This window comes from Schistocerca piceifrons, chromosome 8 (assembly GCF_021461385.2).
Source record: "Schistocerca piceifrons isolate TAMUIC-IGC-003096 chromosome 8, iqSchPice1.1, whole genome shotgun sequence".
Classification (NCBI taxonomy): domain Eukaryota; kingdom Metazoa; phylum Arthropoda; class Insecta; order Orthoptera; family Acrididae; genus Schistocerca; species Schistocerca piceifrons.
The window spans coordinates 204,781,914-204,903,361 of record NC_060145.1 but is presented as its reverse complement, the minus strand read 5'-3'; the positions used below and the strand labels follow the sequence as shown (position 1 = coordinate 204,903,361).

Here is a 121,448-nt window from a genome sequence, read left to right as displayed (position 1 = left end):
TTCTGTATCATCGCTAAGTCACCCCTCCACTATTACTTTTCACGTACCATACAGTCCATTCAGTCATATACCTCGAAGTATACTGGCGTTTCCGTAATTTTAACGCCAGCCAGTAACAAAGCAGAATACTTTCCAATTTCTGAATCATTGCAAAATCATCCGTCCACTACTTTGCAAGTACAATACACTAGACTGCGAATACACACAAAAGTGTACCAGACAGTGTCCTATACCGATGCAGTACGTCGGAAACCACATGGCTTTAACAGCATAGCATTTTTAGGTGCAGAACCATGTAACCATAGGAGTGTGTATTTATGCTCTACGATAATTTCCGTGATTCCGGTACCTTCCTGGCACTTAATCCAGACAATGGAATAGGGCTTCATAATTGATAGAACTATGGATTTACGTAAAATGTTTCAAATTACATCTGTTTGGAGCACCATCAGGTATAAACCACACATTTCTTCTTAACCGTTTGTTATATCGCTGCAACACTTGTAACGGTACCACCGACCACCATAAACAGCAATCAGGCTAACGTTATACTTCTGCGAAGAATTTTTGTTAGTTGTGACCGTGAAATAACCTAATGGAAAGAGAACAATCAGATTGAGATTCGTTTCCAAAACACTCCAGCATAGTATCACTAACAGTAACCAGGTGGGTCAGGAACAGACGTACTCCCAGCACAAAAACAAGTTTTAACATTACATATTAGAATCGGTCGCCAGCCTAATTAGGCAACATGATAAAGCAGAAGGCAGTGCTAAGGCTAACCTAACCTTTTTTGATACACACACACACACACACACACACACACACACACACACACACACAAACACACACACACTAGGCTCTTTCCTTGTATCTGTTCACACTACAACACTGTAACCTAACCTTGCAGATAAATATGCTACGAACTAGTAAGTCAGATGAACAAATGGCCAGTGATATGGGAAACAGTAACATATGCCTCTCAACAACACGTATCTTAAGTGAACTAGTTGCAACAGTTTATAAAACCAGTTACCGACAAACATGAAACTAGCAGCAATACTGAACAGGAAAAAGCTTGAAATGATTCTGAATTTAAATCAAGGGTCTGCTAATGATCATACTCTGCTACTTCATTGCTTCGCACAGGGACTCTATGCCTGTACATTAACCAACTAGCATTAGAATAGATAACACAGTAAATAGTTCTTTCTTAAACTTGTTTTGAAGCAACTAAACAGAATGCAAATCTAACAACAGTGACTCTGAAGGAGTATTTGCATTGCTTCATTAACTAATTAGCCTAGTTGATGAGGCACCTCAACTTTCATGGTTTGAAGAACCGTGCTCATTAGCCAGAAGTACGCCACTATGTATGAGAAATGGTAAGTATTCGTATCATTAATTATTAGTTAAGTAAAGCGTAACAAACCATAACTCTTCAATTAACAAATGTGCTTTCATAAGCAGTCTTTTGACTACTCAAATTTATAATTGGCCTTGCAAATAACAACACAATATTATATTCAATGTCAACCACTTTCTCATAATGAATTAGGACACTCGGGATTAACCATACTATGATAATGATATCACTACATGCAGCATCCGAGGCCCATAAATATTTCCCTTAATCTCTTCTGGTCTCAAAACTCCAGGAATATGCGCCACTATGATCCGCTGATGCTAGCTAGGCGTTAACCACAGCACTGCTCAGCCCAGACTCCTTACCAGTCACAAAGGACGAGTTGTCACTTGCGCGCCAACCACAACTTTTCCACTCCGCCAGGCTACCTCCCTAGCTGTGGGGCTTCCCAAATCTTTTGCATTTAATCCTACATTCCCTAATTGTGGACCAAGTCATTTGTAGTACATTAAACAGCAATCATTTCAATAGGTATTTAAATTCACAAGCATAATTTTAAAAAATCGTCCAAAATTTCACATAACTGAAACATGTTTACATAGTCAAAGAATTTCCATGATAGATACAACATCATACACAAGCAATACTACAAACTGACACAGAAATATCGATACAGATACAAAATAGGTGTTACATACTCTCGTGTCTGCTATACACCAACAAGTGGTGCTATCCTCCTCGACTTGCACACATCTGGATAAATCTTGTGCATTTTAGTGGATGCTGCAGGTAAGATTGGTGTCGCAAGAGAGACTGGTCAAAGACAATGTGGGAGGGATCTGTCAATCTCCGACTTCATCATAGGAATGCGAGAGTACTCCGTGACGGCCATCCACACAGGGAAAGATGGCCAGTCGTACTTCTTAATTCTTCACTATGACGGATGCTCTGGAAATATGTAGATAACATAATTGCATCGGTATAGGACGCTTTCTGGCACACTTTTGTGTGTGTTCCCAATGTAGTATGTTGTATTTGAAAGGTAGTGGATAGGTGATTTAGGAATGATTTAGAATCTGGAAAGTATTCTGACTTGTTATTGGCTGGTGTTGAAATTACGAATCCGCTGGTATACTTCGATGTATACGACTGAATGGACATACTGCACAGTCATCTATCTACATTTGCGATCTAGTATATGGTACTCGAAAAGTAGTAGTGCAGGGGTGATTTAGCGATGACACAGAAATTGGGAAGCATTCTGCTGTGTTATGGCTGGTGCAGAAATTACGGAACAACTGGTAAATTTGATGAAACGATCATCCTAACAACTGAAGTGTATATTGCAGTATACAGTCCCATATCAATTGTGTCTTTCACATCCCATCCATCCGATGGTAAGCTGTTGATAACCACATGATGACTAACTGACTTCACTTGGTTGAGATGGAGAGATACTTGGTCGAAATATGGATATCTGCTGCTTCTCACTGTGGAACATGGGCTTAAAAGTAGAGATCACTGCCTTCAGACAGCTGTTCAGAAGTGTTCCTCAATGCTGCAGACTTGTACTATTGCCATATGCTGCAACCCCCTTCACATGTCTGTGTTTCTTCACCAAGTATCACTTTTTATTTCTACTACCTCAGTATCCTTCTGTCAATGGTCAGCACTGGAACAATAATCATTTACATGGTTGCAAAATGACGAAACGGAACACTGAGACATCTGCCACCCTATCACTGTGGAAGATACGATTAACTATATAGGTTGTCATCTGGAGGTAGTTATTTGAAACGCTGTCCGATGCCGCAAACTCTTAGTTTCTATTTGTAGTAAAGTCTTACACACTTTTATCAGTGAGAAACATCATCTCTGTGTTTCATTTCTAGCAACCTGTGAGTTGTGGGAGGTGCTTAGTTTACATCATGTGACATTCAGTCATAGTAGAGAAGCAAAGTGTATGGCGGTATACAAAACTGTAGTCATACACTGCTTGGATATGTTAAAGGCAAAAACGCAATGTATCAACCTGTTTATGAAGGACCAATACAGGAACCCTGTCTTGTAATTCTTAATCTGTTGGATATGGTCTTCCTCCAGTGCAGTCGACAAAATTTTGTGCAGACTTTGCAAACAACTTCGACCACTGGCATACAGCTCCACTGGAGTGATAGGTATATACGTAATATGCTCGATGTCAACTTGCAGACGGTATTTGTTTTTTGATACAGCAGAAGAAAATCTTATAGGAGGTTCTATTAGAAGGAGTGGTATAACTGGTTAAAGTTTGGATTCATCCAGTTCTGTCAAAACTACACAGATTTTGCTCCTAAAACTAACAGAAATCAGCTGTATCTATTCTCATGGAATCATTACTGTTTTTATTACTATCATCACGATTGTGTGTTTAAAAATATTACTGAAAGTCCTATGTTATTTCATAGTTCATAATCTCTAATTATAAAGTAGACATCGCTTGAATTATAGGTTGTTGTGGAACCTGAAAATGATAGTGTTTCTCCCGACATGTAAGTAAATTGTGTGTGATCAGGCTGTGATGAAGCAATTGCTTACAACACTTGAGCGCAAAAATCTGCTGCTTTCGATGTATCAGAAGAGAAAGACACGAAAATTTTTATGGGATATTCTATTACAAGACAGGATCTCACGATTTGTTTCATGAACGCCAGTGTGACGCACCTTTGCTTTGGTAAAACAGTATTTGCCATAATGTGTAGAAGAGCATTATCCTCTGGAATTATAACGTGTTGTTGTCGAATTTAATATGATTTTGCCAACATGTGAGTAAATGGCGTGAGAGATTATATTCTTTAATGCTATTTCAAGTATCTGAAATGCTTGTAACACATACGTGCATGACAGATGATTTACAGACACTGATTTGAATACGAGAGACACTCTCAGGTCGTGTAATTTGCCCAGCAAGCTGAAAGAAATTGCTTGACATATTTTTTTCTTTGGAGTTATCTTTTTATTTACTCCGATGATGGATTCAATGGAGTGAAAACATTCTGCAGTGATAGGTAATTTTTGCAGCAAAATAGTGAAAGTTTTTTTCCAATCTTACACAGGGTGGAAATGTATAAGGGTTCTATTCTCCAACATCTGAATTTTGGTCATCTGTAATCGGTGGTGGTGCACTTCGTTAGATGTCACAAAATAATGAGATGCGAATTGTATCCTGCAGTCGAACATGAATACTACACCGATTTTGCTTATAAAACTGAAAGAAAATTGTCTGTGCCTATTTTAGTGGAAATAGGACATTTATGATCGTCACGATTGTGTTTTCTATTTCAATAGCTGCTCGATTGTAGGAGGTGTGATGGCGTTAAATATAATTGTTACAATGCTGTTCCCAGATGGGTACTTCTGGTGGGTATGTGGTGATGGTCCAGTGTGTGGGCTTCTGTGTGGTTTCACTAGGCATATGTGCACCGACCAGGGTGCAGGATGTTTGGTGGCCTGGCCTAATTTATCTCATGTTGTTTAGTTGGGATTAAATTCTTTTGTGATGGAGAATGCCACGTCAAGGCGCTTGGAGCAATTGACCATTTGTAAAGGTCTGTGTCCCCACCATAAGTGGAGGGGAAGTGGTGGGGAAGGGATGAGGGGAGGTAAGAGCGCAACTAATTTCTGCAGACTGTGATTGTACTTCGAGAAGAATGCATGGTCAACTGCTGCCCCTCTGCAATCTTTTGGGATTACAATTATCCCCACAACATATGTTGCATTATAACCTGTAGATTGTTGTTGTTGTTGTGGTCTTCAGTCCTGAGACTGGTTTGATGCAGCTCTCCATGCTACTCTATCCTGTGCGAGCTTCTTCATCTCCCAGTACCTACTGCAACCTACATCCGTCTGAATCTGCTTAGTGTATTCATCTCTTGGTCTCCCTCTACGATTTTTACCCTCCACGCTGCCCTCCAATACTAAACTGCTGATCCCTTGATGCCTCAGAACATGCCCTACCAACCGATCCCTTCTTCTAGTCAAGTTGTGCCACGAACTTCTCTTCTCCCCAATCCTATTCAATGCTTCCTCATTAGTTATGTGATCTACCCATCTAATCTTCAGCATTCTTCTGTAGCACCACATTTCGAAAGTTTCTATTCTCTTCTTGTCCAAACTATTTATCGTCCATGTTTCACTTCCATACATGGCTACACTCCATACAAATACTTTCAGAAACGACTTCCTGACACTTAAACCTATTCTCGATGTTAACAAATTTCTCTTATTCAGAAATGCTTTCCTTGCCATTGCCAGTCTACATTTTATATCCTCTCTGCTTCTACCATCATCAGTTATTTTGCTTCCCAAACAGCAAAACTCCTTTACTACTTTAAGTCTTTCATTTCCTAATCTAATTCCATCAGCATCACCCGATTTAATTCGACTACATTCCATTATCCTTGTTTTGCTTGTAGATTATGAGTGTTGTATTTTTCACGACAATTACGATGTGTAAGTAGAGCAGTGATGCATCTTCCATCAGTTGCTGTAGAGTGTATTGGTTTCACTTACCTGGGCTGCAGGGTGATTGTCGAGCAGGCATTTGACATCAAACAGCAATAGATACAGTCCTGAGCTGTATGCTTACAGACAATACACTTGTTAAATTCCTCACCAGCATCTCATCAGTTGAACTCAAGTCCCACCAAAAAATTTAATACAGTGCCTCTCACTCTACCCTTTACTCCCAGCCAGCTTGCCAGTTAAGGGTTGAATTTGAGTACATCTGCCACTAGTTTCGAGTTGTACAATGAAGTTTTTCCCATCAAGTTAATACCAGTTGTATGGCATCGTCAGTTTTTGAGATGTACTGTGATTTTAGGCACTCCTTGTGTAGCACTATTCATATAGTTGCGTTATTAGGACAGATCTTTATGATTAATTATGTAATTACGACTGCTGTTTACTTCAGTTTCCCACAAAGAGAAATACACTAACATTACATTTCTCTACTGCATCTGGACAGTTTCCATGTGTTGGTGACTGCACTTGGGATTTATGACCAGATGGACCACGGTTTGTGTCCCAAAAAGGGTACCACAATCTCCAATTTCCCTCCAATTCCAGGATGGGGGGCAGGATGAGACTTCATCTTAGCTATGGGATAAAAATATTCCTGCCGAAATTCGAAATTCTCGCCAGAATTTAAATTTTCGTCAATAGGGTAGACAGGTGACGGTGAGGGTTGGGATGAGAGGGAGGCGGAGACAGTGGAAGTGATGCAGGCAACAACGTGAGGAAAACACATGATGCAATCTGGGTTGTTGGTGGGGGTAATTAATTTATCAATTTAATTAATTTAAATATCAGTTTGATATCAATTTCAAATCAAAGTTGTCCTCACACTGACATTACCCTACTACTGATGCGAACATCAAAACGAGACAATGAAATTAGAGGAAGAATCGCCATGATCAAAGCAGCATTCAGCAACAAAAGATCTCTGCTGACTAGCAAGGTGAGTTTGTAACTAAGGAAAAAACTAGGTAGGTGTAACATCTGGACATTGCACTCTACACAGCATAGACGTGGGCCGCAAGAAAAATGGAGAAAAATACCTGGAAAGTTTTGCATTGTGGTGATGGTGAAGAATAGAGAAGATCATGTAGACAGACGACCATCTACTGAGGAGACTAGAAGAGAAGAAAATTACTCTGAATGCAATTCTTCAGAGGAAGGCCAGCTGGATAGGGCTCATAATTAGACACCTGGAACAAATAGAACTACCCATGTTATCTCTTTCAGTCTCCCTGGTTGAAGGAGTATGATGAATTAAATACCAAAAAGAAGATGGACATGAATAGTGAATTCGATAAAGATTTTTATAAGTGAAAGAATAATAACATTTTCGGTAAAACCATGTATAATGTAAGAAGTAAACGCGATATTTGGATTAGGGCCGAATGGGATGGTTATTGGGGAGTATGAGAGAGGATCGCCAGACAATATTTTGGGTGGGTCACTATTTTCAATGAGAACTTCATTGGTGTGGCGATGTCGAAGGTTTCAGTAGTTGTTACAAAATCTATCTGTTTTTGGAAGCTCATACTGAGCGTCTCCAAACTCCACATCTTCTGGCTACGCCGTACTAAATTGGTGACTCGTGGATGCCTCAGAACATGTTCTACCAACCGATCCCTTCTTCTAGTCAAGTTGTACCACAAATTTCCCTCCTCCCCAGTTTTATTCAATACCTTCTCATTAGATATGTGATCTACCCATCTAATCTTCAGCATTCGTCTGTAGCACCACATTTCGAAAGCTTCTATTCTCTTCTTGTCTAAACTGTTTATCGTCCACGTTTCACTTCTCTACATGGCTACACTCCATACAAATACTTTCAGAAACTACTTCCTGACCCTTAAATCTATACTCGATGTTAACAAATTTCTCTTCTTCAGAAACGCTTTCCTTGCCATTGCCAGTCTATATTTTATATCCTCTCTACTTCTACCATCATCAGCTATTTTGCTCCTCAAATAGCAAAACTCATTTACTACTCTAAGTGTCTGGTTTTCTAATCTAATTCCCTCAGCGTCACCCGACTTCGATTACATTTCATTATCCTCGTTTAGCTTTTGTTGCTGTTCATCTTATATCCTCCTTTCAAGACATTGTCTAATCCGTTCAACTGCTCTTCCAGGTCGTTTGCTGTCTCTGACAGAATTACAATGTCATCGGCGAACCTCAAAGTTTTTATTTCTTCTCTATGGATTTTAATTCCTACTCCAAATTTTTCTTTTGTTTCCTATACTGCTTGCGCAATATACAGAATGAGTAACATCGGGGATAGGCTACAACTCTGTCTCACTCCCTTCCCAACCGTTCGTTCCCTTTCATGCCCCTCGACTCTTAGAGGTATGTGTCAGTAAATCGGCGGTACTCTTTTGCCTCTCTTTCCAGAGGATCAGCTATACACCAACCTGCATTTTCAGAACCATTCAAGTCCGAGGGTGTTGATGGGACATATTTTTAAGGGTTGATGTTATGCCCACATTACGTGTACAATCAATACGATCCACATTCAGTTTACATCATATTTCCTCGAACAGAAAGGCGAAGGCATTACCGGTAAGCTTTGATCCCACAGTATGGCTACCATCCTTTTCCTTCTACGATTCATCCAATCTTTAAACTCTTACACGGAACATATAAAGCATCACGGAGCTGGATGAAAATCTTAATTTCACCATTCTTGTTAAATTTCATTGTAGCACAAGGTTTATGAGAGAAGTATTCATCTCGTATCATTCGCTCATCATATTCCACTGGGTGAGTTATACTGGACGACGACGTCATTGGGAGGTTTCAAGTCTACTGATTTAAGAAATTAGTAGTTCACGCGTGTTATCACCGTGCGGTTCTGCTGTGAAGTACAGTGCTGCGCGCAGTGTGCGCTGGTTTTATACCTTACGCCCGTTGTGTCTAAGATGTAGTCGTCCAATGATTTCCTCACCACGAAAGTCAACCAGTTGGTTATTCTGGTGCACAACACGCAGCTGCAGTTAGTCGAATATCTGCGCTGTCACTGGAACTTACGTAGCGTTGGTAGAAGTCTCAACAATCTTATACCCTGTTCCAGTTAATGGGAAGAATGCGTGGTTTGAATGAGTCATTTTATCATTGAGATATGAGTTCGTTGCACAGTTAAACTCAACCACGATTGTACTGACGGGGATAATATCCACAGCCTGATGAGATTTGTAAAACGTACTGGGATCTGTGTTCAAAATCTGTCTCTTTGGGAAATCCAGCAGTGAGCCTACAACCTTTAAGCTAAAAGTCAATGGATGCATTAACGGTCCTCATTTGACATGTATGTGTATTGATGTTTCCTCAGAGCTTAATCCCATTTCCGGACTGTTTTAACACTTCGTTTAAATCGTCAATATCGTATGCAACAGATTCACTTTACACAATTTTGCTTTTACGATAAATTTCCAAATGTTGTTTATGGTTAGCCTCTGTGGTATTTGGTATGGTGTTGCTCGTCTCCAGTCCAATCAGTGTGATATCTCCAACTCTTAAATCAATTGGTGAAAAGTAATTCGCACCTAATAAGACGATCGTGTTTTAAAGTTAGAATGTACGTAAATAACGTAAACCATGGGACCACGTGAACCATAAACCATGGACCTTGATGTTGGTGGGAAGGCTTTCGTGTCCCAGTGATGCAGACACCCACAACAGAGGGGTATCTGTTCAGAGGCCAGACAAACGTGTGGTTCCCGTAATGGAGCAGCAATTTTTCAGTAGTTGCAGCAGCAACTGACTGGATGATTGACTGAACTGGCCTTGTAACATAAACCAAATCTGCATTGCTGTGCTGGTACTGCGTAGGCCGAAACCAAGGTGATACTACAGATGTAATTTTTCCCAAGGACATGGAGCTTTACTGTATGGTTAAATGATGATGGCGTCCTATTGGGTAAAATACTCAGGAGGTAAAATAGTCCCCCACTCGGATCGCCTTGTAGGGACTACTCAGGAATATGTCGTCCTAAGGAGGAACAAAACTGGCGTTCTACTGATCGGAGTGTGGAATGTCAGATCCCTTTGGGGCAAGTAGGTTAGAAAACTTAAAAAGGGAAATGGATAGGTTAAAGCTAGATGTAGTGGGAATTAGTGAAGTTCAGTGGCAAGAGGAACATGAGCTCTGGTCCGGTGAATGCAGGGTACAAATACAAAATCAAATTTTGGTAATGCAGGAGTAGGTTTAATAATGAAAAGTAGAAACGCGGATAAGCTACTACGAACAGCATAGTGAACACACTATTGTGGCCAAAATAGACAAGAAAACCCACTCTTACCACAGTAGAACATATTTATATAACAACTAGTTCCGCAGATGATGAAGGGATTGAAGAAATGTGTGATGAGTTAAAATAAATTATTCAAAGGGAGACGCGAATTTAATACTCATGGGGGACTGGAATTCGATAGTAGGAAAAGGAAGACAAGAAAAATTAATAGGTGAATATGGACTGGGGGTAAGAAATTAAAGAGGAAGCCGCCTGGTAGAATTTTGCACTGAGCGTAACTTAATCATCGCTAATACTTGGTCTAAGATTCATGAAAGAAAATTGTATACATGGAAGAGATTTGCAGACAATAGAAGGTTTCAGACTAATATTATGGTAAGACAGATATTCCAAAAATAGATTTTAAATTCTGAGGGTGACAGGGGTAAAATGCAAGGAGCGTAAGGGTCTTTTGTATTTTTACAGTAACCTGAAGAGTCGAGGGGCACGGAGGGAAGCAATGGTTGAGAAGGCAGAGAGATAGGATTGTAGCCTATCCTAGATGTTATTCAATCTATACATTTAACAAGCAGTAAAGGAAACCAAAGAAAAATTTGTAGTAGGAATTAACATCCAGAGAGAAGAAATAAAAACGTTGAGGTTTGCCGATGACATTGTATTCTGTCAGAGACAGCAAAGATTTGGAGACGCAGTTGAACGCAATGAACCGTGTCTTGAAAGGAGGATATAAGGTGAACGTCAACAAAAGCAGAACGAGGGTAATGAAATGTTCATGTGATGCTGAGGGAATTTGATTAAGAAATGGGACACTTTCAGTAGTAGATGAGTTTTGCTTTTTGGGCAGCAAAATAACTGAGGATTGTCGAAGTCGAGAGGATATAAAATATAGACTGGCGATGGCAAGAAAAGAGTTTCTAAAGAAGAGAAATCTGTTAACATTGCGTATAGATTTAAATATCAGGAAGTCGTTTACGAAAGTATGGATCTGAAGCTTGGACGATAAACGTTGTAGACAAGAAGAAAAGTTTTGGAATGAGTTGCTACAGAAGAATGCTGAAGATTAGATGGGTAGATCACGTAATTAATGAGGACGTCTGAATAGAACTGGGGAGAAGAGGGATTTGTGGCACAACTACAAGGAGGGATCGGTTGGTAGGACACGTTCTGAGACACCAAGGGAGCACCAATTTAGCACTGGAAGGAAGCGTGTAGGGTAAAAATCGTAGAGGTAGACCACAAGATGAATACACTATGCAGATTTAGAAGGATGTAGACAGCTATATTTGCTCGGAGATGAAGAGGCTTGCACAGGATAAAGTAGCATGGATAGCTGCATAAAAATCAGTATTTTGACTGAAGACCACCACAACGACAGCAACAGTGTTCGACATTACATCTAAACATTAACTGTTGAATGGATGCTTAATGCCCCTCCTTATGCACTGAGCAGCCAAAGAAACTGGTAAAACTGTCTAATGTCGTGTAGGGGACCACTGAGCATGCAGAAGTGCCGCAATGCGACGTGGAATGTTTTCGACTAATTCCTGAACTAGTGCTGGAGGGAATGGATACCATGAATCCTACAGGACTGTCTATAAATCCTTAAGATTACGAGAGGGTGGATAACTCTTCTGAACAACACATAGCAATGCATCCCAGATATGCTCAATAATGTCCATATCTGGGGAAGTGTTTAAACTCAGAAGAGTGTTCCTGGAGCCACTATATAGCAATTCGGGACGTGTAGGGCGTATCATTGCAACGCTGGAAATGCCCAAGTCGGTCGGAATGCACAATGCACACGAATGTTTGCAAGCAACCAGACAGGATCCTCACGCATGTGTCACCTATCAGAGTCGTATCTGGACGCAAGGGGGTCTCATATCACCCAAATGGCATACATCCCACACCATTACAGAACCTACATCAGCTTTAACAGTTCCCTGCTGACATGCGGGGTCCATGGGTTCATAAAGTTGGCTCCATTCGCTTTATAGAATTTTAAACGAGACTCGTCCAACCAGGCAACATGTTACCAGTCATCAACAGTCCAATGTAGGTGTTGACGGGACTAGGCGAGGCGTAAAGTTTTGTGTCGCGCATACATAAAGGGTACAGGAGTGGGCCTTCTTGCTCAGAATGACCATATCGATGATCGTTGAATCGGTCACTAACTGACACTTGTTGACGGCCAAGCATGTGCCGAAGGATGCACTTCTCTTGCTTGAACGATTCTCTTCAGTTGTCGTTGTTGCCGTTCCTGCAGGATCTTATTCCGGCCGCAGCGATGTCAGAGATGCATTGTCTTACCAGATTCCTGATATTCACGGTATACTCGTGAAATGGTCGCAAGGGAATCCCCATTTCATCGCTACCTCGGAGATGCTGCGTCCCATCGCTCGTGCACCAACTATAACACCACATTCAAACACACTTAAATCTTGATAACTTGCCGTTGTAGCAGCAGTAACCGATCTAATAACAGTGCCAGACACTTGTTGTCTTATATAGGCGTTTCCTGCCGCAGTGCAGTATTCTGCCTGTTTACATATCTGTGTACTCGAATACGCATGCCTATACTAGTTTCTCTGGCGCTTCAGTATATATCATTCATTCAGATGTCTGGAGGAACATGATGCTTAGATGACCACACAGGAATGAATTAAAGTTTAGGTAGCGTCGAAAATTGTAGAACATATATCTTCTTCTTGTAAAGTATCGTTGTAATTCTTCTGGAAGTTACAGGTCGACAAATGAGTCGATGCTGTAAACGTTATTTGTATTTTTTTAACGAATGCTACCCATGTGTGTTCCATATCCTCTTGCTACATCTCGATTCACAGTTCTGCATTCTCCCGATTCCCACATAGTCTTCGTAATGATTTCCGCATAAACACACCTCGGAATCTCAGACTGCTGAATTTCTTCTTAACTCACTTAAGCAGATATGTATTCGTAAGCGCGCTGTATGGTAGTACTGCTAGGGGGATATTTTTTGTTTATGAAGGTATCTTGTCTTTTCTTACATGGTTTGAGGTTCAGTCATTTTGCGTTGGCTGCTGCCTCCATCATTCAGTTATGTCTTCATGCCTCCTGCATTTGCTCCTGGGAGTTTTGTGCATTCCGTCCTTGCAATTGCCGCAACGCCCCCACCAGTGAACCTACCGCCGAGAGACCCAGTAGGGCAGGAATGAGGAAGAGAATAAATCCACTTTACATCTTGGGTCTTGGTAGAACATTGGATGTTATTTTTCTGCCCAAAAAGCAAAACTCTTCCACTACTTTCAGTGTCCCATTTCCTAATCAATTTCCCTCAGCGTCACCTTAACATTTCATTACCGTCGTTCTGCTTTTGTTGATGTTCACCTTACATCCTCCTTTCAGGCACGGTTCATTGCGTTCAACTGCTTCTCCCAATCTTTGCTGTCTCTGACAGAATACAATGTCGTCGGGAAACCTCAAGGTTTTTATTTCTTCTCTCTGGATGTTAATTCCTACTACAAATTTTTCTTTGGTTTCCTTTACTGCTTGTTAAATGTATAGATTGAATAACATCTAGGATAGGCTACAATCCTATCTCTCTCCCTTCTCAACCATTGCTTCCCTTTCGTGCCCCTCGACTCTTCTGGTTTCTGTAAAAATACAAAAGACCCTTCCGCCTCTTGTTTTTTACCCCTTTCACCCTCAGAATTTAAAACCTGTTTTTGGAATATCTGTCTTACCATAATATAATTAGTCTTAAACCTTCCATTGTCTGCCAATCTCTTCCATGTATACAATTTTCTTTCATGAATCTTAGACCAAGTATTAGCGATGTTTAAGTTACGCTCAGTGCAAAATTCTACCAGGCGGCTTCCTCTTTAATTTCTTACCCCCAGTCCATATTCACCTATTAATTTTTCTTGTCTTCCTTTTCCTACTATCGAATTCCAGTCCCCCATGAGTATTAAATTCGCCTCTCCGTTTGAATAATTTCTTTTAACTCATCATACATTTCATCAATCTCTTCATCATCTGCGGAACAAGTTGTTATATAAATGTGTATTACTGTGGTAAGAGTGGGTTTTCTTGTCTATTTTGGCCACAATAGTGTGTTCACTAAGCTGTTCGTAGTAGCTTATCCGCGTTTCTGCTTTTCATTATTAAACCTACTCCTGCATTACCAAAATTTGATTTTGTATTTGTACCCTGCATTCACCGGACCAGAGCTCATGTTCCTCTTGCCACTGTACTTCACTAATTCCCACTACATCTAGCTTTAACTTATCCATTTCCCTTTTTAAATTTTCTAACCTACCTGCCCGATTAAAGGATCTGACATTCCACACTCCGATCCGTAGAACGCCAGTTTTGTTTCTCCTTAGGACGACGTGCTCCTGAGTAATCCCCTCAAGGAGATCCGACTGGGGGACTATTTTACCCAAGAGGATTGAATCATTATTTAACCATACAGTAAAGCTTCATGCCCTCAGGAAAAACTACTGCTATAGTATCACCTTACTTAATAATAATAGTTTTATGATCTACTTTCTTTAAAAAAAAGGGGCACTAGGAAACAAAATAAGTACAGGAAGGAGAACTGATATAGATGTTTGGATGTAAATAGACATTTCCCATGACAAGAATTGCATACACAATTTTTAACGACTTGTTAACTTGTTTGGTAGAGTAAGTGATTCTGATGCATCACTCTAGTGCTAATATGTGACATAGGTAGGCCTATTAGACGTTTACTATCTCTACTGTAATATTTTTTCTGCTTGAGCTTTGTCATGTTTAGGTATAGTTTATTGCTTTTGTTGCTGCTGTTTGCCAGGCATTGTCCTACTGATCTTTACGATGTATTAAGCCAGTTTTACTACTGATTTATTTTCTTGTTGCTGCACATTGGCTCATATTAATTGTAATGCTGCTTTTTCTTTGATAATTTACATTTATTGCTGCTTGCTTCGCCACTTTGCATTTTTTCCTCATTCTTGTTTGTGTTAATGTCCGTGCTGCTTAGTTTATGCATCTGAGCTCAGTAAATTTAAGTTAGTTTAAGAGGGGGGATACTATATAAGAAACTAACTATGAAGAATAGGTAATAAAAGTATTGAGAAGTCATATGAAAAAGATTTGGGCCAAAATGAGTATTGTACAATGAGAAATAATTATTTTGAAAGAGGATATGAATAGACAAGTAGGGTTTATGGACAACATTTTTAGGTAGGATTTTCTTGAAAACACATAAGGGGGTAATAAATACGTGAAAATACTAATACAGAAATCATGCGTAGATAGAACTTTTTGGGAATATTGATAAACTAAGGGAGACCTCTGAGAAGTAAAGAAAGTTTTGTTTGCAAATGAAATACGATAAATACTGCAGTACCATATGTTATACTGATAACAAACCCTGTCCTTTCCTCTTGTGTTATTTCACTATGTGTTTATGTGTACCCTTGTGTCTTCCTGTCTTCATGTGTATATCTGATAAGAGTTATGTTGTAGGATTTTCCTAATACTAACGTGCATTTACTACGGTGAGGAGTGTTGTTATCCTCAGATACAACCTTTTCTTTAGTTTGAAAAAATGTTTGGATATTAGTTATTCTGTTATGTTTTCCTTTTTATTTTCATGTATCAATTTTATGTGCACACTAATATTCTCATGTTTTTCAATTACTTACTTATGTCACAATTCCTGTAATACTCATACATATCCTTATTTATATTCTTCTGTAACGCCTGGATTACTACTAATGTTATCTTTATATTTTTAACGAAGTTTCTTTTGTACCTATGTAATTGTATTATCATGTTATAAAATTATAAACCAGTTCTTCAAATTAAGTGTATCGTAGGGTTTCGTTTCACTGCACACATTTCTGTTGGTCATAGTAGCCTATATGCACAATATGTGAGAAGTTAAAAGAAAACAAAAAGGACTGTTAGGGCTTGCACGTGTGTTGATAATTCAGCAAGGGACTCGTTAACAGCATTGCTGGTTCTAAGAACATTTCAAAAATTTTTTTGGGAATGCTCAAGTGGTGGTTCATGTACTTGCTATATTATCCGCAAGACTCTTCGTTGGTGATTGTGCACCCGCGCAGTTACAATGGATGGCTGATAGCCATATCTACAAGGACTACAGTGGGTCTGCACCTTTGGTGGCCCTCCAACACCATTATCTCTACAAGGACTAACGTGGGTCTACACCTGTGGGGGCCCACAGTACCATAGTCTCTAGCAGCACTACAGTGGGTCTGCACCTGTGATGGCTGACTAATACCATTATCTCTCTGTGATGATCTACCTATCAATATTCTTCAAAACTTCGACTGACTCTGCTGTGGGTTTGCTCTGTTGTGGCCCATTACCGGTCTGCATGTCAAGAGTCAGCATTGTCTTTCCGTTGGAAGGACAGCACTACTTCTTCAAGACTGCGTGGAAATACACTAGTTCCATGTGCATTTTATTTTACTGCTCAGACTTTGTGCATAAAACTGTAGTTACTACTCTGATGAATGATTAGGACTGTCTTTATGGACTGTGAGAACAATTTTTACTTTTGACCAACAGCAAACGAATAAGTGTGTGGGTTTGCTATATTTTTTATCGTTAATATGAAAAATTTTAGCAAATCAGTATTGGCCACTGCAGAAAACAATTTGTAAATTTTTTTGTGGAGAGCATGGGGCGATGTAAGTAAGCTGTTTAGGTTTTTATGTTGGTGACGCCTCGTAGTACTCTGTATTAAAATCGCTGACTGCGTCTGTCGTTGGTTGGACTCACTGTTGGATTATTCGCTAGTGTAGTGTTAGGCAGTTGGATGTGAACAGCCTGTAGCTTTGGGCAGGTGGAGGTGAGCCGCCAGCAGTGATGGATGTGGGGAGAGAGATGTCAGAGTTTTGAGACGTTATTATGAGCAGACGATCTGGACGTGTGTCCGTGAGGAAAATGAAGTTTGTCAAACTGGATGTCACGAATATAATGACTTTTGAACATTATTAAGTTAAATGGTAAATACATTGTTGTTCTCTATCAAAATCTTTCATTTGCTAACTGTATGCCTATCAGTAGTTAGTGCCTTCAGTAGTTAGAACCTTTTATTTAGCTCGCAGTATTGGCGCTCGCTGTATTGCTGTAGTTCGAGTAAAGTAGATTTTGGTGAGGTAAGTGATTCATGAAGGATAGGTTATTGTTAGTCAAGGCTATTCTTTTGTAGGTATTATTAAAAGTCAGATTGCGTTGCTCTAAAACATTGTCTGTTAGTTTAGCTATGATCAGAATAAGTAAAGAGAAAACTGTCTGCGTACGTTCAGTTTTACTCAGCTGTTTCAGTGTCAAATAACGTAGACGTTTACCAGCACAGTCATTCTTTACATACAAAGGGGAACTTTCAATACTGTCTTTGTCCGTGGGACTGCAAGATTTTCCCTCAGCGTGTCATATAGTTTGCCTACGCACTTACGGTTGGCAGTTACAAGTTTTACTGCTCCTAGGACACTTTACTGTGCAGCAACCTAGGGTGGTGATAAACGTTTTCTTTGCGCTTTGGACACTGCTACGTATAGTGTACTATTGGCTCCCTGTACTAAGAGTCCACACATGTGATGCAGTGTGCACTAGATTGAGTGTACAATAATATTTAGCAAATAATATACTTCAACAATATTTTTATGTCAAGCAATGATTTGTACCTATTTTCAGTTATGCAATTGTTTATGTCAAGTAATGATTTATACCTATTTTCAATTATGCAACTGTTTATGTCAAGTAATGATTCCTACCTATTTTCATTAATGCAGCTGTTTTTGTCAAGCAATGATTTGTGCCTATATTCAGTCATGCAGCTATTAATGTCAAGTAATATTTTGTACTTAGTTCCAGATATGCAGCTGTTTATGACCAGCAATAATGTTTACTCACTTTCTGTCATGTACAGTTTTATTATTAATTGTGTACTCGTATTGTATCTTTAAACCTTTTTATTTACCTTTCTACATCTCTCTATCAGAATTATGTTTTTGTAAATTAAAATTTCCCAGTCTCAGTAATGCCACTGAAATCACTTCGCATGTGAAAGTTTGGTCCGCCGGACCGCGAGGTAATGATAAGTGTTACGTATAATTTTTGTATCTGAATTTTTGGTAACTGAATCGATTGTGAGTGAGCAGCGAAGTTGGAAGCTGTATCGCAGAAGTTAAGTATCTTTGAGCAGTGCGAGGTCGCAATGGGGAGCAGACAATGTTTAGCTTTGGTAGAGGGTGCTGTCGAAGTTCATCTGTGTTATGCAAGTTAGGAAGCTACGGCAATATTATGATGTTTCAGTCGACCTGATTATGAGACTGATTTGTAAAGGAAGAAAACTAATGGAATGTCATGAAAATACAATAATCATGTTATGGTTCTTATCACTACTGCTTCGCCACCGAACTAACTTGGTTATTTTAATGAAAGTTGTTAGATTTGAGAGATAGGAAAGCGTATTGTTTGGATGTTGAGAAGTTCATTAAACTTAAAATGTGCATTGAGCCCATTTTCTCAAGGTAGTGCCGTAGGCCCTCTGCTGTTCCTGATTTACATAAATGATCTAGGGGATAATCTGGGCAGCCCCCTTAGATTGTTTGCAGATGATGCTGTAATTTAGCATCTAGTGAAATCATCAGACGATCAGTTCCAATGAAAAAATGATGTAGAGAGAATTTCTGTATGGTGCGAAATCTAAAGGAAATCCGATAAATTTTGGGTATTTGATAAATCACACAAAACTAAGGGCTGTCAATTCGACTAAATACCTAGGAATTACAATTACGAGCAACTTAAATTGGAAAGACCACATAGATAATATTCTGTGGAAGGCGAAACAAAGACTGCGCTTTGTTGGCAGAACACATAGAAGATGCGACAGACCCACCTACATTACATTTGTCCGTCCTCTGCTGGAATATTGCTGCGCGGTGTGGGATCTTTACCAGGTAGGATTGACGGAGGACATCGAAAAAGTGCAAAGAAGGGTAGCCCGTTTCGTGTTATCGAGTCATAGGGTTGAGAGTGACACAGATATGATACGCGACTTGGGGTGGCAGTCATTGAAACAAAGACGATTTTCTTCGCGGCGAGATCTATTTACAAAATTTCTATCACCAACTTTCTCTTCCGAATTCGAAAATATTTTGTTGACACCCACCTACGTAGGGAGAAATGATCATCATCATAAAATAGGAGAAATCAGTGCACCAGCGGAAAGATTTATATGTTCCTTTTTCCCACGCGCCATTCGAGAGCGGAATGGTAGAAAAGTAGTATGAAAATGGTTCGATGAACCCTCTGCCAGGCACTTAAGTGTCTATTGTTGAGTAACCATGAAGACGTAGATGTAGGTGTAGACAAAGAAAAAAGAAACACAGAGTTGTAATTTTGCGCATATTTCATTTTTTTACCAACCTTTCTCGTACAATTCTTTTCAATGAATCATCCAGTCCAGCATGTTCGATAAACTGTTCGATTTGCAATTAACAGAGAACTCATGGCACCTCTCGAGTGTCTCTCTGTAAATACAGTAATCTGTAGGTTTAGCATAGCGGTGCACAAAACAAATCAGTAATGCGACGCGTTATCCAGATTTGCGCAGAATAGAGGTAAGGGGAAAATAATATGATTTTTTTTCTTTACTCAATCAGGGCCAACATAGGTTATTAAGGGACAGTTTTTCTGATCAATTTTGCAAAACCATTTACTCTAGGTTTCATGTTCAAGTTAATTTTTCAGGCAATTTATACTGTTTAAAATTCTTGCAGTCAGACTGCTAACTTTTACAGTATGAAATACTTCCCTTTTCATTATGACAATGAATTGCTTGTACAGTGAAGCTTGTCTTTCACATTACGACAGTACAAGTTTCATTACGACAGTTCATTTATTACCACAGCGCTGGCTTACGATCAGAAACAGAGTACTTCCGTCAAATTTTTAGTTATTTAGATACCTTTCCGACATATTTTTATTTATTTACATAACTTTCAACCTCTTACTATGCAAAGACATGATATGTAAACATAGTGGGAGTAACGATGAAACCTAGCTAATGGCAGAACTATATCATGTTCATTGTGTTTCCACTGCTCTGCATGATACAATTGTGATCGATTAAAATTTTATTGAGCTACGATTGTTTATGGTTAGTTCGTTATTGTTTAGTTATTGGTTATCAAAATGTAAAATTCGAAAATCAGCAAGGCGAATGGGCAGTTCCCGCTGCCTTTTCCTCAGGCGGCAGTGAGAAACGAAATTTCCGAAAAATTTACGAAAGTTAGGTAATTCAGAGTGGTCCATGGTGAAGCTGAACCAGCTATGAGTCAGGTTGGGCGAAACGAGAACACTTTACAAATAGGGATACTGCAATGATTTGTAGTATTTTTTCTGTGCAGTGGTGAAAACTATAAAACACATATGTCGATGTTCATTTAGCGTCTTGTCTTACAGTGAGGAGGGGTTACTGATTCTGTTAGAAGGCCGATTGATATTCTCCATCCCGTGATATATTAAACAGTGTAGTTTAATCAGTTTTGTGTATCTCGCAATAAAAATTACCAATCTATACATATAAGCTCGTGTATAATTTTTTTGTGTTTTACAGTTTTCTCAAGCTTCTACTGTGCCTAGGTTTCACAATTACAGCTGCAATCAAACAGATTATTCTGTTTAAGGACGAACAGTGGTTTCAGTTGTGTTTGTTACAGAACAAGACTGCTTGGACAATATGATAAACTAAAACTGTTAGTAAATTCTTTTTTCTGTAAACTTTTCTGGTATTTTACGCTGTTCCTTCAGTTGTGGATATTATCTGAGTTAATATTCAGATAAAGCTTTACTACGTTAAACAGCGATTCGTCGCTCAAGGAACTAGACAACATATGCTCTCTTAAGAATAATGTTTCCTACCTATAAGTCAAAACCTATAATGATTCAGTGACAGATTAAAGGAAATTTTTATTGAAAACAACATATGGCACTGCGCTAAACATTTACTGTTACTTTTTTCTTGTTTGTATGACACTTTCCAACAAAGTTACACTACTAAAGTAACAGTTATAGTTCTTAAACCAATTTTTCAAATAATAATGAACCAAGCTGATGTATTACCTTTCCAAAGTGTAACTTTGTCGTAGTTGGAAGTATATTGATCCATGCCTTTGAAACTGTAGTATTTATATGTACTATTAGCAGTAGTAATAGTTAAATTCATCTGCAGCCTACTATTACTGGGATTTAGGACAATCGTAGTATTACTCTTTAAGAAACACAAAAGTGACATAATTCATAAGTTATATATTTACAGTTTTAATTTGACAGGGGCACCACATGTACTCAGCCCTGTGGTTACACTATGAACCAACCCAGCATTTGCCTGAGGTATTAGGGGAAGCCACAGAAAAGCTAAATCAGGGGAGTGGAATCTTCATCTTCCTGAACTTAATCCAATCTATCTGAAACAATCCTACCTCATTCGGTTTATGCCTAATGTACAGTACTGTTGTGCAAAGAAGTTATTTATTGATGTAAGAGACAGCTACTACGTTGTTCATTTCTCATTCCCAGTCACTGTACTCATTACATATACTACACACACTTAACGGAATACTATACACACCATCAGTTGACATCAGAACTGTTGTATTGTTGTCTGGTATCTGTTTTGCTAACACAACTTCATGCTAACCCGAATAATTTAATCATCGTTACTGTGTAATGAATAAGATGTTGTGCTGAAATAGCAGGAAAGGTGTCAGTATTATAAATTGTATTGCTTTGGGGATGAGGTTTCCTGAAAGGAAAAGGAGCATAGTGTGAAAATGTTATATGAATTGACACACGTTATAGTGATCGTTTTTTATGTTATTTTATAGTTTTACACTTTTTTTATCAAACTACTACTCCGCTTTGCCTAAGCTATCCTTTAGTCTTCAGAACGTTTTGCTTAACACTTACTTCTTAACGCTGTTCTTAAATAACTTTCTTTCACTGATCTCTACAATCTCCATGGTAAATTTACTGTAAAATTTCATAACTTTGTAGAAAATGCAGTTTTGAGTTTTACGTTTATTCTTTCTTGGCAAATACAAGTTCAGTCAAGATTTTGTTGCACGTATTGGAGAGAGCTGTCTCTGTAGTAATTATCAGATTTTTACGATGAACTCTATCAGTATTTTTGGTTATGGTTCTTATGGCCCTCTCCGTTGATTGGACATTTTGTTCATATTTTCTGCATTAGCTCCCCGGAAAAAGAGTTATATATATGAGACATGACTGTTCAAATGAACTCTATCTACTTGAAAAACACACTGGCTGTTACACACTGATGAAATGCGAGTGCAACTTCTTATCAAACTTTGATATAAACACTAAGTTTACGTTTTTTTGTGCAGAACGTTAATTGCGGTCTGTAACAAAAATTGATCTAACACTACATCTACACCTATATCTACATGGATACTCCATATATCACATTAAATGCCTGCCAGAGTGCTCGTCGAACCCCCTTCACTACAATTTTCTATTATTCCACTCTCGAACAGTTCGCGGAAAAAACGAAAATCTGTTTATTTCCGTGCGAGTTCTGATTTCCTTTATTTAATTATGATGATCATAATTGATGACGTAGACCGGCGTCAACGAAATAGTTCCGCGTTCGGAGGAAAAATTTGATGATCAAAATTTCGTGATGTCCACCACGGACCCTGTGTCGCTTTCGTGACAAGTTCTCTCATATTTCTCGATAACACAAAACGTGCTTTACTTCCTTGAAATTTCTCGATATATTCCTTTAACCCCATGTGGTAAGGATCCCACGCTGCGCAGCAGAACTCCAAAAGAGGAAGAACACGCGTAGTGTAAGCACTCTCTTTAGTAGATAAGTTATATTTTATAATTGTTCTATCAATGAAAAACGGACTTCGGTTTGGCTTCCCCACAACATTTTCTTTGTATTCTTTCCAAATTAAGTTGTTCATAGTTGTAATTCTTAGGTATTAAATGAATTTATAAACTTTAGATTTGACTAGTTTATTGCATAACCGAAGTTTAACGGATTCCTTTCAGCACTCATTAGGATGACATCACACTTTTCATTATTTAGGATTTTAAACATGGCTGCAGCAGCAACTGTTAAAAATTCTTCACAATAAAAGGATGACAGCCAAAAACAGTTGCAGGATAAAATTTTTTATTAAGACGGAGTTTAAAGTAACACAACCTTTGATAATTTTTGATGCGCTTATGTATGTATTTATGGATTTTAATATGCGCGAGTCTGGCACATGCAAGTGCCCTCTCTCGGCGAAACCATCTGCCCTAGTGCTTTCACACTCGTGTCTCAATCGTTCACAGGCGAAGTAATGGTTGCTAAACTGTTCGCTTTGACCTTGTGCCCATTACACATGTTTGTACAAATGGAGATGTCTTAATTACTGACGATGCTTTTGGCATAATTGTTTTATTATTCTCCATTGCATGATGTAATTTTAGTAAGTACTAAAGATTTTGTGCCTGTATTACTTTGGTAATTTCACCGTTACTTAAGCTTCTGTTTCTCACTTTCGTTGATATGGCTTTTCTAATGAATGTGTCTTTCTGTTCAGGAAGTTTTACTTCTGATGAAGGTATATTTATATGTACCGAAACCGTGGTCAAGAATTTTAATAAAAAATTTTATCCTGCAACTGTTTTTGGCTGTCATCCTTTCATTATTTAGGGTCAATTGCCAATTTTAGCGCGATACATACATCGTTTTGCAATTTGTTTTAATCTTCTGATAACTTTACAACCTAAGACGGCTGCTCAGATTGTGTCCTAAATCGTATATAGAGCAGGAACAGCAGAGGGCCTATAACAAAACCTTGTCACTCCTGTTTTACTCGATAAATTTCCGTCAGTTACAACAAAATTGGATCTCTCTGATAGAAAATCACGCATTTGTTCGCTTAATTGAGACGATATTCCATAAGCACACAATTTGATTACAAGCCGTTTATGATATACGGTGTCGAAAGCCTTCGGGGAATCTAGAAACACGAAATCAATTTGCAATCCCTTGTCGATAGCATTCAACAATTTTCGTGAGTAAAGTTCTAGTTGTCCTCCACATTAACGATGTTTTCTAAAAGAAAGATGATTTTGTCATAATATAGTGTTCCCTTCGAGCTGATTCATAATGTTTGAAAACAATATATGTTCCAAAACCCTGCTGCATATCAACTTTAATAGTATGGTCCCGTAGTTAGTGAATTACGCTTATTGCTTTTCTTGAATATTGGTGTGATCTGTGCAACTTTCCAGTATTTGGGTACGGAGCTTTCATCGAGCGAGTGACTGTGTATGATTGTTACGTATGAAGCTATTTTATCAGCACATTCTGACGGGAACTTAATTGGTATAGAGTGTGGACCGGAAGACTTATTTAAGTTGCTTCACTACTCCGAGTATACCTACTTGCAGTTGCTCATATTGGCAGCTTTTCTTGACTCGAATTCCAGAATATTAACTTCTTCTTCATTGGCAAAGGAATTTCGGAAGGCTTTAGCAGCACTGTCATCCATAGTATTTACATTGCTATCGTGCAGAGAAGGCATTGTTTGTGACTTGATGCTAGCATACTTTACATCAGAATCTCTTTGGATTTTCTGCAAAGTTTCGAGCACGGTTTCGTTGTGGAAACTATTATAAGCATTTCGGTTTAAAGTCCATGCAAAATTTCGAACCTCTGTAAAATACCGCCAATCGAGGGGATTTTGCGTTCGTTTAAATTTGTTTTTCGTTGTTCTTGCAGTAGCATGTTAACCAGTTTTGCGTATCACGAGGGATGAGCTCCGTCGTCTTTTAATTTATTTGGTGCAAAACTATCGATTGCTATCAATACTAGAATTAAAATTACATCTTGTCTACTCTTACATTGTTAATTTGGAAGGAATGGAGATTGTCTTCCAGGATGGCGTCAGGTGAATTTCTATCTGATTTTTTAACAGATGTAATTTCGTCTATTTCTGGAGGGTTTCAGAATTACGCTACGACAATCCTATGTTCACTAATCCCTGTCTCCACTTTGATGTTCGTTATTAGCTCAAGATTATTTGTTGCCAAGTTGTCAGTGTGTTTTGACAACCATGTATTATTAAGATAGGCTTGTGATCTAATTGTTAAAAATAGTTTTCAGAGAATGAGTTTAGTACAATTTAGGATGGTGTTTTATGCGTACCTTCGGATTTAAATATATATTTTTGCCAACGTATCGAGGGTAAATTAGAGTCACCATCAAATTCTTGGATATGTGTACATGTTTGAAATCAGATTCAAGTTTTCTTTGATCATTTCAACAATTTTATCATATGGTTTGGCTGATCCGTAAAAGGATCCAGTTATTAAATTGTTTTGGTTGCCAAGAATGACATCCACCCATAGTAACTCACAGGAACTATATATCCCAATTTCCGTACAAGAGAAACTACCGTACTTCTAATGGCACCGCCAAAATTTGGTCAACTCAAGAAAACAATTTTAGTTATTCTCTCTGACACACTATCAGCTTAAATAAAACATTTTTAATCTTCAATAGCAGACCACACTATATATCTGCAATATTCATTACCAGAGGCTCCTAAAGTATTTGACTGAAAATCATAGCAAAGCACAAAAATATCTGTTGCTTAATTTGAAAATGACATAACAAGCCCACATGTACTCTGTGGGAAAATAGCTAGAGGTTACTGAATACAGTATAAGACAACATAATCGAATGAAAAAGTGAACACTTGACGTAGAGTTACTCGTTTTAAGGAGAACATTATCGCAAATTACGTGCAGCAATCACTATAGTCAGCCCTTCCGCTCGTGATTACTTGATTGCATCTGAAGATATTCTACGCCTATAATAATAGGTTTTGTTTGTGAAAATTATTACATAAGTGAGGATAACGGATAAAATTTCTTTCTGAAAATGGTAGACCTACGACCAAAGCTTTTTATTCTTTTATTTTTCTTTTTTTTCTGTTTCATTCGGTTTGAATCTCTTTCTCTGGTACTCTCAGTATGTTACACTTTTTATGATTACTTTCCAGTATTAATATGAGGAGTAGTTTATTTTGGGGTACATAGCTAAATAAGTATTTTCCTAGAAACAGCAGTGCCAGAGCTATACTTTATTTATGATTTACATTTCTTGGCATAAAGCAAATATATATAAGAATGTGAAGTGTAGCTCTGGAGGTACAACCAGAAAAGCCTTATCATCTATAGGAAGATAGCACTCTATTAACTTTGAATCTACAAAGAATCTTGAATCTAGTTACCATTTAGTTTAAAATTAAACTAATTGGCGTTGAAACAATATAATAGTAAATTCTAAAATTAAATACACATTTTATTCAAAAAAGTCTCTCACATTTACAATTGTTTCTACGTTTTCAACAAAAAATGTAAATGAAATATTGAGAACAATAAATAAAGTTAATTGAGTGATTAATTGGCTACTCAGTGTGAAACATATTACCTCACTTGGTATTATGTAAATCTGATCCTGATGTAAAGCAATGATAGCAGAGAAAGCAAACAGTTAAAATAGTGAAAAAAACTCAAAAGAAAGATATTCATCTTTACCTTCCTTCAAAAAAATATATACTCACTTCCAATGTATAGGATAATCAAAACATTTGTATGTATTTCTAGACATATTTGGTCCTCTGTCTTAAAACTCTGGAAACGTGTGGCAAATACAAAATTATTTAATAAAAGGATTAATAACTATTTGTGAATCATAACCAACATTCATCATCCATGTAAAGGTAAAAGTATGTATCTGTAGTGCCACAGCAATTCCAGTATTAGGTGAAACATTTTGAATACTACAAATAGGCTACACAACACAACCTTTTGTTCCATTACACAGGTTTGAATTATTCTGTGTTCTTTGTTGTTTTCTCATAATTTTATTATTTTACATATAAATTCTTCATATTTACTAATTACAGTAATGTAAGCATACTACTTAGTAATTGACGTTTTTTTTAACATGCTACATTAGGAAAATGGGCTGCTAAAACTCGTAACAATTCGAGGAAAATATGGATATTAATATCCATGGCTCCTCAGTTTGTAGGGCGCTTGTTCATTTGACCCAACAGAGCGTAGTACGTATAGGAGGCATTTACCAGCTGCAAGGAATGAGACAACAATTAGAAAACAGTCAAAGAAAATCCATAATAAGTATAAACAATTTTCATGATATATCAAGTGGCAAGTCAGTGTGCCTGGTTATGTAGACGCAATAGTCACTGACATGAATATTAGTTGTATATCAAAACATCAGTTACAAAATATTGAAAAGAAAGGTATTGGTTAATTTGTAATGTTATTTTGCTGTATTTATCAAGTCCGAACCATATTGAGAGATAGATTACAGAAATGTTACACTTGCATTTTGCGTCTTTTACGCAATCATCAGTACTATGCATGCTGTGTTCAGGTTGTGGCGATAACAATAGTAATGGGGTTAACAAGGTATGTAATTATCTAAACGGCCGAATGATATCCATGTGTGAACAAGGTATAATCTAAATGGGTGTTATACTGCTTTCGTAACTAAAATGAATCTGTTTGGGCGAACACTTGCTTGTTATAGAATTGTAAGTATTTGCGTTTGTTAAGAATATTACCAGTATGTGTAAGAGCCAATATTAAGCTATCTTTTTTAAGGTGAGAGGTCTTCATTGTATTTAAATGTGTGTGAATTTCTTTAGGGTTTTGAGACTAGTAACTGAGGCGAGACAGTGTGTTAGAATAATTTAGTAATGAGTATGAGTGTGGAGATCTAAGCAGAAGGGGAAACCCCTTTCTAAGGCGCAGAGTCTAGTATGGAATTGCTTCACAGAAAGATATCTAAATGACTGCTTTGTTCCATCCTGAAATTTATGGAGAATTACGACACACGATTAATCGCACCAATATCCAACGCTCCAGACCGGTGAAAGAAGCTGAAAGTGCCTGAAACAAAGTTTATTCAGCCGCTTGAGGCCAAGAGAGAAGTATTTACGAGAAAATAAACAGCGAGATTGATACCCGAGCCACTGAAGTGGCATACAATCGGAAGGCTTCCACCGAACAGAGAGCTAAATCACCATAGAATTTAAAAAAAAGTGGGTACTTAGAAGGAGATTTTTGTCAACGAACGACTGTGACATTTAAGCTCTGAGTACGAGACGTGGACTAAAAACTGCGCTGTTCAGCCACACTGATTCATCAACGAATTCCTTCGAAACCATGTTTCAAGCCGTTTGGGTGTCTGTGCTATTGGTAGAGAGAAATCTAGAGGTAGAAGGCTAGTGTGAATTCTATTTGTTTCCTGTTATATGTTTGTCTGTTCGACACATCGATCAGCTGCTGTTGAGCATTTTCCTTTCCATTATTTTACATTTTAATTCAACATTCGGGATCATGAGGCTCAGCAGCTTGTGTGAAATTTCAGAAAAGACTTGTTATTTCAAGAAACACTTCAAACTGTGTTACAAACATTGTCGTTCGATTATTTTGGCCTTAGCCCGCAATCATTAAAACAGATTATCCCTCTAGCATGGATTTTCGTTACTTCTAGGGTTATTAAGTACAATGTATCTTTACCATACATACGTTTTCTTTGTAACAAGGATTCTGGTAAGTTGACAATGTAATGTTACATGTATTTACGCGAGCTAATCTACCGCTCAATACTGGTATGGGGTAATATGAATTTCTTAAGCTAGAGGTCCCAGGTCTCAGGGCGCACCGCTTTTGGCTTCCGGATAGGTGGCCAGTACGAGCGAGTCCAGGTGCAGAGGACAAAGAGCGCATGGCCGGAAATGGGGAAAATCCCTAAGCTGGAAATTTGGATAGCTGTTACTCACATGGCCGTTCTGAAGGATATGCTCCAAGGAATGGCGAAGTGTCAGACAATCTTAAAGATGACTAAGTTACAGCTCTTTGAAATTCGATAGTAACTCAAATCAAATATTAATAAAAATTTGAGTGGATTGGGGATTCCAGAAAATTTCTGAATGCTGCATATCTGAATTTATTTCATTTATTGATTTCAGGTGTCTTTATATCTGTTCCAGTATGCAAAATTTGTCAGAACATCATTTGGGCCACAACTACACAGTAAATGAACACAGCATCAGTATCTCATATTGTCCTAATTGTGTAGTTATTTAATGAACAGATTACTATTCTGCCAGTATGTTGATTGCAAGTGTTGTTAAGAAAGTGTGCTAATTTAAAAGTGGTCAGTCCCATGTGTTGGCAGACACTGCAGTTGAAAAGAGAACGAAAAGAGACTTCTGTCAAGAAGTTATGAATATATGTTTAAATTATACTTTGAGACAATCTGTTGCAATTTATGAAGAGCACTCCTGCGCAAGAATGCTAGCTTATTTCTTTACGAACCAATTATTACTTGAATTTATTGTAAATGTCTTGAGTGTAACCAAACCTTTATGACATTTCCTTTTTTAAATATTGTTGTAATACATTAGTGTAATCTGGGAAGTGGTCGGCTTCAATTAGATCGTGTATGCAGAGCATGAAGACCTATTTCTGCATTTTTGGTGGGGATGTCCTTCATTCAATTGAAAAGCAGATAGTGTCGGAACACTAGAGCGGTCAAGTGGAGACTGGGACTCAAGGGAGCGATTCTGCACAGTTTCGTGCAAGTTCTGGAAGAAGGCACACCTGTCCAGAGTAACGGGATGGTCCCTTCGTCAAAGTGATAGATTCTGGGCAGTGAACAGCCGCTACCATTCTTTAACTTCGGAAGGGACGTTGTATTTCGAGAGTTCTGACTGTGCTTTAGAACAGGCCTCTACTTTCGCTTGTATTATGGAATTGAGTACAGACAGAGTGTGAGTTACTATTCTGTACATCTGTGTGTTAATTTGTGAATCATCTTGTTGAACTCTGAAGAGTTTTGAGCTGATGAATATTGCGTGTACAGTGATTACGAAATGAAATTAATTTCCACGTATCTCTTATGACTATTTAGTATGGGGACTTTGCTACCATTTTCTTAACGCTCTCAACGTAACTTTACTGCAGTTGAAAAGGCTTTTTTCTAGGTAGATTTTAATTTGATATCGTAGGATCACTTCCAGTTACCTGAGATGTCATTTCCTGAATAAAGATTATTCAGTGTAATTCTGTCATCGAAGTCAGTTGTAGACGTTATAATAAAACCATTTTTATTACATTATTCATTTATCTTTTCCTTTATATTTATTTTTTCTTCTTTTTTTAAAATTCGCAATTCCAGCCAATGTATAGACTATTTGACTGAGGGATGACAGCTACAGCCTATTATTTTTTAGCGAATTAGCTGTAGGGCATGAAACCGAACTTGCACAGCTCGACCGTATGATTACTGCAACCTAATCCTGCATAGCTCAAGTACCTAAAGTACGAATAACCAAAGGTATAGACACAACTAGCTCGCTGCGATGTTATTTGGAAGACGGACTACTCAGCAGCGGTATCTGTTAGGTACCGTCGCAGTTGAGGGCTCGTCAGGGATATGAACCTAATCCCTGTAGAACTGTATTTGTAATTCTGACATGTCACAATATTCCGTGTTCCAGGTCCCAAATCTATTGCGTGAAAGGCAGTTTGCGTGGTGGCTCTGACCAAAGGATTTTGCAGCAATCGAGTGCTTGAGAATCGGTAGCAAAAGCTAGGGGTGCGGAAGTTCACCACAGAACTTCAAGAAAAAAGAAGAAGGATATGTAGAGCCGTCCTGGGTTCAAGTCTGCAGCAGCCAGCTGCAGCGGTGATCTCGACGGCGGCATAGTGGCAATAGCGGCCACGGCAACAAGGACCACGGTGGTGATTTCGAGTTCTTCAGCATCGACACTTCGAGCAGCGGCAATACAGCAGAAGAACCCATGTGTGAACCCACAGAGATATAGTCAGTAGTGGACTCTGAATGAGTAAGCTGTCACTCAGTGCATGTGGTTCAGACAACGTGAATTGTCCACTCAGACCTAAACCTAAACGTGGTAGTGTTGATAGAGGCGATACTAGTGGAACAGAGAAGGAATATCTAATTGCGAAATCTTCAATGGCATCGTTAAAGGAAATTCTGACAAATTTGAACTCTAAAAACGGTGGTATTGGATGCAGAGATAGGTTCGATATAAACGGAGATAGTTCAGTAGAGAGAAGTCTCACAGAAACAGAACAAAGTGAGGTGGAGAAAATTGAATCTCACATACAAGGAATGACGTACTCTAAATTAGATGCTATAATCGCAGTAGTAAAAATTTCTGAGGAGGTGTGCCTCGATAACACCAGAGTTGACAGTGTAGAAAAAGATTTTTTGGACAAGTTGGAAAAGATCCTTTATGAGCTGCATGGCGAGGTGAAAATTTTTGTGTGCAAAGTCAAGATGCACTTGAAGACGTGACCAATATGCTAACAATTTGTCAGGTAGGTTAGCAGAATGTGAAAAGAAAGTGCTTAAAAATAGAGGACACTATGAACAGGATTCAATAAAGAAGCTGTGCAGCATGTACAGTAATTTAAACACGAGGTCAGAATTAAATTCTTTAGCAGCAAATCAGGCTACTACTATTACAGATGTTCCACGGGTTAATTTTGTAACGATAAAGTGTTCTGTAAATGATGGAAAATGCCATATAGGTGATGTTCTTGCTTCGTGTAGAGATGATTTTGTGAGAGGAATGTTGAAAGAGACAAAAATTAAATTAGTTAAAAGTCATCATGAGGACAATGCACAGTCATGGGCAAATTTAATGAGTGCTTCATTTACTGTCTGTGAATTGTTTGAGAGTTGTTTCTTGTATAAATTAAAGACTGAAGCGAAACAAACGCCACTTCAGAATGACTTTATAAACGGACCAGGTTTCTGACACGGATGTGGGTAATGCGGAATTTTTCTGTACGTGAAGTAGCTAAATTGAAGCATATAAATCATCTGCTGGAAGTGAGATTACGTCGCTCCAGAGACGACTACCGTAATTTTTAGAATGTTATCTTCTCGGCAGTCCGACAAATTCAGTTGACGAGTTTTTAGATTTTATTGAGAAACTTGAACTGGTGGTGAATGTATGTGAAAATACGATGAGTAATGTTTCAGGTTTCGATGTACAATGGGATATGAATGATGATGGAAATAGGATCACATTTGAGGAAGTGGAGAAAATGGTCAATATATTGCAGTGCAATAAAGCGGCTGGGGTGGATGAAATTAAGTCGGAACTCATCAAATACAGTGGAATGTCAGGTCTTAAATGGCTACACAGAATAATTGAAATGGCGTGGGAGTCGGGACAGGTTCCATCAGACTGGACGAAAGCAGTAATCACACGAATCTTTAAACATGGAAACGGAATAGATTGTAAAAACTACAGAGGTATCTCTTTAATCAGCGTTGTGGGTAAAATCTTCTCAGGTACTGTTGAAAGGAAAGTGCGAGTATTAGTTGAGAACAAATTGGATGAGAATCAGTGTGGGTTTAGGCCTCTTAGAGGTTGTCAGGACCAGATCTTTAGCTTACGGCAAATAATGGAGAAGTGTTATGAGTGGAACAGGGAATTGTATCTATGCTTTATAGATCTAGAAAAGGCATATGACCGGGTTCCTAGGAGGATGTTATTGTTTGTTCTACGAGATTATGGAATAGGAGGCAATTAAAGGTCTTTACATAGATAGTCAGGCAGCAGTTAGAGTTGACGGTAAACTGAGTTCATGGTTCAGAGTAGTTTCAGGGGTAAGACAAGGCTGCAACCTGTCTCCACTGTTGTTCATATTATTTATGGATCATATGTTGAAAACAATAAACTGTCTGGGTGAGGTTAAGATATGTGAACACAAAATAAGCAGTCTCGCATATGCAGATGACTGAGTTGTGATGGCAGATTCGATTGAAAGTTTGCAAATTAATGTTTCAGAGCTAGATCAGAAATGTAAGGACTATGGTATGAAGATTAACATCTCCAAAACGAAAGTAATGGCAGTGGGAAAGAGATATAAACGGATTGAGTGCCAGAACAGGTGGACGGTTTCATATTCTCACAGGATGGCAACATAGTGAAAGAACTGGAAGCGAGGTGTAGCAAAGCTAATGCAGTGAGCGCTCAGCTACGATCTACTCTCTTCTGCACGAAGGAAGTCAGTACCAAGACTAAGTTATCTGTGCACCGTTCAATCTTTCGACCAATTTCGTTGTGTGGGAGCGAAAGCTGGGTGGATTCAGGTTATTTTATCAATAAGGTTGAGGTTACGGATATGAAAGTAGCTAGGATGATTGCAGGTACCAGTAGATGGGAACAATGGCAGGATGGTGTCCACAATGAGGAAATAAAAGAAAAACTGGGAATGAACTCTATAGATGTAGCAGTCAGGGCGAACAGGCTCAGATGGTGGGGTCATGTTACACGCATGGGAGAAGCAAGGTTGCCCAAGAGACTCATGGGTTCAGCAGTAAAGGGTAGGAGGAGTCGGGGTAGACCAAGGAGAAGATACCTGGATTCGGTTAAGAATGATTTTGAAGTAATAGGGTTAATATCAGAGGAGGCATCAATGTTAGCACTGAATAGGGGCTCATGGAGAAATTTTATAAGGGGGACTATGCTCCAGACTGAACGCTGAAAGTCATAATCAGTCTTAAATGATGATGATGATGATGATGGTGAAATTCAAGCCTCATAATGGGGCAATAGACAGAGAAATGGGTACCAGAATGGCGACAACAGTAACATCCACAATAACTGTAATGATCATAACAGAAATAATTGTCGCCGTAATAATAATTTACAAAGGGCAAATAGTAGAGGGAACTTTCATAGCAGAAATCAAAAACAGCAACAAAGATACGATAGGAAGGAGCCTCGTTAAATAGAACACCAGAATAAGACATCGGGATGCTAGAAATCGCCGCATCTCAGGTCCAGACGTTGCGAAATAAAACAGCACTGAAAAGGGCACGTCATTTTAAAAATTTTGTATATGTTCAAAATTCGGCAAATAAGCCACAAATGTTTGAGATGGAGGTTATAAGAGATAAAAATAAAATGGGGAATAATATTAAGCAGCGCAACCATAATGAGGGTGTAGGAAATATTTTAAAGTGTGTGCTCGATAAAAACGATATGGGGCTGGAGAATCTATTTGGTGAAAAGGAAGTGATTGATGGATTGAATGAATGTTTGTTGAGAGAGACTATGGCCAAAAGAGAATCAGAAGTGTATCAGAATTTGGTGGAGGTGGAATGTATGATGAATTCTAATGAGGCACTAGTCAGTAGCAATAATTGTAGTAATGCATGTAAAGGTAATGAAGATAATATTATAGCGGACCAATTGAGTGATTCTCGCGTCCCGCGCCCGGGTTCCCGGGTTCGATTCCCGGCGGGGTCAGGGATTTTCTCTGCCTCGTGATGACTGGGTGTTGTGTGATGTCCTTAGGTTAGTTAGATTTAAGTAGCTCTAAGTTCTAGGGGACTGATGACCATAGATGTTAAGTCCCATAGTGCTCAGAGCCATTTGAACCAAATTGAGTGAAAGTGTTTATGAAGGTAGCGTAGCAATAGTCTTGTCAGATGGTGATGAATTTCATTTGAATTTTGCTATGTGCCGGCGTAAGTTGGTGATTTATTGTTATAGGAATGGAAATGTGATGTTTTAGAGGCTGAAGCTGCAGAAACTGAGGCTACTGATTTAGATATCTCAGAGGTAGGAATCTGTGCGTTTATTTCTGTTGATGGAAGTGAACTGATAGCTCTTGATGAAAGCATGAATTACGAGTGCATGTGGAGGATGAATGTGAAAGTAATGTGTTAGATGGTAGAACAGAATCTGAGAAAAGAAAATGTAAACGAGAAAGGGTTATATTCGTGTTTGGCAGAATTCATGTGTGCTGCTAATTTTAATGTGGAACGATGTAGTAGCGGTTATTTATATGGTGTATCGGCGAAGGTTGACGAAGTTACTGGTAGTGAATGGAATTAACTGTGATAACGTTTGTAGTGATTCAGTGGACGTAAGTGGCATTTTGTGTAAAGAAGACGAAGTTTTAAGTAGTGTGATTTATTGTCACAATGTGCTGCGGCTGATATCGTTAATTTGGAGGAAGGGGAAAGTATATTTGATTCTGAAGAGGACGATGAAACAGACAGCGAATTCAGCAACAGGTTTAGATGCTAGAGATGGTTTGAAGGTGGATCAGGAGAATCTAGGCACGGACAGTGAATTGCGGGTTGGTCTGAAATTATAATATGTGTTACAAATACGGAGAAAATGGAAGGAATGCTGGAAATGATCCTTCCAGAGCTAAGTATTTATAGAGGGTGAAACTAAAAACTTGGAGCGTGTAGATGAAATGAATGATGTGGGTGAAGAAAATAAGTGTGTTCTCAGATTTAATAATGGTGTCATAGCGGTAGTCACAAATTTTATGTATAAACACAGGATTCCATGATGAACTAGGAAAGAAGGCTCGAATATGAGCAGGTGGAAAAATGCAAAAAGTTGAAATTTAAAAGATACTCATACTGGTAAGAAAAATACCATAAGAGGCAGCAGCGACAGAGTTTCATCTTGTGAATGAAGAAAAGTTGTGTAAAAATATACGTATGTAGGTGTCATTTCATGTGTACCAACTAAGAATTTCTTTTTTTTGGGGGGGGGGGGGGGAGGGAGGGGGTGCTATTTCTGTTTTGTGTAAGCGTCCACTTGCTAAAATTAAGATGTATGTAATAAACTACGGACGCAGAACATAGTGCAAGAAGGGAGTAAGTATTAGCCTCATGACTCTTGGTGCGCGGATGTCGGCAGGCAGTAATTAGTTGTGTAAGTGAGGAATGTAATTTCTAATGTAGATAAGATTTGAGAGAAATGACAAGGGGTTATTTAAATGCGTTACTTGTATAATTTTCGATTGGCTTTACGTGTAATATGTGTAGTTTATTCGTATTGTTCGCACAAAATTTGGTGCGTGGAGGTCATCAGACCTATTAAAAATTTTGATTGGTAGTGGCAGTAGAATATGGCACTATGTGCAAAGCATGAGTTAAGTTTAGGGAGTATATTATGTAGTTTATTTATATAATCTATGTCATTCTGGAAGTGTTTTGAATAGATTTATTTTTGAAATTTTGGAGACAGCTCCGTAATATGATTAAGAGAATAATTTTAGCGATACGCGTTTTATTATACAAATAGGGTACTGATGAACTTATAATACAGCTCTCTGCGGAGTTGAAAGGAAAGTTACATGGGTGATATCTGTATAGGGTAGTATTAGTTTTAAAGCTCGTAATTTATTTATTTATTTTTTTGAGTCATCACTTTTCTGACTGATCTGATGCGGCCCGCCACGAGTTTGTCTCCTGTGCCAATCTCTTCATCTCGGAGTGACACTTACAAACAACGTCCTCAATTACTTGCCGGATGTATTCGAATCTCTGTCTTCCTCTACACTTTTTGCCCTCTACAGTTCCCTCTAGTACCATGAAAGGTATTCCCTTATGTCTTAACTGATGTCTTGTCGTCCTGTCCCCTCTCCTAATCAGTCGCAAGAAGGACTATCGGCAGCAGGGGGTTAATCTGACTGGGTGGCATAACAGGAACGTGTGTGGCTGCTAGTGGCGCGATCCAGCTAAAATGAGGGAACTATCTGTGTGAACTGAACTAATATCGCAAGCCGTTTGACAGTGACTACTGATAAATGGTCCATGAACGTTAAAATTTAAATTAATACCCAAATGAAGTATCGCAAGTGATGTGGCCACAAATTGTTTACTTGCAGCCAAAAAAATGCACAATGAAGATGAATACAAGTAGCACGAAGACGATGAATAAGGTGTGAGAGACTAGGTGTAAGTAGTGTGGCTGATGCATTTATTAGAGATGACAAAATTCGGAAATTTAAATGAACAAGTGGATCAGCTTTCGAAAGATATTGACCATGTTAGTGAAAGGGTCGAAATTTAATGGAAGTCATTCGGTGACTGGCAGTAACAGCAAAAATAATTTAGTGACGGGTATCAGTGACGAAGCAGTGCAACGGTATCAGCAGTTTGAAGGTATGTGCACTGAGTTTTATTCTTTCTTTCAGATAGTTATAATACCGTGGCTTCAGTCCTTTAGTGTAAAATGTTTTGTGAAAAATAGGAAGTGACATCTAGTTAATTTTTTCATTGCTTACAAAGAAGAATTTGTTCCAAGGATGTCAGGTGAAGCGAAAGTTAAGTTCGTAAAACGGCGTAATCCTGGGCAAATGTAATAAATGATATGTTTACTAGGTATGAAGTATTCGAAAGTTATTCCCTACGTAAGTTCCAGAGAGAGAGACGAAGTAAACTTCAAAACAAATTTTTAAATGTATGGGGACTGGGAAATATGATGCTCATAAATGGGACTTTTGGTGTGTTGACCGACATTATAGTGCTCGAAAGACGATTGTCAGATCACCTATAATGAAATACTGTGCTTAGTCTCACAAACTCGATCTACGAAATTTTAGATTTATAGAAAAACTTAACAGGAAGGCAGGGTAGAAAGTGAGCGACTGTGTACAGCTTAGTGGTAAGGTTGTTCTCATCAGATTCGCCAGCAAACCGGCTCCGGCAACGATAATTCGGCTACAGGCGACAAGGTCGCAAGCAGCATATAAAGAGATCGAGAAAATATATGACGATGTCGAAAGGGTAATTCAGCATGTAAAGGGAGATAAAAATCTGATAGCCAGTCGAGATTCGTACGTAGTTTGAGGGGAAGAAATAGAAAAGACGGTTACTGGAGTATATGGGTTTGGCAGTACCAGTGAGAGAACAGAAGGGATAATCGAATTCTGCAGTAAATTTAAGATGGTAATAGCGAATGCTCTGTTCAAGAATCGCTAGAGGAGGAGATATATTTCGACGTGACCGGGATATACGGGGGGCTCTAGCTGAATTACTGTATGGTCAAACACAGATTCCGAAATCAGATATTGGGTTATAAAGCCTACCCAGGTACAGATATATACTCATATCACAATTTACTAATGATGAACAATAGATTGAAGTTTAAGAGAATCGTCAGAAAGAGTCAGTGTGGAAGAAAGTGGGATACTGAAATACATAGGAATGACGAGACGTGTTTGAAGTTCGATAAGGATGCGGTAAGGAAAACCAGAGTTGGTATCTTAGTTGAAGAGGTGTGCACAATTCTGAAAAGAGCAATCTCAGATGTCGGACAGGCAAAAAAGGTACAAGGAAGGTAGCTCTGAGGAAACCTTGGATAACTCATGAACTATTGCATTCGGTCGACGAATGAAGTTAAGTAAAAAAATGTAGAGGAAACGCTAGAAATACAGGAATACAAATCTTTTAGGACTGCAGGGTAGCCATGGTGAAATGGCTGCAGGAAGTATGTGAGGAAATTGAAAAAGAACTGATCGTCAGGAGGACTGATCCATCGCATAGAAAGGCCAAAACATATTTCGGTGAAACCAAAAACAGGTGTGGTAATATTAAAAGTGCTATGTGAATTCCACTATTAAACGCAGACAATAAAGGAAATAGGAGGAAAGAGTACACCTAAGGCATCTACCAGAGGAGAACTTGTCTCACGACAAGTTAGAGATCAAATATTACTGCCAGAATTTAAAAGAGCTCTGGATGTCTTTAGATCAAATAAGGCAGATTCCACTAGAATTACTAAAATCATTGAAGGAAGTGGCAAGCAAACGACTATTCAGGAAGAACCGATGAGACTGACGATGTACCATGAGACTTTCGTAAAAATATCAGCCACACAATTGAAAGATAACAAGGCCAGATAGGTTTGAAAGCCATGGCACAATCAGGTTAACAGCTCAAGCATCCAAACTCCTGACAAGAATAATACGCAGAAGAATGGAAAACGATAGTGAAGAACAGTTAGACGACGATCAGTGCGATTCTAGGATATTCGATGGTACCAGAGGCAGTTCTCACGTTGCTTCTGGTAATGGAAGCAAGGTTGAAGAAAAATAAAAATATGCTGATAGCATCGGTCGATGAAGAAAAAGCGTTAGATAGTGTAGAGTGATGCAAGTTGTTCGAAATTCTGAGATAAAATGGAGTAAGCTATAGGGGAAGATGGGTAATATAAAATTTATACTAGAACCAAGAGGGGACAATATGATTAGAAGGCAAGGTAGTATGTACCCTTTCGCTCCTACTGCTCAGACTAGAAATCGAAGAAACAACGATGGAAGTAAAATAAAGGTTCAAAAATAGGATTTGAACCCAGGGTGAAGGGATGTCAATGATAAGATTCGCTGATTACATTGCTGTCCTCAGTTAATGTGACGAAGATTTATATAATCTGTTGAATGGAATGAACAGTCCAATGAGTGAACACTTAAAAGACAAAGGTAATGATATGCAACAGCTGTGAGAATAACGAGGTTCGGCGCAGAGAGGCTGGCACTTTGGGACATGAAGTGTATCAGAAGGCGACGCACACGGATTTGTATTTACGTGCAAATACCTGCCACTATCCTGCCCAGAAGATGAGTGTTCTTCGGACTTTGACCCATAGAGCGCATATTATCACTGACTAAAGCAGTCTGCAAGATGAACTTTCCCACTTACAAAGAGTGTTTGAAGACAATGGGTACTCCCCACAGCAAATACAGAAGGCGCTGAAAATGAAACCGAAAGAGGCCACAAAGGAAGCAGAAGAAGAAGAAGAAACCTTTAAATCGATGGCCTTCCTGCCATATGTGGGTAGCCTCTCATCAGAAGTAGGAGGGATTCTCAGCAGACGCTATGTAAAGGTGTTTTTTCGTTCTCCACTCAAGACAGCTGCAGTCGTGGGCTCCATCAATGATGATTTGCTGCTCCGAAAATCTGGAGTTTACAAAATTCCATGTGAATGTGGCCTTTTTTACAGTGGACAAAAATTTCGTACTGTCCAAGAAAGATATACAGAACACAGGACGTTCACACGACTTTTACAAGCCAAAAAGTCGACAGTGGCAGAGCACTGTTTGACATTGGTCACAATATGTTGTATGACAACGTCGAACTTTTGGCGACTGTATCATCTTTTTGGGACTCGATAGTGAAGGAGGCAATTGAAATTCGCTTGACGACGAATTAATTAATAGAGATTGTGGTTTCAACCTTGATAAATCCAGGAATCCGGCACTTGCTGTAATAAACTCACAAAGACGTCGTCACAGTACAGCTCACAATGATATATCGACATACCAACACAGATCGACTGCCGAGTCATAAACGTAACTCACGCATTGTGCACGTCTCTGCCGCCGACCAACGTCTCTGGCTCATTTGCATCTGTGGCCGCATGCGCAGTTGCGCGGTACACTAGTATAAAGGGACGAAGTGAGCACTGGAGCGGCAATCTTGCGGCTCACTCTGAAGATGGCCGAACGCTATACAGCCGAAATATTAGAAGAAGAAGGAGAATTATTGCGGCTGCACACCTGGAACTTAATGGAACAGTCTTTGCGCCGCCAAAACCTGAAGATTCACAGTACTGCTCGTGTTTAGCAAAGCACCCAGACCTTGTAAGAAACTACGGAAGTAAAGCCGTGAGGACGGGCCGTGATTAGTGCATGGAAACATCAATCGCTACAGCACTTACCCCCGAAACGTAAAGGTCCCGCGTTCGAGTCTTGGTCCGACACAGAGTTTTTAACTGCCACGAAGTTTCGTATTAGTGCACACTCCGCTGCAAAGTGAAAATTTCACTCTGGAGACGGCATCATTTTTGGAGTGATCACTGTGAAGAGGTGTAAGACAGATTAGCACCTGATGGAGTTTGAGAAGTTCTCATTGTTGTTTTCTATTTCGGCAGCTGGTCGAATCGTGTAATGTCCATATATTTTGAGCATTCGGATGTAATAATGAAGGGTAGGGATACTAACCGTCAAAGTTCCAGTCGACCAATTATGACCTCCAGAAGGAGCATATTGTGCACCAAGAAAATCGTAACTGCTTTACATCTGCAGCTTTCATCCGAGAACAATTAAGAGTCTCCCTTCAACATTCTGGGGATTACCGCCCAATGCGTAGGCTGCCATTAACACCACAACACGAACAGCTGCATTTGGAGTGGTGCCAACACTATGGGGCATGGAATGCTGATGGATGACATTGTGTTGTGTTCAGCTATGAATTGGGGTTTTGCGCTACTCTGGATGGCCGCCATAGGCATATAATTATGTCGTTAACCTAGGGAGAGATCCTATTATTGAAATGTTTCGGAGAGGCACAGCAAGTGCTGAAGCACGATTCACTACCCCTCCTCACTGCTTTTCTTCCGTTGTTCCCTGCCAGGCCTGGGAACTTCACTAAACACTCTGGTGATTGTTCTGCTTGCCACAGAGGTTGCAACTCTAATCGTTTTCATATCTGCCAATAATTGTACGTGTTCGAAGTTACACTGACAGCTGGCTGGAGTGGCCGAGCGGTTCTAGGCGCTTCAGTATGGAACAGCGCGGCCCCTACGGTCGCAGGTTCGAATCCTGCCTCGGCCATGGATGTGTGTGATGTCCTTAGGTTAGTTAGGTTTAAGTAGTTCTAAGTTCTAGGGGACTGATGACCTCAGATGTTAAGTCCCATAGAGCTCAGAGCCATTTGAACCATTACACTGACATCCACCCATGTATTGTGCGCGGTTCTCTTTCTTTCAGGCTTTGTAATCTGATCTTTTCGTACAATATTCATAGTTATCTATACATACCGATAACTTTTAATTTGCATTGAGGTCTAGGTCAGCTGACTGTATGAGGCATTATGCTTTTGCCTAGTAATAACAACCAAATAAAGAGAAACTGTCGTTAATGTAGTGCATTATTACAAAAGGCATTTGTATAATGCAGTAGTAGCATGATTACGTACTGACCGAAAGAAAGGCTTCCCTGTTGATCGGGTACAGATGTCCGGCAGTGAGGATCAGTGGCTTCTGGACGCGACTGATGAGGATCCTCAAAACACGCTTGAAGTCCTCACTTGCGTCCACCCACGAGCAGCTGTACGCCGCACTCGAAACTGCCGCTGCCTGTTGACACCGAAATCACAGTGCTCACAATTGTAGTCACGGTTCCCATCTTATTTCTCCTGCTTTAGAATCTGTTTCCTTTCCTACAGATGGTCATTAAAATATCCAACCCACCTTGCTGACAAAAATCTAGAAACACCGGTAAGTCAGGGCTCTTAGAAAGGGGGGGATGTACTTACTGGCGCTTTATGATTTGAGTCGTGAATACATCGCCATCATCGGACAATGGACGGCGCTATGTACTGAACTGAGTCTGTTCTGGAGCTAACAAGTGTTATTCTCTAACAGGGGAGTAAGTCCCAATAGCCATACCCATATAGCGAGGTAGATTTTGTGTAGTAGAGCTCACTATTTGTATCTGTTTTTTGTTAAGCAATAAATGTCTTTTGGAGAGTCTTTTTCGAGTAAAACACAGTATCACCTCTTTCACTCTTCACTCGTACTTGGTTGCGTGATGTCACACCTTCATCAAAGGGGTGCCCTATATTTTACAAAAAGGAAATTGACCCGTGGCGCTCAATGAAAGACGACGCTTTCCTTCGGCAAGATCTTTGTGAGGGTTTGGAGAGGATGAGTTGAGAAACTAGCCGCGAGATGTCGGGGTTGTGGCGCGAAAGAGGAGACGCGTGCGGACGGCGCTCGCGAGAAGGAGTTGCGGGAGTTAAGTACTGTTGTTGTTGTGACTGGCCTCTAGTCAGTCGGCTGCTGCTGCCATGGGCGGCTCCGGTTGTCTTTCGCTGATGGCGTCTGAGGAGCTGTGAAGTGGTGGCCTCTTGTCTATTGATACCACTGTGCACGCCGCCTGATGGGACCAATGCCGGGGATTGAAAACAGTGAGCCCTGCTGCACTTCGGATAGATCTGAGTGTAACGAATTTTTGTAAAGTGGCGAATTGTACAAAAAGTTGGTTGTGAATGTTTCTCATGAACCGAGATTAATGCTTGGAGCTGCACACGATGGTTAAACGTGTCACAAGTGTGGTAGGCTCAAGCAAATGTCGGGCTTGTTGTGAGTACATACATTAGTGCAGACCGGCAGTAACTTAGTACACTCATGCTTCGTTCTTGTCACGTAACGGAGTTTAACCTTGTGTCAACGCCGGTATGCCAAGCATCCATTTAAACAATATAAGCTTTCGATCTGGGCAAGTATTGCTCGTTAGCAATATTGTAAACCCAATCGGTTGTAATATACTATTCCTCGGGTAATGTAATTGTAAATAACTGTTGCATGGAATCATGAGAAGATTTTAGCAAGCAATATATTTTACTGTATTATCGTACTCACACCACTCGAGCTGTGATTTCCTTAAATACGACTTTCTTGTGCTAGTGGGGGAGTTATCGGATTTATCCATTTAGTCACATGTAGAAAATAAAAATTAACGAAATTCGTCACTTTCAAACCATTCGATATCATCTAGTGCATACAGGTGATTCCCTTACGATGTTACAAACTGGTGGTGGTGAAGGGTAAAAGTATAAATTTGAGGTAAGTGACCATGATCCGAAGACGACCGAGTCGAAAGTTAGGAACGAAAATCGTTCTATTAACAAAGACAGAGAAATGGATGTACTGGTACACTGTTGCTAAGATAGTAGGGTAGGCAACTTTCAGAGGTAGCACTGTGGTTCAAAATTAGAAAAAAACCGCGTAGTAAACGTGGACTCTAAAATGCATACTTCAAGAGCTACGAGCACTTGTTCATCTTCGATACCGTGAAACCTTTCTCTACTACTACAAACGCTTTGGTTTTCATATTTCTGGAAGAGGTAATTTGTACCAGTAAATATGGGGCTCTGCAATACATACTTTAAGACGTATCAGCACGTGGTCAGATTCATTACTGTGAAACAAATCTCTTCTAGTGAAGAAGTACCCATATCTCTTAAAATACGCGTGTTAGAGCAGGTATTTATTTATTTTTTTGTCCTTACAACCACCTCTGAAAGCTGCATACTATATAATCTTGGCAACTACAGTACCGGGACATGTATTCCACTGTCAGAGGTATCGAACGATTTTAATTTCTAATTTTTAACTCGACCGCTTCCGAACCAAGATCTTCTACCTCAAACTGATACATTTATCCTTGTCATTCATCCATGAACGTTTGTAACGTCATAACCGAATCACAATGTACATTTTTTCTAGGTTACATACTTAAGTGATTAAGGTTGACAGATCGCAGGTTAATGCAAGCGTGAGATAAGCCATTGCAAATGTGGGTGGTATGCTGATATATCAATAATCGGTGTAGCCACCAGAATGTCGAATGCAAACATGCAAATGTACATGTATTATGTTGTACTGGTGCCGGAAATCAGTTTGCGCGATGGGTTTGCTTTCCTGATGCACTTTGTCGGTCAATACAGGAATGGTTAATGTTGTTTCTGGATGCTGCTGGAGATGTGCTCGATTGGAGAGAGATCTGGTTATCGAGCAGGTCAAGGCAGCATGTCGTCACTCAATAGAACATGTTGGGTTACAATAGCGGTGTGTGGGCGAGCGCTAACATGTTGGGAAAACACTCCCTTGAATGCTGTTCATGAATGGCAGCAGAAACGGTCTAATCCCGAGATAGACTAACAAATTTGAAGTCTGTGTCATACGAAATTGCGCCCACAGGCCACGTGTAGGTTCACTATGTCTGGCACGGAAAAACAGGTTGGTTGCAGGACCTCAACTGCCTCCTTCTAACCAATGGCACCAAGGAAGAACCAGCTTTCATCAGGAAACACAACTGACCTCGACCCTGTCCTCCAATGCGCTGAAGTCGCAAATGACAATGGTTTGGGGTCAGTGGAATGCACGCTACAGAGCGTCTGGCTGCGAGATGTTTTTGAACTAACCTATTAGTAACAGTTCGTTGTGCCACTTTGGTGCCAGCTGCTCTCAAACCACAGCTGCAGATGCCGTACTATACCAGAGCCATACGCCCAACGCGGTGGTCTTCCATCTCGGTAGTGCCATGTGGCCGCCTGGATCCCGATCTTCTTGTGATTGTACATTCTCGTGACGGCCCGTATCGGCATTCATTTACAGTTACTACATTCCTGGCAAGTCTTACTGCAGTATCGCAGAAGGAACAGTCAGCTACGCGCAGTCCTATTACACGACCTCATTGAAACCTCGTGAGGTGTCGATAATGGCATCTGTGGTGTCTCAAGGGTTTTCTTACTACCAACTCTCACGACCAATACAGCGTGTATTTAAAGCAAACCTGATCCGCATCCTTATAGTGGTACTGTTATGCAACTGCCACGAAATCTGAATACACATCTTTCGGATGTAGAAACACGCCTATCAGCATTCGTTTATGTCACACGACTCCTTTTTGGTGTTGCAATTTTTTTCCGTCGGTGTAATACGGCGAAATCAAATTGAAATAGTTCTCACCTGTTCTGTTACATGATGAGCAGCCCAACAATAAAGGTAAACCTGACCTCCCGGTATCGGAAGAAAAGAGATGCATCTGATAACTCCAGTGATGTCTGAGCCCTGTAAAAAGAAAACACGGGAATTTCACATCAGAAAAAATATTTTTTCACTCTAGAAAGCTGCCGTATCCACGAAATTCAATTGCATGTGCAGTCATAAAGGTGAGTCGATAGTAAGAAAGTATGTACATTTAACGAGTCAAAGCGACGCGAAGGGGCACTTTTGAGGAACAACCGTTTTCACCGAGTTGGTTTTAGGCCTATTATTACAGAACTCATCATCGTACCGAAAGTTGATTCCTAACAATACGTAATCGTTTCAATTTTTCGGAGAGCTTAAAGTCGGTAAGTGGTAGTATGCAAAGGAGTATTAATTTCCTGTAAGATTAACAACCATAACCATCTCTACCTTAAGCAAGCATAACTAACATCTTTGGAAACGCCAGTGATATACAATCCACAGCTATTGGAAAGGAGAACAGACGGAACTACCGCTAGGTAATGTCTGGAGTAAACATTTTCGCAGATGTAACTGTGTGATGTGCGACATGTTAATGCAAAGGTGCTCGTACTGAGAAGCAGTACTCCATAATGCCATGTATGTTTCTGAAGAGAAAACGCGAAGTTGGGCCTTAATTTTTTGTCTCATTTGGAAAAATTGCAACTTTAGAAAATTCATATTTTGTTATACAAATTTTCATGAAAAGCATACCACCCTGTTAAGAAACACGTTTGTTATCAGCAAAACCAAATACACATCTCGTACCACCACTAGCCTAACATTGTTTTCGATATCTTGAGTTTCTTAACTGGGAGGTGCAGTCACTGGTCCTGCAGAACTGTATTTAGTAGAAGGATTCGTCACTAATCGTTGGAACAAAAATAACATGAATAGTTGCAGAATTGTCAGTCCCCATCATGGCAATTTTCAACCCTCTGATGAAATTACAGTGTTAAATAAATATATAAGACTGAATTACTTACAGAATGACATTGACAGGTACTGAAATGGAGAGTCACAGAGTACAAAGCTTGAAAGTTGTGTGTTATAGTTTGCCAGCTTCCGTGAATTATGTTTTGCGTGTCTGCTACTCGCGAGCTATCTTTGCTGTTATATCTGCACCCACTGAATAATTTTCTATACATGCACTGCTGTCTACTATAATACTTTGCTTTGCTAAGATCTCTGAGGCAAGAGCAGCTTTAGGCAATGAGGATTGAGGGGGCAGAGTTTGCTTGCACGACTTGCGGGTTTGTAGCGGAACAAAGGTTATCTTGGTCTGATTCCGCCCGGCTCTATTCTAGAGTGAAGGTGAACTTTCGCTTGTGTGTGATGTGGTGTGCTAATGGGCCTGATTGCACTGAGGTACACTGAGAAAGAAGGTAAGCGATGGATGAAGGCAGCCTACAGTTATACTGAGAATTGTACGTAACATACAATGAAGCGCCAAAGAAACTGGTGTCGGCATGCACAGATATGTAAATAGGCGGAATACGGCGCTGCAGTCAGGAACGCCTATATAAGATAACAAGTATCTGGCACAGTTGTTAGATCGCTTACCTCTGCCAAAATGACACGTTATCAGGTTTTAAGTAAGTCTGAACGTGGTGTTATAGTCAGTGAAAGAGTTATGGGACACGGCATCACTGAGGTAGCGATAAAGTGGGGATTTTTCTGTACAACCATTTCACGGGTGTACCCTGAATATCAGGAATACGATAAAACATCAAACCTTTAACAACGCTGTGGTTTGAAAAAGATCCTGAAAGAACAGGACCAACGACGACTGAAGAGAATCGTTCAACACGACAGAAGTGTGCAACCCTTCCGCAAATTGCTGCAGAGTTAAGTGCTGCGCCATCAACAAGTATGAGTGTGTGAACCATTCAACAAAATATAAACGTAGGCTCCCGCAGCCGTTGTCACAGTCAACTATAAAATTCCAACGTTTCGATGACTGTTGCAAGACGCCTTCCTCAGGGTGTAGTACCAACTGCTGTTACTTATGTACTATGAAGGAGTACTGTCATTAGGTATGAGGGTGAGGGGGAAGTGTATTAGGTGTTCTTTTATTGCTCTTTGCATTGAGTGTTGTCACTGGCGGAAATACGCGTTTTCCTTTGGAGTTTCCTTGCGATTAGCGGAAATCGGCGAATAGGAAACTGAGCGGCGACTGCAGCGCAGGGTTGTTTACTAACTGCCTAGTATCGGCTAGGGCGCGTCAGCACTCCGTATACCCTCCGCTGCTGTGCCCTACCGTGCGCCTGATGCTTTGCGGGAGCTGTCCTTCCGCAAAGCTGTCACTGTTGGCAGCCAAGACGCTGGAAGTCGCTAACCGTCTTCTCTATTCATGTTGTTGGTCCCACTGGCTATTTTTATTTCCACGAATGACAACACTCAATGGAAAGAAACAATAAAAGAACACCTAATACCTTTCCTCCTCGCCCCCATATCCAACGATAGCACTCCTCCATAGTATATAAGTAACTAAACTGGTTCTCATTCAGCAGTTAGCAGTACACCCTGAGAAAGGCTTCTTACAACAGTCGATGAAACGAAGTAATTTTATAGTTGACAATGCAGCCTCAAACCCAAAAGAATTTTATTGACCATTCAACAAAACATCATCGATATGGGCTTTCAGAGCATGCAAGGTGCCAGAAAAATAACACACCTTCCATTGAATTCGTGAAGCAATTGTGGATAAATTGATGAGGCACACCACATAATTACAGGTAAATGTAGAATTTTATTGACTGGCAAATCGAATAAAGAAGCTGACATTTCGTGAATATAAACCACTAACACGCACACTAGGAATTGCAAGCAAGTAATTTCCCAGACCCAAGCTATGAGATGCAGTTCTGAGGAAAATAGAATTTTACGATGGCAACGCCCCATCCCATGTTTGGCCGAAACCTTCAAAGCAGGACACCCACTGGACACATTGTGACGAAGTTGGCACTGCGCAAGCTGCCAGCGAAAGCCGCCCTTGTCTATGGAAAACACCCAATAAATCTAGGTTTTAGCAACGACCTTTCGGAAAGCTTTTCTGCAGGAACACTGCTGGAAATGTCAGATAGGTGTCCAGAAAAAAACCCACTCAAGACATTGGTGACTCACTGTAGCCACTTGTGCAATATCCCACGCGGAAAAAAGCTGTTTTTCTCAGTATTACGTAGCAAAAGCTAAACTCTTCTCTACGAAAGAAACGGTGCCTTAGGTAGGCTACTGAAACTCTTGTAGGTGGAGTTATAACAAGTACAAAAGCTCTGATTAGCCAGAAAGAAAAAGCGTAGGAAAAATGTAGTCAGAAAAATTTACTCTTCTCTTGAAAGAAATCGTCGTGCGTCTGAGCTGAGACGATTGCGAGAGTAATTATGTGAACACTTGTTCAATGGATCGTTACATTTCTTAAGGAGCTGAACTGCCAAGTCTCGTGGTATAGAGAATTGATCAGAGCACTGACAGTTAACGCTTTCGAGCGATTTGAAGGCAGCGACGTATGCGCTATTCCAACCACATACCTTGCACCATGCCAATCAATTTAGCTAGGAGTCTCGGCTTCACAGAAAACATAGGATATGTACCAGAATGGTGTTTAACAGTCGAGTGAGATTTAGAACAGATTCTCACGTTCACAGTTCACGCCAACAGCAGCCACTGCCGCCTCCAACGAAAGGTAAAAACGCGCGCTCACACTACACCAGCAAGTGATACTCGGTTGACACTCAGAACTGTGGTCGTCTCTATCTCTGTTATTTTTTTCGTACATTCAAACATGATTTGCAGTTAAACATATCCACGACTGTCGAGCTTAATTAAAAGGAAAACACCTGATATATCCGTTCTAACGAAATGGATTGATCGGCCCCTGGAGAGTTCTTTATACTCTGAAGTCACTGAACTGTTTTACTCGTGCAGTTATATCTGCAAATATATTTGTGTACCCCATACAAACCACATTCATTTTTGGGTACATTCATCGTGCATTTTAGCTTAATTGCTATCTCTGGCCACAATTGTATTTAATTTTTTTCTATTTAATCGACCCCCAGACATGGCCTTCAACCATCTTACTATTAAAGAACCTTAGAATAGTTAGCAATTTCGCTTCACAGTTGTAAACACCCACTACCAATATTTTATCATTCTGTACATAATTATGATTGTGATGTCATGAAGTCATACTTCAAGTAAAAATAAATCTTAATAACGAAAATATAAGATATTCATTTTTGGTAACATATGGTTACGACTGAGCCCGTACATTAGTTTTTGTTAGCGATAACATTTCTTTTACAGGGAGAGTAGTGGAATCGACTTGAGATCACTATCTGATTAGACAACGGTCCGTACTACTTGCACTCTTCTCAACTCCGCATGGTGAGCTGGTGTCTTCATACCTTGCAGCCCGTGGGTTCAACACAAATTCCTAAAACACTCACAGAGCGTCCTTGCGCAACTGTGGTAGAATATAGATCACCTCAATCTCACACATGTCAGAAACTGAAGTCTCACTCGCGTAGCACTGATGAATGCACGACACTAAGCTTTACGTCTTGCCTGGGCCCATCAACAGCGGCATTGGACTGTTGATGCCTGGAAACATGTTGCCTGGTCAGATGAGACTCGTTTAAAATTATATCTAGTGAATGGATGTGTACAGGTATGGAGAAAACCTCATGAATCCATCGACCCTGCGTCAGCAGGGGTCTGTTCAAACTGGTGGAGGCTCTGCAATGGCGTGGGAGAGAGGGGCGGCGAGGAAGGAATAATATGGGACCCCTGAGACGTCTAGATACGACTCTGACATGTGACACGTACGTAAGCATCATGTCTGATCGCCTGCGTCCAGTCATATCCATTGCGCTTTCCGATCGACTTGGGCAGTACCAGCAGGACAATGCGACACTCCACACGAACAGAATTGTTACAGAGTAGCTCTAGGAACACACATGTGAGTTCAAACACCTCCGCTGGCCAGCGAATTCCCTGACATTAACATTATTGAGCCTCTCTGGGATGCTTTGCAACGTACTCTTCAGATGAGATCTCCAGCCCCTTGTACACTTACGGATTTATGGACAGCCCTGAAGGATTCATGGTCTCAGTTTCCTCTAGCACTACTCCAGACATTAGTCGAGTCCATACCACGTCGTGTTGCAGCTCTTCTGCGTGCTCGGGGGGGGGGGGGGGGGCATATACGATATTAGGCAGATGTACCAGTTTCTTTGGCTCTTCACTCTTCAGTGTATCTCCGTGTTTCTGCTCTAGAAGACAAGGTAATGTTTCCTATAATTACAGACTTGGCGAGTCGTTTTGATAAACAATATTCCTTAGGTATGGTAAAAGAATGAATAACAGAGTGGTACTTGTGACTAGGATTCATATGATTCAAATGGCCCTAAGCACTATGGGACTTAACATCTGAGGTCATCCGTTCCCTAGACTTAGAACTACTTAAACCTAACCTAAGGACATCACACACATCCATGCCCGAGGCAGGATTTGAACCTGCGACCGTAGCAGCAACGCGGTTCCGGACTGAAGGGCCTAGAACCGCTCAGTCACAGCGGCCGGCGACGAGGATTGATGTAGCAGAGTTTTAATTCTGTTTACATGCTGTATGTGACTCTTAATCGAGTTTAGCAAACCGATATTTCCTTCATGAAAGGTTCCTCGCACAATTGTGTATTTCATAACTACCAAAGAGAACAGGTCTTTGCATAATAGTGACGTGTGCGGATAGAAAAGATTCAATTTCTTTAATTTTTTTTTTTCCAAATTGCAGAAGGTAAGTTTGCCTAGTTGTTAAAATGGCTCTGAGCACTATGCGACTTAACTTCTGATGTCATCAGTCGCCTAGAACTTAGAACTAATTAAACCTAACTAACCTAAGGACATCACACACATCCGTGCCCGAGGCAGGATTCGAACCTGCGACCGTAACGGTCGCTCGGTTCCAGACTGTAGCGCCTAGAAACGCACGGCCACTCCGGTCGGCAGATAACTGGGGACCAGCACTTGTCCACTGGTTTGATCCAATGTTATGTGGGACGATGTATTACCAGATATAAACAGTCAACTGTTGTATGCCGTAGTCCTACTAGGAGGACTGTAGATGATGTTTAAGAGATGTTGGGTTAGATCTGATGTTGAGAAATGTTTCCAGTTAACAATAGGATATCCATTTTTATAAGTACGAATATATGTCTTTATAGAATCATACCTGAACGGAAGTCTGAATGTGTAATTTTACTATACTTCTGGGCATTAGTCAGTAAGGAAATCATCTTTAACTGAGGCGATTTTACATGTACAGGCACCATGCAAGTCAAGAATCCGAACTGCAGTCCATGCACTAAATTATGTGACAGAGAAATTTCCCCGAGATAACTTTATTTAGCGACAAATCAGTCGGCGGCTGTTGTCACGGGAATGGAGACTGCCAGAATGAGAAGGTACCGGCTTCCACAAGTAAAGTCAGTATGTGTGGTCGTTCTGGGATATTCATAAGAAAAACAGTGAGTTTATGAGTTAAAAATGATTTGTATTCTGTAATACGAGGTATAATGAACATAAAGGCGTTAGAACATTACTGAATAAAGCTAAAAATGGGAATACAAAGAAAGGTAGGACGATGTTTCTGTTTAGCCCGAGCGATAAGGAACTGACTTCAGTTTACCTGAAAGGTGAAAATTTCATGTGGGCCACTGACAGTGATGAGCATCCATGAATAAAGCTCAAGAACATTGTACAATACACGTTGCACTTGTAGGTGCCGAGCGAAGTCGTCAGGGACGGAAAAACCCAAACGCCGCTAGACAATCGTGTTAGAAAGTTGCTACGAAAGCAAACACAGTTACACTACAAAATTCAAAATAGCCAGAGCCTCACACAGAAACAAAAACTAAACGAAGTCAAAATTAGCATAAGATGCGTCATGCGTGAAGTGCTCAACGAAATCGAAAGTAGAATTTTTTCTACCGATTTGACAGAAATTCCCAAGAAGTTTTAGTCTTATGTTAAATCAGCAAACGGATGGATGACATAATATATGTCCAGACACACTGTAACTGTAATGGCTTTGAAAAGAAGCATAACACAGAAAGGGCTGGAATGCTAAACGTGTTTTTCCAAATCTATTTCACAGACGATAATCGCACTGTAGTTCCTCATTTAAATCGTCTCAAGAACTCCAAAATAACAGATATAAAAAAAAGCGATCGTGGGATAGGAAAGCAAATGAAATCGCTCGATAGAATAAACCTCAGTGACTTGTCGAGGTCGATTCGATTCTTCGTAGATTAAGCCAAAGAAATTGCCCTGCTTCTGGCAGCAGCGTACCGTAGCTCTCTGGAGGAACGAATTGTCCCTAATGATTCAAAAAAGCACAGGTGATTACAGTTTTCGAAAATGGTAGTCGAACGAATGCATAAAACTGTATGTCTGTATTTCTGGCGACGGTGTGTTGTAGAATTTCGGAGCGTGTTTTATGCTCACAATTTTTGACTTCTGTTCGTCTACAATATGCAGAAAGCACTAGATATAGGCGTCCAGCTGGCTGCAGTGTTCCTTGGCCTCGGGGAGGCATTCCATAAACTTCCGTCCTAGGACCGAAAGAACAAAATGCGAGCGTACGGAATATGAGACTAACAGAATGGTTGTACTGAAGAGTTTCTAGATTTTTTGGAACATGTTTTATGCTCGCGTACTGTGACTTCTAGAGAGCGAATATCTTTTCTATGGGAATCAACATCGGTTCCGAAAACAACGATTTGTGAAACCTAGCTGTTCTGTTCGTCCACGAGACCTAGAAATCGGTAGACGTTGTCGTGTTGCTTGAGATCCGAAAGGCTTTCAGTAAGGTTTCACACTACCACCTAATTAACAAAATACGGCCCTACTGAATATCGGACCGACAGTATGGTTGGATTGAAGAGTTTCTAGCAAACAGAGTACAGCACGTCATTATCAACGGAGAGAAGTCTTCAGACCTAAGCGAGTGTTATAGGACCATTACTTTTCACCATATATACAAATGACGTAGTACATGACATCGGAACTTGAGGCTTTTCGCGGATGGTACTGTTGTGCACAGACAAATCGCATTGCTAGAAAACTGTAGCGAAATAGAGGAAGAACTACAGTGGATCAAGCCTTGTTACTGGGAGTGCTAGCTGATCCTCAGCATAAACGACTGGAAACATGTTGGCCGTAAGTGGATGGAAAGGCGCATTGTTGTATGATTACACTACTACGGAAAAATCACTGGAAGAAGTTATTTCCAAATACACTATGTGACCAAAAATATCCGGACACCCCAAAAACATACGTTTTTCACATTAGGTGCATTGTGCTCCTACCTAAGGCCAGGTACTCCATATCAGCGACTTCAGTAGTAATTAGACATCATGAGAGAGCAGAATGGGCGCTCCATGGAACTCACGGACTTCGAACGTGGTCAGGTGATGGGTGTCTCTTGTGTCGTACGTCTGTACGCGATATTTCTACACTCTTAAACATCCCTAGGTCCACTTTTTCCGATGTGATAATGCAGTGGAACGTGAAGGGACACGTACAGCACAAAAGCGTACAGGCCGACCTCGTTGTTAACTGACGGAGATTGTCGACAGTTGAAGAGGGCCGTAATGTGTAATAGGCGGACATCTATCCAGACTATCACACAAGAATTCTAAACTGCATCAGAATCCACTGCAAATACTATGATAGTTAGGCGAGAGGTGAGAAAACTTGGATTTTACGGTCGAACGGCTGCTCATAAGCCACACATCACGCCGTTAAATGCCAGACGACTCTTCGCTTGGTGTAAGGAGCGTAAACATAGGACGATTGAACAGTGGAAAAACGTTATGTGGAGTGAAGAATCACGGTACACAACGTGGCGATCCGATGTCAGGGTGTTGGTATGGCGAATGTCCGGTGAACGTCATCTGCCAGCGTAAGCAACGCCAACGGTAAAATTCAGAGGCGGTGGTGTTATGGTGTGGTCTGTTTTACATGGAGGGGGCTTGCACCCATTGCTGTTTTGCTTGGCACTATCATTACAAAGGCCTAAATTCATGTTTTATGCACCTTCTTTCTTCAAACTGTTTCGACGCGATCGAGCACCTGTTCATAATGCAGGGCCTGTGGCGGAGTGGTTACCCGACAATAACATCCCCGTAATGGACTAGCCTGCACAGAGTCCTGACCTGAGAATCATATAGAACACCTTTGGGATGTTTTGGAACGTCGACTTCATGCCAGGCCTCACCGACTGACATCGATACCCCTCTTCAATGCAGCACTCCGTGAGGAATGGGCTGCCATTCCCCAAGAAACCTTCCAGCACCTGATTGGACGTATGCCTGCAAGAGTGGAAGCTGACATCAAGGCTAAGAGGGGGCCAACGTCATACTGAATTCCAGTATTGCCGATGGAGGACCCCACGAACTTGTAACTCATTTTCATCCAGGTGTCCGGATACTTTTGATCACATGGTGTAAATATATAGGAGTATGTGCACGAAGAGATTTGAAGTGGAACGACCGCTCAAAATTAATTTTTTGTGTGGCATATGTCAGAGTGAGATTCATTGGAAAATCTGAGGAAATGTAGTACATCAGCAAAGGACGTAGTTCGCAAAACACTCGACATTGTTTTCAGATTGCTATCCGTTCCAGATAGGATTGATAAAAGAAATACAAAAGATCAACCAAGAGCAGCACGTCTCGTTACATTTATTAAGCGCGAAAGCGCTAGGAGATGCTAAGCTAACTCCAATGCAGACGCTGTAAGAGTGGCGCTCTGTATCACGGTGTTGTTTACTGTTGGTTTCCAGAGAAGAGTCACACAATAACCTGCTTCCTCCAACGTGTATGACGCAAGAAGACCATGGTGATAGAATTAGAGAGATACGATCCCACTGGAAGGGTTACCAACAATCGTTCATCCGGCCAGCCATCCGCGACTGAAACAGGATAAGGGGGAAAAGGGGGAAATGACAAAGCAGTCTTCGCCACACACCATAGGACGGATTGAGGAATATAGCTGTCTACACAGATATAAGGTGCCCATGTTTGCCGGTGGTTGATGGACCACATATTGAAAATCAGTAGGTAGCTTTCTTCTCAACCAACTCTCTGTTCGGAACCTTGCAGCCAGCTTCTGATCCTTCCCCTCTCATCTTCCTGGCAGAGGAGAGAATACCGACGTAGTGCCTGTGAAGAAAGATTGTCGAATTATTAATAAATTAGTTGTGGTGCCCATAGACTAATTGTGGATTGAATAGTAAACCAGTATGTTGCATAGTACAGGATACGTCCATCACCTTATGATTTTCAGTTTTTAATAACAAGCGAAAATTACTGAAATGTTTTGTCTCTGTGACCTACAGAAATTTGTGTCATGATCACGTTGATCATATCACGACATTTTAATACTTATCAGATATGTTAACAGTTGTTTATTCGTTAATTAGGAACGTATCAGCTTGTTGACTACGATGGTTCATTACATTTGGTCGTAAATTTACGGTTCCTCTTTGCTGGATGCATCTAGACTTCTAATACTATAATGTATATCATTTTTTCCGTATAGATAGTAATAAATATTATGCATTAAGCAACTTGAATGTTTTCAGACTTGTTTTACTTAATGGTATTGGCAATCTCCGGGAATCTGCAAAGAAATGTAAGAGATAAGTCAAACTAAAAACATTTTGTTGTGAGATATTAAGTATTTCCTGGAAGTATATTAAGGTTATCTAACTGTTTAGACAATTTACAATCACTTTCTGTTAGGTCTACTGTTCCTTATGTGTGTCTCTTGGCTCCCACGTAAACAACAAAGAGATGTAATATACGTTTTACATCAACTGCAAGTCACAATTTTGTATTTCACTAAACATAGCTTACTGTGCACTGGACCTCACCTCGCGACTGCGTTGATTGTTGGGTCATGGGGATCGTAAAAGATGAGAAAGGTGGTCGGTAGGGGTGGGAGCGGGGGTGGGGATGGGTGATAAGATGTGGAATTCATGTCTTTGTGTGTGTCCTTTTTAGATACATAAAATCGTATTAATTATCCTGAGGTAAAATATGTACGCCAGATTCTGTTGATTCTGTAGTTGTTCGACTGATTTTTGTTGTTAAATAATCATCTCTTTTATTTCTTCGTGGACAGCTGAAAATCTCCAATACTATTTGGTGATAAATGTTGATGTAAATAAATTTTAGTGGCATAAAACGGATAGTACTTATATTTCCCTACATCATAAACGTAAGTATATTGTAGTTGTAAAATTCTAGAATCAGAACCTTACTAGCCAATACTTAAGATACTCTAACGCAGATGTGGATTTGGTACTGGGCACTTCACGTGCTGCTGTGTCTAGAGTGTTGGATACACAGGCCCCTGCCCTCAAACTATTCACCAGCGCAGTGACAGATAGCGATCTGGCAGGACATAACAATAAAGATACACGTATTCAATAATGGGTACAGGAGTCACTGTTCCCCATATCACAAAACAAGGTGTTGCAGTGGTAAAACACTAGGTTCGTGTTCGCGAAGACCGCGGGTCAAATCCTCGGCCAGCCAGCCATATTTAGGCTTTGGACGATTTCCATAAATCACTTAGCACGAGTCCTGGGATCGTTCCTTTGAAAGGGGACGGTAGATTTTCTTTTCTATAGTTCCCACTCCGAGCTTGTGCTCCGTCTATAATACTGCCCTCGACGACAGTACGTCGAACTCGAGTCTACCTTCCGTCTAGCTTCACATCTACACTTTTATGGCTCACAATTTCACTGCACAGAGATTAACATCACGTCAGGAATCCACCGTTAAGAGCATGTTGAACGGTAGTTTCGGCTAAAGACTCAAGTAGATGATGGTTCACGCTTTTGGTGGGATACGAGTACGTCGGAAGCCACGTTAGAAGATTCCCCCCACCACTTAAAAGGGATCCGTTCTGGAAAGTGATGGAAGTGATCTCATGTGCTAAGATTGCTGGAGAACATTACTGCCCCCCCCCCCCCCCCCCCACAAAGCGACATATCATTTCCACCCCATCCACCCTCCTCCTCCCATCTCGCCATTGCTTCGTCTCCTCTCCATCAGACATACGTTACCTTTCCTCGGGTTCTTGGTAACACCCATTAAAATACATAAATCTATCTCTAATGGTGGTGGAAGTTTTTTTTCTTTCAAAATAAATGCTAAATAGTATTGTTTTCTTCATGGTTGTTTTTGTGGTCCTTAGCCCGAAGATTTGTTTGATGCAGCTACCCATGCTAGTCTATCCTGTTCAAGACTCTTTATCCCCATATAAGTGCCGCACCTACATCCATTTGAATCGGCTTAGTGTATTCAAGCCTTTATTTCCTTCTACAATTTTCGTCCATCACTTCCTTCCAATACCCAGTGGACAATTTCTTGATCCCTCGTGAACTCCCCTATCAATCTATCCCTTATTTTAGATAAGTTGTGCCACACATTTCCTTTTACCTGAGTTCGATTTAGTATCTCAGTTGTCATTCGATGCACCCACTTCAGCATTCTTCTGTAACAACAGCACATCTGCAAACGTTCAATTTCTTCGTTCTTAAGTTTAAATTCCATATGGCTACAATCTAGACAATACCATTAGAAAATACTTCCTAGAACTTAAATTTATACTTGATGTGAACAAATTCCTCTTTTTCAGAAGCGCTTTTATTTATATGTACTCTACTTTGGCCATGATCAGTTATTTTACTGATGTTCATCTTATAATCTCTTTTTGAAGGACTTATCCATTCCGTTCACCTGCTGTTCCATCTCCTTAACCGTCTCTGACTCAATAGCAATGTCATTGGAAAACCGCTAAGCTTTTATTTCTTCTCCCTGACGTTTAATTCCTTTTCCAAACTTCTCCTTCACCGAATGCTCAGACTGAATAACATCTCACATCCTTCTGTACAACTTCCTCCTGTGACTCTTATAACTGCGTTCTCTGCAAGTTGTAAATAATTTTTCGGTCGCTCTATTTTATTCCTGCTTCCTTCTAAATTCCACATAAGTGTAGTGCAGTTATTATATAGTTCCTGATGTCTGAGGGTATTTCACCGGTCTCATTTCTCTTGCCCATAACATGGATTACTTTTTTTCGCCATTAGTCTCCAAAGGATCTCGATAATTTTGTGGAATGTAGTTTACTCCTTTTTATCGCAGTATCGTATCTGTTATTACCTCTTCACCCGCTTCCTCCTCTCTATCCATAATATTGTCCTCAAATCTGATTCCCTTTCATAGACTCTCTATGCATTCCTTCCAACATACAAGTTTCCCTTCTTTGCTTAGTTGAGGCTAACTGTCTGAGCTCATGTCCATTCAGCTGCTTCTCATTTCTCCAAAGATCTCTTTACCTTTCCTAAAGGTAACAACTGTTCTTTTAATCTAGTTACACATGTTCATATAGCCTTGCAGTTGTCCAGGTAACATTCCTACTTATCCATTTTATACATTCTATGAGTCTCATTTTAAAGCCGTGTATATTCCCTTTGGCCTGTTTCATTTGCTGAATTCTTATATTTTCTCCTTTCAGCATTTTAATTCGATATCTCTTCTGATAGCTAAGGATTTATATTAGGCATTGTCTCTTTAATTATTTGATCTTCGGCCACATTCACTATTATCTATTCATCTTCAACAGTTTTTCTTTCCCCTTCTTGAATCAGTTTTTGTGCTTGAGTCAACTTTTACCTCAGGATTCTTTCAACCTGCCGAATCCCATTTCCTTAATTTCTATCTTTTTTGCAATTTCGGCAGTTTTAATCCACTATTCAAAATTAACAAATTATGGTCATAGTCCAAACTTGCCGCTGGAAATGTCTTACAGGTTAAAATCTGGCTCCAAAATCTTTCGGAGGTCTGGATGGGGTACTATTTTACTTCAGTAGTATATTACCAAAGAGGACGTCGTCATCATTAAGGCATGCAGCAGAATTCGAGACCATGGGAAAAAAATAACGGTAGTTGTTTCCCCTTTCTTTCAACTGTTCGGAATACCAGCACAGCAAAGCCATGTTGGCTAACGTTGCACGGTGAGAGCAGTCAATCATCGGGACTATTCTCCCTGCAACTACTGAAAGGGCTGCTACCCCTCTTCAGCAACTACGGATAAGTTTGATCTCTATACAGATACTCTCCTTTGTGGTTACAGCCATGGCACAGCAGTCTGTATCGCTGAGGTACGCAATCCGTCCTTCTTTGGCAGGGACCGTAATTCCTCTGTAACTCTATAACGGAAATACATTTCTAAATCTCATTCCTTCTGCGAAATAACTCCGAAATTGTGATTACAAGCCACCATTAACTTCAGCATAAAATATTGTCCTGTACCAGTCGAATTGAAATTTAAACTTTACGATTGAGTCCCCATTAACAGGGCTAAAACGTCGCCCGTGTCGTAGATTACTTTGTGTGACGTTATAGACTGTGCTATATGCATGATGGGACACAGGCCTATTTTGCTGTTGACACAAGACGGTTCAAGGCGGTTAGGTCAAACAGAACTTGTGCTATGGCCTTAAAGTCACCTGTCATCAATCCTTTGGGTTGATTGAAGAACTTGATCACTGAGATGTACAGTCAAGATTTACAAGCTAATCCGAGAGTGTTTGAAAATATTCGAAAATCACTGCTGACACGAAAGCAATATTTCCTTTCAATGTAAGGACGATAGGTTGATCTCCTCCTTCAACTGGTATGAGTTATAGCAAACGAAGAACTACCGCAACCTCCTTCGTTTACCGAAATTTCCGACAGTACCTTCTTTCCAGTAATGTTTATCCTGATTTTCAACTAACAAGTATGAGATTCATGTTTCTCAGTGGTGCGTTGTGCACTGCTGCATCTGCGAAATCTTCCCTCGTTCCAAATTTGTCCATAAGCTAATAATAAATTTTTTTATTTATGTGAGATAATGTTGTGCTACGAAAAACGTTATCCTACAGATCCAATTGTACATGAGTTACAAAAAGTGCCACGTATATCTGATATTTTTGAAGTATTTTTTACGTAATTGTTCACGAAATTTATTTATTAACCTAATAGAAAATTTCTGTGTTTCAGAAAAATACTTAACTTCACTTAAATACGGCCACGTTGTAGAAATACCTAAATATTTACTATCTTATGAACGTGGCAAATTTGAAAATTTCGAAAGTTGTGTTTCGTGATTGTTTGGAACAATCTGTGTTACTGATATTATCCTTACTTTTTTATAAACTTCAAATACGCCGTTTTGTTTAAATTGTTCCTTACTGGAAAACAGAAAATCATTGTAAATGTTAGTTAGAACCATAACCGTTTCTAGAACATACTAGAGGTTTGTATTCTAAGATACAGGAATGAATCCAAGCCCTGAGAAAGGAGCGCTTATAGAGAAGTTCCGTTTAGCATAAAAAAGAGGGTCTATCGCAAATCTTCATCGTTGTAACAACGAACAGAAACGTACAGTAAAACACTGCGTAGTGTAAATGTGAAAAACCTTATGAGTATAAAATTTTATTCATGTTACCATTTTTCTGTGAACTTCATGTGGTCAATCTATTATCAGTTTAAATATATCGTGCACTGGCTGTGTTCGTAACTGGAAGAGTGATTGTTAGGTAAAAGAATGAAAGGGCAACAATATGGAATGTACAGTAATTTACAACATGTAACTTGTTAAAGTACTACTGTAGATTTTGTTAAGGGACCTACTGGGTGATGTTTTTAGCTGAGTTACCTCAGACTCAGCCGCTTGTGTCGCTTTGGACTCAAACTGGCCGTCTTGACATGAAATAAAAATGTCACCAGTCTGCTGTTATCAAAACCCGCTGAATCATACTGGCACCTACTGTTCGAGCATGTTTATCTATTTGTTCACCTGTAACAATCTGCTGTGTACCTGTGCCTTCAGTACGACAATTCTTCATTCCATCCTTCTGAAAATGCAGTGATTGTGTGACATTGTTGCCCAAGAGGCCACCGTCTGGGGAAGCTCGGACCCCGGGTGCAAGTTTAATTTCAGGTGACGCCATACGGGGCGACTTGCGGCTCAGTGATGATGGGGACAATATGACATTCATTCCACGAGCAGAGAAGATCTCCAACCCGGCCGGAAATAGAACCCGGGTCCGCTGCGTGGCAGGAAAGCACGTAACCAATCAGCTTTTTTCTTTTTCTTTTCTTTTTGCATTTTGTTCGTTGTTCATCGTTGTGTTTGGTCGTTGCGGACGTCACATGACATTCGTTGAAGTTCTTTCGTTGTTCCTTCCACCCATTTTTTTTTTTTTTTTTTTTTTTTTTTTTTTTTTTTTTTTTTTTTTTTTTACAGAGGCCAATCTGACCGAACACGCTGAGCTACCGTGCCGGCATATAAATATGCGAACATCTTTCTGGAATCTTACCGCGATAGTTTAGAGAAAAGCTCCATGTACTTGTTCAAATTATACTAAGAGAGTATATGTCAAAGAAATTGTTCAAGTAACTTGCGGGAATGTTGTCAGGCGTCGTAGTCAACAACCGTAGATGTTTCAACAGAAACACACCTTGTCATTTTGAAGGGACAACTTGGCAGGTGTGCGATTGTCGACGACGTCACTTGGCAGCTTTCCCGTGGAATTATTTGAACATTGTTTACGTCACAAGTAACTCAGGTCTCACACTGTCAGTGCTTGGTTGACCCTGCAGGTCTGTTGCTCAATGCACCTCCGGGACTCCATTAAGCGAGATGTGTGCATTCTGGACCCAGCTCCGGCCTACCTACGTCGGTTGTGGGCAGTGGTTAGGCGCTCGAGCATCAGGTGACTTCCCAGCGCTTACGGTGAACCATGGAACACGTTGCACGACGCGCCGCAGCCGTCATCGGGGAAAACGGGGGCGCTCCTGTCTACTAATTACATCTATGTGAGTTGCTTATGAGTGTTGCTATAAATATGTATAATGTTAATGAAAGGCCTTACGTATGTCGCTTGGAATAGCGCCACACATGCGACGAGGACACTGAAGACAAACTGCGTCATTGCTATTGGGCTCATGGTGTCGTTTAGGTGCCTCACGAACCTGTAATACGAGAAGGAATTCAGTGACTGGCAAGTTTGTCATATTTATTTGACATCGCTCTTTATACGAAAACAAAATTAACTTCTAGACTGGAAAACCTCTTATCTAAACGAAATTGTCAATTCGTTTAAAAAGTTGTCTCAAATGTTCCAACACAGTCCTTCTAAAAGTGTACAACTTTTGTTTCTCCAGATATTTTATTTAAGACTAGCTGAGAAACGTGGCATTGCTTGGGTAGTTACTCATAGCAGTGCCCGTGATTTCATACCTGTGGAATTTAATTTTGACTTATAAAGTTACCTTGTATACAACGTCTGAAGCATTATGATTGGGCTCATGAACGAAGAGCTTGTTTGCTTCACTAACATGGCAGAGAGGCACGTTGAGTTAGCTGTACCAAAAGCGTCTACCACTAAGGTACGCGTTCACAAAACACCGCGTCTGGCCTTCTGCTTTATTTATGGTGATGGTACGACATAAGCTCTCCGGGAATTACAGATGTTTAAAGGGAAATGGTAGAATGTCAGGAATAAGTGGGAATCCTGGTATAAAAGCTCGCTCGCCTGTACCACTTCATAACTTTCGCTTCTATGATGTTACCTTGGAGAGAAATAACCTTGAGGCTCCATGGGTGCAGAAAAGAGCGTGTTAAAACTTGATGTACTTGAGCTGTAGCAAGTCTTGCCTCACGATTTTTATTCGATTCTTGATATTGAAAAGTCATCAGTCTTTTAGCATTTCTGGTGTGTTCAGAAAGACAATACAGTTTTCTAGGAACTTTATTTGCAAACAAAACAAAAATCAATGTAATGAGTAGGCACCCAATCACAAAGAAAATTCAATAAATTCGTTTTTCCTAGCAAAGAATATAAATAAAACCGATCCAAAGATGCAAAGCAGTGCCGTACGTTTTTAATGCAGAACACTGAATCAGTAATTCGTTATATGTTAGCCAAGTGAATTCTCTGTTAGCTAGCCGGCCGGTGTGGCCGAACGGTTCTAGGCGCTACAGTCTGGAACCACGCAACCGAAACGGTCGCAGATTCGAATCCTGCCTCGGGCATGGGTGTGTGTGATGTCCTTAGGTTAGTTAGGTTTAAGTAGTTCTAAGTTCTAGGGGACTGATGACCTCAGAAGTTAAGTCCCATAGTGCTCAGAGCCATTTTTTTCGCTGTTAGCTTGTATTTGTAAACATACGTCACTGATGAAAATTTCCGAAAGTACATCCGTCACTGAGTTAAAAAACAATAACAATGACATCTATCGGTGCTTTGGGGCACTACTAAAGTAACAGCGGTATCATTTGGTTCTTTGGTGTGTTACACGGTGATGATTTAACATCCGAACTACTTAGCTGAGCAGCTGATTTTAAGGAAAAATTTAAATTACGTTCTCTCTTTTTCTATAATCAACTGGAACAAATACCTCATCAGCGCAGCAGAATGTGGACGAGTGTTATCTAACAAAGCACAACACCCCTGTACAATATTCGCTGCTTGGATTGAGCGGTGCGGCGTAGTCGGCGAAGGTTCTTCTGACAAGGGAACCTCCTCATCGCACCCCCCTGAGATTTAATTATAAGTTGGCACAGTGGATAGGCCTTGAAAAACTGAACACAGATCAATCGAGAAAACAGGAAGAAGTTGTGTGGAGCTATGAAAAATAAGCAAAATAAACAAACAGAGTAGTTTATGTGCAATATAGGCAACATCATGGATGATGTGAGCCCAGGAGCGCCGTGGTCCTGTGGTTAGCGTAAGCTGCTGCTGCATGAGAGGTCCTTGGTTCAAGTCTTCCCTGGTGTGAAAATTTTACTTTCGTTATTTTCGCAAGGTTATGATCTGTCCGTTCGTTCATTGACGTCTCTGTTCACTGTAATAAGTTTAGTGTCTGTGTTTTGCGACCGCACCGCAAAACCCTGCGATTAGTAGACGAAAGGACGTGGCTCTCCAATGGGAACCGAAAACATTTGATCGCAAGGTCATAGGTCAACCGATTCCTCCACAGGAAAACACGTCTGAGATATTCTATACGACACTGGTGACGGCATGTGCGTCACATGACGGGAATATGTTATCGACCCACCTAACTAGTACACTTGGCGAATGGGTAAAAAGATTTAGGTTTTCTTGTGGATGTCATAATCACTCCCAAAAAAGTGATGAAAACATAAGAATCTGTCACATAAACTGAAAATAAAAAATTAAGCTTTTCACTCGAGGGAAGTCTTGAACCAAGGACCCCTCGTTCCACAGCTGCTCACGCCAACCAAGGGACCACGATGCTCCTAAACTCGTATTATCCTTGATGTTGCCTATGTTGCGCGCAGACTACTCTGTTTGTATATTTTGCTTACTTTTTCATAGTTCCACACAACTTCTTCCTGTTTTCTCGATTGATCTGTGTTCAGTTTTTCAAGGCCTATCCACTGTACCAACTTATAACTAAATTTGAGGGGGGTGCGATGGGGAGGTTCCCTTGTGAGAGCGGGCCGTGCGCCGGTGCATTTATGGTCACTCCTGTGAGCACAAAGACGGTGAATAGTACGTCATTTCGATCCCAAGACACTTCGACCGTAACCTCTTCAGGTGCTCAAATTTATTTTGCTTGTATATCTTCGTTGGAGGTTGTAAATGATGCTAGTGCATTGACTAGCGCTTTCGTTCTGGACTTAAATGCGAAGTACGATTAACAATGTGGCTCAAAAACTCTTCGCCATCCTTGTCGTACCGAGTGAGAAAAGTCAGTGCAGCTCTGATTTTTTGTGTTTTCTCGGTACATCCGCATGGTACACGTCGAGGAACTCACATGGTACGTATTTTTTGTTCCTGAAGTCACCACTAACATTTTCTTAAAGAACTGCTCTTGAAATTTCAGGCAAGAACAAACTCAATCCGTGAAAAGGGAAAGTCTGTCTTGTTGAATTTTTTCCTCATTCCTTGATTTCAGTTCTTCAGTCGCAACTAAAGATTGCCCTAATAGTTGTTAATGATAAAAATTCGTTCTTCCGCCAGTAAGTGAGTTGAACCATCTTCGAGTTCAAGCCTCATTCAATACGTTTCCACAAACGGTTATCTGTTTGTAAATTTCGATAGGAAAGACTTTTTTGCATTCAGAAACCCTATTACGCTACGATCATCACATTTTCGGGGATCAGTTTTTTCACTTGTTTTAAAATCGCACAAGTAAACAATGAACGACCGTCTGTGCTCGCTGTTAGTGTCATACTGGAGCCATGGAGTGGGAAAGTGTATTTCACAACGACTGTGGTGGGATGGGGGTTTGTGGTAGCGTGAAGGGAAGGGGGAGGTATAAATACGCGGCTCCACAGATCAAAACATTTTTTTCTTATTGTATTACTCTCGTGGAATGGAAGTGCAAGTTCCAAGTTAACTTACATTAGCACCTTATCTAACGAACAACTTCGGTCCGACTCAGAAATGTCGGAAGCAATTTCGCAGACAGTACTTTCCTGAAGCCTTTTAATAACTTGAGCTAATACAACCACAGTATTTCATTGTGTCCAGTCAGTAAAACTGAAAGGAAATGGTAATTTAGTTAAACAGAAATCAGTTATTAAACACGTGGTAGCATTCACTGCCTGCAGGTAGCGCTGCTGTATTTGAGCACGAATGGAACCTGTGCAATGTTCACAATGCGTTGCAAGTGACAGTCGTGGCCAGGACAGTGATGTGTGTAGTTTTGGGTGCATTATGTCTGAGCACAGTGAATTGGAACGTAGGAAAATTGTTGGTGGTCCTATGGTGGGCACATCCGTAACAAATGTGGCCGAAGTGGTTGGTGTTTCAAGAGCTATTGTACAGAAGATTTATACCGCATGCAACGAACGCGGGAAATAATCATCCGCTAAGTCACAACGCGGATAAAATTCTGTGTTGAGAGGTCGTAACAGACGGTCATTGAAGAGGATTAAGGCTATAATTGGTCGATGACAGCTGCAAAAGTCACCGCAGAACTGCTGAAGCTATAAAAGCAGGACTACGGAGTAATAGAAAAAAGTCATTTGGAGTATTGTTTCACACTGTTTCCAACTTCGTACGAGACGTGAAATATGGCTGGAATTCGGTGATGATTTTGGCAGCCATATCATGGTATTCCATGTGTCCTATGGTTTCCATGCAACGTTGTGTTGTTACGAAGGAGTATGCGACCATTTGGACTGATAGTTCCATCCCACGAAACAATCAGTGTTCGTTCTGGAACGGTGGTGTTATGTTCCAAGCGATAGGGCACCTATTGACACAGCTCGCATCGTCCAGACCGCTCGAGTGAGCACGAGGATGAACTATGGCATCTCCCTTGGCCAAAACAGCACTAGATCTCAATATAATTTAGCCTTTGTTGTCTACTTTTGGAGAGAAGAATGCGTGATATATCCAGCTCCATCAGCGTTAACTGAACATTTTCAGGGAGGGAGAATGGCATAAGATCACTTGAAAAAATAGGAAAAAATTATCGGACTGTATCTATCCTTTCGGTCTGTAAGCTGTTTTCAGAGCCAACGGTTTTTCTACACCGTGGTAGGCATGATTACGTTTTGTGCTTCTGTGTTTCCACGCTTCTTTCCACCATTTGAAAGGCATGTATAAAAACCAAGAGGGAAAAATAAGATAGGAAGAACAAGAACTAAGTGCTTGGATTAAACAGGACGTAAGGCAATGGAGGAGTCTTTCGCTCTTGCTATTCAATCTATACGTCGAAGAACCAGTGGCGTGATTAAATGAGTGGTTCAAGTGTGCGACTAGAATTCAGGGTGACAGTATATCAATGATAAAATTTGGTTCAAATGATTCAAATGGCTCTGAGCACTATGTTACTTAGCTTCTGAGGTCATCAGTCGCCTAGAACTTAGAACTAATTAAACCTAACTATCCTAAGGACATCGCACACATCCATGCTCGAGGCAGGATTCGAACCTGCGACCGTAGCGGTCGCTCGGCTCCAGACTGTAGCGCCTAGAACCGCACGGCCACTCTGGCCGGCTAAAATTTGGTAATGAAATGGCTATCTCAGGAAAAGTGAAGCAGAATTATAGAGTCTGTTGTATAAAATTAGCAGTTTAATGGCGATAGAATATGGGTTGTGAGCAATCCGAAGAACGGCGATGAATGGAATGAACAGTCTTATGACTACACAATATGGATACAGAGTAAACCGAAGAGCACCAAAGTAGCGAAGAGCAACAGAAAAGAGAATAACGAGAAACTTACCATTAAACCTGCTGATTACGAAGCAGATGAAGTTAAGGAATTCTACTACCTAGGAATGTAAAATAATCCGTGATGAACGAAGTAGGGAGGACATAATAAGCAGGCTAGCTCCTATAAAATGGGCTTCACCGGCGAAGAAAAGTCTACTAGTTTCAAACCTTAATTTCAAGGAGAAATTTCCCAGAATGTTCAGTTTGAGCACAGCATTGCACAGTAATAAATCATGGTCAGAATGTTGAACATTAGATTCACTAATATGGTAAGGAATGACGAGGTTCTCCGCAGAATCGCTGAAGAAAGGGACATATGGAAAACACAGATAAGAAGAAGGGATAGGATTAATGGATATGCTATAAGATTTAAGACACCCAGGAATTATTTCAACAGTACTAATAACTGTAGAGGGAGACAGAGATTGAGATACTTATCTCTGTATACAAAATGCAATGTCGCCGAACCAACAGGAATAGGAACCCGAAATCTGCGGAGGGTGATGTTACACTGTAGTCGTCGTTTAAGAAGGGATTTTTTTTTTAAATTACAGCCCTAAGTGGATAAAATAAGGGATGAAATGTTTTCTTCAAATATGTCACTATTAGAACGATTTTGAAGCTGGATCTACGAAAAGTGGTTTTTGGTTTCTCGGTCACAAATAAAAAAATGTTTCAGCATTTTTCGAATTTTAACCCCTTATCGGGTAAAATAGTGGCTGAATTTTTTTGAAATAAATCATTATTAAGGAACCACTAAAGCATTTTTAAAGTTACATCCATGAAAATTGCTATTTGGCTTCTCAGTTAGAAACAAAAAAAAGAAAAAAACGTATTTCAGTGGTTTTGGAAATTCAACCCCAAAGGGATGAAATGTTTAATGAAAATATTTCATTATGAAAGCATTTTTAAAGCTAGATGTATTAAAATTTGAATTTGGCTTCTAGGTTAGAAATAAAAAGTACTTAAATAGATGGACAATACCTCCACGAAAAACATACGTTTCGCTGACTTCGGAAATTCAACTCAAGTGTGGGTGAAAAAGGGAATGAATGTTTTCATGGAATTATTTTGTTATGCAAGCATTATGAGGCGAAATTTTATAAATTTGGACCTCGCTCCTCTATTAGAAAATAAGAAAGTACGCATTTCACTGGCTTTCGGAATTCAACACCTAAAGGGGAATAATAGGGGGTGAAATGTTTTATGAAAATATTTCATTATGAGCGCACTTTTAAAGTTAAATCTTTGAAAACTGATATTTGGCTTATTGGTTAGAAATGAAAAAATACATGGTTCACTGTTTTCGGAAACACAGTTCCCAAGAGGGTGAAATAGGGACAGATTGGTTCAGCGACTCACCACTGCCCAGACGAAACTGCTAGGGGTAGAAACTTGAAATTCTGAGAAAGTGTAGATTTTAAAATGTCCGCATCTTATAGGAAGGGATTGTTCGAAATTCTACTGTTAAGGGGATGATGAAAGTATTTTCGGAAATATGGCGTTACTGAGACAATTTTGCAGCTAGGACTACAAAATTTTAAATTTGGTTACTCGTTCATTAATAAAAAAATACTTTTTCCAGCATTTTTCCCCACTAAGGCGGTAAAATAGTGAGTGAAAGATTTTTTGAAAATAAGTCATTATTAAAGAAGCATTTTTAAAGTTACATCTACGAAAATTGGGTTTTTGACTTCCCTGTTAGAAATAAAAAAAAAATGTATTTCAGTGCTTTTGGAAATTCAACTGCCTGAGGAAGTGAAACCTGGGAAGAAATGTTTTGTGAATTATGACAGACTTTTGAAAGCAAAGCGTATGACTATTATTTTGCATTTGGCAACTCTGGTAGAAATTTAAAAAGATACGCGTTTCACTGTTTTTGGGAATTCAACTCCCAAAGGATGAAAAAGGAGTAAACGTTTTTTAAGAAAATGTTTCTTGATATTATATAAAACAAAAGCCAAGAACATTGGTATTCACTTCTCTGTCAGAAATAGATAAACGTGTATTATGGGATAACAGTTTCTGTGGATATGTCACCAAAAGAATGCAAAAGCTATAAACCTTGGACTTCAGTTACCAGAATCGCATTTTGTTGAGAAGTACGTTCGGAAAATACCGTGCTGTAGAAGCCTTAATTAAGGTGAAATGTTTAGAAGATGTTGAAATTTGTGAATTAAGTCGAAGAAAGGTATTTAACAGTCAAAACTGTGTTGAAAAGGAAACGGTTCATTAATAAATTAATTTTTCGGTAAGCTTAATATATGGTAGTAAAACAATTTTTGATGTAATTGCTACGCATACCTGAGTTAAGTAGCGGGCATTAAGCTAGTAACAAATATTTGAGGACATATGTTTCAAGTACCGCTCTGAGCTGAAGAGGTTGACGCAGAAGAGAAATTTGTGGCGCACTGCATCAAACCAATCAGAAGACTCAAAACGAAAGAGAGACAACAGGGTACACAAATCTTCCTCGTAAATCATTATATCTATTTGTGAAAATAATATCAAAATTCCTACAGTAGTTCCTGAAATTAGTCAAAACACACACACAGCACCGCAACAATTTATATATGTGTATAGATACCTCTAGAGACTTGTCTGAGTAAATTGCAAAGAGCTTTAACCTGTAGGGATATTATTGCTCCAAACAGCGATCAAATGCTTGTGGTGTAGAAAAAGTAAGTGTGTCTCCTGTTGGCTGTGCAACACGTGTTACGATACATACATAGATGTGCCTCCTACGGGTCGGCAGGCGCTTTTTCCCTGATGTTTTGGAAGATATTTTCACTTCCGCTTTTGCAATGAGCACCAGGTATCAGCCCAAAGACATACTGCCCATCATACCTTATAGTGCTGTCAAGCTCAGATAGAAAGCGTCGATTTGTTACTTCTACAAACAAACGATTTTTAACCCTTTCCGTCATGGCGTCGTCGTATAAGGACATACTAAATAAATACTCAGTATATTAAAATTCGTTACATTTTACCATTTGTAATTGTTGTCCTCATACGGTCACAATCAGAGAGTTAATTTGAGAGCAGTGTCGACATCTCCTGTCAATCTGTGGTACCAAAAAACTAAAATTTAAGGTGTACACTCACATGGTCGCTTCCCAGTAATCTTTGTACCTCCAATCAGCGGGTTAATATCTTCTGAGTGCAGGTAAAAAAAAAAGTATACTTTTGCGTAGAAAGATGCATTCTTGAAGGTGAAAAGTAAAGGTGTCTTTTAGCCGGCCGGTGTGGCCGAGCGGTTCTAGGCGGTTCAGTTTGGAACCGCGTGACCACTACGGTCGCAGGTTGAATCCTGCCTCGGGCATGGCGTGTGTGAAGTCCTTAGGTTAGTTAGGTTTAAGTAGTTCTAAGTCTAGGGGACTGATGACCTCAGATGTTAAGTCCCATAGTTCTCAGAACCAAAGGTGTCTTTCAGAACGAAAGGTGTCATATTTATAACTTTATACATATCCCCAAATGAGGGCATTGTGATTGAAAGGTTATAATAGCATAGAAATTCAGGCCATTATTTCGATGTCTTACTGTGACTTCACAATGCCCCATGTCCAAGATAGACGAAGGCTACTTACAGAACATGTTACAGAGCTCCTTAATTCCTCTGAAATTGACAATCTATCCGATGATTCTGGCGATAATTTTGAACAAGAAGACAATGATGGAGGAGACGTTAGACGTTTTCTATCGTACGGTATATTGGAAGCTGAGTAGCCTAGACGGAAAGCCCGCTAACTGCACGATAAGCAACATTGAGGTAATCACGAAAAACTCGTCGCATCCAAACGAGAATGCCCTGCCTACGTAAGGAAAATATCCATTCTAATCTTAACAGACTGAAAGGTAGCTTTGAATGTACGGATTGGGAAGTCTGATGTCTGTTCACGTGCTTTGCATCCGGATATGGCACGGTGACAGCCACGCTTATTGGGCAGTTAGCAGGCATTGCACACGAAGACAACATGCAGTTAGCTACTTTTGAAAATGAACAACGTTTTAGACGGTTCATAGCTGGTTTTGCAACCTGAGAGCGAGCGCATGTTTGCTTATGCAATTGATACTTCATGTGTAAATGCATGAGTACAAGAAAAACGCATCAGTATTAGTTGCTCCTAAAAATAAGACCCTTGATTTGTTTCACTTTAGGGTAAGTGTAGCCAAAGTATTGACGAAAATAGATAAGCCAGATGCCAGGAAAAGGAGGTGTCCCACTAATGAGAGTCTAAGTACTTCAAAACGAGTCAGTGTGTAAGTTCGTCCAGAAACTGGTTAGTTTGGACAAGTTGGGCATCTACCAGTGGTCAATGGCAAAAAATCATTTGACAGGTGCAAGAAACCGGGTTGCAAAGGCAAAACCGAATTATATCATGTAAAACGTAACATTCACTTACGTCTTTATAGTAAAAAAGTTTCTTTGGTTATGATTCTCCACAAGTGCAAAACCATATAATTATTAAGTAAGCTTTGTGTACTTTATGTATGTTGGTGAAATAAAATCAAACAAAATACTTTGACCTTTCGACTTGTACTGCACCCAGTTGAACACAATGTTCTCATTTGGGGACGCATTGTATCCCCCTTGGGGGGCATGTCGGAATATTTTATACATCTGAAAAATCATAATTTAATTCGAAGAACTGGATAGGAAAGCCATGATTTTGTTTTTAGGAAAAAAAAATCATGACCGAAAGGGTTAAAGCGAAATTGTGAATGTCTATTAGATAAAACGGTCCCAAATTAGTCTCTTGCAATATCTGTTTTGTCGATATGTGTTAACAATAACGGTAAAACACGAAGGATAACTGGTACTCTAGCAGCGACTGGACAGCGCTGCTGTGTGGCGGTAGAAGTCAGACGGGACAAGGTGGTTCTGTGGCTGCTGGGTTGCTGGTTATTCATCGTGTATTACTCTCCTGGCAACAAACGTGCTCTAGGAGTAGAGTCTTAGATTAGGAATGAAAACGTCTTGCGTCTTGGTTTCGAACGCTGCCAGTTCTTAAATTTTGAATAAAACTCATCGGCAATGGCACCCTCGCTCTGCCAACGGCCTAGTCAAAGAGGTTGGATAAACGGACAGAGTTTCAAGGCATTCTCTTGCCCTTTGAGTGGGAAACTACCCCTTCAGGCGGAAGAATCAGTGGTGATCAATTGCGTGAGACTGTAGATGGAAATCGAAACCCGCATTAAAGACTCATGGCGTGTATTCACTGGACATGTGGCCTGTAACTGACAAAATATTATGATTATCTCTTCATTGGCAAAAGAATCCGGAATAGTCCCCCACTCGGATCTCTGGGATGGGACTGCCAAGGGGGACGGGACCATGAGAAAAACATTGAATAACCAATGAAAGGATAACGTTCTACCAGCTAGGGCGTGAAGTGTCCAAAGTTTGAACACAGTAGGGAAGCTAGAAAATATGAGAAAGGAAATGCTAAGCCTCAATCTAGATACAGTGGGCGTCAGTGAAGTAAAATGGAAAGAAGATAAACATTTCTGTTAAGAGGGATATAGGGTAACATTTACATCAGCCGAAAATGGTGTAACGCAATTTGCATTCAATATGAATTGGAACATGGGGGCAGAGAGTGAGTTCCTGTGAACAATGTGCTGGGCCGAGACTCGAATTCGGGACCTTTGCCTTTCGCGGGCAAGTGATCTACCAACTGAGCTACCCAAGCAAGACTCACGCCCCGTCCTCACAGCCTTAATTCCGCCAGTACCTCGTCTCCTACCTTCCAAACTTCACAGGACGTCTCCTGCCTACCTTGCAGAACTAGCACTCCTGGAAGAAAGGATATTGCTGAGACATGGCTTAGCCACACCCTAGGGGATGTTTCCAGATTGAAATTTTCACTCTGCAGCGGAATGTGCGCTGATATGAAACTTCCTGGCAGATTAAAACTGTGCCGGGCCGAGACTCGAAATCGGGACCACTGCCTTTCGCGGGCAAGTGCTTGGGTAGATCAGTCCAATGTGTTCAGTATATGGACTGAGAGTAAATGTAAGGAGGATGAAAGTAATGAGAAGTAGCAGAAACGAGAACAGAAAGAAACTTGAGATCAGAATTCATGATCACAAAGGAGATGAAGTTACGGAATGATGCTACCTAGGCAGTAAAATGATCAGTGGCAGACGGAGCAGAGAGCACGACAAAATTAAACTAGCACTGGCAAAAAGGCCATTCCAGGCCAACAAAAGTCTACTGGCATCAAATATAGGCCTCTATTTGATGATGAAATATCTGAGAATGTACGTTTTGAGCACAACGTTGTATGGTAGTGAAACGTGGACTGTGGGGAAACTGGTACAGAAGAGAGTCCAAGCATTTGTGATTTGGTGCTACAGTAATCGTTGAAAATTAGGTTGACTGATAAGGTAAGGAATGAGGAGCTTATGCGCAGAATCGGAGAAGAAAGGAATATATGGAAAAAACTACAAGAAGGACAGGATGATAGGACATCTGTTAAGACATCTCTGAATGACTTAGATGGTACTAGAGGGAGCTGTAGAGGCTAAAAGTTGTAGAGGGAATAGAGTTTGGAACACATCCAGCAAACAACTCAGGACGTAGGTTGCAAGTGCTATTCTGAGATGAAACGATTGTTGGCACAGGAGAAGACTACGTGGCGGACCGCATCGAACCAGTCGTAAGACTGTTGACACAAACACACACACACAAATATTTCTCTCCTTGTTACTACGTACAGACTATCGCACTAGACTAATCTGGGACCTTTCTGTTGAATGGGAACGTAAAATTCTGCTTTATGTCTCCATCTACACCCTGAAAAAGCCCACCCGGCTTCCCTATCGGGAAGGGGTGCCGGTCCCGGCACGAATCCGCCCGCCGGATTAGTGTCGAGGTCCGGTGCGCCGGCCAGCCTGTGGATGGTTTTTAAGGCTGCTTCCCATCTGCCTCGGCGAATGCAGGCTGGTTCCCCTTATTCCGCCTCAGTTACACTATGTCGGCGATTGCTGCACAAACAATGTCTCCACGTACACATCTGGGGTACACTCGTCTGGTATGAGACGTTCCCGGGGGGGAGGGGGGGGGGGGGGCTGTCCATTGCTGGGGGCCGAACCGCGCAATAACCCTAGGTTCGGTGTGGGGCGGTGGTGGGGTGGATGGATTGTTGTGGCCTGTTGTGGTGGGGTTGCGAAGCACTGAGAGCTTCCGCGGGGCGAAGCCTCTCCATTGTTTCTAGGTCCCCAGTTTAACACACAATATACACAAACACACACGGACATATGATGTAACTGAACACACCAAAGTACTCTATAATAAATGCTTATTTGTCACATCTATGAATCGGTGATATCTTTTTAATAGCCTCTCTTGCTTACACTTCAGTTGTAGCTTAATCACAAGGTGCCAAATTCAGGTAGTGAGTTGTTACGTAATCTGTGAAATGGCAGTATTTTCTTGTCAAATTATTATTCCAGAAGTTTACGATTAGAATATTTATTTGTTCGTTGACACATTATTATGACATTGAATTGTACCAGTGATTTGTGCATGTGAAACTCTGGAAGTTGGCCTGTAATTAGTGTAAGACGCTTCACGTCAAACTATAGGCCATTCCCCCTCATTTACTTGACGAACTGATGTTACAAGCAAGATGGGAGTGCGGAAGGGTTTGTAGAGACGTCATTTTGCTAAAAATGAAAAGGTTACAGTTCGCAGTATGGTTAGACGTTGAGTTTGCCACAGACCGTGCGACACCGTTAATCAGTGAGTATGACGAAAGAACAAGCTATTGACATCGAAGGAAGCATTGCTTCATTTACTAGAATTGATGTGGGGAATGATGGAATGTGTGGTATCTGAACCACACTTATGACAAATACAAGTCCAGTATGTTAAACCTCTACGCTTCTGGCTCATTCCCTTATCTGAACGGATAAATCATTATGGTACACGAACTATCGACTGAGAACATTGCGTGACACGGGAGTTTTTTTTTATGAATATTAGTACTTCCTACTCTGCAACTTCATCATGTCCTTGTTACAGGCTATGGTCTATGCTTCTGTTTCCGCACAGTCATTGTGGGACTTGTGCAATAAATACAGCTGTATAGTTAGTTTCTAAAATCTTCAGCTAGGAAGACTAATTGAATGTTTACGCGATACTTAGAACGGAGTTTCTGTAAAGCTGCACCCGATACATATTTTGTATATTCCATAAGTTTCGTTGTTACTGAACATGATTTATTAGCTTCATTGTTCTTGCTTTGAAAACACAAAAATCAAAGTGCTCAATAAGACACTGAACTCTAGGAATTTTTAGCGCTCAGTGATGCGTTCATCAGCAGAATATCGAGTATAAGTAAAAACAAGGAGTGAAAGGCTAATGGGAGTCAAAGGAAACATAAAATCAAAATGTACCCAACTATTTCTTCATATTTTTAGAGATAAACTGCTTTCAGCATCTTCTGTGTGTTTTAAGATGCTTCTCCACATGATTTTTCCCACATTGGTGCAGTGTGGTTCACAATGTTGAGTCCAAGGGTCTCGACTTCTGTCAGGCTGTTTTACACTTCAGATTCTTTGATGCGTAATCTTACGTATCACACAACATTAAAAGTGACAAAACTGTTTGTTAAAACAGTTGAATCCAACATACCTGAGGATTTGCTGATGGCTTTCGATACAAACGCACAGATCGCTGTACATTTTCTCATGAGCAATAGAAAATGTGCTCAGCGATCGGCAAACTTCATCGGCACCGCTGTCGGCCGCCTTTAGCTTCGTGATCCTCAGAGCGAGCACCTCCAGTTGTGCGGCTACCAGTATCATGATCGATGCGAACAGACAATCCAAGCCGAAGCTGACCTCGGCCATCCACAGGCTTGTCACACACTGGAGAGTGTACGACAGCTTGTAGAAGGCAGTGTTGTTGTCCCACAGGTGCTGTGCGAAGGGTAGGCGCCTCTCGCCTGGGTGGGCAATGAGAGGCATCGGGAACCAAATGAGGCCTTGCGACGCCATGAAGAGCAGCATGCCCAGTGTGAGGCGGGACGCTTGCCGACGCGACCTCTGGACGATCTTCTCCAGCGCTGGATCTCTGGAGCACGGCTCGCTTTGAACCAACATCAGCGAGTCGACGCGCCGGACCAACGAGTTGTACAGCCGCCGGTCTCTCGTGAAAAAGGCCAGTTTGACGGTGCCACTGAAAAGGGTGAAGGTGTTGGTCAGCACCAGCGTTGTGGCCTCTAGGTCTCGCCAGCTGAAGGAGACGGACACCGAAGCTTCCACGAAGTTCCAGACGCCCAGAGCGAAAACGAAGATGACGTACAGTTCGAAAAGGGGGAAACTACCCAACGGCCACACTCCGTAGAGCCACAGGTGACGTATGTTGAGCTTGAGGACCGATCGTCCGCTGGACGACCAGGAGAAGGGCGTCTCCATATCCACTCGCCGTCCACTGTGCATTGCAGTGATTTTTAAGAATCTACTGCACAGCACCCAACTGCTGCGTCTTCAACTTGTTTGCGTTCGTTGCCAGCCTTGGATTAAATGAGCACTGACCGAACCGCCTCTTTACCGACAGAACTGAGGAGTGTGGAGAACGAAACGCAAATGGAAACTCAGATCACTCCCTCTCCTACTCCAGCCGACTTGAAACAGGCCAGTATATATATGACGGCGAGTGGCACAATTACAGAATTAGATATGATATTTAAATTATCCAGCAGGACGGGGGCATTCTGTACCTGACTTATTTATTTTACTCCATTTTTACCCTCTCCTGAGTTGCATAACATAAACAAACGTAGCACGAAAGTGGAAATAAGTAATGGGAGCTTCTCAGCATCATTTGTTTCATTTATAAAACGATAAATCGACGCATTTGAAAACGCATCTTCCTTTTTCGGTTACTTACACTTACTTCCACCTATTTTTTTTCTGCGAGATATAACCTAATGAATTAGATGTATGTCTCCAGTACATAAAGAAAATGTAATAATAAAACACACACAGCAGCATTACGTCTAAAAATTTGCTCCTCTCTTTTTTCATGAAGTTCGAGGCTGCGAAAAATTTCACGATTCAAAGTATTGGCCCCCACTGGCCACTACTGTCTTCCATCTTTCGGGCAACAGACGAACCCCGTGGTGGAGTAACTGGGAGTCTTTTGAGGAGATCCGCGAATCGATCCTATTCATATGACTCGAAGTGCTGGTCAACCGGGCCGTGTGTCATTGATGAAAAAGTCAATAGTCATAGGGAGCAATACCTGAAGAATTTGGTTGGGGGGGGGGGGGGGAGGAGTAGGACTTTCCATTTCAACGTTTCCAAGTTCATAGTTTCCTAATATGTTTTGATCGGTTTTGTGACACGGGCAAGCACTGTCAAGCTGCAAAGTCACCTTTTGATGCATATCGCTCAAAATCACCGTTCTTGAAGCGTTGAAACCATTCTCTGTCCCTTATTTCACTAATAGGTGCTTCACCATAGCTCTCTTTCATCACCACGCTGCTGTTCGATGTCAGAATCACCGTTCTTGAAGCGTTGAAACCATTCTCTGTCCCTTCTTTCGCTAATAGGTGGTTCACCATAGTTCTTTCCTAGCGTTTTATGAGCCTCAGCCACAGATTTCCTCATGCTGAAGCCGAAAATTAAAACTTCCCGCAAATGACGAGAATTGGACTCGTAAGTTGATATATTCAATAGAGAGTAACTTTATGATGCAATCAAAAAAATCGACTAATATTTTGGTGGCGTTATGTTTACAAATTCCTAAGCATATTGTATGAGACGACCTACGACCTGCACCACCACTTGGCGCTACTGCTATCTGTTGAAAAACGGCGGAAGCAGAGTTATAGGCTTAATATTTGAAGGTCTTGCATCTGCTATTACGATATGAATGTTTTCAGCGGTACGCCTGTCCATGCTATCACTGTTAGTTGGTATTTTGATATAAATTACTGCACAGCTGCACACTGCGCGACATTGCACGTTAAGTCTCGAAAGTGTTTGTGCAAATATTTTTTTATTGCCGCGCGGACATAAAAAAATGGTTCAAATTGCTCTGATCACTATGGGGCTTAACTTTTGAGGTCATCAGTCCCCTAGAACTTAGAACTACTTAAGCCTAACCAACCTAAGAACATCACACATATCTATGCCCGAGGCAGGATTCGAACCTGCGATCGTAGCGGTCACGCGGGTCCAGACTGTAGCGCCTAGAACCGCTCGGCCACTCCAGCCGGCCCGGGCATAAAAAATCCGTTGTGTAACCAATGTGCAATAAATGTCGGAATATGCTGTCGGTTGGTGGCAGATTGCTTAACTTCGACCATTTTTTCGGTTTTATGTATCATACGTGACTGAGTCTTACCAACAACGATTATTAAGTCCAGGTATTTCACACAGTGAAGAGAAGATTATATAGGAAAAACGGAATCTTATTTTTTTCAGTTCTTCGTAATAATCACTCACTTTAGGTACACACACCGTGAAATGAATTTCAGTTCAGCAATAATAACTTACACCTCACAAGAACAAAAACTGAAAACTAGCTTCTGATTGCTACACCCCTACTCTCAACCGTATACAGATGTCACCTCACAAGGAGTAAAATGTAACATCTGAGAACTGATTTGAATAAAATTAATAAAATTTATCAATCTGAGACTACACTAAATTGCTACCCCTGTCCGACTGTTAACAAAAATAAACAAAGTGTAGAAAGTGGGACAACGTTGTGTGAGAATAAGGAAATTTTATTGAATTTCTCTACTTGAACTGTGTGTAACTACGGTGGGAAATGTTTATATACGCGGAAATATTTTTAAATTTTTTGGTCTGGAGACCTACACTCTAAAATTGCCATATGCTCGATATTGCAGTCTGAGTGAAATAATGGAGACAACCAAAGGCGGAAAATTTAGTTTTCAAATTTTTCTACATGATCATGAAGCCTCCTCGAGAAGAAATAATTACTGATCATTGTCTCTTCAGCAGAACTTTTATCATTTATAAAAGCTTCAAACGAAATTCTTTGACTATTTGTCTATTTCAGGAACTAGAATCGTTACTGCATATGGGAGGAACAGAAGAAATTCCATTAACACATTCGTCTTTACTGCAGACTTTAAATTTTATAACGAAAGTAAAATACTGTTGGATGCAAAACAGAGACAAATTTGGTCATGTTTAAAATTTTCCTTTTGACTAATGAAAGTCTCTGCACCCACAGTGGTTTAACGTAGCCTTCGTTTGCAGCGCACTTTAGAAGTCTGAGAAGCAAATGGTCACACTGTTATGCAAGAGATTGCGTCGGCACGAACACGACTGAAATCTAATGGCATCATCAGTCTCACCTCCCAGCACAAGTTCTGCTGGTGCGTCGCATCCAGGTTACGTCACTTTCTGAAGATTTCATCGCCCAGTGCCACCAAATTGCGGGCGTGCTAATGTCAGTGTTTTACCTGCTGTTCCAGATTGTCCCACACATTTCTCTATGGGCTTCAAGTCAAGTAGTTTTGCAGGCCAATCGATATATAATAGGATGGGGAAGTGTTCATAAAACCAGCCACAGCCTGATGAACTTTGTTTTTGTCGTCGTCTTTATGTGCCCCTTTGAGCAATGGCCTCTGGTGAGGTGACCTACTGCAGGTGTTCATTTCATGCAATTCCTTTCGCAGTACTGTATCGCTGAAAAGTGGGGATGGATCTTGATTTACCACCTGCAACGATTACTGTAGGATTTGGAAGCGATTTTGATTCACAAGCCACGAAACGAGTCTCCGGTCCCTCTCATTCAGCATCTTCATCCGACCAAAATTCTGATGTCGTGTTTCGTGGCAATGCGTGTTACACAACAGTGTGTAGACTGGCTGAAAACTCCGGTGAGGAACACATACAATATGGCCATGGGCATGGCCTAATACGATTGCCCCTCTTTGCTACCGTCAAGTCCTTACATTTGAGCCGGCCGGCGTGGCCGTGCGGTTCTAGGCGCTACAGTCTGGAACCGAGCGACCGCTATGGTCACAGGTTCGAATCCTGCCTCGGGCATGGATGTGTGTGAGGTCCTTAGGATACTTAGGTTTAATTAGTTCTAAGTTCTAGGCGACTGATGACCTCAGAAGTTGAGTCGCGTAGTGCTCAGTGCCTTACATTTGAACGGTTTACTTACAATGTCCGCTTTTATACTAAGCGCTGTTGGAGTTTCCTCCTGTGGCTAAAAGTAGCGTCTTTTATTACTAATAGAACTTCCTCGGTCCCGGGTTCGAAACCCACCACTGCTTAAATTTTGAATAATAATCAACATAAGAAGTTACCCTCATTCTGTGAAAGACCATGTCAAAGAAGGAAGAAGAGCGGATAGAGGTTTAGGTCACTCTCTTGTCCTTGGGGATACTGCCCTTAAAGGCGGAAGAATCAGCAATGATCAACGACATGAGGATGCAGAAGGCAATGGAAACCACGGCACTGAAGACACATAACGTGTATCCACAGAACATGTGGTCTGTAATTGACAAAGTTTCATGACGATCTCCCTAATGGCAAAAGATTCCGGAATAGTCCCCCATTCGGATCTCCAGGAAGGGACTGCCAATGGGGAGGTGATCGTGAGAAAAAGACAGAATAACCAAAGAAAGGATAACGTTCCACGGGTCGGGGCGTGGAATGTCAGAAACTTGAACGTGGTAGGAGAGCTACAAAATCTGAAAAGGGGACTGCAAAGGCTCAGTCTAGATCTGTAGGGGTCAGTGAGATGAAATGGAAAGAAGACGAGGATTTGTGGTCAGATGAGTATAGGTAATATCAACAACAGCAGAAAATGTTATAACGGGAGTAGAATGCGTTATGAATAGGAAGGCATGACAGAGAGTATGTTACTCTAAACAGTTCAGTGATAGGGCTGTTTTTATCAGAATCGACTGCAAACCAACATCGACAACGATAGTTCAGGTATACATGCCGACGTCGAAACGTGAAGACGCCCGCATCTCGTGGTCGTGCGGTAGCGTTCTCGCTTCCCACGCTCGGATTCCCGGGTTCGATTCCCGGCGGGGTCAGGGATTTTCTCTGCCTCGTGATGGCTGGATGTTGTGTGCTGTCCTTAGGTTAGTTAGGTTTCAGTAGTTCTAAGTTCTAGGGGACTGATGACCATAGATGTTAAGTCCCATAGTGCTCAGAGCCATTTGAAACGTGAAGATGAGTAGATAGAGAAAGTATATGCGGAAACGGAAAGGGTAGTACAGTACGTAAAGGGAGATGAAAATCTATTAGTCATGGGGAACTGGAATGCAGTTGCTGGGGAAGGAGTAGAAGAAAAGGTTACAACAGAATATGCGCTTGGGACGAGGAAGGAGAAGAGAAAGACTAATTGAATTCTGTAATAACTTTCAGCCAGTAATAGCGAATACTCTGTCAAGAACCACAAGAGGGGAAGGTATACTTGGGAAAGGCCAGTGGTACGGGAAGATTTCAGTTAGACTACATCATTGTCAGACAGAGATTCCGAAATCATATACTGGATTGTAAGGCGTACCCAAGAGCAGATATAGACTCAGATTACTATGTACTAGTGATGAAGAGTGGCTGAAGATTAAGAGGTTCGTCACGAAGAATCAGTATGCAAAGAAGTGTGATACGGAAGTACTAAGGAATGAGGAAAGCTAGATACCCTTGAAGTTCTCTAAGGCTATAGATTCAGTAATAAGGAATAGGTCAGTAGGCAGTACAGTTGAAGAGGTATGGACATCTCTAAAAGGGCAATCACAGAAGCTGGAAAGAAAAACATGGGTACAAAGAAGGTAACTGCGACCATGGATAGTAGAAGAAATGCTTCAGTTTATCGATGAAAGAAGGAAGCAGTAATGTTCAGGGAAAATTCGGGAATACAACAAAAATACAAGTCGGTATGGACTGAAATAAACAGGAAGTGCAGGGAAGCTAAGAGGAAATGACTGCATGAATAATGGGAAGGAATCGGAAAAAGAAATGATTGCTTGAAGGACTGACTCAGCATATAGGAAAGTAAAAACAACCTTCGGTGAAATTGAAAACAAGGTTGGTAACGTTAAGAGCGCAACGGAAATCCACTATTAAATGCAGAGGATAGCATAGGAAAAAAGGGTACATTGAGGGCCTCTATAGGGGAAGATTTGCCTGATGTGATAGAAGAAACAAGAGTCGATTCAGAGGAGATTTGGTTCCAGTATTAGAATCATTATTTAAGATAGCTTTGGAAAACACAACAGCAAATAATGCATACTGGATAAATAACATACCATGAGAATGTGTAAAGCCATTGGGGGAAACGGCAACAAGACGACTATTCAGGTTGTTGAGTAGACTGTCTGAGTCTGGCGACATACCTTCTGACTTTGGGGAAAATATTATCGACAAAATTTCGAAGTCTGCAAGAGGTCACATGTGCAACAATTATCGCACAATCAGCTTAATACCTCTTGCATCCAAATCACTGATTGGAGCCGATCGCGGTGGTCTAGCGGTTCTAGGCGCTCAGTCCGGAACCGCGCGACTACTACGGTCTCAGGTTCGAATCCTGCCTCGGGCATGGATGTGTGTGATGTCCTTAGGTTAGTTAGGTTTAAGTAGTTCTAAGCTCTAGGGGACTGATGACCACAGATGTTAAGTCCCATAGTGCTCAGAGCCATTTGAACCACTTGAACTGATTGGAATAATATGCAGAAGAATGAAAAAGAAATTGAGGATATGTTAGACGACTATCAGTTTGGTTATAGAAAAGGTAAATGCTCTAGAGAAGCAATTCTAACATTGCGGTAGGTAATGGCAGGAAGATTAAAGAAAAATCAAGTCACATTCACAGGATTTGTCGACCTGAAAAAAGCGTTCGACAGTGCAAAATTGTACAAGATTTTATAAATTCTGAGAAAAATAGGGGCCAGCTCTAGGGAGAAACCGGTAATATACAACATGTACTAGAACCAAGAGGGAGGGAATAATAAGAGGGGGAGATCAAGAACGAAGTGCTCGGTTTAGAAAGGGTGCAAGACAGTGATGCAGTCTTTCGCTCTTATTGTTCAATCTATGCATCGAATAAGCAATGACGGAAATAAAAGAAAGGTTCAGGAGTGCAATTAAAATTCGGGGTGAAAGGATATCAGTAATACGATTCACAAATGACATAACTATTCTGAGTCAGAGTGAAGAAGAATTACAGCATCTCCTGAATGAAACGAACAGTTTAATGACTAAAGAGTATGGATAGAGAGTAAATCGAAGAAAGACGAAGGTAATGAGAACTAGCGAAATGAGAAAGCGAGAAACTTAACACCATGAATGATGGTCACAAAGTAGATAAAGTCAAGGAATACTGGTAACTGGGCAACAAAATAACCCGTGACGGTTAGAGCAAGGAGGACGTCCAAAGCAGACTATCACTGGCAAAAAGGGCAATCGTGTGCAAGAGACGTCTAGTGGTATCAAACATAGGCCTCAGTTTGAAGATAAAATTTCTGAGAATGTACGTTTGGAGCACAGCATTGTATGGGAGTGAAACATGGATGGGAGTGAAAAATGGACTGTGGAAAAACCGGAACAGAAGAGTCGAAGCAATTGCGATGTGATGCTACAGGCGAATGTTGAAAATTAGGTAGATTAATAAGTTACGGAATGAGGAGGTTCTGCTCAGAATCGGAGAGGAATGGAATGGTGGAAAACACTGACATGTAGAGGGGATTGGATGATAGGTCATCCATCAAGACATCAGGGAATGATTTCCTTGCTACTAGAGGGAGCTGTAGTGGATAAAAACTGTAGAGGAAGACAGAGACGGGAATATATTCAACAAATAGTTAGGCACCTAGGTTACAAATTTTACACTGAACTAAAGAGGTTGGCACAGGAGAGGAACTCGTTACGGCCGGCATCAAACCAATCATAGGCAAAGGCTGAGACATATGCGGCACCTTTTGATTTGCAGATGACGCTCTTACAAGAACCACTGAACGTCGGTCAGCGGGAGTATGAAGTTACCACAATTGAACTCGGAGCCAGAATTGTCGCTGCCGACGACAGAACACACACACGTCTCACGTTCGCCAGCGAGGTCATGGCTAGCTCAAGAAACTTAACAAAAACACCCAGTGCAGACACAATCCCTAATATCCATATGAAGAACCATTTTGCAAAACGTTAGTGTTCTGGACAGATGCTTGGTTTTTCAATTGAGTCGTCAGTCTTCTGGCTGCTTTGATGTGGCTCATCATGAATTCCTCTCTTGTGGCAACCTGTTCATCCAGAGTAACACTTGCATGGAAGTCATTCCCTGATGTCTTAACAGATGTCCCTTCCCTTTGTCAGTGTTTTCCACATGTTCTTTTCCTCTCCGATTCTGCGCAGAAACTCTTCATTCCTTACCATATCAGTCTTCCTAACTTCCAAAATTTGTCTGTAGCACCACATCTCAAATGCTCCGATTCTCTTCTGTTCCGATTTCCCATAGTCCTTGTATCACTACCTCACATGCTGTGCTCCAAACATACACTCTCAGGAATTTCTTTCTCAAATTAAGGTTTATGTTTGATACTAGTAGGATTTTCTTGGCCAGGAATGCCCTTTCTGACACTGCTAGTCTGCTTTTGATGTCGTCTTTGCTCCTTCCGTCATTCTGCTGCCTAGGTAGCAGAATTCCTCAACTTCATCTACTTCGTGACCATCAAACCTGATCTTAAGTTCCTCGCTGTTCTCATTTCTGATACATCTCATTACCTTCGTCATTCTTCGATTTGGTCTCAATCCATATTCTGCATTCATCAGACAGTTCATTCCATTCAGCAGATCATGTAATTCTCCTTCACTTTCGCTCAGGAGACCAATGTCATCAGCGAATCGTACCATTAATATCCTTTCACCTTGAATTTTAATCCCACTCCTGTATCTTTCTTTTATTTCTATCACTGCTTCTTCGATGTACAGATTGAACAGTAGGGGTGAGAGACTACATCCCTGTCTTATACCCTTCTTAATCCGAGCACTTCTTCTTGGTCGTCGACTCGTATTTTTGTCTCTTGGCTCTTGAACATATTGTATACTACCCACATCTCCCTATATAGCTTACTCCTACGATGGTTGCCCAGCGCCGCATTTTCTTCTTCAACAATTCTTTATTGAACAGATTGATAATTGCACACATGAAGGAATGATGTTTCATCTACACGCACTATTTTTCCACGTAATCTCCATCCCATTCTATGGCCTTTGTCCAACGTGAAACAAGGGAGCGTGTGCTCTGTCGGTACCAACCCTTGTTCTGGTGGCGGAACCAGTGCTTTACTGTGTGAATCACCTCCTCATCTTCCTGAAAATGTCTTCCTTTAATAGCCCAAACAAGGGGAACTCGGAGAGAGTTAGGAGAGGTGTGTCAGGTCCGACAGCCGTGGATGGTTTCTCTGACTGCTGCAAACCGTGGAGCTCCGCCGAACCGCCTTCTGATGACCTCACGCTGCGTGACCAGCGACTAACTGTACTTCTGTGGACATCAGATGCTCCTTACACTTTGTACAAACGTTTGTGAATATTCCTAACTCTTCCTTTATCTGCAGTGAGAAATTCAGTGACGGCACGACGCTTGTAGCCGAGCGGTCTCAGGGCGCTGCAGTCATGGACTGTGCGCCGGATCCCGGCGGAGGTTCGAGTCCTCCCTCGGGCATGAGTGTTTGTGTTTGTCCTTAGGATAATTTAGGTTAAGTAGTGTGTAAGCTTAGGGACTCTTGACGTTAGCAGTTAAGTCTCATAAGATTTCACACACACACGTCGCTTGTAACTACGTCACCTACAGACGCCATTTTGACACTGTCTTGCAGCTACACTATCTGTCGGAAGTGACGGAAAATCGGCGTGCTCACTCAGTAGACTTCAAATAATACGTACGTAACGTTTCGAATTCGTAGCATTGTTTTCGGTTGAGAAAAAATGCGGTGCATTAGTTTCTAGGCTCCTATTTTTCTCAGAATTTCGAACATATTGCACCATTTTACATTATCAAACACTTTTTCCAGGTCGACAAATCCTATGAGCGTGTGTTGATTTTTCTCTAGTCTTGCCTCCGTTATCAACCGCAACGTGAGAATTGTCTTTCTGGTGCCGTTATCTTTCCTAAGCCAAACTGATCGTCGTATAAAACATCCTCAATTTTGATTTCCATTCTTCTGTATAATATTCTTGTCAGTATCTTGGATATATAAGCTGGTAAGCTAACTGTGTGATAATTCTCGCACTTCTCAGCCTTGCAGTCTTCGGAATTGTGTGGATGATATTTTCCCGAAACTCAGATGGTATGTCGTCAGACACATACATTCTACACACCATCTTGAATAGTCTTTTTATTGCCACTTCCCCCAATGATTTTAGAAATTCTGATTGAATATTACCTATCCCTTATGCCTTTTTTGATATTAAGTCCTCCAAAGTTCTCTTAAATTCTGACTCCTGTTCCACTGTTAATGTTACAACACTTCCTTTTAATTTCAACGAATGTTGGTTTGACTTTCTTAAATGGTAAGTCTGTCTTTCTTTTCTGATTTCTTCAAATTTTTCCTACAGCAATTGCATGTTAGGTTCCCTGCACTTCCTATTTATTTCATTTGTCAACGACTTGTGTATCTGCATGCCTGAATTTCCCTGACCGTTTTTATACTTCCTTCTTTCATCGATCAACTGAAGTATTTCCTCTGTTACCCATGGTTTCCTTGCAGTTACCTTCTTTGCATTTATATTTTTCTTTCCAGCTTCTGTGATTGACCTTTTCCAACTGTACTGCCTACTGAGCTATTCTTTATTGCTGTGTCTATAGCCTTAGAGAACTTAGGCGTATCTCGTCTGTATCCCACTTCTTTGCGTAATGATCCTTCCTGAATAATCTCTTAAACTTCAGCCTATTCTTCATTACTACAATATTTGTGATCTGAGTCTATATCTGTTCCTGGGTACACCTTACAATCCAGTATCTGATTTCGGAATGTCTGTCTAACCATGATGTAATCCAACTGAAATCTGCCAGTACCACTTGGTGTTTTCCAAGTATACCTCTTCCTATTGTGGTTCTCGAACAGCATATTCGCTATTACTTGCTGAAATTTACTGCAGAACTCAATTAGTCCTCTCTCATTCCTTGTCCCAAGCCCATGTCCTCCTGTAACCGTTTATTCTACTCCTTCGCCTCTAACATAACATTCCAGTCCTCTATGATTATTAGAGTTTCATCTCCCTTTATGCACTCTATAACCCTTTTAATAGGCTCCTATACTTTCCCTATCTCTTCATGTCCAGCTTACGAAACTTAAAAAATAATTTCCGAACGTCTGAAAGATTGTTATGGTGGTACCATTTTCAAAATCGAAAAAGGAGTGACACATGGTTCCAACTACGGGCCAATCTGTCTGCTAAACGGATTAGAACCACTCCCAGCAGACAAAATGTTTCATGCATTGAGCCGAGCTGCGGCTCACGTTGGTGCTGTTTGTAGGTACCCGCCCTCTGTTGCAGGCCAGACGGTATCGTTTAGCTGGCGTGGTTGTGGTTGTTTGTCTTCTTCTCGTGTTGACTGGTGCTACTCGGTTTCGCAAGCGTTGCCTGTCCGCTAGTGGCAGCAGCGGCGTTAATCGATATGTAGTAACTGTTGCCGTATCTATGGGGTGACGTCGTTGTTTTGCCGGGTCTATGAGCGGCGAGTTCGGTTGGGACTGAGGAGAAGTCAGGTCTGTGCAGTGGGCGAACATGCCGGGATCGCTGGCGGCATGCATGGACTGCTGGATGGAAGGATTGTGGTCACGAGAGTGCTCGACCTCATCGTAAACCGGATCCAGCAAGCTTTAAGATGAGTGCATTTCAATCCAAGTAGAGAAACCTCCACCATTGTGATATCGCGTAATTCTCCAATGACTTGGGTTTGTGTTGCTGCTCGTAGTGTTGCTGAGGCGAAGAGCAGCGAGTGGAGTGCTTGGGAAAGGCGGATGTGATTAGCTTTCCTCGACTTCTTGTTACTATTTACTGTGTTCAACTTGTTACAATTTGTTAAGTTCAACCAGCGGTAATTTTTCTTGCCTGGTCGCCGCCAACGCCACACTTACCTGCCCTTGGCGTTAGTGTATGTAACGGCAGTGTGCATTTCCTCGCCTTGACGCTGCTGTCCGGTAAGGCGTGTAGTTTTGACAGCTTTCTTGATTGTAGGCCGGTTGGTGATTCTTCTACTCTGGTCGTAGTGATTCATTTCTCGTTCCGGGCGCTCTAAATACAGTATTTTGGAGGTAGTGCAAATCTCCGGTTCCGGCTTTGGCATATTGTTCCATGGTTGCATTAGGTTTATCGAACTCAGGTAGCTTCAGCAAGATTATCATTAGTCATTCGTTAGACTGCCACTACTCTGAGTTAGCATCTTGTGAAGTGAATGCAACTCTTGGCTGCCTATGTCATCGCTCGTGAAAGTTTTGGTTGCCGGACCTTCTCAGAGGTCGATTCTTCGAGCACCGTCTGGATCAGCTGCTTGTTTTTTGAATTAACTTCGCTATTGTATTTGCTGTTTTACAGCAGGTTTCAATTTTTTTATATTGTTGCCGTTCCTGGCGTGTAAGGCCTTCAACCATGATTGTGATTGCCTTAAAATTTTAATTTCATATTTGTATTTTAGCAGTAAGCCTTTGAAACCTTATTTACTGCCATTCCTGGCGTCTGATGTCGTCTGCTATATTTGTGGCGACTTGCCTTTAATATGTCAATACCTGTAATTTGTAAGTTGAAGCGAGTTTTTAACAATTCTTAATTTATTGCCATTCGTGGCGTGTAAGGCCTTCTGCCCAGATCAGAGTGCCTTGCTTTTAAAACATTATCTGTTGTATCCGTATTTAAAGGTGATTTGCTAAATTGTAACTCACTGAAAACACTATTAGTTACACAGTTGTTTATTCCTTCGTTAACAACGTGTGGTATTTTTTATTTATTGTTGAGGCTGGAATTGCTGTTTTAAAATAAATTGCGTGTAAATGTAAAAGGCAACCAATAGTAACTGATTACGGCCCCGTCTACAATCATAACCGAATCCTGCGTTCCCTGGAGTACCAGGTTACATGCATAGCAGTTCGGATTTCAAAGAAGACTCTCGGATGAATTATTTGACTAACGGAACCTGTGACGTGGAAATTGAATGTTACTAGTGCCCCCGCAACGGTCATTTTAGATACTGAAAAGGACAATGACCAAGTTTATAAGAACAACTGATTATAAAACTTCACGAGAGATCAAAAATTGCAGAATATTATGTTGAACTCATCTCCAGCTTACTGAACAATAGGAAAATGATAGTTACCACTCAGAGTTTAGTCATACGACACCAAATTGGCCAGAGCGAGACTTCCTAGAGGTCCAGTGTTGTTCAGCATTTATGTTAACAAGGTGCCATCAGTTGACGGGGTCATATTCCTCAATTCGCCGATGTTTAGGGCCTTCATTAGTGGACAATATCCGTCTATTACAACGCAGACTGGGTACGACGGTCCCGTCAAAGCCATCTGAGCCAGCGGCGACGATGGTGATATATTTTACTAAGAAACGCCCTCAACTCCGCACCAACTTGTGACTACATGGTCTGTACATTCCTTGGAGTGCGATCTATCTGGACATCGCATTAGACAAACATATTGTTCTCTATAAGGAGGTGGAATCCTAAAGAAAAAGGCGTTCGGCGTGAGCAAACAACTACTGCCTTTTTATATCGGCAAAGACTTCGACCGAACTCCTATTGTACAGAACAATATTACTTTCAAATATTTTATACAGGAGCTCAGTCTGGGATTAGGCCAGTGAAACTCAAGAAGGAAATCTTCAGATCCTCCAAACCAAAAAACTCAGTGGATAGTTGGTGCCAGTAAATAATTGCGCTTTGTCGATCTCCACGCACAGACACCACCATTGAAGATATTGGAATATAACGCCGAAACTGCATTGGTCAACAGACGGTTTGAGATACTGTTCATGACATCCAAACAATCGACATGGATGTACACCTTCTGTGTCATCAGAAAACTTAAAAAAAAAAAAAATCGCCGCAGCGAGAAGGAATCGTCCGAATAGTACGGAAATCGGTAAATGTGAAAAACATGTACAGACAAACAGATGATAACGATTTCAGAAAAATGGATAATGTATTCAAGAGAAAAGTTACACAAACTGAGCAAATCAGTTGTGCATTGGTCCATCTGAGGCCGTTATGGAAGCAGTTATTCTGCTTGGCACTGATTGTTAGAATTGTAGGATGTCCTCCTAAGGGTTATCGTGCAAAATTTTGTCGACCTGGCTCGTTATATCGTCAGAATCCCGAATTGGTGGGAGGCCCTACTGGTCAAGGTAGGCTTTCGCAAGCACAAACATACCCTGCGGAAACTCTTGCCATTTGCGTGTGCGCATTATCTTGCTGAAATGTAAGCCCTGGATTGCTTGCCACGAGGGACAACAGAACAGGCTATAGAATAAGAACGACGCATAGTAGTGTTGTAAGGGCACGGTGGCAGATAAAGGGAGTTCTGCTATGAAATGGCACCCCAGACAATCAGTCCTGGTCTTCGGACTGCATGGCGGACAACAGTCTGTGTGGTATCCCTCCACAGTTGGAGGCGCTTCCACACACGTCTTCGTTCGTTAGAATCGGTACTCATCACTGAACACACTTCTACTTTAATGCATAAGATTCCAAGATCAAAGACGTGTCTAGAGACACCTTGGACAATGGTGGGCTACCAGCCCTGACAACAACGAGTGATTTCATCCCGTAGCAGGAGCCCTTCGGTTGTGACCACGGCAGTCCACGACGTTCTAAGTTCAGTTTTTTTATCCTTCATGCTTGCCAAAGCCTGCCTTAGCCATAAATGTCACCACATCTCTCCACACCTGAGAAAGTTCAGAGCAATATGGAGAGGGCTCTCCAAATAGCTCGGGATTTTGACGATCTAACACGCCAATTGGGCAGATTTCGGCTTCATGGCCTTCAGGAGGACATACAACAACTCCTTCAATGCTAAGTCGAATGGCCAGAACTGTACCAAGCTGTTACTGACCTGATCAGTTTGTATAGCTCTATCTCTTGTGAATAAATCATTCAGTTTTTCTGAAACTGTAATCATCTGTTTGCCTGTACAGTACATCTACCGATTGGTGTCCCATTCTATTGTTTCCCTCGTGTTACAGCGTTTCTTTTTTTTTTTTTTTTTTTTTGGTCTTAGGATGTATATGGTACCACGTTATTTAGTTCTATGACACTCAGAAACTGAACAAAATGCAGGAGGTAGCTTCCAGACCGGCATACTGGCCCTCACAAATTGAATCCCGACATGTAATCAAATACAGTGATTCCTTGAAATCCAAACCTAATCAGTGTACAGTCTGGATCGCCGTTGATGTACTTCGATCACCATAGCGAGGAATAACAAGGGGTAGGGCGAGCAGGCAGCAGCCAAGCCCACGCTTAGGGCTTAAGCCGAGCGCGGCTTGTGGCGCATCAATCGGAGCACCAGCTGATCAATTCCGAGTAGTCAACTATCACCCTTGGAGTATTCGGTCTATCTGACGCAGCCCTTCCGTAGATTCGGTGTCCTCCCAAAACTAGTATTCTTATACGTGAACCTCTACACGGCAGTTACCGTCACGACCAACGTCACGACTGACTACTGTAGATACGACACGTTATCGTCACAACACCGATCACGAGATTCCTCGCCACATTCGTAATAGATCAGAAGGATCCCTTACAGTTGATTCTGTCAGAGCTCCATTAGACGGAACTTCGTTCTTTGTGTGCTGTGTTAATAAAGTGTCACTGCTATGCTATTTGGGAACTCATCATTTGCGTGTAGCCAATCACTCAAGACCCATCAACTTTCAAGAGGCTAAATATGAGGAAGGAATTGGTCTGTGTCCTTTTTTCGAAGTAATCATCCCTGTGGTTGTTATACACGTGCCAGGGAAATCACATATCTCTTAAATATGGATTGCGGACGGGCATTTCAATCGTCATCCTCACGAATCCAAATCGAGTGTCGTAACTGTTGTGTCACATCGCCATATTTGTTGATAAAGAGAACTGACTTTAGCGTAAATTTCATTAAGATAAACAGATTTAGGAAGCTAAGACAGATCACCCCAAGTATAACCAGAGTAAGTGACGTAGAGCTACATTACTTTTTATTCATAGCGGTCATCGTGGAAAATTTTAGCTATGAAGTAGTATTATTTTAAAAAATGGTTCAATTGGCTCTGAGCACCAAAGGACTTAACATCTGTGGGCATCAGTCCCCTAGAATGTAGAACTACTGAAACCTAACTAACCTAAGAACATCACACACATCCATGCCCGAGGCAGGATTCGAACCTGCGACCGTAGCAGTCGCGTGGTTCCGGACTGAAGCGCCTAGAACCGCTCGGCCACCACGGCCGGCAGTATAAGTTAAAATGAAACTGTACACTATTCCGTAGTATTGGACACTGATTTCGTAGGAGACTTCACCGGTATAACATGGATGAAAGGCTAATAATTAGTGACAAGACAACAACGCCATAAGTCGTTGTTTTGTTATCAGGAGAAGACGTCTGTTAAGTGTTCCAAACGTAAGCATAAGCATACACGCAACTCAAGTACGGTTCGTTTATTTCTTCCTAGATGAGTACCCGGCGTTGCCCAGGAATGTATTATTACAGTTCTATTTATTCCAATTGCATTAGCCAATCTCGTACTTCCCCCTCCTCCCTGTCTATCTCCTTCTTCCCGTCTTATTCCACCACCCCCACGAGCCGCACTGGCTGTCTTCCCCTGTATCTCTCAATCTCTCCATTTTCCGTTTCCCTCTCTCTCTCTCTCTGTAGTCTTCTTCTGCTTTCTATGTCTATTTGCTGCTTCCCCATCTTTGCATGTCCATCGAACACCTCCTCTGAGCTCATCATCTACCGCATCTCCTCCTCAGTCCCTCTATCTCCTCCTTCCCCACCCCTGTCAGTTTCCTCCTCCCCCATGTCGCTATCCTTCTCCTCCTCCCCTGCCTCTCTCTTTCCATCTTCTCCTCCCATCTCTCTCTGTCCACCTTTCCTTCCTATATCGATTTGTTCCTCCCCACACTCTCTGCCCATCTCCTCCTCAGCCTTTCTCTGTACATTTTCTTCTTCTCCTCAATGTGTCTATCTTCTCCTCCTCATATCTGTGTCCACGTCCTCCTTCTCCTCCTCCTCTGTCCGTCTTTTGCTCCTTCTTCTCTCTCCATGTCTTCACCCCCACCCCACCCACCAGGAAGCTGATAGAAAACCCCACAGTATTTCTTTCCAGATAGCAATATTGGCACCATATTTGGTAGAAATGGATTCATGGCTTTAGGAGGAGCTTTTCAGCCTTGGTTGAGCCAAAGTACGCACATTTAATATACAGGGTGATTATTATTAAAGTTAAGCTTTCAAACCGCTGTATAAATAACACCACTTGTCAGAACGACGTCAAATTGCAACTGAATTATCGGAGAAGGGGGAAGACGTATGGCAGAAGAAAGCTAAATACTTACAAAATGTAGCAATAGATGGCTCTGTAAGGAACATAATTTAATAGTGGTCGACTATAAATGACAAATGAATCATACAACAATGCCTAAGATGTACGTTTGACATTAAATAAACTGTAGTACTAAGTTTGCATGTGAAACTTTTAGTTACGTAAGCCCATCCATCACGGCAAGGTCTTACTACATCTGATGGTAAAAAATCGGTTATTAACTGTCCTGAGGCCAAAACCCGCATAAAAAGCATCAGTCGCATCTAATTTTAGTTGTCCTGAGGCCAAAAACAGCATAAAAAGCATCAATCAAAGTCAAATCCGGTTATTAATTTCCATGTGACTGACGCAAAACATGTTCAATATGCTGTCCACCGTTTTCTGCAAGAAAGTGAAATCGAGAAACAGCATATTACGCAACTGATCGAAGTGTTTCTAGGGTCACGTACAGAATGTGTTGCGCAATGCGTGCCTTCAATGCAGCTAAGTTATCAAGCGGAACACTGAGTACAGCCTTCAGATAGCCCACAGCCAGAAGTCACGCGGATTAAGATCAGATGATCGGGACGGTCAGGCTGATAATTCTAGCGGCTGATAATTCTAATATTTCCAAAATGGAGTTTCAGCAGCTGTTTAACCGGATTTATAATGTGCGGACGTGCGCCATGTTGCGTAAAAATGACCCCATTCACACATCGACGCTGTTGGAGAGCTGGAATGACGTGATTGCGGAAAAGATACTCACAGCGCTTACCAGTAACGGTACAGGTAGCCCTATGATAAATGATGCCGTAAATCCGGACCATACAGTCACTTTTTCAGGATGAAGTGTGCGAGAGGGCGGTGAATAAAGAAGTGCGTTTGAAGAGTTCACACAAAAGTGCATATACAAATGTTAGTTCAAAAATGTAAGTGCAAATTTTGGCTCTCACATGAGTCTCAGGGGATGATTTCCAGACTTGGTGCATTAGTACACTGTTCCACAGCCGCGCATTTGTTATGGTTTGTGAATTAATTATTCACGCAGACATGAGTACAGTTTATCCTAGGGAACAAAAATTAGGCGATTATTATAGCAAAATCAGTTTATCACGACACAGTTCAATCACTATTTATTGGTGTTGTCCTTTTCCTTCACACAATGAAATCAGCACTGGTGAGACGGTTTACAGTTTTACTTTAATAATAATTGGAGTCCGAGCTCCCAATAGCAGTAATGTAGGCTGCTATAAACGAAAATTACTCAATCACTTCGAACAGAATCACAAGTCCCACTGTCCTCTTTGTTCTAACAGTTTTGGCGCGAAATTACAGTTCGCCACATGTTCACCTACGACGATGTATACCTCGTAAATCGTATTCACACAAATAATCGTAGTACTTCCAGTTCACCAAATATATGCTTGCACACTTGCACTGTTACACAATACTATTTGTCGAAATAAATCGGCGCGAAAAAGAAATCTCAAACGACCACATGGGCCACTCTCAAATGGGGGTCGCTCGCCACCCACCCTCCAAAACGACTGACCAACGACTGACCCCTGGCCAAGATGGCCACTCACTTATATAGGCTTGTTATGCAAGTACTAGTCTCAACAATTAAGATTACAAATTTTGATGCATACATCCCTCGACATAAATAAGTACACCATCGGAAGCGCGCTAAAAAGTACATCTTACTTACTATGTTACATTAATTTCTAGGATTATTCTATCGCCCGTAAATCAAGTTTTAGGTTTTGCAAAATTTCGCCACTTAGCGCAGATTTGTTTGTTGACATCTGTGCTGCAAAGTTTTAGCATAGAACTGCATATAGCACCGCTTTTAGACGTAATCTATAGCGATCTACACATTGCGCTGCTCAAAATCTTCATATCTATAACAATTAATTAATTATTGGAGATAAATGTTAATAATAATTTGCAAACAATGAAAACTATTGCAAGTTAAGTTAAGTTAAGTTAAGTTAAGTTAAAAATACATGTGATTCCACCTAAAATTATATACGGTGCCGTTCTTTACATAATGAATTTTCTATTGAATTTTATAAAAAAATTTCCCTCAAACTTTGTTTATTGCTCTTTACGGGCTTCATTATTTATGAATCTTAACATATGACTACGGCACTCGATCCGCTATGACAAAATGTTTTTAATCAGTGCTCGCTTATCCCCGTAAGTTGTTATTTACTATTTTTATTAATCTTTCAGTATCCGTGATATTAACCGATTTTGAGGTTACTATAATTTTTGCGACTCGTGACTTGAAATAACGATCGATCTTTCAGAAGGTGCATATTGCTGATCACAATCCACTGCCGTACCGGTCTTCACTGCAAGTTACATAGTTTTCGCGCAATGCGCGAAAAACCAAACAATGCCCCACGCTGCTGGCCACGTGGCCGCCCGGCGACGGAGGCGTCCCACCATGTGGCGCCCTCGCTCTCCACAAAGCAATGCTTGCATACTAGACCTATTCATCTAGTAACGGGGCTTTGTACCGTTACAAGTGGTACTGATTCATTTGCATTTGGATTTTCCGTTGCCCATATTCGCTAATTCTGGGTATTGACTTATCCTGTGAGATGGAAGTGGGCTTCGTCTGTCCACAAAATCTTCCATAGTAAATCATTGTCCACTTCCATGCTAGCAAGAAATTCTAACCGCAAAGGTCTATCTTGTTGGGTGAATAGGAAGCAACTCGTGCAAATGGGTGATTCTGAATGGATAGCAAAGAAAGATGTTTCGTAAGATTTTACGTGCCGTGCTTTCGGGTATGTCCAATGTTCGGGAAATTCTCTATATACTGCACGTTTGCACACCACCACTCGTCTCCTCCGGTATTGCTGTGGACACTGCTTCCACTGACGTCGAATCAATTCTTTTCGTCCCTCTACCAGGTTGCACACCAAAAGGACCTGTCTTTTCGAATTTCCGAATCATTTTCTCCAGACACACGGCACTCATCGGAGAAACGCCTTTTTTCAAACTTTTCAGTGTCCGGAACTTCTGTAGAGCGACGTGTGCACAGTCATCATTCTTGTAATACAGCTTTACAAGCAGAACACGATCCTGCATTGAGAAACAGCGAACGTCACAAACGCGAAAGGGGGATCTGCACTTATAGAATGTGGTGAGGGGGGGGGGGGCGGATTTCCAGGCAGGATTATCATAACAGAGGATGGGAAGGATTAAAGATTTGTAGGTGTGGAGGATGATAGAGGTGTTCAACCCCCATGTCTGGCAAGAGAGGTGTTTAAGAAGACAGAGGCGGTTGGGGGTTTCGGATTGGATACAGCGGAGATGAGGGATCCAGGTGAGGTGACGGTCAATGGTGAGTCCAAGGTAGGTGAGGGTGGGGGATAGGTGGACAGGACTGGCGCAGATGGTAAGGGAAAAATCAAGGAGCCAGAAGGAGCGAGTGGTACGACCTACAATGATTGCCTGTGTCTTGGAAGGATTGATTTTGAGGAGTTACTGGTTACACCATCTGGAAAAAAGGTCAAGGCATTCGGACAGTTAAGGGAGCAAGAGCAAGGAAGGCGGTGTCATCAGCATACTGCAGGAAATGGACCGGAGGGGGTGTTGGGCAAATCTGCTGTGTACAGGAGGTAGAGGAGAGATGGGAGGACAGAGACCTGTAGCACACCCGCAGAGTGGTAGAAAGTCTGGGAATCGTCATTATGGATGGTAATGTAGGAGGGGCGGCGGGAGAGGAAGGAGACAATCAGATGGACATAGTTGGAGGAAGGGCATAGGTCTGGAGTTTAAACAAGAGACCGGGATGCCATACACGGTCGTAAACCTTTTTGAGGTCTAGGGAGACAAAACTGGAAGCCGGCCAGAGTGGCCATGCGGTTCTGGGCGCTACAGTCTGGAACCGAGCGACCGTTACGGTCGCAGGTTCGAATCCTGCCTCGGGCATGGTTGTGTGTGATGTCGTTAGGTTAGTTAGGTTTAATTAGCGCTCAGAGCCATTTGAACAAAACTGGTGGAGTGACGGGAGTTAAGCTGCATTGAGAGGAGATGAGTGAGGCATAGGAGTTGGTCATCAGCAGAGAAGGAAGGTCGAAAGCCACATTGGATGTTGGGGAGGAGGTGGTGTCAGTGGAGATGGTGGTGGATCTGCCAGGTAAGGATGAATTCCAAGAGCTTGCTGAACACCAAGTAGGAAGAGGCGTCAGATGGAGGCTTGTTGAGTTTGGAGAACATCAGGATATGGGAGGTTTGCCACAGGTTGGGGTAGAAGCCAGCGGCAAGGATTATCTTGTAGAGGACGGCAAGGACTACAAGGAATGCGGGAGTGGAGTGCTTGAGGTGGTGGTAGGTAAGGTGGTGGTGGCCAGGAGCGGTGTTGCGTTTAGTGTGGAGTGTGAGGCTGATGTCCTGTGTAGTGATGGGAATGTTAAGTTCAGATGGTGGTGTGTGGCCCAAGTACTGGAAGCTAGGAGCAAGGGGAGGAGCAGAGGTATCAGTGACATTGGGGAAGAGGGAATAATCAAATTGGGAATAATGTGGATAGAAAATACGTCAGATAGGTGGAGGCAAAGTAGTTGGCCTTACTCAGGTATTCAGGAGAGGAACGGTCATCAAGGAGGAGAGGGTACTGTGGGGTGGGGCGGTTCCCAGTAAGCCAGTGGAAAGCAGACCAATACTTGTAAGAGTTTAGTGGGAGTATGGCGTTGAGTAGTGTGCATATCTGTTTTTCGCAGTAAGCATGTTGCAGATGTGTTGCAGTAAGCATGTCGCAGATGTTGCAGGTGGCAGGCGAGTGTGTCCCAGTCACAAGTGTGGAGGAAGTATCGTTAGAGGCGACAGTGTTCACGAAGGAGAAGGATGGCCTTTGAGGGGAGAGCTAGGTGATGTGAATAGCTTTGGTAGGGATATGGGGCTACAGCGCCAGCCAAAGTCTGGTGGAGCAAGCCAGCGGTGTGGGAGATGTCATCGGGAGAATGGAGGGTAGGGTCATGGTGTTGGACGTGGGTGTGGATGGAGTCCCAGTAGGTATCCCAGTAGGCATGGGAGTAGTCATGGACAAGTTTAGGAGGAATGTCACCATGAGGAATGGGATGGGCAGGGCGACCATCAAAGATAGTGGGGAGGACAGGGGCATGTGACTGCCAAGTAGGTCCAGAACTTTCGCAGTGATGCGCCCAAGAAGGCTGAGAGAGGCTAGGATCACATTGGCTGTCGTGTTGTATTCGGGTTGGGTGTGTTGGGGGAGGGGAACCAGGTCTCACTGGAGGGTGGTGGTAAACCGACGCCACTGCTGGAGCTTGGCTGGAGCATGGCTGTGGGTACTGAGGACTATCACGTATGGGGAGAAGGTGAGGTCAATGTGGACCAGGAAATGGTGCAGGATGGGGGTAAGAGGGCGGATATAGATGGTGGCACATGTGACAGTAAGGTTGGGGAAGAAGTGGGAAAGGGTGAGATGCTCTGCAGGATTGTTCAGGAGAGGTTGAGGCCAAACAGGGAGGTGCCTGAGGTGGCTGATGGCAACCCTGACACACACCAGGGGGTACAGGTTATTGGTAGGTGGAGGGTGTAAGGAAGTGTGAAGATGGAGATACGAGGTTGAAGGAAGGCTTAAGATGAAGGCATCTACACGGTCTTGATGAAGGGTGCGGAGGAAGAGGAATTTGTGGGTGTGCTGGGGGCGGATATTATGGTACAGGATACTGTTATGTTGTTGCGCCATGGGAGAGGAGATTTAGACGAGGGTGGTGATGGGGGTGAATGGGAAGTGGGTCTGGTTGTGGGAGTAGGTGGCATAGGTGGTGAGATGGAATGGATAGTTAGGGCGATTTAGGAAAGTGTGTGGAAGCGATGGAAAGGGGGGGGGGGAAGCCGTGTACCCGAAGTGTTTATACCAACTTCAGTGGGTCGTGCGATTGACAGGTGTTTTAATTTACGTATTCTGTCACATACAGCGCCATCTATTGACCAATTTTCACACCATTTTTTTCTTCTCCGGTAACATTCCGTTGCAAGTTGGCGTCACTCTAACCAGTTGTGCAATTCTACAGCGTTTTGAAAGTTTAACGTTAGTTATAATCACCCTGTATATTTCACATATACAGTATTTAACATACATCAAAAAAAGTTTTACATCGTCTTGGTTCCGAGAGTTCCGGGAACTGTACAGAAAATTGGAATAGAGATCTACATAAAAATTACTTCCGCCCTCTTTTTTGCTCATGAAAACCACAGATAGCATATTGTACCACTATACAGCGAGACTGTCAGAGATGGTGGTCCAGATTGCAGTACACACTGGAACCTCTTGCATGGATGCATGCTTGTATTCGTCGTGGTATACCATCTAGCAGTTCATCAAGGCACTGTTGGTCCAGATTGTCCCCGTCCTCAATGGCGATTCGTAGTAGATCCCTCAGAGTGGTTGGTGGGTCACGTCATCCATAAACAGCCCTTGTCAGTCTATCGCAGGCAAGTTCGATACGGTTTATGTCTGGAGAATATGTTGGCTACTCTAGTCGAGCGATGATGTTATCCTGAAGGAAGTCATTCACAAGATGTGCACAATGGAGGCGCAAATTGTCGTCCACGAAGACGAATGCTTCGACAATATGCTGTAAATATGGTTGCACTATCGCTCGGAGGATGGCATTCACGTATCGTACAGCCGTTACAGAGCCTTCCATGATCACCAGCTGCGACCGTCGACCCCACATAATGCCACCCCAAAACAAAAGGTAACCTCCACCTTGTTCTACTCGCTGGACAGTGTGTCTAAGGCGTTCAGCCTGACCAGGTTGCCTCCAAACACGTCTCTGACGATTATCTGATTGAAGGCATATGCGATACACATCGGTGAAGAGAGCGTAATGCCATTCGTCAGCGGTTGATTCGGTGTATTGTTGGGTCCATCTGTACTGCGCTGCATAGTGTCGTGGTTGCAAAGATGGACCTCGCCATGGACGTCGGGAGTGAAGTTGGGCATCAAGCAGCCTATTGCGCACAGTTTTAGTCGTATCATGACGTCCTATGGCTGCACGAAAAGCATTATTCAACATGGTGGCTTTGTTGTCAGGGTTCCTCCATGCCATCCACTGCTGTAGTACCCCTTTGGCGGCCTTAGCGAGGCGTGTCATCGACAGTTCCTTTCTCTCTGTATCTCCTCCATGTCAGAACAACATCGCTTTGGTTCACTCCGAGACGCCTGGATACTTCCCTTGTTAAGAGCCCTTCTTGGCACAAAGTAACAATGCGGACACGATCGAATCGCGGTATTGATTGTATAGGCATCGTTGAACTACATCAACAAGAGCCGTGCGTGTACCTCCTTCCTGGTGGAATGACTGGAACTGATAGTCTGTCGGACTCCCTACGTCTAACAGGCGCTTCTCATGATGCATGATTGCTTAACCTTTGGACTGGTTTAATGACATCTCTGAACAGTCAAAGGGACTGTGTCTGTGATTCAATATCCACAGTCAACGTGTATCTTCAGGAGTTCTGCGAGCCGGGGTGATGAGAAACATTTTTGATGTGTGTACTTCAAAAATATTTTTGCTCATATTTCACCTGTATTTGTAACGAAATTTTTCCTGCGGTATCGATTCCACGCAGCTCAATTTCTGTTACGAAATATCTAATAAACTACATGTCGTACAATGATATAATTTTGAAGATACACTGAAACGCCCAAGGAACTGGTATAGGCATGCATATTCAAATACAGAGACATGTAAAGAGGCAGATTACGGCACTGTGGTCGACAACACCTGCATAAGACAACAAGTGTCTAGCGCAGTTGTTAGATCGCTTAATGCTGCTACAATGGCAGGCTATCAAGATTTTAGTGAGTTTGAACATGGTGTTATTTTCGGCTCAGAACGTCGGGGCATAGCACCTGCGAGGTAGCAATGAGGTATGGGTTGTCCCGTACGATCATTTCACGAGTGTACCGTGAATATCAGGAATCCGGTAAAACCCCAAAAATTCGACATCGCTGCCACCGGAGAAAGATCCTACAAAGACGGGACCAACGACGACTGAACAGAATCGTTCAGCGTGACAGAAGAGCAACCCTTCCGCAGAGTGCTGCAGATTTGAATGCTGGGCCATCAACAAACTTGAGCGTGCTAACCACGCAACGACACATCATCGATATCGGCTTTCGGAGCCTAAGGCCCATTCGTGTACCCATGATGACTGCACGACATAAAGCTTTACGCCTCGACTGGGTCCGTCAACACCTTCATTCGGCTGTTGATGATGTGATGTTACAAAATAAAAGTGATGTTGTTATTCAACGGAAAGTTGGAAATTGAGATTTAGCTTACTGTTTTATCAATCACAGTTGGCGTAAGAATCATGGATTGACCATTGTCATAAAATATTGCATTATGAGATGTGATTAGATTTTACTTGCAGTTTCGCGTGGCTTGAGGCAGTCACAACTAGCGTGCTATTGATTAAGAAATCGCATTATCGTCTTTCTAATTACTTCATGATCGTAGATACGATCATACTCGGTTGTGAAGTTATTGTTATGACAAAACAATTTCCTAAGGGACCGGAAAGTTCTTAAGGGCGCAAAAACAACTGTAACATCACACAAAAGGGAAATTCAATATTATAGCTGATGCAAGGAGACGATAAAACAGTTTACTTTTTATCAATGTAACACGCACATTGGACTGCTGATCTTGGTGTCTGTAATATTAGCAAAATGCATAATTAAAATGAAAATAATACTGAGGAGATGATAGGAATGAGCACTGCTAAATGATTCAGTATTTCCAGAACAAATACACTCCTGGAAATGGAAAAAAGAACACATTGACACCGGTGTGTCAGACCCACCATACTTGCTCCGGACACTGCGAGAGGGCTGTACAAGCAATGATCACACGCACGTCACAGCGGACACACCAGGAACCGCGGTGTTGGCCGTCGAATGGCGCTAGCTGCGCAGCATTTGTGCACCGCCGCCGTCAGTGTCAGCCAGTTTGCCGTGGCATACGGAGCTCCATCGCAGTCTTTAACACTGGTAGCATGCCGCGACAGCGTGGACGTGAACCGTATGTGCAGTTGACGGTCTTTGAGCGAGGGCGTATAGTGGGCATGCGGGAGGCCGGGTGGACGTACCGCCGAATTGCTCAACACGTGGGGCGTGAGGTCTCCACAGTACATCGATGTTGTCGCCAGTGGTCGGCGGAAGGTGCACGTGCCCGTCGACCTGGGACCGGACCGCAGCGACGCACGGATGCACGCCAAGACCGTAGGATCCTACGCAGTGCCGTAGGGGGCCGCACTGCCACTTCCCAGCAAATTAGGGACACTGTTGCTCCTGCGGTATCGGCGAGGACCATTCGCAACCGTCTCCATGAAGCTGGGCTACGGTCCCGCACACCGTTAGGCCGTCTTCCGCTCACGCCCCAACATCGTGCAGCCCGCCTCCAGTGGTGTCGCGACAGGCGTGAATGGAGGGACGAATGGAGACGTGTCGTCTTCAACGATGAGAGTCGCTTCTGCCTTGGTGCCAATGATGGTCGTATGCGTGTTGGCGCCGTGCAGGTGAGCGCCACAATCAGGACTGCATACGACCGAGGCACACAGGGCCAACACCCGGCATCATGGTGTGGGGAGCGATCTCCTACACTGGCCGTACACCACTGGTGATCGTCGAGGGGACACTGAATAGTGCACGGTACATCCAAACCGTCATCGAACCCATCGTTCTACCATTCCTAGACCGGCAAGGGAACTTGCTGTTCCAACAGGACAATGCACGTCCGCATGTATCCCGTGCCACCCAACGTGCTCTAGAAGGTGTAAGTCAACTACCCTGGCCAGCAAGATCTCCGGATCTGTCCCCCATTGAGCATGTTTGGGACTGGATGAAGCGTCGTCTCACGCGGTCTGCACGTCCAGCACGAACGCTGGTCCAACTGAGGCGCCAGGTGGAAATGGCATGGCAAGCCGTTCCACAGAACTACATCCAGCATCTCTACGATCGTCTCCATGGGAGAATAGCAGCCTGCATTGCTGCGAAAGGTGGATATACACTGTACTAGTGCCGACATTGTGCATGCTCTGTTGCCTGTTTCTATGTGCCTGTGGTTCTGTCAGTGTGATCATGTGATGTATCTGACCCCAGGAATGTGTCAATAAAGTTTCCCCTTCCTGGGACAATGAATTCACGGTGTTCTTATTTCAATTTCCAGGAGTGTATTTATTATAACTAAAACATATATCGTACCTTAAGCTTAGTACTACAATGACGGTAGATTTTTACGTCCGTATCATGTCCATTGAGCTCTCTTTTATATAGCCATTATTTTCTTTGAGTCGCTCGTGCGTCGTCACGGTAAGTTATAACAGTTCTTTACACTTCACTCAAACTTAGACATAACACGTTTTTACACATTTAGTAAAAAAAAATTAGATCAGACTGCCACAAATCTGCGTCCGTCTTACTCGAGAAAAACAGTACAAGTCTTTTTAGCGCTCAAGGCTTCATTTGTTCTCCAGCGAACAAAATAGTGACGGATCGCATATCTATCCGTATTTTTCTGTTTATATTGCCGCCCAAAGACGACGAATTACATTATTTAGAAAATTCCACCGTCGCCATGCAACGCCTCATTATACAGTAATCATTATTTACAAACAAGTACCCGCCTTCTGGCTGAAAGTACTAACTACTCGTATTTGCTGTCTTAATGAAGTCAAAAATAGCGAATATCACAATGTACCCATGATGACTGCACGACATAAAGCTTTACGCCTCGACTGGGTCCGTCAACACCTTCATTCGGCTGTTGATGACTAGAAACAGGTTGCCTGTTCGGACGGGTCTCGTTGGAAAGTGTATCGAGGGGATGGACTTCTACGGGTATGAAGACAAGCTCATGAGTCCATGGACCGTGCATGTCAGCAGGGCACAGTTCAAGCCTGTGGAGGCTCTGTAATTGGCGGGGGGGGGGGGGGGGAGGGGGGAGGGGGCGCGTGTGCAGTTGGAGTGATGTAAGACCCATGATAAGTCTAGATACGACCCTGACAGGTGACACGTACGTAAGCATCCTGTAGGTCACCTGCATCCATTCATGCCCATTGTGCATTCCGACAGACTTGGGTAATCTCAACAAGAAAATGCAACACATCACACGTCCAGAATCGCTACAGAGTGCTCCAGCAATTCTGCGTGCTCGCGGTGGCGCTATGCGATATTAGGCAGATGTACCAGTTTCTGTGCGACTACTGTCAGCAACATGTGTCGTGAATACGGTTAGGAATAAAGAAGTAACAAATTAAAACGTCATGGCTGCTGCGGCAGTTCATTGCAATAAAAACGAAAATGCAGTAAGCTATAAACTTTTTTCCAATTATCATTTTTCAGGCGTTATCCGTTAGAAAAATTTCGTAAAACTTCGACATTACGTGCGAAGCTTGTTTAAAGTAACTCATTGCCTCATTCTCAAATACTGGATACAAACCCCCGGCCCTTTAATAAGTAGGTGATTCTTACTCCCAACACTGATGATTTCCGGACAATAAGTGATACGTGTACCAAGTCTATTTGATAACGGTCCTGAGGTTTGAGAAAATGTATATATTATTGTAATATGTGTGGATTAAGCACACCATGAACCACGGACCTTGCCGTTGGTTGAGAGGCTTGCGTGCCTCAGCGTTACAGATGGCCGTACCGTGGGTGCAGCCACAACGGAGGGGTATCTGTTGAGAGGCCAGACAAACGTATGGTTCCTGAAGAGGGGCAGCAGCCTTTTCGATATTTGCAGGGGCAACAGTCTGGATGATTGACTGATCTGGCCTTGTAACATCAACCAGAGCGGCCATACTGTGCTCCTACTGTGAACGGCTGAAAGAAAGGAGAACCTAAAGTCCAAATTTCTCCCGAGGGCATGCAGGTTTGCTATATGGTTAAATGATGATGGCGTCCTCTTGGGCAAAGTATGCCGGAGGTATGATAGTCCCCCATTCTGATATCCGGGCGGAAACTACTCAGGAGGACATCATTATCAGGAGAAACAAAACTGGCATTCTACGGATCGGAGCACGGGATGTCAGATCCCTTAATCGGGGAGTTAGGTTAGAAAATTTAAAAAGGGAAATGGCTAGGATAAAGTTAGATATAGTGGGAATTAGTGAAGTTCGGTGGCAGGGGGAACAAAACTTCCAGTCAGGTGAATACAGGGAAATAACTACAACTTTCAATAGGGACAATGCAACAGTAGCTTTAATAATGAATAAAAAATAAGAACGTGTATAAGCTATTACGAACAGCATATTGAACGCATTCTTGTAGCCACGATTGACACAAAACCCACACCTACCACAGTAGCACAAGTTCATATGCCAACTAGCTCTGTAGATGACGAAGAGATTGAAGAAATGTATGATAAGATAAAAGAAATTATTCAGACAGTGAAGGGAGACAAAAATTTTGTAGTCATAGGGGTTTGGAATTCGACAGTAGTAAAAGGAAGAGAAGGAAACGTAGTAGGTGATTATGGAATGGGAGTAAGGAATGAATGAGGAAGCCGCCTCGTAGCATTTTGTACAGAGCATAACTTAATCATAGCTGACACCTGGTTTAAGAATCATCAAAGAAGGTTGTATACGTGGAAGAGGCCTGGAGACACTGAATGATTTCAGATAGATTATATAATGGTAAGATAGAGTTTTAGGAACCAGGTTTTTAACTGTAAGACATTTCCAGGGGCAGATGTGAACACTGACCACAATCTGTTGCTTAAGAACTGACCACTAAAACTGAAGTAACTGCAAAAAGATGGAAATTTAAAGAGATGGGACCTGGATAAACTGAAAGAATCAGAGGTTTTAGAGAGTTTCAGACACAGCATTATCGAACAATTGACAAGAACAGGGGATATAAGTACAGTAGATGAAGATTGGGTAGATTTGAGAGATGAAATAGTGAAGGCAGCAGAGGATCACGTAGGTAAAAAGACTAGGGCTAGTAGAAATCCTTGGGTAACATAAGATATATTGAAATTAATTGATGAAAAGAGAAAATATAAAAACGCAGTAAATGAAGCAGGCAAAAAGGAACACAAACGTCTCAAAAATGAGATTGACAGGAAGTGCAAAATGCATAAGTAGGAATAGCTAGATGACAAACTTAAGGATGTACAGGCATATGTCACTGGGGGGTAAGATAGATACTGCCAAAAGGAAAATTAAAGAGACCTTTGGAGAAAAGAGAACCACTTGTATGAATATCGAGAGCTCAGGCGGAAAACCAGTTCTAAGGAAAGAGGGGAAAGCAGGAAGGTGGAGGGAGTATATAGACGGTCTATACAAGGGCGATATACTTGAGGGCAATATTATTGAAATGGAAGAGGACGTAGATGAAGATGAAATGAGAGATATGATTCTGCGTGAAGAATTTTTCAGAGCACTGAAAGACCCAAGGCGAAACAAGGCCCTGGTAGTAGACAACATTGCATTAGGACCAGTGATAGCCTTGGCAAAACTCTACTATCTGGTGAGCAAGATGTATGAGACAGGCGAAATAACCTAAGACATCAAGAAGAATACAATAATTCCAATCCCAAAGAAAGCGGGTGTTGACAGGTGTAAAAATTACTGAACTATCAGTTTAATAAGTCATGGCTGCAAAATACTAACACAAATTCTTTACAGACGAATGGAAAAATTGATGTCGGCCGCGGTGGCCGACCGTCTCTAGGCGCTTCAGTCTGGAACCGCGCTACTGCTATGGTCACAGGTTCGAATCTTGCCTCAGGCATGGATGTGTGCGATGTCCTTAGGTTAATTAGGTTTAAGAAGTTCTAAGTTCTAGGGGACTGATGACATCAGCTGTTAAGTCGCGTAGTGCTCAGAGCCAATTGAACCATTTTGAAGCATTGATAGAAGCCGACCTCGGGGAAGGTCAGTTCGGATTCTGTAGAAACGTTGCAACACGTGAGGTAATACTGACAATACGAGTTATCTCAGAAGATAGATTAAGGAAAGGCAAACCCACGTTTCTAGCATTGTTGGAGAAAGCTTTTGACAGTGTTGACTGGAATACTCTCTTTCAAATTGTGAAGGTGGCCGGGGTAAAATACAGGGAGTGAATGGCTATTTACAATTTGTACAGATATCAGATGGCAGTTGTAAGAGTCGAAGGGCATGAAATGATAGCAGTGGTGGGGAAGGGAGTGAGACAGAGTTGTAGCCGATCCCCGATGTTATTCAATCTGTATATTGAGCGAGCAGTAAAGGAAACAAAAAAAAAAAAACGAAGAAATGGAGTAGGAATTAAAGTCCATGAGGAAGAAATAAAGATTTTGAGGTTTGCCAACGACACTGTAACTCTGTTAGAGACAGCGAAGCACCCGGAAGGGCAGTTCAACGGAATGGACAGTGTCTTGAAAGGAGGATATAAGATGAACATCAACAAAAGCAAAACGAGGATAATGGGATGTAGCAGAATTAAATCAGATGATGCTGAGAGAGTTAGATTATTAAATGAGACACTTAAAGTAGTAAAGGAGTTTTGCTATTTGGGGCGCAAAATAACTGATGATGGTCGAAGTAGAGAGGGTAGAAAATGTAGACTGGCAATGGCAAGGAAAGCGTTTCTGAAGAAGAGAAATTTGTTAAGATCGAGTATAGATTTGACAGGAAGTCTATTCTGAAGGCATTCGAGTGGAGTGTAGCCATGTATGGAAGTGAAACATGGACGATGAACAGTTTGGACAAGAAGAAAATAGAAGCTTTCGAAGTGTGGTGTTACAGAAGAATGCTGAAGATTAGATGGGTAGATCATGTAACTAATGAGGAGGTACTGAACAGAATTGGGGAGAAGAGATATTATTGGGACAACTTGACTATAAGAAGGGATCGGTTGGTAGGACATGTTCTGAGTCATCGAGGAATCACCCATGTAGTGGAGGGTAAAAATTGTAGAGGAAGACCAAGAGATGAATACACTATGTAGATTCAGAGGGATGTAGGCTGCAGTGGTTTTTTTTTTTTTTTTTTTTTTTTTTGGTCATCAGTCTACTGACTGGTTTGATGCGGCCCGCCACGAATTCCTTTCCTGAGCTAACCTCTTGCTAACCTCTTCATCTCAGAGTAGCACTTGCAACCTACGTCCTCAATTATGTGCTTGATGTATTCCAATCTCTGTCTACCTCTACAGTTATTGCCCTCTACAGCTCCCTCTAGTACCATGGAAGTCATTCCCTCATGTCTTAGCAGATGTCCTATCATCCTGTCCCTTCTCCTTATCAGTGTTTCTCACATATTCCTTTCCTCTCCGATTCTGAGTAGAACCTCCTCATTCCTTACCTTATCAGTCCACCTAATTTTCAACATTCGTCTGTAGCACCACATCTCACATGCTTCGATTCTCTTCTGTTCCGGTTTTCCCACAGTCCATGTTTCACTACCATACAATGCTGTACTCCAGACGTACATCCTCAGAAATTTCTTCCTCAAATTAAGGCTTCTCTTGGCCAGAAATGCCTTTTTTGCCATAGCGAGTCTGCTATTGGTGTCCTCCTTGCTCCGTCCGTCATTGGTTATTTTACTGCCTAGGTAGCAGAATTCCTTAACTTCATTGACTTCGTGACCATCATTCCTGATGTTAAGTTTCTCGCTGTTCTCATTTCTACTACTTCTCATTACCTTCCTTTTTCTCCGATTTACTCTCAAACCATACTGTGTACTCATTAGACTGTTCATTCCATTCAGCAGATCATTTAATTCTCCTTCATTTTCACTCAGGATAGCAATGTCATCAGCGAATCGTATCATTGATATCCTTTCACCTTGTATTTTAATTCCACTCCTGAACCTTTCTTTTTTTCCATCATTGCTTCCTCGATGTGCAAATTGAAGAGTAGGGGCGAAAGGCTACAGCCTTGTCTTACACCCTTCTTAATACGAGCCCTTCGTTCTTGATCGTCCACTCTTATTATTCCCTCTTGGTTGTTGTACATATTGTATATGACCCGTCTCTCCCTATAGCTTACCCCCACTTTTTTCAGAATCTCGAACAGCTTGCACCATTTTATATTGTCGAACGCTTTTTCCAGGTCGACAAATCCTATGAAAGTGTCTTGATTTTTCTTTAGCCTTGCTTCCATTATTAGCCGTAACGTCAGAATCGCCTCTCTCGTCCCTTTACTTTTTTTAAAGCCAAACTGATCGTCACCTAGCGCATTCTCAATTTTCTTTTCCCTTCTTCTGTATATTATTCTTGTAAGCAGCGTCGATGCATGAGCTGTTAAGCTGATAGTGCGATAATTCTCGCACTTGTCAGCTCTTGCCGTCTTCGGAATTGTGTGGATGATGCTTTTCCAAAAGCCAGATGATATATCGCCAGACTCATATATTCTACACACCAACGTGAATAGTCGTTTTGTTGCCACTTCCCCCAATGATTTTAGAAATTCTGGTGGAATGCTATCGATCCCTTCTGCCTTATTTGACCGTAAGTACTCCAAAGCTCTTTTAAATTCCAATTCTAATACTGGATCCCCTATCCCTTCTAAATCGACTCCTGTTTCTTCTTCTATCACATCAGACAAATCTTCACCCTCATTGAGGCTTTCAATGTATTCTTTCCACCTATCTGCTCTCTCCTCTGCACTTAACAGTGGAATTCCCGTTGCACTCTTAATGTTACCACCGCTGCTTTTAATGTCATCAAAGGTTGTTTTGACTTTCCTGTATGCTGAGTCTATCCTTCCGACAATCATATCTTTTTCGATGTCTTCACATTTTTCCTGCAGCCATTTCGTCTTAGCTTCCCTGCACTTCCTATTTATTTCATTCCTCAGCGACTTGTATTTCTGTATTCCTGATTTTCCCGGAACATGTTTGTACTTCCTCCTTTCATCAATCAACTGAAGTATTTCTTCTGTTACCCATGGTTTCTCCGCGGCTACCTTCTTTGTACCTATGTTTTCCTTCCCAACTTCTGTGATGGCCCTTTTTAGAGATGTCCATTCCTCTTCAACTGTACTGCCTACTGCGCTATTCCTTATTGCTGTATCTATAGCGTTAGAGAACTTCAAACGTATCTTGTCATTTCTTAGTACTTCCGTATCCCACTTCTTTGCGTATTGATTCTTCCTGACTAATGTCTTGAACTTCAGCCTACTCTTCATCACTACTATATTGTGATCTGAGTCTATATCTGCTCCTGGGCACGCCTTACAATCCAGTATCTGATTTCGGAATCTCTGTCTGACCATGATGTAATCTAATTTAAATCTTCCCGTATCTCCCGGCCTTTTCCAAGTATACCTCCTCCTCTTGTGATTCTTGAACAGGGTATTCGCTATTACTAGCTGAAACTTGTTACAGAACTCAATTAGTCTTTCTCCTCTTTCATTCCTTGTCCCAAGCCCATATTCTCCTGTAACCTTTTCTTCTACTCCCTCCCCTACAACTGCATTCCAGTCGCCCATGACTATTAGATTTTCGTCCCCCTATACATACTGCATTACCCTTTGAATATCCTCATACATTTTCTCTATCTGTTCATCTTCAGCTTGCGACGTCGGCATGTATACCTGAACTATCGTCGTCGGTGTTGGTCTGCTGTCGATTCTGATTAGAACAATCCAGTCACTGAACTGTTCACAGTAACAAACCCTCTGCCCTACCTTCCTATTCATAACGAATCCTACACCATTTCCTGCTGCTGTTGATATTACCCGATACTCATGTGACCAGAAATCCATGTCTTCCTTCCACTTCACTTCACTGACACCCACTGTATCCAGATTGAGCCTTTGCATTTCCCTTTTCAGATTTTCTAGTTTCCCTACCACGTTCAAGCTTCTGACATTCCACGCCCCGACTCGTAGAACGTTATCCTTTTGTAGATTACTCAATCTTTTTCTCATGGTAACCTCCCCCTTGGCAGTCCCCTCCCGGAGATCCGAATGTGGGACTATTCCGGAATCTTTTGCCAATGGAGAGATCATCATGACACTTCTTCAATTACAGGCCACATGTCCTTTGGATACACGTTACGTGTCTTTAATGCAGTGGTTTCCATTGCCTTCTGCATCCTCATGTCGTTGATCATTGCTGATTCTTCCGCCTTTAGAGGCAATTTCCCAACCCTAGGACAAGAGAGTGCCCTGAACCTCTATCCGCTCCTCCGCCCTCTTTGACAAGGCCGTTGGCAGAATGAGGCTGACTTCTTATGCCGGAAGTCTTCGGCCGCCAATGCTGATTATTTATCAAAATTTAGGCAGTGGCGGGGATCGAACCCGGGACCGAAGACGTTTTGATTATGAGTCATAATACGGTTTATAAAGAGATTTTGGACACACGATAGTCCATGTACTTACCGCTATATAGGCCTTTGTCATACGGCAATTCACGTTTTCGGCTGTTGTTAGCTTTTCCTGTTAGACCTCTCATTTCAATTTTTCCGAAGAAGAAGGTTCAGATGGTTCAAATGGCTCTGAGCTCTATGGGACTTAACTTCTAAGGTCATCAGTCCCCTAGAACATAGAACTACTTAAACCATCCTAAGGACATCACACACATCCATGCCCGAGGCAGGATTCGAATTTGCGACCATAGCGGCCGCGCGGTTCCAGACTGTAGCGCCTAGAACCGCTCGGTTACTCCGGCCGGCGAAGAAGACGGGTGAGAGGCTTTGAGTCTAACAGTAAACATCCTTGTAATTCGGTGTCCTACAACTAACTTACTTAAAACTTTCAAGAACAACAACATCAAATGAATTCGCAGTTCTGAATAAGGACTGTCATCAGAAGTAGAATGGAATGGCGACAGTGTAATTTTCTGTCTGCCCGGTATTCGAACCCGAATTTCCCGCTTATCGCGAGCGGTCGCTTTACCACATGGCTATCCGTGCACGACTCACGGTGTGACCCAAACTTCCATATTCCGTCAGCCATGTGTCTGGGTCTGGACGTGAGTCGTGCACAGATAGCCATATGGTATCGTTTTACATTCGTGTCGTCGTCCGGCGTTTGACGACTAACATAGAAGATATTGGCTTGTAACATCCGGGTCACGCCTGATATGACTGACCCTCAGACCCTAGTCTGTCCAGATGAATCTTACTTTCCAGCCGCAAAATATCATGCGCTTACATGGTTCAAAGGAAATACCGTCGCATGTATCTTTAGCGCCGGAGAGAAAGAGCAGCTTTACTACTAGTGGTTCCTACAAAATGCTCACAATGCCCTCGAACGCATACCAAGATACCGTGCGCTCTTCGGAAATTATTTACGCAGTGTTTTCGTTGACCCCCAACTCAGCTGGGGAGTGCCAAGCTGCGGTTAATGTACTGTGCCGCATCACACATACGGGTGAACGTCCTGCCTTGTCAGCGATGAGAGAAGGAACAGACAGGCTACTTCAAGGATTGCAGTTTTCTTTGAGGCACTAGCGAAGCAGAATGCCTCCGTTACAGATACCCTTCAAAGGCGCTATTGGAGATATCAGATAACGATGGCGAAGTACCAAATGGGACCAGTTACGTTTATTGAAGAACTTTTTTAACAGTAATTGCATTAGTGATTTACATTTTTAATTTTTTTTTTGTTTACTCTTTGAACGCCACCTTTGTTGTTGTAACACTCAGTTACTAGAATTATCATTTGTACACGTTTCCTAAATGTATCCATGTAAAAAAATAAATAAATACATAAATAAAAAATAAAAATAAAAAAGTAAGGGAATATTTAGAAGCAACGCCTGAAAAGGGTTAAATCATTTTCTTTTTATGGCAGAGTTGAAGTGGCGGTGCCAAGTAGGAGTTGATTTGATTTTGTATCTTTTATTTTTGGAGATTACACTTGTCTAAATGAGAAGATATATATATATATATATATATATATATATATATATATATATATATATATATATATATATATATATATATATATCAGCGGGAAATTAGGGCTCGAATCCCGGTCGGGCACAAATTTTCACTGTCGTGATTCCATTCTACAGCTGATGGCAGTCCTTATTCGCAATTGCGAATTCATTTGATGTGTTTCGTAACGGCTGTGGTCGCCACCGTGCCTGTTCCTTTGGATATGCATGCGTGACCAATGGAACTTTGTATCGTAATCAGAATATCACAGGCGCTGCAATATCGTATGTTATTTTGGTTGTCTTTCTGACACACACATACATACGTGCAAGTGAAGCGTTAATGTGTGATGCACTGATCTTTGTAAAGCTGTTTCATGTTTCATCGAATACTAATGAGACTTTTTACGGATTTTACTGTTGATTCACTTTCCTCCTTGGTTTTCCCCTCTTGCAGCGTTTCACACAATCCTCTCGGAAAACCTGCTTTTCAAACATTCATATACTTATCTGTGCTATTTCTTTAATTCAACTTGTCTTTTAATGATAGAAAATGGTTATTAAATATTTTGCTCAACTCTGAGGCGATTGTGGTAACAGTTTCGTTATCAAGGTTTGCAACGCGTACAGTATTTTGGTTTGGTTACTGTGTAATACTGTCTTAGTTCTACATTCCTAAATATTGATTTTTTCTTATTCTTGTTATATCAGTGGGTTCTTGGAAGTTTACAGATTATGCCCCTTTATCCTCCACGATTTGTTACTGAACGAAAGACTTGCACCCTGGGAACGGTCTACCCATCGGAAGGCCCCAGTCACACGACATTTACTTAATTGACCACAAAACTCTATCCAACTTAAACCATGAACTTTGTAGAAAACGTCGAAAAATTATGTGGCCAAGTAATACCTACGTATACTTTATACTTGTGTGCTCAGTTGAAACCATATAAGTATCTGCACAGAGGCGTGGAACAAAATAATAAGCAACAGAAAACAATCATTTAAGTCTCGAGTGATAATAGTCCATTTGTATTATTACATACACTCCTGGAAATGGAAAAAAGAACACATTGACACCGGTGTGTCAGACCCACCATACTTGCTCCGGACACTGCGAGAGGGCTGTACAAGCAATGATCACACGCACGCACCGTGGACACACCAGGAACCGCGGTGTTGGCCGTCGAATGGCGCTAGCTGCGCAGCATTTGTGCACCGCCGCCGTCAGTGTCAGCCAGTTTGCCGTGGCATACGGAGCTCCATCGCAGTCTTTAACACTGGTAGCATGCCGCGACAGCGTGGACGTGAACCGTATGTGCAGTTGACGGTCTTTGAGCGAGGGCGTATAGTGGGCATGCGGGAGGCCGGGTGGACGAACCGCCGAATTGCTCAACACGTGGGGCGTGAGGTCTCCACAGTACATCGATGTTGTCGCCAGTGGTCGGCGGAAGGTGCACGTGCCCGTCGACCTGGGACCGGACCGCAGCGACGCACGGATGCACGCCAAGACCGTAGGATCCTACGCAGTGCCGTAGGGGACCGCACCGCCACTTCCCAGCAAATTAGGGACACTGTTGCTTCTGGGGTATCGGCGAGGACCATTCGCAACCGTCTCCATGAAGCTGGGCTACGGTCCCACACACCTTTAGGCCGTCTTCCGCTCACGCCCCAACATCGTGCAGCCCGCCTCCAGTGGTGTCGCGACAGGCGTGAATGGAGGGACGAATGGAGACGTGTCGTCTTCAGCGATGAGAGTCGCTTCTGCCTTGGTGCCAATGATGGTCGTATGCGTGTTTGGCGCCGTGCAGGTGAGCGCCACAATCAGGACTGCATACGACCGAGGCACACAGGGCCAACACCCAGCATCATGGTGTGGGGAGCGATCTCCTACACTGGCCGCACACCACTGGTGATCGTCGAGGGGACACTGAATAGTGCACGGTACATCCAAACCGTCATCGAACCCATCGTTCTACCATTCCTAGACCGGCAAGGGAACTTGCTGTTCCAACAGGACAATGCACGTCCGCATGTATCCCGTGCCACCCAACGTGCTCTAGAAGGTGTAAGTCAACTACCCTGGCCAGCAAGATCTCCGGATCTGTCCCCCATTGAGCATGTTTGGGACTGGATGAAGCGTCGTCTCACGCGGTCTGCACGTCCAGCACGAACGCTGGTCCAACTGAGGCGCCAGGTGGAAATGGCATGGCAAGCCGTTCCACAGGACTACATCCAGCATCTCTACGATCGTCTCCATGGGAGAATAGCAGCTTGCATTGCTGCGAAAGGTGGATATACACTGTACTAGTGCCGACATTGTGTACGCTCTGTTGCCTGTGTCTATGTGCCTTTGGTTCTGTCAGTGTGATCATGTGATGTATCTGACCCCAGGAATGTGTCAATAAAGTTTCCCCTTCCTGGGACAATGAATTCACGGTGTTCTTATTTCAATTTCCAGGAGTGTATTTTCTGGCACGTGTAACCATCAAAGTTCACACAGCGCTGTAATTCAACAACAGACATTGATTTGGGATGTTTGGAACCTTCATTATATCTTATACATAACAACAGTTTTTGAAAACATTTCTCGTGAAAAAAAAAACCAGCGTTCTTGCTAAATTACTTTAAAAATGCATTAAAATTGTCTTGACCGCAATAAAACCATTATTTGCAATGGTTAACGCTGTCGGTCAGGGTGTAACTCCTTCAGATCATTTATATCATGATGGTACACGGTGCTGGTTAACGGAGCGGGTGTTGTGATGCCACGAACGTCTAAACAGCTGTTCATTTTGTGACACACTCCACGACCAGCCTAGAGAAGGAAGCAGCGAAACTTTTTGCAGGAGAATGCCCGTGCACATATGGTGCAAGTCGGGACTGATTTGTTCCATCGACGGAACTGACATGTGCTGTACCAACCACCACGCTCCACAGACTGAGGCCCTTGTGACTTTCGCTTGATTATAAATTGAAGAACGCAGTTCACGCCAATCCCTCCAGAAGTTATACAAATTCGTCAGGCATTAGACCGCTCTACTCGAACTATCAACACAAATGACACTGCTGAACGTATCAAACGGCTTCCACATCGCTTGCATCTGGGTATATATAGTGTTGATGACTACTCTGAAGGACAGTAGGGACATGATACATGTATGTATTTTGTATAAGTTGCAAATAAATAACTACCACTAATATAGGTCCAACCCACGTGTGTGAGATTATTAATGAAAATTATCTTTGCTTGGCCTAGAGAAAGCTGTCTGGTAAAAGTATGTGAAGAAATAGCTATCATACGTCAACTGTGTGTTCACCAAACCCTGAGTTACGAGCAAGTTTTCATTTCGAAAAAACGTAAAGAATAACGCAGTTCCTTCAGTACACTATCTGCAGTGGAAAAAAACAACACACAGTGTGGTTTAAATTGCACTTCAGGTTGAAAACTATTAAATTATTTTTATCGTTGGTCACTTCTATTTCCAGCGACGTGTTTACGACGGTTGGTACTAGGAAGCAATGTTATGTTGCGGTAACTGAAATCTTCACTCAAACAACGTAGTATATCACATTTTTGGCAAGGCTGAGTTTTCAGTGGAAAAAGCACTACCATAGCAACGGATGCCTCTTTGTGTTAGGAAACTGAGTTATTTGTAGGTCGGTTGATTGGTTGGTTGATTTGGGAGGAGGGAGGGGGGGGTATCTGGAACCGCGCCACCGCTACGGTCGCAGGTTCGAATCCTGCCTCGGGCATGGATGTGTGTGATGTCCTTAGGTTAGTTTAAGTAATTCTAAGTTCTAGGGGACTGATGACCTCAGATGTTAAGTCCAATAGCGCTCAGAGCCATTTGAACCAGAGGGGGGGGGGGGGGGGGGGGTACCAAATAGCGAGGTCATCGGTCCCATCATATTAGGGAAGGAATTCGGCCATGCCCTTTTTAAAGGAACCATCCTGGCATTTGCATGAAGCGATTTTGGGAAATTAAGGTGAACGCAATTCAAGCTAGCTGGACGCGGGTTTGAACGGTCGTCCTCCAGGATGCGAGTTCAATGTGCTATCCACTGTGCCACCTCACTCGCTAGCTATTTGTAGTTGTAAAGTTGAACATCCTTTAAGAATATCAATGAAAAACGCGGACGTGGCTGGCGTAAGGCTATTGTATCGTGAAAAAAGAACTTAGAAAGGAAAATAGATCCATCAAATTGGAAGCGGAATGTCAAAAAAGTCGGAGGAAGAATGGTAAATCTTATATCTCTACAGCTGGTTAAGACTTGCCTGGAAAATCTGCATCAAAGACGGCAAGTCTAAGAAAGTTGTGTGTAACATAATAACGTAGAAATTGTACACTAGAATGATTTACTTTGATGGCTGTTGATCTGACCAAAACAACAACTGAGCAGTGATAATTTTCACAGCTGTCTTGTTTTGACAGGAAGTTTTACAATAGCATAGCATAAGTTTTTGTTATGGAGCACAGTTTTCTGCCTTGGGACCACACTTTTCCATTGATCGGGAGAAGAAGACGAGTAATGGATGTCATGATGACCTATGAATTTATGTAATATCGGAAGGTTTTAGAAGGCAACATGTCATTACAAAGGAAAAAACTCGTAGTGACACTGTTTCTGTCAATTTCCATGACGGAATTATGAAGTCTGATCGAAGTTTGAAAATGAGTAGTTACGTGGATGAATATCAATGCAGATGTAGTGCAACTTTGTAGTGCATATGTAGTGCAACTGTGTCTTAGTCGTAATATCATTCAACCTTGGCTAAAAACAAAAGAGACCTTTTACGAGACTTCCTTTGTTTTCTAAAGAGCTTCCTACTCTAATGGCACAAAAATGAGGGGCTTGTTGGAGATTTGTAAATACTTTGATATACAGGGTGTCACAAAAAGGTACGGCCAAACTTTCAGGAAACATTCCTCACACACAAATAAAGAAAAGATGTTATGTGGACATGAGTCCGGAAACGCTTAATTTCCATGTTAGAGCTCACTTTAATTTCGTCAGTATGTACTGTACTTCCTCGATTCACCACCAGTTGGCCCAATTGAAGGAAGGTAATGTTGACTTCGGTGCTTGTGTTGACATGCGACTCATTGCTCTACAGTACTAGCATCAAGCACATCAGTACGTAGCATCAACAGGTTAGTGTTCATCACGAACGTGGTTTTGCAGTCAGTGCAATGTTTACTAATGCGGAGTTGGCAGATGCCCGTTTGATGTAAGGATTAGCACGGGGCAATAGCCGCGGCGCGGTACGTTTGTGTCGAGACAGATTTCCAGAACGAAGGTGTCCCGACAGGGAGACGTTCGAAGCAATTGATTGGCGTCTTAGGGAGCACGGAACATTCCAGACTATGACTCACGACTGGGAAAGACCTAGAACGACGAGGACACCTGCAATGGACGAGGCAATTCTTCGTGCAGTTGACGATAACCCTAATGTCAGCGTCAGAGAAGTTGCTGCTGTACAAGGTAACGTTGACCACGTCACTGTATGGAGAGTGCTACGGGAGAACCAGTTGTTTCCGTACCATGTACAGCGTGTGCAGGCACTATCAGAGCTAATTGGCCTCCATGGGTACACTTCTACGAATGATTGATCCAACAATGTGTCAATTCACATATCAGTGCAAATATTTTCTTTACGGATGAGGCTTCATTCCAACGTGATCAAATTGTAAATTTTCACAATCAACATGTGTGGGCTGACGAGAATCTGCACGCAATTGTGCAATCACATCATCAACACAGATTTTCTGTGAACGTTTGGGCAGGCATTGTTGATGATGTCTTGATGGGCCCCATGTTCTTCCACCTACGCTCAATGGAGCACGTTATCATGATTTCATACGGGATACTTTACCTGTGTTGCTAGAACATGTGCCTTTACAAGTACAACACAACATGTGGTTCATGCACGATGGAGCTCCTGCACATTTCAGCCGAAGTGTTCGTACGCTTCTCAACAACAGATTCGGTGGCCGATGGATTGGTAGAGGCGGACCAATTCCATGACCTCCACGCTCTCCTGACCTCAACCCTCTTGACTTTCATTTATGTGGGCATTTGAAAGCTCTTGTATACGCAACCCCGGTACCAAATGTAGAGACTCTTCGTGCTCGTATTGTGGACGGCTGTGATACAATACGCCATTCTCCAGGGCTGCATCAGGGCATCAGGGATTCCATGCGACGGAGAGTGGATGCATGTATCCTCGCCAACGGAGGACATTTTGAACATTCCCTGTAACAAAGTGAAGTCAAGCTGGTACTTCTGTTGCTGTGGGTTTCCATTCCATGATTAATGTGATTTGAAGAAAAAGTAATAAAATGAGCTCTAACACGGAAAGTAAGCGTTTCCGGACACATGTCCACGTAACAGATTTTCTTTCTTTGTGTGTGAGGAATGTTTCCTGAAAGTTTGGCCGTACCTTTTTGTAACACCCTGTAGAATACAGGGAGTTTTGTGTGAACTTGCCTTCTCAGTGAAGAGTTTAATTTATTTTCCTATGTTTAATTTTTTTCTTTGGTATTGTTTATTGTCTAATAAAGAACTAAATTCTTTTTAAGTTGGAAATTAATGAAATAAATACATTACATAATTTCAGTAGGTCAGATAGTGTATTTGTTGATACTTTCTATTATTTTTGCAACTATAGCTGAAAACTAATATTGTATTATATATAACCATATTTCAGAATGTATGTCTACAGGAAATGCAACATCCCTACACAGAGAGTTACGTAAAAAGTAAGGTAACTTTCTATTTATTGTAAAATATGCTAAACGTAAGTTTCTGTTCCGTAAGACATACTATATCTTTTGCAAGGAGGTCTTCCATTCTAACTAATAACAAAAAAATTGTCAGATTTCAGTTTAAATCTTTTTTATGAAAACGCCGTATTTTCATAATGAACTAACTTTAAAGTGTCTACGCTTTTTGTGTGTCACGAATATTACTTTCTACCAAATGATACAACTGAACTTATATGTGTGAGTGAGACATTACTTTTACATATCTCAGTCGAGAAGTGTATTTAATGC

General features: G+C 41.6%; 1 protein-coding gene across 1 annotated transcript; it reads right to left on the bottom strand.

Moving 5' to 3' along the window:
* Positions 1-27,290: 27,290 nt before the first annotated feature.
* LOC124712203 (odorant receptor Or2-like) lies at positions 27,291-77,429 on the bottom strand. Its single transcript, XM_047242499.1, has 5 exons — positions 76,645-77,429; positions 62,683-62,782; positions 45,642-45,743; positions 42,087-42,242; positions 27,291-27,356 (listed from the first exon to the last, which is right to left on the bottom strand). Exons 1-5 carry the CDS (start codon positions 77,427-77,429, stop codon positions 27,291-27,293), a joined length of 1,209 nt encoding a protein of 402 aa, XP_047098455.1.
* Between the last annotated feature and the right edge of the window lie 44,019 nt (positions 77,430-121,448).

What these genes read in the sequence shown, in the direction of transcription:
- LOC124712203 (XM_047242499.1), bottom strand. Translation starts at nt 77,429, where the DNA reads ATGGAGACGCCCTTCTCCTGGTCGTCCAGCGGACGATCGGTCCTCAAG. An exon ending in CGCTATTCCAAGCGACATAC is followed by an intron (nt 45,744 to 62,682) that starts GTAAGGCCTTTC and finishes TTCTTTTTACAG; the next exon opens with GGCTCAGACATCACTGGAGT. An exon ending in CTCATCATGTAACAGAACAG is followed by an intron (nt 42,243 to 45,641) that starts GTGAGAACTATT and finishes CGGTGTCAACAG; the next exon opens with GCAGCGGCAGTTTCGAGTGC.